General features: G+C 44.0%; 2 protein-coding genes and 1 long non-coding RNA gene across 16 annotated transcripts in view; 1 reads left to right on the top strand and 2 right to left on the bottom strand.

Moving 5' to 3' along the window:
• Window positions 1–2,702, bottom strand: part of FAM120A (family with sequence similarity 120A) — a 49,366-nt gene extending 46,664 nt beyond the window's left edge. Inside the window, 2 exon segments of the mRNA XM_042880469.1 lie at window positions 2,191–2,568; window positions 2,570–2,702. Coding sequence (XP_042736403.1) covers window positions 2,191–2,568; window positions 2,570–2,665 — 474 coding nt within the window. The 5' untranslated portion in view covers window positions 2,666–2,702.
• Window positions 2,444–26,273, top strand: LOC122185019. Of its 5 annotated transcripts, none has more exons than XR_006180703.1 (4): window positions 2,444–2,666; window positions 5,904–5,994; window positions 11,127–11,199; window positions 21,459–26,273. It is a non-coding gene; the product is annotated as an uncharacterized LOC122185019 (long non-coding RNA). The 5 variants fall into 5 exon arrangements; XR_006180702.1 differs by having other exon boundaries at window positions 5,904–6,003; XR_006180701.1 differs by lacking the exon at window positions 21,459–26,273 and adding an exon at window positions 17,831–18,603 and having other exon boundaries at window positions 5,904–6,003.
• Window positions 26,274–34,449: 8,176 nt separating this feature from the next.
• Window positions 34,450–139,990, bottom strand: WNK2 (WNK lysine deficient protein kinase 2). Of its 10 annotated transcripts, XM_042880100.1 has the most exons (30): window positions 139,319–139,990; window positions 105,084–105,256; window positions 103,891–104,111; window positions 99,816–99,973; window positions 89,961–90,049; window positions 89,118–89,337; window positions 86,438–86,726; window positions 83,080–83,276; window positions 80,335–80,487; window positions 76,903–77,091; window positions 75,350–75,889; window positions 72,591–72,899; window positions 69,469–69,518; window positions 68,592–68,757; window positions 68,394–68,510; window positions 68,079–68,246; window positions 67,805–67,850; window positions 66,556–66,672; window positions 64,662–65,752; window positions 62,881–62,953; window positions 61,145–61,200; window positions 60,385–61,067; window positions 59,133–59,347; window positions 56,836–57,051; window positions 55,854–55,952; window positions 50,940–50,984; window positions 49,259–49,512; window positions 42,675–42,783; window positions 41,215–41,322; window positions 40,612–40,826 (listed from the first exon to the last, which is right to left on the bottom strand). In XM_042880100.1, exons 1-30 carry the CDS (start codon window positions 139,988–139,990, stop codon window positions 40,804–40,806), a joined length of 6,846 nt encoding a protein of 2,281 aa, XP_042736034.1. In that variant the 3' UTR covers window positions 40,612–40,803. The 10 variants fall into 10 exon arrangements, with proteins under 10 accessions (XP_042736039.1, XP_042736036.1, XP_042736034.1 ...); XM_042880102.1 differs by lacking the exons at window positions 40,612–40,826; window positions 41,215–41,322 and adding an exon at window positions 35,553–35,673; XM_042880105.1 differs by lacking the exons at window positions 40,612–40,826; window positions 41,215–41,322; window positions 42,675–42,783 and adding an exon at window positions 34,450–35,673.
• Between the last annotated feature and the right edge of the window lie 4,189 nt (window positions 139,991–144,179).

Here is a 144,179-nt window from a genome sequence, read left to right as displayed (position 1 = left end):
GTGCAGCCACAGCCAGGCAGCCACATGGTGGGAATCACAGTGTGTTTGGAGACCAAATCTCACACGAACAGAGACGCCAGGCCCAAGAGAGAACTCTGCGAGTAGCAGGCACGTGTGTGTTCTCACAATGAGAACAAAGTCTCACCAAAGAAGGGAAGGTGTTAAGATCTGTGGTGATGAAATATTGAAGTTTTTGCAAACGCACTTTGTGTTAAAAAGCTCCTTTTAGGAATGACTGCCCCTCCCTCAAACAGACAAACACCAGGTCACAGCACAGCCAGGAGCCCGTAGGATACGTGTTGTAGCTGGGAGGAACCTGTTATTTTTGCATCCTGCTGAAACCATCTGCGAGCGATTTGTAATTGTTCTGGATGGAATACGCTCCTTTCTCGCTCCTCTCTAATTACCAAATTAGATTAAGCCCACAGCCAGTCCCTAGGTCTGCACAGACGCCTTCCACTCAAGGCTCAAATGTTTCCTGCAAGTATGAAAATGAGTTTTGTATTTAAAGTGAATCAGTACTCTCAAATTAAACTGCTCAAAGTAAACAGTAAGAAAACACTGGAATTGGCAATGGAATTGGTACCTGCCTCGTGCACGTGTAAATAAAATCACCCATACGTGCAAACAACAATCACACGTGTGAGGTCCTTCCGCTGCATGCCCACCAGGGGGGCTGCTGGGAAAAGAGTGGGGGGAGAATGGGAAAGATCCACGCAATAAAGCTGACTTATAAAGAGATTAAAGTGTGTAAGAGGAAAAGAAAAAAGAGAACAAGAATATGATTCAAGTGCAACAGTACTGAACAGACAGTATTATGTATGCTGCCACCATAACCATGAAATACATCACCTACCCTGGACGTGAACCAACCCAAGCAGCTCCCCAACAGCTGCACAGAGGCATCAAATAGAGCAAACCACCCCCTGTGCAGCACAGCACAGCCCTCCGTCCCGCCTCACAGCCAGCACCAGGGAATGGCCCCACGCAGCTGGCTGTGCCGCCTGCTAAGTGCTCACCTTACACAAACATCACCCTCCACTCAGCAAAACTGAACTCCCTTCCATTTTTATATGAGGATTATACATGGGGCCCAGCACGACACATCCTAAAACTGTTTGTGGAGATTAGGGACAAGGCCTATTACCGCAAAACGGCAAAGCAGCTAATGCTGCCGCTAAGCCTGAGAGCAAACACGGAGCTACAGGTGACACCGCTGCCAAGAGCGGCACTTCAGCATTAAGGAACTGGTGTGTAGCACTGCCCGTGTCAGAGCCCAACGTACCCAAACATCCGATTCCTATCACCGTTAGAACAGCGGTTTCGTATTGCATGCTATTTATTGCGATACTGCAGTAACATTTATATTTTAGCGTGGATTTTATGTCACGTATACGCCACTTTCACTATGGATCTCTACATCTCCGTCACAAGCCGAGATTGACGGTGCATCCACAACCAGAGCGAGGCTACCACCCTCGCCGCACGGGGTCTGTAACTTTGTGCTCGGTGAACGCAACAATTTCCCCGCTACAAGAAAGCACGCGGGCTAGGGGCCGCCTCAAGTTTCCAGCAGCGCTCCTACAGCCACGGACATCGCTACGGCCGCGGCCTCCGGGCCGAGCGCGGCTCCTCCGGGCAGGGCCGCACCCCACCGCCGGGCCGCCCTTCCGCCCGCGCCGACCCGAGGCGTTCAGCGCTCCGCTCAGGGCCCGGAGGAGCTCCGCGGCAAGTTGGAGCGCGCCGGCCCGGCCGGGACTTGTTGCAGACCCGCGCGGCCGATTTCTTTTCCTCCCGACTCCCGGCGGGCAGCGGCGCCGGGCCGAGGAGGGACATTTTGAGCGCGCGGAGTCTGGCCCCAAAGAACATGGTGGCCCAGGGCCTCGCGGCTCCGCTCGGGGCCCGACCGGGAGAGCGCGCGGCGCTCGCTCGGCGCTACGAACGGCGGATCCCCGCGGATCGTGGCCGCCCCCGCGGGCCGACATCCTTCGGCGAGGGCCGCGCGGTGCCCGGCGCCGGGCAGGGCCAGGGCAGGGCAGGCCCGCCGCTGCCATCTTAGCGCGGTCCCGCAGCGCAGCCCGCCCCGCCCGGCTCGGCCCCGCGGGGGGGGGGGGGGGGGGGGGGGGGCGCCCGCGAGCGGCCGGCCGGCCCGCCCGGAGCGGGGGGGATCGAAGCGGGCCCGGGGCTCACCTTGATGTGGAAGCGGATGAGGGCCAGGCGGATGCAATGCGCCATGCAGACGGGCGGCAGGAACCAGACCTTGGGCGGCGGGGTGCCCTTGTTCTGGACGTGGCTGACGATCTGCTGCGCCGTCTGGCGCTCGTTGCCCTGGCGCTTCACCCACTCGTGCAACCGGGCCTTCTCCAGGGCGCCGTTGAAAAAGACGAAGAGCTCGATGTTGCCGTTGAAGCAGGCCTTGGCCAGGGCCGCCAGGTAGCCCAGCATGTGGTTCCACTGCCCGCCGCTCACCCAGTCAGTGTAGAAGCCGCCGTACAGCCGGTGCAGGCAGTTGTCGGCGTCGATGAGGAGGCGCAGCGGGGTCTGCGGGGGCCGCTGCCGCCCCCCCCCCCACCAGGCTGCCCCGCGCCAGCTTCTGCAGCTCGACGGGCACCACGGCGCTGGGGCAGTGCTTCTCGATGTAGTCCTGGAAGCCCTGCACTCCCATGGTGAGCACCGGGCGGCGGCGGCGGCGGGCGGGCGAGCGGAGGCCCCGCGGCGGCGGCGGCGGAGGCGGCTGTGGTGGCGGTGGCGGCGCGGTCCGGGTTCGGGCCGGGAGTTGCGGGCGGGCGGTGGGAGCGGCGGGGCCGGGCGGGCGCGCTGGAGGCTGCGGGCGGCCGTTCAGCGGGGGGTCGTATGGATCAGGGGGGGGGCTCATGGCTGCCGCGGCCGCCATGTGCTGCTCTCACAGAGCCATGGCTCGGGGATCCGGGCTGCTGCCGCTGCGGCTCCGACTGCCGGGGGGAGGGGGAGCGGCACAGCGCAGGAAGCCAACCCGCCGCCGCCGCCGCCTGCAGCAGGGAGAGCGGAACGGGCGGGACTTGGCGGCGGCCGCCGCTGCCACTCACCGCGCGGGGCGCGCGCTCCGGAGCCGGGCGGGAAGGGGGGGGGGAGAGGGGCGCGCCTCCGACACCGGTGCCCGCCCGGTAGCCGCCGCCACCCTCACGGACCCGCGCGCTGCCCTGCCCTGCCCTGCGGCCCCGGCGCGGCGCGGCCCGCGCAGCCCGCCCGCCGCGGCTGTTGCATAACCCAAGCATGCGCGGGAGCGCGGGGCCGCGGGCGGAAGCGGGTGGCGGGGAAGGGGAGGGGGCTGCGCGGGGGCGGAGGATTGGGGCGGGCGGTGGGAGCCAGCGCGGTGCGGTGTGTATGCGGTGTGGTACGGCACGGCTCCCCGCGCCCCGCTCTGAGCGGTGCCATCGCGGCCGAAGGGGTTCCACGCCTCGGAGCGGGGCGGGCGCAGATCCGGGCTGCCCCTTCCCCTTGGGTCGGGCGGGGCAGCGCTGCCGCCGCCACGCAGGGCCGGGGGCTGGCGGCACCTGTTGCCCGCGGCTTGGGCTCTCCGCCCTCGCGGGGCCGGGCAAGCGCCGCGCGCTGTGCCGGCCTCGCCGCTCCCTCTGGCGGAGCCGCGCGGGCCCTCGCGGCCGCTATCGGGCAGCGCTACTTGTGGCCCGTCTTCGCCTCGCGCAGCCCAGCAGTTAGCGCTGCCCGCGCGGCCTGAGGGTGCCTGGGAGGAGCGCTTGGATTTAGGCCCGGGCCCTCGCCGTAAGTGCAGATAAATGTACGCACGAACTGCCGGGAAGAGCCCGGCCGGCTGCGGGGTAACTTCGTTGTGGCTGCGTGGAGCCGTTTGAAAAAGGCCCAGAGCTGTGCTTGAAGGAGTAACGCTAGGCTCCGAGCACATCGAGCTGTCTGTGCTGTCTGTTCACACCGATGTTTTATCAGTCAAAAAAAAAAAGTTACGATACTGTCGAGGCTGGATTGGCACCTAAAGTGAATGCCCCACCTGACAACAGTGATACTGACAGGGCTGTGGAAGTAGTCAATGGGAAATACATTTCTTCCTAGAAATCCGTTTTCATAATGGTCTGAGTGTGGTTCCCTAAGTAAATAATCACATGGACTTGTTTTCTATAGCAGTCATCACATGTTACAATAACATATAAGTAACAAAGCACAGAATGTTCTAAAAAGCATACGTGGCCGCACTGCTAATATGAGGACAGAAGACATAGGAGAAAGAACAGTTCTATCTACTCCAAAATTGCCCAAAACTTGGTCGAAAGAGCAAGTGCCGCCATGCATGAGGTGCACAGAAAGCAGCTGCTCAGACGTGCCTTCGCATAATAGACGCTGCGGCTGTGTGAAGTGCGAGGTTTGATCACAAACAGCCAAGGGACAGTTATGTACTCCTTCAATACACTATTCAGAATCCAATCCTTAACCATATTCCATTCTTTAAAACAGGCATTTAAGACATGCTTTTTTCATCTTTTTTTGGCCATACAGAGTGTAGTCCGTGCTCAAATTATTCTTGAGGAACAACTGGTCACTGATCAAAGGACAAATCAACATCTGAGCACTTATTTCACAGGATATTTATGTTCATTACTGTTAGGAATGACAAATCACATAGAAATAAAGCATTTCTTAAGGTTACTTTGGTGTTTATTTTTTGTTTGTTCATTCTGTTGCTCTTGTTTTGTAAAAAGGAGTACTAGTCCAAAGCACCTAAGTGGTAACTTTGTGATGCTTCCCATGGAGTAAGGTGGGCACAGCGTTACTGAGTGCTGCAGGCTTACTGTGTGAAACTGGACACAACCCTCCCTCCTTGGGAGAAAGAGAAGAGACAGGTAAAGCAGGATGGGAACACAGTGCTTGAAGAAGTCGTTTGACACAAATAGCTATTTTTTTGTTAAGTAATATTTGGCTGGACAAGAAGGCAGTTAGAAAAGCAGTATAATTCATGGAGAGCAAAATTATGCAGGAAAGCAGGTAGAATAAGATTTAAAAAGCAATTAACTGAAGGCATGAAGACAAACAAGGCATTTTTTTCAACAACCAGCAGCAGAAAGCCTGCAGGAGTCAGTCGGCATGTAAGAAAATGGCGTAACAGAGGAAAGGCACTGAGGAGCTTGTTTCTCAGCACAGCACATGGCGGTCTGCTAGCTGTGTAAGGGAAGGGTTAATAAAAATTATTATTAAAGTCAGTGACTCATTAAACAACCTGAATAGAAGAGAATTAGGAGTGGCTCCCTAGAAGGAAGGAACTGAACAATCATTAGGAAGAACTAATGAATAACCATGTCAGGGCAAGAACATAGAGATGAATGTTATCGTCTTTGTTCGTCTGCTAACGAACTCGGGTCCCACCGTGAGATGCATGTGGATGTAGGCAGTGGAATGGGCTATCCAGGGCAACCTTGGTGGGTACGTGTGCCTGGAGATAATTGATACATATATCCGTGAGAAATACTGGTTTTATCTGATTTCCCTTATTATTTCTCCTTCTCTCTCACCCTGCCACACATCATCAAGTTCCTGCTGCCACAGAACTTCACAGTCCTCACTGGTGCTGCAGTAGCAAAGCTGTCCTGTCTGCTTGCAGCTTTGATGGGGAGCGGGCCACAGCTTGTCCTGATGCAGGGCACCCGCACGCGTTGTCACTTCAGTGCACAAGGGGACATGTGTCTGTTCTACTAGTATCTCTGTATGGAAATACAGACATTTGGAAGTAAGCATCCAGGAACTGCTGAGATTCTTGTGTTGGCTGAGATGTTAGCTGCCCTATTTCCCTTTCCTGTAATCTGACTGTAGTAGGGGTAGATTGTATGCAGTGATAAAATGGACCCTATCTTCTCTCGCGGTAAATTTTTTGCATATGTACTTATTCAAATTTTTGTTTACAGAAGCTTGCAGACTCTTGGTGTGGATTGTGTAAAAACAACAACACTTCTGCTGGGACACTTGTCCAGGTTGACTCACCTCCATCCTTAGTATGTGAGTTCAGTAAGTTATTTCATTTTTTCCCTTTTTTCCTAAGTTATGGGGCATGCCTACCACTTACCCTAAAATACTTCCAAAATGAGAAAAATTGAGGTAGAAAATTACTTTGGTTAGAAAAATTGTCAGTCACTGGCGTCTGGCTCCAGCTTTGTACCACAGCAGTTTCTGCCAGGTGAGTGTCCCTTTCATGTCTCTTAGCTCAGTGCAATTAAACTATATAAAATCATACAATTTATACAACTAAAGAATTCCTGTTTTCAGGTATCCCTGTAAGCTTTCAAAATATCTACAAAGACCATCTTGCTTTAGCAAACAGTAACTTTTTTCAAATGTCTAAGATAGCTAACGGTGGAACGTTTTCTTCTTAGGACAAAAAGATGTGCATATGGGAGGCACCTGAGTCATTGAGATGCTCATCAGTCTCTCCATCAGCATCAGCTCTTAGATGATTTTCAGGCTATTTCTGGAACTTCTTACATTTTCAGCTTTCTGCAAGATGTGATTTGAGAAACCTATAGGTGATTGTTCAGCTTAAACACATTTAATGCTAAAACAGTTCAATATTTCCTTAGTCTACAGGAAGGAATGTTATGCTTCCAGCAAAGGTTGGGTAATATCAGTTCTCATCGTTTCATTTATAAAACTTTATCTTTGCAAAGCACTTTCCCAAAATTTTTAGTTTCTACTGACCACAATCAAATTTCAGTATTTCAACTTAATTTGAAATTCAGCTTCCAAGGGAATTTAAACTGGTGAGGAACTGGTGACACTAGTGGCCAGTGAATATGCCTTGCATCTTTTCACTGGTATCAGCTTTTTCTGGTGGCTGTGTCCGTATCCAGTCTGGTTTGGTGCAGCATTGAATTTGCACAGGAAGGCTGGTGCTCAGGAGGAGAATATTCTTCTGCACGTTCTCACTGACAGCTATGAACTGCATCAACTAATTTTGCATCATCATCACTTGCTTTTCAGTCAACCACGTTGACTTTCTGACTTTCTCAAGTTCTCTGTCTCTTAGTGTAAGACTGACAACTGCTAGCAAGGACTTTAAGAGATGCACAGTAAATGACCGTTTACTGACTTCTTGTTTTTCTTCCTTCCTTCCCAGCTGGCCAAATAGAGCCTTAGTGTTCTGTGAAAGCTGTCAATAAATTGTATGTCCTCTCTGCCTAGACCTCTCTGCCTATCCGAGACACTGTTCTGTTCTGGTGCTGAGGAAGTCTGCTCTCCTCACTTGCTTCATGTAAATGGTTGCTGGTGGTGACTGTACAGGAAGAAGTCGTGTTTTTTTCCCTCCCACTGGCACATGCTTTTTCATTTACCTTAACAGAATGTATGTTTATCCGAAGTACATTCTTCCTCATTACATTTTTCACTCTTAGTCAGAAGCCATGTTGTGGTAAGCTGTTTTATTTCATACCTCTTCCTTTACTGTCATGACAAACACTGTTGTCTCTTTGTTAATTCCTCCCAAACTGCTAAGTTTTCCCAAGCTGTTGTGCACTCAGTGTGTTTTCCACATGTGTCCCGTGGAACATTCCTATGAAGAAGTGCATCCCGATGGCCTACCTACACTGTGCAGTGGCCTACCAAAGGCACCAGTGGTGGAGTGATTCCTTATTACTTGGGAATTCCACTTGGCGTCTTCATTTTGCAGGTCTGTTGCTCCTGTGACAGAAGCAGCACGATTATCTCCCTGTGTTGTGGTGGTGCCCAGCAGCCATGCTAGCAGTTTGGTGCCAGCTGCTGCCCGCGCGCCTGGAGCGCTGCTGTGGTGATGAAAAAACCCCACCTACATCACGTGTTGTACTACCTGGTGCTTGTTCCTCCTCAGACAATACCTATTTTATGTGTTTGAAAAAAAGCAGGTTTGGGAAGTCTGTTTTGCCTGAATGATCTGTACAGCAGTTCACAGTTCTTGTACAGAATGAGTACTGAGGCAGAGAGGCTGAGTGTGTCACAGCAGAGGGGCCAGGAGGAGCTTGGTGGCTGCCGAGGTGGGGATTACATGGCTGCTTGCTGGCAACCACTTCTGCACTGCACTTTTTTTCTGTTTTCCTGGGCCAGCTGACCTGCTAACATCCCCATCTAGTGTATTTTTTTCTCTTCCAGTCTTTTCCAAAGGCATCTGCCACTTTCCAAATACTTTCTTTAGGCCATTCAAGTACCAGTAAAATATGCTAGGCTAACATTCAAATCCTTTGTGGATGGAACATATCTGAAAACATGCCACTTACTATGGGGATGGCAGAGGAGGAGAAAAGATCCCTGCAAGCCTGCTGTGAAGGCCGTGTGCAGATGGAGCAATGTGTACCCCAAGCACCCAGGGCGAGGATGGTGCTTCGGCAAAGCAATCGCTACACCAGCAGAACTGCAAAACACTGAATTATGCTTAGAGACAAACCTGCTGGGCACAGACATCCAGCAAACCATAATATCACTGTAGCAAACCTCCGGGGCAAACCAATGACTGGCAGCAAGTCCCCTGAGTGTATGGGAAAGGCGGCCGCACGGGGAGGGGCCATGGGACGCCAGCTGGAAGAATTACTCCTTTCAGAGAACAAGCAGTGCTTTCACTGCCATGGTGCACACTATGCAGATTACATCAGGTCCATTTGCCTGCCTTAATTATTTTGAAAAAACAAAAGCATGAAAATTTTCAGATCTAAATTTGAATTTTCAAGAGTAAAAACATAAATAATAAAGGCATTGTGGATCCAGCAACAGGAGCTGGTGGAGAGCGATAGCATTAGTTCTTAGAAAACCTGGAACAGTAGCATGCTGTTCCCTTGGTATTAATGACTACTTGTGTGAGACACACAAAAAGCCAGTATTTGAAGTATATTCTACAGTGCTTTATGCAGAGGAATCAGCAGTAGTACAGCTACTGACACGTTACTATAGCTAGATGTGACAAGAAATACGATACCTTTGCAAGCGGTGTAATCAGAAGAGATTGTAGAAGCTAAAAATATATGCTTGGACCATTTCAGAAGAGCAACTCTAACATTTTAAAAACATGCCATTTCTGTTGACATTTATGCTATTAACACAAGTATCTAAAGCACGTGAGTGGAAGAGTTCACTACCTAAGCGTGGAGTAAGAATGCTAGGTTCAGGAACACCGTCCAAGCCAGACCTTGGTTTTCAGTCTGCTAGAGTAACTCAATTCTTCATCTTACCCAAACGTGGTGCCCTTAGATTCCAGAATGTCACCTCTGAGACCCTTGCCACTGTATCTTCTGCTGCTGCAAAAAGCCAAGTTCTCTATAAATCAAGCAAAAAAACAAAACAAAACAAAAAAACCCACCTGTTTTGAAACACAGAGTGGTGGAGCAGTGGATGGTCAGATCTGCAGGCACATTCCTTATAGCTCTCAGAAATCCCCAAGTTCTGGCATGATGGGCAGGACACAAGGGGTGCTTTGTGCCCTGCCCTCAGTCCAGCTCCATGCAGGGCTGCAGTGGGCACAGGGTGAGGAGAGGCAGCATTGTCCCCTCGCTGCCCTGCAGCCCCATTAGCCTGCTCTGGGCTGCAGTGCACTGATCAGAGGGCTGCTAATTGTGTCCTAATGACAGCCTAAATGACACTGCTGATCATTTCAGAACCATCAGATCACTAATCACGAGCAGTCTGTGTGGTGCTTTAAGCACAAGGAGCGCTGTAAAAGCATGAAGTGACATAATTAACATTCACAGTGGCCTTCAGCGCCATCCAGGTTCCAAACTCTTGGTCTCGTGCTCCTCACCCAGCCTCTTCCCTGTCCACAGGTGTTCTGCAGCACTCCAGAAAGACAGGAAAGAAGAGCAATTAAAGATTGCTGACATGTTAAGTAAAACTCTACAAATATTAATAACATCTGCTAGTAACAAATATTAACTAAAATCCTCAAGACTTCCCCAATGTAGAATGTCTTATCGTAAATCAGATTGGATCTCAAACGAGCCTCAGTCAGCAGCGCCAACAGCATTGGCATAATTTCTGCCCACAGCTCTGTGGGACCCACGGGTGCCCAATTTCAGTTCCCAAGGCTGGCATGTCGGCACCCGCCAGCAGCAAGCTGCTCTTGATGGAATGTTTGCTGGAATTCCCTCCAAGATGCCCACAGTCTGTTGAGGAAGCCATTTTCCAGAAAAAATATTTAGAGTGCAAGTCGCAGTTTTCCCCTTCAGAAATTCAGCCAAAACACACTGAATCTGCTAACCGCTGACAACACGGTGCTGGTCAAGATGTTTATACGTAAAACAGTGTGTCAGTGAGATGAAAGTACGCATCTTGCCCCTGTAATAGATATCTAGTAATGAAATGGAAAAGCTTGCTAAGCCCTCCTCTAAAATACGTGCTTTTAGCTTTTATTTGAGCTCAAGAATATAGGTTAACTGTAGTGCTGGGGATTTTAAATGCAAAACCAAAGCCATTAAAATTTTGAAAAGACTTCTACTGTTCCACGAGAAAAGGAGGTTTGTTTTCTCATTGGAAAATAAAATGCATGTAAATAAATACTAATGTTGTTTTTTTTTTGGTGAAGATTTATGTGAGATTAATCCCTTTACAGTCCTAGAGCGTATTAGGTTTCTCTAATCTACCCTCAGTTTATGTGAGATTGCAGCACAGCAGGGAGCGAGGAGCAGGCTGTGCTCAGTGACCAAGCACACTGCTTGGGTACACGATGCACCCAGAGCCAGGGAGTTTATACCTGCCGTTGCACGAGCACCTGTTTGTGTGAATGAGCCCTGAAACTGCTTTAGAAGAGACCCTTGGTTGTGTGGATAAGGTGTCTGGTCACAGAACAAAATTGGCACTGGGAATGAATTTTGCAAGTGATTTTTAAGATACCTATTTTTCAGTCCTTTGACCTGGGAGTTCTGCTTGCCATGCAAATGATCTGTCTGGCCTGCTCAGGTAGTGCTGTTGGCAGGTTATTGGGTTCCTCTCCTTTCTCTGTAAGGCTGTGCAACCATGGTGTCTTTGGAAATGAGAGCCTTGCACATTGGTACTCAGTGATTGTTGGCTTTTTCTTGGGTGTTGGTTTTTTTTTCATTTGTTTGTTTTCCCTTTTTACTACATCAATGATGTTTGAACCCAAATAGATACAAGACAAAACCATTCCTGCCTTTCTGTTTCAGGAAATGCTCACAGATCTGCCAGTGTGCTCCTACAGACCCCACAGCCTATACAGAACAGCTGAGCAGGTGTCAGGTAAGTGCTGGTCTGGGAAGAGGTAACATTTAAATGTACACCCACATTTTAAAATTTATGATTTAATTTTTTTAGAAGGGTCTGAGATATTTGTGCTGTAGCTTTTCTGCCTGACAGAAGGAATATTGATTTACACAGATTATTTTCTCTTCATTTATCCCTTTAATGCTGTTTCACAATGTTTAACCTGTGATCTCCTCAACTTTAATGTAAGTCAGAAAAACAATTGAAATGTATTGAATTGAATATTTATGAAGAATGCAAGAAATGAAGAGCTAACCAATAAAGTTTGTCCCTGGAAAACCCCACTTAAGAAACTTGTACAAATTTGTATCTTAGTTCTGGAGGGGAAAAAAAAAAAAGTAAATATTACATAGTTCTCAGTAATGAGAGCATTTGTGGTTTCCAGAAGAATCCAGTTTGGTTCTCCAGATACTCTCTGCATATAGACTGACTTTTGATCCCCTCCTGCATAATACAGCACGGGAGCATGCCTCTTAAAGTCCTGCAGCAGTTCAGGGCTGTGGGTACCTTTGATGTGCTGCTCTCCTGGCACAGAGGCAAGTGGGCTTGGTAGCAGTGTGGACAGGATGGTGGTCCAGGCCAGGCCAACCCACCAGCACGTGGCTGCTGAGCTGCTTGCCCACCTCGCCAATTGCACCCCCAACTTCTGCTCTATTAATAGCCACGTTACAGCCAGATCAGAATATAAGGTCTGCGATGGGCAGCGCATGCTGAAATAGCTTCGGGACTGGGCTGCAGTCAAAATGAGTCTGTGGTTTTATTTTTAAACCGGTTAAGCATATTTTAAATTGAATAAGCATTGTCAGAACTAATCATATCTCATACCCAGCATTCTTCTGAACACTTCAAATACATTTCTCACAGAGCCTCATCCTGGCCTGCAGCTGAGTGGTTTTGGTGCCATTGGGCTGACTGACTCAGTGAGGGTCACCCGCTTACCTGCTGGGAAGAAAAAGCCCATATCTGCCTGAGTGGTTACCAGGCTATGGTAACCAGGTAACAGCTTAGCAACTTTGAAAAAAATATCAGCAGAGTAACTTTGAATGGAGGTAGATGAGCAATGCTCAGACAGCCTCCCCCATTCCCCAGCCATACGCCAGCAGCATCTGGAGGAGCTGCAGGGCTGCGGCTCACCCACTGCAGCCGTGTGTCCAAGCAGGGCTGTCCCAGGGCAGCCATCCTTCTCCTGTTCCCTTTGTACCAAAACACCAAACCCCACAGCATGTCTGCAGAGCATCCTCCCACAAGCTGATTGTTGTTCTTACACTGTTGTGAACAAGCGTCAGAGCTGCACGTGGAGCTGAAATCTGGCACCAGTGTGACGTGACACGTCCACCACAGTGAGTGTCCAGCACCAGGCAGCATGCTCCCCTGAGGGCTGCGCTGCCTGCAGGAAGGGAACTGCAGCACAGAGCTGGGTGTGCCTAAGAATGATGGCGTTAGTACAAGTGCTGCTCACTTCAGTTTGTTTCATCTCACACAGCTGAAAAATACTTCACAGTTTAATTGTTTTGCTTAGGTATTATTCTAGCAATCTTAAAGATTATCCTTTTTTACATTTATTTATTTGTTTTTATTTTTACTTCTTTGTCCTCACCACCTGTGCCTTACTGCTGAACGTATTACTGTGCAGTTAAGGAATCCCTAAGTGCTAATGGCACACAATGCTCCCAGAACTCTTTACAGGCAAATCTCAAATTCTGCAGTAAAGCTGCAGATTATGAGAGCAAATGCCTACCTCCATCCACAGACTGGAAGCTTATCTAAACTGGCATCTGTTATGTACTCTGGCAATTACAAACATACTTGAAACTAGACGTGTTTGAAATCTGAAGGAAGACTTATCTTGTAACAAAAGTGAGAAATGACAGCCCAGAGCTCATTAAAATAGAAGTTTTTAAAAATAATATACTGAAGATCTTGTGTACTAAATAACAGTGATTTTAAATGCCTATGTATAAAAAGCGTACAGAATGAACAGTAAAATCCTGCCTCCGATGAGTTCTGTAGGAATTTCACTAGTCAGTGCAAGGGCACCTGGACTCTACCCACGCTCTCTGAGAGTGCTTTTTGTATTGGCTTATGTAACATGGTTCTCTGGCAGAATTTAATTAAAGAGAAATGTGTAAAGCATTTGGCATGAAGTAGTCAAAGTTTTTAACATACACTATTTAGAATGAAATCTAACTTAGAAGCAAATAACACTGACTTTGTGCATTTCAATACGAATTACTTAATGGAGAAGCATTTTTACTGTTAACAAATATGTCCTATAAGATTTCATTTTTAAGATCTAAACAAATTTAGAGGCTTTCTTTGAAATGTTGCAAGCTGAAGCAAACTCACTGACTTGACTTTATCTTTGCTCTCAATTATACCACAGTCAACAATTCTTTACTGTAACTTAATACTGAATAAGTGTTCTTGCTGACTGCTGAGATCAAGTGGGAGGAGGAGCCCGGCAACAGTAGAACTCTGTTACTCGTGCTTTTATTTACAGCAGCAGTTCATATACTTGGTGGTTTTTATTTTTAGGCAGGAGAAATATAAAATATCCGTGAGGCTAAAATTACTGTGTTTGAAGATTTTTGGTCTGAAAAGTTCTGTGATTCCCCTTGCAGAGAGGGAACATCTCTGACTTCTCAAACAATCTGCAGACTTTCTGAGGCAGATAGTTTAAGGCATGTGTTTTGGACTGCACTAACTTATAAACATGTACAATTAACATAGCTTTCTTGTTATGGCATTCAAGTTACCAGATCAGGATGATACATTAAAAAAGCATGCAGATAAGGCATCATTTGCCCAAACATGTCATCAGAAACTGCCTTTCTGAAGGTATGTCTCAAGCAGAAGAATGAAAACAGATATATGATACGGTTCTGTTTCAGAGCAGTCATAGTACCACTATGATGCAGACTGCCTTCACGACTTCCTAAACTCAGCACTGACAAAGGGAGACTAATCTGAGTTCTCAGAAGCGTTATACTGAACTCTCAGTTCAGTACAAAAATTCTTGAACATATATGTGGTGGAGAACTGAGCCCAACTGACATTACTGGAGGAAATAAGGTTTTCTTTGGCATGGGTCACTGCACCATGACAGCCTTTGTTCTTTGGAAGTGTCTCTAAAATATATCAGATTATTTCTCTCCCTTATAGTCTCCTCCTAAATAAAAATAGAATGATTCAGCTTCTTCACAATGCTCAGGAAAAAAAAGGAAGTTAAAAATAAATCTCAGTTCCTTTTAGCACACAGACCACAGCTGTCTTTTTACCTTTAAGGATAAAGCACGCTGGTCCCATTGCCCTCTTCAAGGCAGCAGGGTTATCACAGGACGGTTTTTTGCTATTTGAGGGGCTGTTCCGAGTTAATTGGTGCTTACAGCAAGGAGAACTTCAGCAGTGGTAGAGAAGCTGGGCATCTTTGCTGCCTGCAGGACTACCACAACATGTCTGACTCCATCACCAGAGAGCTGGCATATAAATGGAATGAAAAATTCACTGAAATGCTTTGATGTTGCATACGAATCTGAAAGGAGTAGGAGAGTTTGTTTTTAAAAGGAAATTAATGAAAGACCTAAAGATATGCAAAGTAATGGGTGGTATAAAAGAAGATAGGGAAATTCTTGTTTTTCTCCCAAGGTAAGGAACCCGGGCATTCACAAAGGGAGGTATATTATGCAAAAAACAAAGCAAAACACAAAAGAACCCATTCCCTGTTTGATTTCACGCTGTGCCGTTGCTGCCGGGGACCCCAAAGCAGCTCTGCTTACTGCTGCCTGATCGCAGTCACCGCAGGTCGCAGCCATGAGATGTTGCTGCGCTGAAAGCTCATGACTCGAAGTGAAAGACTTTGCAGGAGTTAAAAAAAAAAACAGTGCAGAGAGGTTTTCTCATCAGAAAGCCTGCTGAAATTATGCCATTTTCCTTGGAGGAAGTCCTGTGTACATGAGGAATTGATATCTACCAACGGCCGTGGCAGAATATTTCTGAGGAAGCACCTTGTTCATATTTTGGCAGCATGAGAGTGTTGGTTTTTTTTCCCAATTGCAAAAGTTGCTCCACCTGCCACAAAGCCAATGGTTCCAGCCTGCCACCCTCATTCCATGGTGTGTGGTGCTGGGGTGAGCACCTTCCATTGCAGCACAAATCAAACCTATCCACTGTGCACCTGGGGCCGAGCACGTGTGTGAGCCATCGTGCCAGGACCATGGGCCCCCCAGCCAAGGGACCACGGGGCACACTGCTCACCACATCCCATCTCCCTGCCTTAGTTCAGCACAGCTGATTTTTCTTTTCTGCTCTTCTATTTATTTACTTATTGCTATCCATTGTAAGAATAAGAAAAAAAGGAATATGATTCCTTAAAGGATACATCCAATGGAAAAAAACAAACTCAACTCTAAAATGACTATTTCAGTGATGACTTGTAATCTGTGCAGTTTCATCTACTTGATAATACCCAGCTTAGCGTTAGATCTAAAAAAAGAATGAAATGAGAAAATCATTTCTTTGATATGCATTAAATTATTCAGTTAGTAAATTAGTGAATCTTATTCTGAGTGTTATTAGCTATTAGCATGTTACACTTCTTGATGTTGTTTATGAAGAATGCGTATGAAAATGAGGAAAAGATTTCCCTTTTGAAGTTGTTGCCACTTGAATTGTTGACATTTCTCTTAATTGGTGGCTGTCCTCTTGAATGCAATATTCTGCTGTCTGTTTTTGTGAGATTCCTAATTTTTAATTTCTCCTCTCATTGAGTAGACTTTTCTTTTTTTCGTTTTGAACGAGTAACTATCAAAATAATTAGCCTTTTTCGAGGTAACCATGTTCTCCTAAGATATTTATTAATGAGTGTTTTCCCCACTCAGTATGCTTAGGCTTTTTGCATTAGAATTCCAAGGTTGCCTGTGGGCCGGTCGAACCACACCTGGTACCACTGCAGGCAGCAGGAACTGTGCTGTAGATTTCAGGAGGAACAAAATTAGTCCCTAGGAATTAAAAAAGGGCTTGGCCTTCAGTTTGTATTAGAAATATGCCTATTATGCAGGAAAACCTGCAAACATTTCTTCAGGCTCCAGAGTAGGGTTGAGGAGGGAGTGAAAGCTGGGGAAGGACAGCAAAGTAAATCCATCAGAACAAGGACACTGCCTTTAAAGGACCTGTTGATTTCAGCCACGGGGCCAGCAAGCCTCCGTTACACCACTGGATCTCTAGCACTGGAGATGTGTACCTCTCTTTTATTTAAAGTCAGTACAGGTTAGATAAAATTGAATCCATTCCAAATAACAGTCCTGCATAAGAAGTTATTTTCTAATGTAGAATCAAGGAACTGCAATTTGAATGCATTTTGTTTTAGAAATGATTGACCATCTTGCACTTGCAACTAAAGAGCACAGCAGATAACAAAGCTCTCTGGAATGTTATATGTTGCTGCAGTGATCTAATCCCACTCTGTTCCTGTTTGGCTTCTATAAACCTTCTTGCCCCTTTCCTTGCTCTTGTCTTTAACTTCAAAATCTGCCTTGCACGTTGCCAGCTGTTCTCTTCCTGCTGAAATGCAATCTCATTTTGGCATGCTAGGCTCTCTCCTGCCTAGTTGCTCTTTCAAAACAGACTGAACATCATCACCCTTTTGCTTCCTCCGCCTCCCTGCCTCCTCCTGGTCTCTCTCCCTGCTTCCTTGACCCTTCATGTTTAAGGAGCCTTCAACACAAATGTAAATTCACTCGCCATTCCTAGACAGTCTTCCGTTCCAACTAAAACCTCAACTTGCGTCCTGGCATACCTTCTTGCTCCTCCCTTCAACCTTCTTTTGGTTTGTGCTCCCCTGTCACCTGAACAAATTCCAGTTCTTTGCTTTTCCAGCAAGACCAGCCTCCTCCAGCTCTCTCTTTTCCTGATAGCCACTGGCGCTACCTCCAGCCTGAGAGCTCACGCTCACATCAGCTATGAAGCTGCCTCCTGACCTTACTTAAACACATCGACATCACCTTTCAGATTGAAAATCAATATGGAAATAAGAAAAACGGGGAAAAAAAACCCAAACAAACAACCAATCAATTAAAAAAAAAAAAAAAGCAAGATAATCCAGTCTGGGTGCTTATATACAGCTGACCCCAAACCATTACAGAATCATATCTTACAGGGAAGCTTCACTTTGGAGAAAAGCAATGTTTATAGAGAATTATTGTATTTTGTACAATGCTACTGAGGTAGCTATTAAAAGTTGTATGTTGTAGTCTAAAATACTGCAGTGCGGCTCACAGAAGAGCCAGCACGGGCTGTGAAGCGGCCTTACATGGTGATCTATTTCTGCCAGAATATAATATAAGCTATTTCAAGAACCCATTTACAAGTAAGCTGCCTGGGTAGAACCCTGCCTCACTGAAATCAATAGGAGTTTTGCCAGTGACATCAGTGGAATGAGGTTTTCCTCTCATTTTTAGCTTGTGCAAAATTAAATATTGGGTCAGGAAAACTGTTAGTTCTATTGCATGCAAGTGCCAGTGATTTTAAATACAGCATTTGCTTAGGAGGATTACTAAATGGAATTTGCAAAGTGATTTGTTAATGGAAGTTATTTTGTTAATTCATCCAGATTTCCTCCTTGGTTGAAGTGCTTCAGCATACCTCTGCTGCACCAGTAAGAGCTGTGTGCTCCAACTGCTGGCCTTCAGCTGGGAGAGCGCTGTGCTTCCCTTCCCAATGGAAGAGCAACAAAAGTGGCACTTAATAGTACAAATTCATAGCTTAAGAGGTTTGCAAGCATCTAAGTGCTGCATGTGCTATGATCATTTATCTTTGAACTTGTTGGTAACGATGTGTAATTAACAAGCTGTAGGAACATGCAATTGCTGCGTATTTACATGGTATGTGCCAGGCATTGTGGTGTAATCACAGAGTCTATACCTGCTCTGTAGAATGAGGTGCATGGTGCACAGTGTGCTCTATTTTATAGTATTTCCCACAGCCGCCCAGTGAAGCAGAGCACAGCACAGCAGGGTTTAACGACATGCTTTGCTCCAGTGGAGGCAATCCCTGAGGATGGAGCTACACAGACCTGCACCCAGCACCGGCATTTTGGCATCACCGTGTGTCCTGCTCGCTTGGGTGGCAATGCACATGGAGCTCAGGTTACTTATGCTTTGGATTGCTGCTCTTTCAGTGATATAAATGGAGTCGACTATGCAGTAGGGCATTTTTTTTCCTCTCACGTATAACATGATGCATCTGTATAATAATTACAGGTAAAAGAATGCATGAAAAGAAACTATTTCCTATGAAGCTTTTTAAAAATACATGCCAGCATGTGACGACTTCTTTGCCCTAAAATTCATTAGGATCAGATTACCAAATGTGAAGTTGCATAATGTAGGCACTGGGGGGGGGTGGAAGGGGAGGAGGGGGAAACAGCTAGTGGTGAAATGTGCAAAGAAATCCGATGCAACTCCAAGCTAGTCATCTTTTACTTGATTCAGCATAAATCGCATGTAAAAATAAATCAAAATACTGTATTTGAGATTCACTTTCGGCAGGAAAAGGAATACTGTGCTTGTCAAAGTGACACAAGAATTTCTGTGCCCAATTTCTAAAATGGTGTCATCAGAACACAGACATGAATTATTACCCATTCTGAGCAGAAAATACAGACCGTGATGGGCAGCAAGACAACACTACTCTGGGTATAGTACTGACTTGACAGAAACGCTGATGTACCTGTTGATGCTTATGAAATAAAATGCAACTTCAGCATACAGGGAAGCAACCTAAGAGTGGCCTAGTCTCCTCTGTGTGGAACAAAAAGCTTCTTCCTGCAGCTGACCGAATGGTCCAGAATTAATGAATCCCAAGTCACTTATCAGCACCAAGAATTAACATTTCAGTCTGTCTCAGAAGATACAGCTCAGGAACACTGATAAGGTGCACTAAGTCCTTCTTATACTGATGAATTTGCTGATTTGGAAGGAAAACATAATCTCCTTTTGGAAAATTCGTATTTGGAAAAAACGTTAATTGTTTTTTGACTTGCATTCCTCAGTCACTCTGTACAGATTGTTTTTTTAATAATTATTTTTCAAGATTTTCATAAAGTGTACCTTTTGCAAAGGACCTGGGAAGAGATGCCCACACATGTCCTAAGCACAAATGCAGACGCCATCAAGATTTCACGAGTTGTTAATTTCCACTTCTCCTATGAACAATCATGAAGTGCCTGGGTGACAGTTGCAGCAACTGTTTACATTATCTAAAATACCAGCACAGTGTTTTTGCTGCATACCAACAAGAGCCGAGGTCCATATTCTACCAACGTTTTCAAAGGAAATATTTGAGGCAAGCTGCCAGCCTGGGGTTTGAAATTCTCACTGTGGTTAATGGTGGCATGCCGGGCTGGGGTTGACTTTTACCTACTTTTCAATATTGCATATGCATTCCAGTACTTTCTTTGTAAGAGGACACATGGTAAATACTCAAATCTCTCTTTTAAACTTTTATCTGAAAAGATGCTATTTTTCAAGCTGAGAAGGGCAGTTTCCTCCCTCTGTTCAGGGGCAGATAATTTCAAAATGAGGACTTTCCACTGTCTTCAGTAGGGTCTGGATCACTTCTGCCAGTGCTTTGATAGAGTTGTTTCTCATAAAGATGCAACAACAACCACAAGAATCCTCTAATTATTTCTGGAGAACTAATGAATAATTTTTCAGTGGTGACATGTTGCATACTTATTTGGAGCCCAACCACTCTATATGCCATTGAAGGCCTTGTCTCACATAGACAATTAGTGAGACAAATTGGGATGATGCTTTTCAAAAGCTCTGGCTAGGAGCAGCTCCCAGTTGTGAAGCGTGCAAATGATGTTCTCTTCATGGCTAGAAAAGCTATCTGCTAGCTGATGTGAAAATCACAGATGCTGATAAACTGTGAGCCTCTCAGTGAACATGTCTGCCTAAGACTGACATGATTTTCTGTAATTCCTGCTTTCTGTGCAAGATTTCTACGGAGGGGCTTCGAAAGTGCGAATTTTCCCAAGGGGAACAGGCAGTGGAAACCCGGCTCTTTGATGTGGCCATGGAGCTGAGGAGCAGATACCATGAGATGCAAGTTCATGGAGGCTGAGCAGAATTAGGACAAATGTTTGAACACTCCTCAGCAAATCACTCACACATGATTTATGGAGGGAATTACTTGCAGAACGGTTACAGCACAAGTTTTCCAAAAACATAAATTCAGGAAAATCAATCTGCTAACAGACAAATAATGAATAGAGGAAGAGGAAAATATTCTCAAACAAATCTGAAACTGGAAATTATTCACTCAGCTCAGTTTACAGTGACCAATTTTTATGGTAGTAGGAGCTTGTGGAGTAGGAGGTAACTGTAAGAAGAATGATTGATTCGGTGTCTTATATTGCAATTCTGGAAGGGGTTCAACATCTAATTTAAAAGCCATTTTCTTGCTCTTACCCAGTAAAGAAATCAAAATGATAGTCAATGACTGTGAGTTTTGGGCAGATAGCATCTATTTTGTGTCCCTGAAGTCCTGTGGTCACCGACACAGGCTGCTTCATAACAAAGAGCAGTTACTTATTATGAAAGGCTTCTCTTGCCCGAAAATAAACCTGCCTGAGGAAGGGAACTGCTGTCATAATCCTCTTTGCATCTTCCCATTAGAGGGGAAAATATTTGCCCTTCCAGAAAAGACAGAATTGGTTATAAACTTGGTGCTTTCCTTCAGCTTGCGAGTTGGGGAGACCTGAATAAACTGCATCTTCTCCAGCCCATCTTCATTCCTTCACGGTAATTAAGAGAGCAGTGATTTACTTCCCCCTAGGAAGAAGACTTTGGGCATCCCTCTCCCAAGGCCTAGCCACAGCCTGGCACAGGTACTTCCTGCTCCAGACAGAGGTGGCTCTGAGCATCCTGCTTATGCCAGTGGCACGATGGGTGTGCAGCCAACAGCAAATCTCCTTAACTCCTTAACTTCCTGATTCCATATTCAATTCCTAATTCCTGAGCAGGCAGTGCTGCCTTTCACAGGGACGGCAGATAGGAAGGAGTCCACTTCAGGCCTACAGCTCTATACCGCTAATATGTCAGCTTCAACAATTTACATCTACAAGAGCTTTAACTCTGACAACAATCTGAATGCAGACAGGTCTCAGCCAGCCTCTGTAGAATGCTTGACCCAGCTCAAAACTTACCACTAACCTTTGCCTTTATCCTATCCAGAATCCCCCAGACCGTACGCATTTGGGAACCTGGGCTAGAGAGGGTAAGAAAGATATTCTGTTGCTGCAGCCCCCCAGTCCTGCTAGCTTTTTTGTCTGTTTAATCTGTTACACATGATTAACTCCTCTGTGTTTCTGCCTGGCAGAATCCATGACTAAAAATATCCTGTGAGTATACGGTGCGTGCTGCAACACTGGCAGAAAGTAAATAAGACCATAGTCCTCATAATCACTGTTTTTGCTAAGAACTACTGCTCCCAGCAGACTGGCTATTTTAGGCTGTAAATGGAAAGCTGAAAATGAGATTTTCTTTCCCTGCCAGTTCTTCTCCTGGGAATTCTACTGCTTTCTGCTCTGCACCTACTCTGGGTGTTGATGGCAGCATGCTGCTAACACTAGTCTCATAGGGGATGGATCACTGGAGCTCGTTCTGAGGGATACATAGGAACATAGGAAATAATTTCCACTGGTATCATCATATCATTTGGATGAAGTGTTTGATCAAAAGTGGACAGGTATATTTTGATTTATTTCATGAGTCAGGTGGCAGTTCACTTATATTCAGTCAGAAAGGTATTCTTTAGCTCTCTGCACTTCCTGTTCTAATACTGGTAAATGTATTTGCCTCTCTCTTAGTTTTGCAGACCACCTTTTAACCTCTTATTTGGTGATCTAAACACAAACACTCTTGATTTGTAGTCCCATTGATACCAGCGATGCCTGGCCTTGTCTCCATGATATAGCACCTAGATCAAGCATATCATATAGATCTAATGAAAGATCTTTGCACGGTGTGCAAATCTGAGGAGCACTAATTATCATTCTTAGACTTCATGCATTATGCATCTTCTGCTGGAAAAAGCTTTGTGTTTTCAGGAATTCAAAATATTAGGCTTTGCTACAGCAACATGCAAATCTAAGAACTTGAGAACAAATCATAATCTTTAGCATTAGCTGCATCTTTCTGATGGCTCAAACACTGTTTAGAAGGATTTTCTAAGAAGGATTTTCCAGGAAACACCCTAGCTATTTCGTGGCATGGACACTGCTGTTGTGTCTGGTCTGTATATCCCCATTGGAATACCACTCAAGAGCATCCTTTGAGTTGCTGAGTAGCTGCTGATTTCTTTTAATCACCTGTAGTACTACTGTGGAGTGGTCTGTGTATATAAAAAAAATTAACTCTTAACTTCAGAAAAACATCAGTCAAACTATTTTCTGCACTGAGGAGAAGGAGTGGGTTTTTCTGGGAGCAAACCTACAGAATGACCTCAGTCAGCAAGGGTCATCCCTGGCACGAAGCGGATGAAGGAATTTTAGATGACATGAGAAAAAAAAAAAAAAAAAAAACAAACAAAAAACAAAACAAAAAAACACATCAGGAAACAGAAGGTTTTAAAGGATAAATAGAAAAACTGCTTTGCATTGTGCCAAGACATCACATGTGATAATCAGACATCAGTAATTGTCATAATTATGATCTGTTCTCATGGTATTCCCTTTTGCTTTGTCATTTACAGTTATCATGTGCTTATCTTCGAGCAGTCTGATACTGTTCACTGCCTGGTTGGTTAGTCCTTAAAAATATTATTAGCTTTTTAGCATTTGGAAGGTTGGAAAACTATTATCTAAGGAAGTGTTTGGAGCACATCACAAATGGCAAGTGACTGAACAACTCACTCTTGATCTACTGTTTTTGAAAAGGCCCTGTCCCTCTGCATTTCCTTACACAACACAAGCTGCAGCTGCCTTTTCTAACGCTGCTGCTTCTCTGCTTTTTGTGGCAGGCCCTTAAACATCTGGTTCAGGCATTGCCTTCACCCTCATCCTTTTCTAGTCCTTTCTCTGAAACAGTGCAACACTTACCTCCTGCTTGCTGCCCACCTTCTTGCTCTATTGTCAGCTTCCTCATCTAGAAGGAGGGTCTTAGTTACAGTCATGTCACTCGTTCTTCCTTTTGTGCAGCACTTGACACAGGAGAGGACACCACCTTTTTCCTCCCAGGGATGCTCAAGGCACCTTCCACATTCCAGGTCCTTGCCTTCCATGCTGCAGACTCACCTCTTTGCCTTCTTCCTTTGCAGCCTCAGTTGGAGGAAAGAGAAGTGGGGAACAATGTCCCTGTTGTTGTCAGTTTTGTCAGTTGCTATTGAAGTAGAGAGTCACAAAAGAAAACAGGAAATAGTTCATTTGCTGGGAAACAAACAAAAAAAATACCAAATGCTTGTTCTTACTGTTCAAAATTATAACAGAAAAAGGGCCGAATTGGAGACAAGCAGCAAAATCAGAATCTACCAAATGAATGAGGAGTGTCATTTTCATAGAAATATCAAACATCAAAGAACATTTCTGGTGTTAAAATGTAAACAACAGGTTGAGGCTTTGGAAAAATCAAGCAGTGAAACTGTTACAGTCAATATGGTAGGAATAAAATAATGTAATATTTCATTAAGGGATTTCCAAGAGAGGTGGAAGTGTGCAGTTTGTTACAAATGCACACAATGCAGTTGCCTTTCAATTTACTGTTTTCTCAGCCAATATAAAAAGTCTCTTAAATAGAAAGATTTAGGTTTTGTTTTGGTTGTTTTTTTTTTTTTCCCAAGCTAGGAGACACCAATTTGCGACATTGAGATGTAATTAAATAGCTTGACATATTGCTTTAGGCTCCTTCAGTTCTTTCAAAGATTTCATATCACTCATCTTTTGCCTGGACTGTAAACTGTAATTTTACTTACATTATATGAGTAATGAATTCATGTCTATGAAATAGGAGATACTCAGCTGAGTACACTTTGAAGGTACGTCTTAAACTGACCTTCAGACTGAGCACCCAGAAACTGTGTCATCCAGAACCTATACCCACACAAGCTTTCCATCCCACACAAATAGTAGCCAGCAGCATTCTGATGTTCAATAAAGTCTGCAATTCTAATAATTACTGAAACTTTTCAAAGTTGTGCTTAAATAGAGGCAATTATATATCCATACCCGTATTTGCAGTGTTCTTATGGTGTCTTATGGCTTGTGTTGGAAGGGTGCCTTTAATGTTCATTCATTTCCAACCCCTCTGCTGTGGGCTGGGACATCTCCCACTAGATCAGATTTCCTGATGACCCATCCAGTCTGGTCTTGAATGCCTTCAGTGATGGGGCATCCACAACTTCTCTGGGCAATCTGTGCCAGTGCCTCACCATCTGAGGAAAGAATTTCTTCCTAACATCTAACACAAATCTCCTGTCATTTAGTTTAAAGCAATTGCCCTTTGTTCTACCACTATCTGCTTTGGTAAAAAGTTGGTCTCCATCTAGTTTATAGCCCTCTTTAAGTACTGGAAGGCCACAACAAGGTCTTCCTGGAGCCTCCTCCAAGCAAAACAAGCCCAACTCCCTCAACCTTTCTTCATAGTAGAAGTGCTCCAGTCCTGTGAGCTTCTTAGCAGCACTCCTCTGGACTTGCTTACCCTACAGCTCCACATCTGTCTTGTGCTGGGCGCCCCAGACCTGGACACAGCCAGATGGGGAAGCACTGGTCAGCACTACAAATTCCCAAGGATGCCCAAAGCATTGGTAATTGTCTGCCTTCAGGGATATCTGTCTATTACTCAGGTTTTCCCCAGTTGCAGACTTTCGCTCCTCACATTACTGTGAACAGTCCTCTCGTCTTCAGTCTGCACTTATTCATGACTAATTCATACCCGCATGATCACAGGCTAACATTAACCTTTAACTCCTGCAGCTCTTCCTGCTTGATATTCACCCCTTAGGGTATTTATAAATAGTTACAGTCTCATGCTTAATTTGCCGTGCTAAAAAAGATGTACTGATGTTTATCAGCAACAGAATCCTTCTGCAGAATCATAAGTGCCTTCCTTCATCTTGAAGATTAGCTCCAAACAGGCCCCTTGCTTTGCAAAAACAGCATTCCCATTCAGATGCAGAAATTGATCCCATTTTGATCTCCTCAGTGTCGCCATGGCGGCGTGAATCAACATGGCGCCCGGCCCCTCACACCTGGGTGAGGCCTGGTGGCACCGCGCTGCTCCCGCCAAGCATTCCACCTCCACTGAGGAGATGAGGTGGCAGCCTCTGAAGCACACAGAACTGGTCCCAGCTGATCCTGAAGTGGTTGAGAGCAGCCCTGAGGCACGGTGCATGCCTGCTGACAGCACCGGGCTGCTGAGGTTGACCCAGCCTCAGCTGAGAGTCAGATGCACACTGTGTGAACAGGCCCTTGGCAGAGGGGAATTATTTTCTTTCCCAATTGGTGCCTCCTTCTTTGTTAACAAATACTTGGAGGGAAAAAAAAAAGAAAAAGAAAAAAAAAAGTGTTATCCTGCCCCATAGAAGGTGTCTATCAAAGAGCTGCAGCTTTGGGAGAACTTCCTTTGGTGAAGACTACACTGTGTCACCAGGTGCATCTTCCCCACAGGCCACACATTGCTCGTCACCTTGTCCTTCCCTTCCCTCAGTTCCCCCTCTCCCAGCACCCACCCCTCACTGACACATGGCATTGCTGCCATGAGAGGCTCCCTCACAGAGCACAGGCTGCTCCACAAGGCAGCACGGTACTGTCCTTCTCCATCCACACCACCTTGGTGGGCACTTTTCCCAGGCAAAACCTTCCCTTGTGCTGAGCTGCACCATCTGGAGGAAACATTTCTACAAAATACCTACTGATCCATTACAGAGCGATGCTCTTCTTCCATTTTTGCTGCTTTTGTGTTCTGCAATACAATCCCATGGGTTGGACTCAAGAAGTGCCTGGACCTGGTGCTTCACAGGGTAGCAAACAGCAAGGTGAAGATGTTCCTGAAAAGCTAACAACCTCATTTTTATAGTTAAAGCCTATAGTGTTACTGGTCTTGCAAGCATGCAGAATGGCAAACATCAGTGCAAACAGGCTCCTCCAAAAGAAACAAGCACTCCGACTTAGGAAAACCAAATATTGAGCTTCGTGAAGGGACAGCAAAAAATTCTTCAGAAACTCTTCTCTTCGAGGTAAGCTCCCTGCAACAGAGCTGCTTTTTAGATCACCTTGCTGAAAATAGTGATGAGAGTGTTTCTAGCCATCATTCACAGAAAGGAAAAAGAGTCTTCACTCCGAGGTATTTATAGCAGCACATTTGAATACAGGGGATTTAGTAAATTCTCAGTGCTGAACTTTACTGAGAAACTGACTTTGCAGAGATGAAGTTACACCTCATCAGGCTGCCTAACTGTGATAATTAACTTACTTGCAGCACAGCACTGAAAAAATTCTCTGCTTTAAGATGAAATATTTCACGCTGTAATTGCTCTCAGCACACAGACGTCAGGCAGGAGCTGAGGTTACAGACTGACTGCATATGTGGAGCATCACCCATCAGACAGCACCTCAGCGTGTGAGGTGGCCACTGTCATTGCTTCACTGCTGGCCTATAGGAAAAGGAAAAGCAGGCATTGCAGGATGAGGCTGCACATTCGGATACAACAAGCTGCAGCAACAAGGCACTGCAACACCACTTTACTGAATTAAAAAAATAAGCATCTAAAGAAGCAGACAATAATACAATTGTGCCAGTGATGCAGACTCCCAGTTGGTCTACGTGAACCTGGATTCCCAGCTGTACTGGTGCTGCTGTCACTATGGCTCCCAGTGCTCCATGCCCAGGGCAGGGATGGCACTCACTGGAATGCTCCCATATTTCCCCTTGTGGAAATCTCATTTAAGGTCTGGCCTCGTCCAGAGGCAGCGAGAGGCAAAGAGATGGGTTTTATTTATTCATGGTTTTGCTTTGAATTCAAGCAGCCAGCCTCAGCAGTGTCCACCCAGGGACTGGGGTGCAGAGGGGCAGATTTTAGTGCAGCCCATCGGCACTGCAGGTCCAGTTGGCACATGCTGGTATAGTCTTGGTCCCCATGGTTCCCCGGCACCTGCACAGGGCAGCAGAGCCCCAGCACCCACTAGCCCCAGTCCCGTGCTCCCCTGTGCACTGGGATGAGCTGCTCAGCACAGTTTCCCCAGCACAGTGTAACTGCAGGACAGGAAACAATTCCTACTGTGTGCTGAGGAGGAGGAGGAGGGCTGCGGGAAAGAAGGGTGACCCCACAAAAGCACTATTCTCCAGGGACGAGATGCCAGAGCAAGTGCATCATCGTGGAGAGATACCCAGCGAAGGCAGAAACAGCTAATTTTAGCAGGAAATAGGTTTCTGTTCTGTTTCAATTTATCCTTAAATTCCCCCTCGCCCATAGCACACAAGGATGACTGCCAAGGGCAGAGCAGCAGCTGATCAGCAAACAGGGCACCAATCCGGGACACTGAATCTTCCAACTCATTCCCTGACAAAGGCAGATGCCAGGGCAACCGTTCCCGTCTCACGCAGAAACCACCGGGTTCCCCTCGTTGCTCTCAGGGATTGCAAACACACTCTGTGCTTACACCGGTTTTTAACAAAAACGGGATTGCAGAAGACCATTTTTGCAGCCACGGAGGGCGTTTTGCTCACAGCCGCCCCCACTGCCCCTGGGTGCATGTGGGCAGAGTTCCCCCAAATCGTCCTGCCAGCAGTTGTACACAGCAAAGCATGAACTCAGAAACCAAACATTTTGATTGGGTTTCTGCCACGAGCAGAGCAGCGATAAGGAATGCGACTGGGTTGAAACATGCTGGCTCCCAGCTCCGGCCTCGCTGCTCAAAAGAGGTTTTCAGAGACCCTCGCAGCTTTGAGAGAACGCTTCTGGGTGATTAAATGATCAGTGAACTCTGCCCACTTTCGGATACTAAATTCATCCAAGGAGATCAAGCATAAGTCAGGTTTTTGATATTTGGAAGGACTGCAAAAATAGAGCCCATCTGATGCTGGGTATTACAAAAACAAGGCTCGGGGAAGAGGCTGTTGCTTTCAGTTTACTTAATTAGTTTATACACTGAAACTATGAATAAAAGGGCTGTGCAATTGCTTTGGCTTCAGTAGTAGCCCCGCAACCATGACAACGGTGAAGCATTACTGAATCACCATGACAAAGAGCTGAGACGAGGCTGCTGCAGCAGGAAGGGAACTCGGGCCAATCAGAAGTGGCGCACGCATGGAAAGCACGGCCTGCAGGAATCGTACTTGAACGCCTGCTTCTTAGCGCTGTATGAAAATAAAGATGTGGGAATGGGTCTCGGGCCCCTCGAAGCATCTACGGAGGTTCATTTGGATCATCGCCTTCACTGCTGGCTAACGACGACGTCCTGCAGCTGCTGCTACCTCCTTAAAAGAAAAACAGAACTGAAAATGCACGGAGCAGAGCTCTGCTCCCGCCAATGGCAGGGAAATGCAGCCACAGTGCCAGCAGGGCCAGCCGATGGGTGTGCCAGGCCTGGGGTGTGCACCAGTCCTGCCCCAGGGACCTGAGGGCAGCACCAGGGCAGCACCAGCTCAGCGCTAGCAGGCCAGGTGCTGTTGCTGTTCCAGAGGTTCACTCACAGTGTGCTGCTCAGTGAGCTGCTGCACTTCAGCCCATGGCTGGTGGCTGCTAGCACTTTGCCCCATCCCATGCCCTATGGGACACTGCTGTCAGAGTGCCCGGTGCTCCAGCACGCACACTGCACACCTTTTGTAAAGACAATAAAAAAAAAAAACATATATGCTGTTTATATACAATATAAACATATTGTATATAATATAATATATTATATGTATATAATATGCTGTTTATAAAGAAAAATGAGAAAAAAAATCACATGTTCATTGCCCGCCCCTCCCTTCTCCATCAGACTACACTCTCATGAGAAATAGGAAATAAGTTTGAAACCAGAGGAAGGGACAAAACATTTGCATGGGACAGGTTTCCACCACCACAACGTGCCTTGCCACTTTCTCCTCTTGTGGCCCCACCAAGCAGCCCCATGCTGGTACCAGAGCCCACTCCTTGGGCAGCAGGCACAGCCCCTGCATGGCCCCAGCAATGCATGTACTCCTCTGGGAGAGGATGGAAGAGAGAGGGAGAGGAGCACTCAAAGAGCATCTGCCCAGCACCAGGGCAGGGCAGCAGGGTGCAAGGTGAGGGTAGAGGCCTGGGGAGCTGCTCACAGATAGGCTCAAGGCAGGGGGCAGAGGGGCTTTTAAAACTACATGTCCTTGAGATCACTGGGCACAGTGTTATTATGCTCTTTCACAGAGTCTCCATCATTTCTGCTGATGGTCCATTTATTTTAGGGGACTCATCCAGTCCTTACACAGCAAACTTGGAAAGAGGTGATGATGCCTCTGCACCAGCATAGCAGCAGTCAAACCAAACTGGCTTTCACAGCCTGCACGGCCATCCCAGACCACAGAGGGCAGGCAGAGCTGTGCTGAGGCTGCTGCCCCTGCAGCAAATGGTGTCAGCATTACAGCCAGGTGTGCTGAGCTTTATTTGGAGGGCTGAAACAGTAGGAGGCGTCACCCAAAAATAGCTGAGGGCGGTCAGGAGCTGAGCTCAGTGGCAGGAAGGCTTCCCTGTCTGCAAGCATGGAGCTGGGGTGTGGGTGCTGGCTGCTTGGGGGGCCTCAGCCCCATGGGGGAGCTGAGGGCTAAGTGCCCAGAGGAGCATCCGGGCAAGAGAGAGCTGCTGCCTGCTCTGTGCACGCTCAGGGAAGCTGAGCCCTGCGCAGCCTCTGGAAATAAACAGCACTGCACAAGACATGCAGCCGATCCATCTTTCCTGCAGAAAGAGCTCTATGAGCCTGCAAATGTGGGCGAGGTGCTCGGGTCAGGGGAGGTAACTGAGCAGTCCTGCAGCTTGCTGAGCAGCTATGGAGCACTGCCCCATGGAAGGCCTGCTCCTGCTCTGTGCGTTATAACACACCATGGCACTGCAGGGATGTGGCTGCAGCAGCACCAAGGTCACGCTGGTCCTGCTCAGGGGAACCTGTGGCTCCCCCACACAGCACCCATGGCTTCTGAGCGCTCTGAAACCCTTGGGGCAGGTGGTGGAGCTCCTCCTGTGCTTGTACCTCTCTCACCTTCCTTGTACTGCCAGCACGCTCACAGCACTGATACCTCTGGGCTAGAGATGGGACTTCTGTAAACAGCCACAAATCAAACTGAAAGAGAGTATTCCGTTTTGATTTTTTAGCAACCACGTTTTCCACTGAAGGACCATCCAGAGAGACAATCTTTAAACAATTCTACTTGCCCAGTTTTATAATAATTGATGTTAGAAAACAGTGAAGAATAACGGCAGGCAGAAGCAGAAATAAGGGCTTCTGAGCAGTTGGCTCCACTAGACTTGTGTCCCTTCACTTGCAAACACTGGTGAGCAAACAGAAACATTTTTCACATCACAGCGCTAATTGCCATCTTGCTTTCATATCATTAGTAATGAACATTCATCAGCAAAAATACCTGGAAATACATGCCTAGATTCCTATTGCAGTGCAATCATTGACCTTGCACCAGCATGAGCAGAGCCACAGATCTGTCCTGCCAGCACTGTGGGCTCATCAGAAGAAGAATGCCCTCCTCCTGCTGTCTCCCTCCTCCCCTCCTCACTCCCCCAGTACCAGACAGCACCACCAGGTACACGAAAACAAAGGTTCACTCTGCCACCAATTGGTGAGTGCAGCGCTGCTAAGCTTTCACCACTCTTATTTACAGGTTTGTTGTTTTCTTAAACTAACACAGACCTCCAATTAAAAAGAACAGCAAAGCCAGGTTAAGCTGGACAATAACTCCTCCAAGTGTCACGTTAAAGTCTGTGAAGTCTCCTCATACACCTACATCCCAAGCACTCCCCACGTCAGCTGCTGCCAGGACCTGCACCCGCAGCCAATAGCCCCGGCAGCCCAAGCTCTCACATGCAACAGCAAATATTTGAGAATTATTTTGCTATGTTTGATGCTTTTAGCTGACTCCCAATTTCCGTGACTATGCTAACAGCCCTTGGAATCCTCGTTAAACATCTCACAGCCGCAAATATCTCCATGTGTCCCCAGCATCAAATCAGCATCTCGCCAAGTTTATTCCTCCCTTTCTTTCCAGAGATTCTCCTGCTCCAAGTGCTAAAGTGCCAAGAAACTGAGGACAGAAAATAAACCATTTACACATGCTCTCAAATCTCGCTGAAACTGTTTAATTCCAGAGAGGATTTGAAAACTGCTCAACATTTTTTCCCTAAGACAGTAGCAGTTAAATTACTTTTCTGCTTCAAAAATCACTGTTGCAGGAAGTTAAGCTGCATTTTTAACATTTGCAATTACTTCCCTCTATTGCCACAATACATATCTATATTTTTGTTCAAATTAAACTGTGTTTCCTAGGTGCACAGTCATGCTGACACACTGAGTGTTTGCACTCCCTGCTCTGACAGCAGCAAGGGTGTCAGGGAGAAATGCAGCATCTTCCACAGCTCCTGTTGCTAAGCACCCTTGCCTCCCAGCACTGCGTGCTTCTCTGGGCTCTCCTGCCTTGGAGCACTGCCCAAGCTCTGGCAACACCACTGCCCCCACTGCAAGGTCACACTGGCCTTGGGAGAGGTGGGGAGGGGGGGGGGGTCCGGGCCCTGTCAGCTGCATGTGGGATCCCTGGGGCCATACAGGCGCTGACCATTCCCTGCTCTGGGCCAGGCAAGGCAGCAACAGGAGGTGCAGGCCCACAGCTGCCAGTCTTCGGAGGCCCTGCACCAACTTACACCTTGCCGTGCTTTACTCAGGGAGCCCAAGAGAAGATGAGCTGCTGCCAATGCAGCTCCATCCCATGAACCGCAGCCAAACAGCACTTTGGTACTTACTCTGTACCTTATGAGAGGATCTCAGAGGAATTTGACATAAATCCCATTGTTCTGCATACCTTAGCTAGGGTACAGAAGTGTGATTCTCCTGCATACCTGCTCCATTAGGTTTTGGGAAGCCTTGGCTCTTCAGCCAATCAACCCAATCAACAAAAAAGCCAGGCTACTTCGGCTTACAACCATTATTTCACCTCATCTCAGCAGTCACCACACTCCCTGTGTTTACGAGGAAGCTGTGCAGCAGCCCAGCTGCCATTTCTGCTTGTCTTCACTGGGAGCCTTCCCACAAAGCCTGAACAGCTGACATCACCAGCCACCTCTCCTGGTGGTGATTAACCTCAGATTGATTAACATCTCTGAGGACATTCCCAGGGACAGACTGAGCATATCCAGATGCCCATACAATAACCCAGAAATTCTTCACTGCAAATTATTCCGAGACTTCAGCGGCTCACGGGAACAGAGGCAGCAGGAAGAACAACCTCTGGGAGTTTGCCCACAACTCAGCTAACCAGAAGGTGGTTTTTGCCTTAACTCTTGTACAACCCAAACCTCACAGCTACACTATTAATAGCAAGATCGCAAGAAGTAGTTTATATACTGTTAAACCCTTGTTTTACACTCAAAGGAGTTTCAGAATAACTGGCAAACACCAAGGAGTCCCATTATACTGGGCATGGCTGCGCCTGCAGCAGATGTGCTGGATTGCTTTCATAGCACCCAGTGCCAAATGGAAGGATTCATTTCTCTGTTCTTACAGTTGTTTTCCCAGGAGGCAGCACAGGCCCTGAGCTGGAAGGACTGGCAGGTGGCATGGAAGACCACTTCCCAAGGGTCAGCATCAGGCAGCAGCTTGCTGGCACATGACAATGCCAGCATGGAGCCCTGGAGCTGCCCACAGAGTTGGGCCTAGCCCATATGAAGCACCAGGAGCACTGCAAGCTCCAAAGTAAGGCTGCAGGTACTCAGGATGCGTGGCAATGACCAAGCCTCAGGGCCCCACTGCAGCAAAGGCACAGCCTCCTGCTCACAGCACGTGTGGGGCTGCCCATGGGGGGGTCCCAGCCCTGCTAGGAGTGAGCTGTGCTGTCTCAGTCCTTGCTCACATCATGGAGCTGCTGGTGCTGGCTCTGAGGCTTTCTTCTTCCGAGCTCCACTGCTAACACACAGTACTGCACCTCACAGTGATCCCTTCCCTTGCCACCTCAAAGTCATCAGCTAAGGCTTAACACTTCAGCACACTGTAATTCAGATTTAACTTTAAACTGTAACACTAGCTTTGCACTGAGCTGACAGGGGCACACTTGCTACTGCTCTGTGAGGAACAGGGGCTGGAGGCAGTAGGGATGGAGCTGCACCTGAGCCCACCCTGAGCAGTGCAAGCACCCCTTACTGCACGAGCAGTAAGTACACGAGCTGCAGCCAGGAATTGAGCAGAAGAAAATGAAATAAAGGTGAATATCCTTTGCAGAAGGGGGCAACAAACATCCTACGTGCTACATCTTTCAGTCCTCATACTAACCCCCGTATTTAATCTGAATGCCCACAGATCATTTTAAAATACTTATCTGGAGATGGGGGGCTCTCAGCTTCTTGAAGTTGTGGCCATGAAGGAGCTCAAGGGTTTGCAGAGGCAGCAGTGGATCCAGGCATCAGAAAGGCAGGGGGAAGGCCTGGGAGGTGGGAGGTTGTGAGCACCTGCCTTGCAGCAAGGAGCCTTCAGGACTGCTCGGGAGCGAAATGCCAGGTGGTGGCAGAGCACAGTGATGCTGCGCTCGATGGCACAGTGCTCACCCCAGAGCAGTACACCAGGCTGCGGCACTGCCATCCCCACACAGAGCCATGGGATGGGGAGCACTCCATGCAGACTGGAGGGACCAGGAATGTGAAGGGAAGGAGCGGTGTGCAGCAGACCCCTGTGCGTCCCCTGCTCCAAAGGGAACGGAACCCTCCTGCATCAGGAAAGCCGAGAGCAAGCAATACTTAACCAACAGCCCTCAGCACCTGCCTAGCTCTGCTCTCAGCCAGGAGGTTATTTCCATTTCCTTAGACACAGGCAGGACAGGAGGCAACACAGAGAAACACGACGTTAGCACAGACATCTGTTTTGCCACTGGGGCTTCAAATTTTGGATTTCCCAGGCATTTAACAGCACCTTGCTTCACGGTTCCTGAGCTCAGCTGTGCCAGCAGCACACCCAGACCCGGCTCACAGGCAGCCCAGAGCTGAAGTGGTAAGGAAATAGTGACCAGCGGCATCAAAATAAGATTTATTATTTAGAACTGAGAGCTGGAAGAGACAAACATGGCAGATAACAACAAAACAATATGCCAGGCTCCGGATGCGAGAAGGGATGATACGGAAAGGCTCGTGGGCAACTAGAAATTCGTATTTCTCCAGTACCAGAAGCAGAGTGAACAGAACATGGGCTCTGACCCTGCTGAGGGGAAGCCACTGAACTCTGAGTGCATGGCAGTGGGTTGGAAGAGCTTGGGGCCAGAATGCAACAGCGAAAGCAGCACTCCTGCTCCTTGGGGACTGCACTAAAAGCCACTGCTCTACAAAAAAAAAAGTTGAGTAGTCCTTTGTAATAAATGATTACTCATGAGATTATTGCTACAAACGGCTCTGTACATCGCCCCAGCCCAGCAGACAGCTGAAGCCTATTGTGAGTGAATCAAGGAAAAGAAATCTCCCACCACCATAATTTTTGCTTGTTGAAGGCACTTGAAAGTCTTTTAAAAATTGCTCCAATTACTGACTCGTCTGCAGAAGGATTTCAGGCTTACATTTAAATTAGAAGTGACTTGAGAACTGTATTTAACTGTGGCAAGAAAATGCGGCCAGTCTCAAAGAAAAAGAAAGAGCTAAAAAAAAAGGAAACGACAAGTACAGAGTTACTCTCCAGTGAAGTCTCTGCAGGTTTCTTTACTTGATTTAACCAGATTTTAAGTATTCTCTTTACAAAAGAACAGCTCTGACTGCGAGAAATTCAAATGGACTTGGAACTTATCTTTTTTTTTTTTAGTGGAACCTGAATACATGTGCCTAGCTTATTTTTTTGGATAATCTCTTTAATTACAATTAACTGCATGAAACAAAAAGCATTTGAAAGAATGCCTCCTCCTCCTCCTCCCTCTTCTCCAGAAACTGCTCACAGGAACCTGGCTCACAACAGAAGGGAACGATTTGGAACAAAGTCCTTTTCCCCCAAAATAATTTTCCTTTATTTTTTTTTTTTCTTTTTTTTTTTTTTGCATAACATTTTTGTATTTCCAACTATAAATAAAAAAGGAAAATGATTAGAAAGAAGTTACAAAATTGTGTAGAATGGACCAGAACGGCACAGAATTTCTCACACACGACAAATCATTTCCCATCTTCCTCTTCCTCCTCTTTAGCTGCAGCAGGACCTGGCGCTTGGCACCGGAGCTGCGGGGGCCACGTGTCAGTCGCTGGCGATCGCATTTTCAGAATCTAAAAGACAAAATGGCCACGTGAGATCACAGACCGCAGCGTGCCGAAGGCGCTTCCACGAGAGCCAGTGCAGGCTCTGCACGAGAACAGAACCCGAAATCCTCAGAGAGCATCACGTGTGCCGTACTGAGAACGTGGCAGCATAAACATTCCTAAAGCCCTTTGTCAGAGCCCAGAGCCTGCTGCAGCAGAACCAGAGCACCTCACCCATTCCTTCAGAGCAAGGCACCCCTCTGGGGGCAGGAGGCTACGCAGCATCCGGGGCTCACGATGGACTTGGAAGGGAACGTACTGAGCACCAGGTGGGAGAAAGCAGCAGCTCAGGGCCAGCGCACGGCCTGCTGCTGTGCACCCACTGCACCATGTCATCACCAGCGTCCTTCACTCTACATCCCAGCAACATGCACACTGGTTATTGGGTCTGCAAGCACATACATTTTTATACAGCATAAAGCTTGCTAGATTCTTCCAGAAAAAAACGCAGTGAGTACTTCAGGGCAGAAGGGAATACATGGGACATGGGGGAAAGGATGCTGTGCAAACAGTCTGTGTTTGGCATAGCTCCTGGGGGATTCCCTGTTTTGGGCTTTGCTCTCATTAACTGCAGCCCCAGTTTTCTCCCTCCCATCTTTCTTGCTCTGCCTGTTCATAGGAAGAATTGCTTTAAAGGAAGCAAAGCTGTCTTGGTTGCCATCCTTCGACAAGCTTCTGCTCAACATCGGTTCTGCACGTTCACCTGAAACCACCACAGTTCTCAGTAATGCCCACTAATAACAACTAGTATCGGGCACAGGAGAAATGAAATGAGCCAAAATTTATGATCTCCAGGTAACAGGGAAAAACCTTAAGGTAGCAATGGGACATATCCCATACACATATACAGCAGGTCAGCCATCAAGCCAGAATGAGAGCGAGCTCCGCAGTTTCCTGCCTCTTGATAGAAACTCTCACAGATACTCAGCCCATGTCCCAGTGGACAACTTCTTAGCTTCTTATTCTGAAGGCAGCCTGAGCTTTTGGCCAAAAACTGAACTGCCCTCTCCACAGCACTGAAGACATCACTGAATTCAGTTACACACAACATTTCCTGTGTTGGAGAAAAGGATGGGAAAAACTGCGCCTTGTGTCTTGTAGCTGCTGACCAGAGGGTAGGAAACAAACACTAAGAAACGTTGTTAGGTGCTCTATATCTGGTTTGATAAACAAAAACTGAATGCTGAAGAAGTTTCTAACTTATTTACAAAGTAACTCAAAAATCCCCACCAAACTACAACACAGAAATAAATACTTTTTATAGGCCTTCAGAGGGAAAAGAAAGTTCTACCTTTTCCTTCTGCCTTGTAGGAAGGTTGTCAATGGGCAGCTGCAGCAGTGCGCTGAACGTATGCTGCGCATCCATTCGGGGCGCGACACTGAAGTGTAAACTGAGTGCTCCTTCCTCCACAGACTTCAAAAAAAAACCTCTACAGACAAGAATTCCATCCATTCACAAGAATTCCACCATTACAGCACATCCCTAATCACACCAGGCCTTATTTTGTACATGGCTTCTCCACACTTAGCAAGAAAAATCTAAAGTTTAGTAAGTCTGTGTATATAAAAGTGAAGGCTTGAATTATGCACCCTCTAGACTTCTCATGGGAGAGTTACTTCAGGGGGGAAGCTTTACAGTCAAATATAGATCCAAGCATATGTAACAGCAATCCTGATAGCAGGCTATCACTTTGGATGGAAAAAAAATATAACAGAACGGACTGCACACTTTACAACAAGAAGTTGCTGCCTTCTGGAATGAGCCTTCCAGATGAATCAGTCACAGGTACTCTATTTAGTGACACAGCTAACATCAGCACCACAGTACGTCCAAGTCCCTTTGAGCAAGAAATTCTTTCAAAATGCAAATTTGTAACCTGACAGCTCCTAAAATCTCTTTTATTACGGTGCACTTCTGCAACTTATCTGCATTAGTAACAGATCACAGAGCCAGGGCCGGCACAACGCCTTCCTGCTGCACACACAGGAAAAACAGACCTTAGGAAAAAGCAAGTCCTGCTCAGGCAAACCTCACCAGCTCGTCAGCCACAACACGGTCTGCATGTGCTCAACAGTTAGTTTCAGCAATATAGACAGGAAGATAATTGCATTTACCAGGCTCATTCAAGAGAAGTGCAGCAATCAGCACAGCAGTCAGCCTGCACAAATACCCAGCTGAATCTCCGCTCACATCTGCACTGGTACAGATGCATAAGCAAAAGTCAACCCCATAGAAACACACGCACACAAAAAGAAAAAACGGACAAAAAATAACCCGTACTCAATTCAATAAATACCCATGTCAAGAGATCACATGTGATTATGTTTTTGCCATTTTATAAATTCAATCCTATAGCAAGAGAGTCACCCATCCATGACAATGGGACTCAACTTGTGATAGTCTCTCATTCTGTGGCCTCTGCAGAGATCTCAGAGATTCAGCAGGCACACCTCTGCAGCACAGCCATCGTTTCCCACAAACATCACCACAAATCAGGGATTGAGAGAGGAACCAGAACACAAAAAATTTCACAAAGGAATTAAACGGTCACAAACTACTGCATCTCCAAGCCAACACTGTCAACCACATTACTGAAATTCAGGCGGGGGTCCTCACAGCAATGCAGAAAATGAAGCAGGTTTTTGCCATATTATCTAACTTCTGAGATGCCAACCTTGCTCAAAAGTCATGACATCTTTGCCATTTTTCAGGCAGGACGAGGAAAGCAATGCTGAGGTCAAGTAATTTCAGAATGAAGACTTCTATTCAAAACTCTCCAGGTCTGACTTTCAAAGAATGAAGAAGGATGCATTTACCACTCAAGCAGTGCCCATATCAAACTCATGCTTATTGAACAAAGCCAATATGAACACTCTGAACGCTAAGTCTATAGGGAAAATCTCACTGTTCTCTGAACTGAAAGCACTGCACTAGGAAAACCACAAAAACACTTCAAGGGAAAAAGCAGCTACTGAAAAAGCCAAGTTAACTTCACGAATGACACAAAGGTATTAGTGACTTTCTTCCCCAAATATCAAATGGCAAAACCCGCATCTTGATTAAGAAGTTCATTTCAGAAATACTGGCATTTAGCACTACTGCCTCTTTCCAAAGAGGAATCAATTTGCAGGAGCGCACAGACTGCCACGCTTGGCCGGACAACCAGCCCGTTCAGTTCAACAGCCCGTTTTTGATAACCATCAATGTCAAATATCTCAGAGAAAAATGAAAGAAGCTGTGCCAGACAGTGATGGAAGAGGGGTAGGTGTAAAGTAACACCTGAGTAATATTAACTCTAAGTTACAGAATGAGACCACGGTTACACAGGGCAAGTTTTCACATCAGCTGTTGAACACATGGGCCAGGGAGGCTGAGCCGGGGTGAACAACGAACCTTGAAGGGTGCAGGATCCCCTCCCATGCTGCCCTGCAATGATGCACTCTCGACATCAGACCAGTCGCACTCCCTTTCCTTACTACCAGGTGTGTGACTCAGCAGCAGGAAGTCCTCTTTCAATATCTTGTCCCTCCACCAATGCTGCAGCACCAGCCCTGTGGTGCCTCCTGCTCCAGGCTAAGGCTGGATGACAGGGCTCAGCACAAGTTGGTTAAATCCAGCAAAACGCACAGATCACTGGGAGCCAGCCCTGCTGCCTGAGCAGCACCGATGCTGGCTGTGCAAACACCTTTTGCTTTCCGAAGGCTTCGTATAAAGCACGGGCACATAGCTAACAGTCAAGTACTTGCCCACTGGTCCTATTTAAGTGGACTTCTTAGGAACATAGCTCAGTTTTTAAGAAACAAAAACTGTTTCTTAAAAGACAAGAAAGACATCCAATGACCAGCAGCTCCCTGGAGCAGGGCATTCTCTTTTTCCAAAGGTGCAGGCAAAGCACCTTTGCTCACATTTTTCTCAAGAAGTTGCCCAATTTGTTCCATCCCAAGTCATTTGCTTAATTGCTATCAAGGCCCAAAGCTCCTTTCAGCATGATCAGGGACAACAAAACATAGCTGGAAGTTCACAGCCTAAAGAACTGAAGCCAAGATGGCTATCACAAAATTCAAGTCATGAACACTGAAATGAAAGCATCAACCTCTGGCCCCACCGCCAGCTAAAAGCAGCCCACTTAGGAAAGCAGGCACTAAAATTCTGAAAGCTTCATTTTAAAAGTGAAAGTGAACACGGTTAGCTCTGGACCAAACCTGGCACCAGGCAGCCCCACGAGCTCCCACAGCTTTGGCCATGCTTGGGAGGAAGGCTCTGATGACCAGCAGCACAGGGCTGGCACCTGACACGCACGCAGCACCCACAGCAGAACTGCACGTCAGATGTGCAGAAGCACAGAAGCAGAAGTACCAGACCTCTCCCTGCACAGCCCTTCCTCATTTCTACTGCAGCCTACACCGACATCAGTGACTGCCAAGAGTGTGCAAGCAGCACAAACTCGTACTGGGGCCAAGTATCTTCGATGCCCTCCCTCACATTTAAATTATGCCAGGCTCATGCTAATGGGGCTTCCCTGGTACTGGCAGTGTGGGATGTGCACGGTCCAAACGCCTCATTTACCACCTACCCAACTGCAGTATTGCTGGCAGTACGAATGAGATGCTAAAGATACCATCTCCTAAAATAACCCATTTAATGTTCTGGCCCGGCCTGCTTTGCAGCAGCAGAGCACCAGAAACGCTGCAGCAGCAGCGAGGTTCTGTGGGGTGGCACTACAGCTCTTCTGGAGCACCACTGCACGTCTACAGCTGCAAGAGATGGGATGCAGCCCTGGGCAGGCACCGAGGAGCAGTGGAGGCACGGCATCTAATCCTTCGCACAGAAGGCTGGAAAACAGGCGCAGTTACCTGGGAGAGCGGGGAATGGACACGCTTCTGTTTTCAGAAAAACACTGGGTTTTTCACACAGTTTTCAAGCACAAAATGTTTATTTTTTCTTCTTTTTAATCTATACAATTTCTTGGGGCTTTTAGTGCCGCTGACTCTGTCAGTGTACAAGGGATGGACTATACAACAGGCAATAGCGACAAACTGTAGGATTCAGTGCAAGCCGAAGGAAAACTGGTGTGAGAACATATTTTCCATGTTTGCTCATGAAGCATACAGACATGAATCTAAAAAACCCAAACAAATTAAAGATACATGTTACAGAGAACAGAAATCTCTTACTACAGTAAGTATTTTGCCCAGGCAGAAGACTCTGCATAATTGTCTATAAAACTCAATTCTAACTGAATTGATGGAATAATATATTCAAAGGGTACAAACAAAATAATTTAGACAGAATAATGCTCGAAGTACAATAGAACTATACAATTCACAGCTCGGCAGCACAAGACATCTCTGCCTGTCAGACAGTAAAGAATGTCATTGCAGTAGAGATACAGAGCAAGGCGCCTTCAGATTTGGCCGCTCGTTTGGCTCCCTGTGCCTGTAGGGATGGCCCTTAGTGCCGTCCATAGAAGTGGAACTTACCATCAGCAAATCAGTGTCAGTGGTTACCTTGTGCCTTTAGACTGAGAGGTGCAGATGCAGACTCTAAGCACAGTAAAAGAGGCAAAAAGCAACCCGCAAACAGGAGAGAGGTGTCCGAGCCGCCTACGGTGCAAACTTGATTAAAAAAAACAGAAAAGAAAAAGGAAAAAAGATTCAAATGAAAGGTGGTGAGATTCCAAAGCTGAAGCATTCATTGCTCACAGAGGAAAAAAGAAAAATAATAGCTTCACATTTTTATTCCATTTCAATGTGAATTCTGTTAGCACTTGAGTGGCAAAGCACGTTCTTAGCCTCTGTTTTGGAACTGAAGGCAGAGCACATGTGTGTACTTACATGGCTCCGACAGCGACCTGCGGACGTGCTCCTGCAACCCAGATTTCCATCAGGCTTCTCACTTAGGATCACGCATAGATTTGTAATTTAACTAAATTATAAAAGCCCGGCAGGGAAAGAAAATGTAATCCAATTGGCTACTGTGGTCTGGAAGAAAGCAGAACTCGTGCGTCTGCTACAGCAGCGGCTGCAACCTGCAGCGGCTTTAGCAAAGGCTATAAGGAATGGATTGCACTGCCCGAAGCTATTATCTGTTCTTATACACAGCTCACTAGGATCACTCTGTCAATGCTCCTATTTGCAAATGTGCATTTCACTACTCCTTGTACAAACACAATAAATTTCCATCAGTATCTCAAACAAACTTCACCTCACTTTTTTTTTTTTTAAAGCCTCGGAAATGAAAATTCAACACATCAGTTAAAATTAAAGCATTTACAGCAGAATGAAACTGATGACGAGCTTCGACTGTAAACCTTCAGTATCTTTGCAAAGAAAAAGAACTTTACTCACAAGCAAATCATAAATAAAATACACCTTTCAAATATTTTTACATCTCTTTCCAGCTGGAACTGAAAAGCTGATATTCAAGGCACTGTACTCCTGCAGGTTAGTACAATTTCTAGTCATCGATTCAAGTACATCAACTTCAAGGCTTGCAAGTGTAAAACATCAGAACACAACATAATAAAGTGTCTTCAGCAATGACATATATGCAGATATTGCCGTAACAAACAAACGACCTGTTGCGAAACCCATCACAGTGATTGCTGGATGCGGTGTATGGCTGTGTAGGCTGGCAGGCCCGCTGCGGACCCGCGCCTCTCTGACACATATGGCATCTACAGATGGACACGAGGTCGCTATCACCGTCACCTATCAGAGCCCGCTGAGCTATGTCAGTCTCACACGTGGGCCGGGCGGGTCGGCCGCGGGCTGCTGCAGTGGCACAGGGTACATCTGCAAGCAAGCTTTGCCGAGAGCTGAGAAATGAGCAACGCTCTGCCCTCCTACCAGCCCTGGCCGTGCTGCCGGCCCCGACCACTGCACTCCGTAAAGCGGCGTAGGGAAAACTCCTCCGTACTGACAAAGAGGCATCGCATAGGGTGTTACTGTGCCAGAAGGGGTAGTACCTGGCATAGGCACTGGCATGGATGGCGAAACTCCAGGAGTTAGCGCAGACATGGGACAAGACACTGGAACAATGCACCTTTTCCCCAATCCTGTTCTGACTGAATTAACCTACAAAAAGAAAAATAAAAAAGCATGGCTATTAAGTGTCTATCTTCCCACCCGTGGGATGCAGGGGCGGCATGCACAGGAGGACAGCCCAGCTCTTGGCCTCCTCACACCTCTTACTTGTATTCTTTTTTGGAAATTAATAGCAAAGGTTGACACAGGGAAGGATGTCTCAGTATAATCTTACTGTTTAAGGAATCAGGAAACATTACTGGGCAGGTAAGAATGTAATGCCGCAGAATCCCTGGAAAAGCTTTAACGTGCAAAGTAATCCCCCTGTTGTCCCTCAGCGCTACTGCATCTTGCGTGCAGAAGTAAATAAATAAAGCCAAATGCAGAATGAAACCAAATCTCACTGTACTTCTTACAGCCCTTCAAACCTTTAGCACATTATTGCTGTAGAAAGCTGTTCATGCTGGGCCGTTCGCCCAAGCACAACCAAGGGCAGCAAAGAAGGGAAGACTTTGTGTAGAGGTTCACTACCCAGCACTGGGGCTGTGGGATCAAGTCAGGTAAACCAGAAGGACTCAGCAGGAGCTGACCCTGCCCAGGGGCTGCTGGAGCCAGTCCTGCTATTTTGCTGAGATTCAATTAGCATTCACTTCAATTACTCTGTTTTTGCATGCTAAGCTCAGAGAAAGAGCTCTGTCTTCCTAAACATGAAGATGGCAGGGGCACCCGAATTACACGCTTCATAATGCACAATGCCACAGAAACAATAATTATACAAAACGCTGCCTGGTCTCAATCTGGATGAGATTTACAGTACTTCTTTGCTTTTTAAATTTCACATAATTTGCAACTCCCTGCCATGGGTCTCATCAAGCCAGCACCTATTCACGACACAAGAAAAAACAATACTCTCACTTTGGGAGTGTCCCATTAATACCAAAAATATTTCACATCAAACAACAGAATTAGCACAAAGGTGAAAATTAAGAGGAAACGAATATATGTATAGAAGCGAGTGGAATGCTTACTCTAGATTCTGGTTTTAGTCTCTCAGTTAAAAATAAAAATGACAATGGCACTCTGATGCACTGCTCTGGGGTGCTCACCTGTGCTCCAGAGCAAATTTTAGAAGCACACAAACATCCAGTGCCTTCCACTGCTTTTCTAATTTCTGATCTGAAACGTGAATGCGATGGCAAACGTCAAAGTAAGAAATAGCTACTTTGGTACAATGAATTTAAAATCATTCATCCATAAAGATTCACCAAAACTAACAGCAGAGAGCAAAGACCAACAAACGGAGCGACTGAGGACGTGCACATTTATACAACATGACGACTTCTGACGGCTGTTCTTAGAGCCACGCTTGGCATCCTCAGAGTGATGGTTTTCATCTTGCTAGATGGTTGTGAGTGAAGTGGCTGGCCAAGAACGCCGGTAGAGGTACCGAGCTTATATAGGGAGTCTCTTCTAAAAGCAAGGGACTTATCAAGCAGCACTGAAAATGCAAGATGACGTTTTAGCATGTTTAAAACTTATACAACTGAAAAAAGCCTTCTTTTCAGATCTTTTCAAATGCTGAGTAATCTACTTCTTTACCCGATTTATGCTGCATTACCGTTCCTTGCTCAGCTAATCAACTCAGTAAAGCAGTGGCTATATTTAAGGCCACGCATGTCAGTCAGGAATAAATGCCATCGTGTTGCAAACCCAAGCGTTCCACGTACACATTGAAACCTGTTTGTATGATGACAAAGGCACGTTCACAATGTAAGGTTGCACCCTCCACCTTGCGGCACACTTTGAACAAGCAAACCCATGCTGTGAGCAACAAAGACAGCCAGCCCATGACTCCCCCTGTACTGCAGCCCCTTAAACAAACTCATTTTTCAAACCACAATCTTTGGACAACCAACAAATCAACATCGACGGAGGCTGAAACCCTTCCTCCTGCACACAAAAATTGACTGGAATATTGAGATAAGCAAGCAGTGGTACAGTCCTCAAAACAGAACTGGATTGCCCAGCTGTAGCAAAGCCACAGAGGCTGCAAGGCACCTTGCTGACAAAATTTGTAATGAAGTTATCTTGGGAACTGAAAGCAAGGGGCACAAGATCTGAATCCCATACCAACTCAAAGAGCCCATGTTTAGAGCACGCTGAAAACAGATGTAAAAACAGCCTGCGCTCATACAGGACCAGTGGCTTCTGCTTGTTTGTTTTTAATCCTCTAGTTCTCCAGCTGGTTCTTATCCCTCCTTTTTCAGTGTACCAAAAGTTAAGAGGTGTTACTGAAGATTTGTGTTTCTGTTCTTCAAGCTTCCAGAAAGCTGCTCTGACATTCAGAGCAAGCAGGCAGCATTGATCAGCTTCAATCAAGCACAGATGCATCGTATTTGTAGCATTCTTTCAACCCAACGGACGTGGAAGACACAGCCAAAGGTGTTAACAGTCCTGTTCCATTCTCACACCTGCAGCTATCTCCACAGTGCCCGCTTCCCAGGCAGGCGGCTCATTAAAATGAGGATGCACTAAGTGCAAACAGATGTGCAGTGATTACTAATAGTGCCTACACCACCACACACGTCAGCAGCTGGCACGGACTGCCACGTCCCACAGATACAGCCATGTCACAGACTCAGAGCATGTTTACAGCTTTTCTTTTTTGGTAATAATTTTTCTTTAATGTCCATGCAGTCGTGTAATGGTACAAAGGGACAAAACACATTTGCTACACTCCTCGTTCCCAGACATCTTCACACAACACCTGTAGCCACACAATATCCAGTGCTTTTTACACAGAAAGCAGCTCACAGTCCTAGATATAATCCCTGTGGTGGTAACTACAATTACTTGTAAGAAAGGATCACTGCATAACGCCTTCAACATGGATAAGCATGAGGGAAATCGCTATTTTCAGGCAGATTGACTTAATTCTGCCTACTGTCTCCTACTCCCCTTTCACATTACTGACAGTAAGAATCCCTGCATATTTCCACGTTTAAATAAAACCTCTGAAAAGGAACATTTCATTGCTCTAGTAACGAAACTGGAAGCCTCAAGGTTTCCCCACAAGCTTCTAATATGCATTAATGGAGATTTGCAGCCAAACAAACTGGCTTTTTTTTTTTTTTCCCTGATGGAATTGCCGCTTTCACAGAAACAAAGCAGAATTTCAAGTCCACCTTTGCACCCAAATTATTGCTTCCTATACCTGTGACAATAAAAAGGAAGAGAATAAAACCCCTAAGTCTTTAGGCAGCTTATTGAATACCTAACTTCAAGATTTCTCTTCTGTGCTTTCAACCTTAAAAGCAGCCTTTATTTAATTTAAAAAGACACTGATAACACATTGTATTCACACACCAAGCAGATTTGCTGCTGCTGGCTAGAAGCATCTTAGAATAATAGAATCCTTAGGGTTAAAAAAGATCTCTAAGGTCATCAAAAGTCCAACTGTTAAGCCATCACCAACACGTCCACTGAAAGGGCATCTTGAAAGGAGGTGGGGGGAAAATAAATACCTGTTTTCAGGGTGAAAGAGAAGACTTGAAATGAGCCAAACTAGCTTATACATAAATAGCAATCTACAAACAGCAAGAGAGTATTAAAATAATAATACCCTTAGCAATGACTTATTGCAATTTTATTTGTGGGAAAAAATGGACACAAAGAAGAGAGCCATCTGGTTTGATGTCTTTGTCATACCTTGTATGGACTGCACCCCAGGAGGATGCTCACTGGCTGTGTGGAAGAGCTCAACAGCTCCTACTCCTGCCTAAAAACTCTTCAAGGAGACACTTTCCAATCCCATAACCTCCAAAGGAATTCAGAAATGCCTACATTTCCAATTATTACAATGGGCCAATGTTAGCTTCTCTCACAACAAAATACTTGGTTGGACTATGAGACAGCTGGCCCTACCACTTTCCTGCTGGTTTGTTCCAATGTTTCATCATTGGCTCTATCAAAGATAAAAAGAATGATAAGCATCACCATGCTTCCAATCTATCTAGCTTTTATTTCCAACATAAAACCTTATTAAAAATTTCTCTGATGAGCTGGGAATCTGTTTAGTGCTCCTTAGTTCTTTTATTGCAAAGGTAATCTTGCATTTAATCAAAAAAGACAAGAAGATGGTGTTAACAGATGGTCTGAAGAAGTACAGCATGAGCTTTATATGCTCCCCGTTAGAAAGCTGTTTTTTTTCAGTCCTTTGTGATTTCTTGAGTGCTTTTTGTCTAATACCATTTTGAAGAGTGGATTCCATACTGATTTATTGCAAGTACAACATCTCCCCATATAACTCCAAGAACTGGTGTCACTGGGTCACTCTCCTGGCTGCCCAGGCTAAGTATCCTCTCTGCTTCCTCCCTCTCCTCCTGGCTGTTTTTCCTCCCAGCATCATGAAGCATTATTCTTCCTTCACTTCAGATCCCCTTTAAGGTGAATCTGAAAAGGTACTCAACTTCTACAGCAGCCCTCACACAGCTTTAAAAGGCTCCTTCATCACATTTGTGGGCCTGCTTTCTGCTTCCTATGGCCCAGGAGGCTGGGTGGATGCAGCACAGTGGCAGCTCCTGCTCCCGGCACAGGGAACGCAATTCAGCAGTGCTGGTCAATATTGGAAGGCTTGAAGTAGCCCGCGGCATGCTGTGCCACTCCTGCGTCCAAAACACCCTAACAACAACCCTAAAACAGGAGCCATCCACATTTACATGCCTTCTGCAGCCCACATCCCCACTAGGACTGGTGCATGAAGTCACCTGCCACCAGCTGGCACAGAGCTCTCAGTCCCCAGCTATGAGTGTTCCAAGCACCAAGTGACAATGTGAAGAAGTGCAGGGAATCCCAACCTTTCTATCTTCTTAGTCAATGATCCAAGTTACTTCAGCCTTGGTAAATCCTTGGAACAGACATATTCTAAAAAAACAAACCCTCTAAAACCCAGCATGTTAAGACAGCACATGGCAGAAGGTAAAATTAATCTTAAATTGATGTTTACATCATTAAGATAAGAAGACTCCCCCACATCTCTTTTCCAGAGTTGCAAGCAGGCAGAGCACCCCCACCAGATCCTTCCAGCTACCACAGGAGCCTCACAGAAAAGACAACGAGATGTGAAAAGCACATCAAAAAGACTAAGAGACAACAAAGGAACAGAGCTTGTGCCCTCACCATGGCTTCCTAGAGCATCTCCAGAGACCTTCTATTTGTGTTTACTGCACCTTCATGACTTGTTTTCTGAGAACTAACAGGGTCTTGACGTCACTTCTACTCCAGAACACGTTTATGCTGTTTAAACAATCACTGTGGAAAGGGATTATTTACTCTCCAGCTTTTGTTCATTAATGGCCACTATGAATCGATACAAAACTGCTTAATAAGCTCACACAAGTGCTTTTCCCTGTGAAGTCAGTGATCTACAGAGACCAGCAGGTACAAAAACAGACACATCAGCAAGTTCCTGCTTCAGCAGGTCCCACCTGAACAGTGACTGAGCTGCCACTGCTGCATCCAAGCCTTCTGCCTCCTACATGCCAAAAAAGCAATCGTTTTCTACCCAGGTCCAGTTATCTTGTTTTTAAGGGATTACCACGGAGTCCTTCACTAGTTTTACTCCTGCAATTTCTTTGCCTTTAAAATTAATGTTTTCCTCTATTTGGCTCAATTTCCGCTCTTCAAAAAAAAAAAAAAAAAAAAAAAAGAATCCAGCAAAAATAATTAGTTGAGGAACCATCAGTTTGTGAGAATGAGAAAGGGATCTGGAAAACCAGACCAGGGTGGGAGAGAATTCTGAACTGGGATTCTGGCTGTGTCCTCAACACTGTCATGCAGTCACACAAACAAGCACTGAACGCTGACACAGACACAGACACACACCATGGTACTGTTTGCCTGCTACGGAAAATAAGAGAGGACAAATGGGGCACCACTGAGTCTGGCTTCGTTGCAGTTCACTTCCACGGAATTCCTGAGATGGTATTTCCATGAGGCAAAGGGCCTTACAGATGCACAAGATTAGTACTGCACAGTGCAGGATATCAAGCAAGGGTCAGAACAACACTGAGCAGTGCCCTGTCTTGGCGCAGTACCTGCAATGCTTGTGCTAAGATAAAAGCTTGCTGCCAACAGGCCACTAGGCCACTAGCCCAGCCACTGCCTGCCTGAGGAAGATTCATGTTAAACATCAAAAAGCAGAAAATGTTAGCAATAATAAAAACTTAAGTCAACGTATGGTTAGTGGTATTAAGTATTGCTGCATGTTACTGCTAATGAGCAGTCTGCAATTTAAAAATATATATTTTAAAGTATATATATTGCGGCCCGTATAGCTCCCAAAATTATTCCAAAAGACAATTTAAAAAAACCAACAAAACTGTTTTAGTACTTAATGAAAAGAGTTGGACATTTGTACGAAGCAGCTATCTGAAGTAATTTAGTTTACGTCCTCCTCCAAATCTGGGTTCTGCAAAGGCTGTCAGACACATAGCAAAAGGAACGTTCTTCAAGGAGCGCCACTTACTCCACATGTCTCATTCTGTGTTTGCATGGGATTTGCCTTCGGCTCCATGTCCTGCCTTTTTTGGTTCTGCTTCAGTTGGTTTAAAGAAGGTTTTGCCTGTGCAGCTCCAACAGTTTTGCTTGTCCACTGGTCAACCAGCTTGTGAAGATCATCGGTGAACGTTCCCTTCTTGTTGTTACTGTTGTTGGCCTGAACCTGCAGAGTTGATTGCGGAAGGGGCTCAGGACACGTTACAAGACTGTTTGTAGAGGATCCTGGAAAATCACACACAAAGAAAGTTGACAATGGCGTCTCCATTTCACCACTTATCTGCTCACATAGCTTCCCACACACTGCAATTCAAACAGTGGCTTTCCTGACTTTGCCCTCCCCCTCCTTTCTACAGAACACCTTTGCTTAAAGAAATGGTCCAAGTCCACTGGTCCAAATGCGTTCAGATTATGTCTCATTGTATTACCTGCCCAGAACTTCTCTCAGCTGAAATTCACGACCAAGAGAGAAGGACTAAATGCACAGAGGCACCCCTAGTGCCACCGACACTGCCAGGCTTGCAAAGTCTCTCCATAGAAGACTGCCATGGGTATGTTACTTGCTGCAGCTTCATGCGTTTTAAAAATGTATTTTATTTGCATAAGTGTTCTGCCCTCCTGGAAAAATTTAATTAGCACACAGGTTAAGAGTACAGTTGGCCTCAATGTCTCAAAGGCTCCAGGACCCACAGGCTCCCTCTGCCATCTTGACATTTTGGGAGAAAAAAAACATTATGTGAAGAAGAAAAAGGAGAAAGGAGGCCATAAGTGGGCATGTGAGTTTCTGACACAGAGATAGAGAACTTCTGGGACAGATGAAGGCGGATGGGAAGAGCACTAACAGAAACTGAATTTTATAGGCTTGTATGTCTCTAGGAAGAGATCTGTCCTATTTATCTGTTGGTAACTACAGGTCTGACACAGCAAGACCGGCAGAAAACTGGAAGAAAGTTTCTACAAACAGATTTACTGTATCTAAATATTTTAAATAAGACCATCTCTCCAAGCAAAAAGTTCATGGAACTGCAGTAAAATTGTTACAGAAGCAAACACAAATATTCAGTTTTCCATTTTCTGCTAATGAGCTACCAGTCAATGAAACTGAATAAACTAAGTATTCCTACGGTCATATAAAATACATTAATAGCCTTTAAACGATCATGCATTCAACCTGCAACACAACTTGTAAGTGAACACTGCTCATTTCCTTTTCCTTTTCTCGGGGGAAAGGGACCAGTGAGAAAATAAGTACTTGGACAGGAAAGCTCTTCAATTAGTGCTACATTTCATGCATCTCCACAGGAACAAGAGAGTTTTAAGCTATAAATTCCTCCAGCAAAAAACTGCAGTCATATAAAAGTGTGCATTTAAGGGAAACAAACACACACTCCAGTTTTCTGGCAGCATGCGTGCACAGTCTCACACACAAAGAATACCACGACTGTCTTGCAGCATGCGTAGATCCCAAACATCACAGCACATGCATTATTAGGAAAGTATCACAACTTAGATAGTCTAATTTCATACCAGTATAAGTGCATCAGCTCTATTCATTAAACAACTAGCTTTTAGTAAAAAGAAAAAAGAAAACTCAAAGAAAAAGCATCCCATGCCATGAAGGAAATACTGAGAAACAAAAATGGGATAGTTACTACTACTGTGATCTTTGCCTAGACATAGTCGTTTCAAGGTGGACCCTACAAGGTAAAACAATACAAGACATACAGAATTAGGTAAGACTGAACATAACAAATCTGACGGACAAGCTTCTGTACTTTTAAGCAATCAGAGAGTAGTTATTATGCAAGAAAGGACAGACAAAGTCAGCAGTTCAGGTGAGTAAAGGAAGTCTAAGTAACTGGACAGCTCAAACCTTTATTAATGTGCAGCCATTCAGAAGCTTTGAGAGGTACAATAGCATGCCAAAAGCAAGGTCCCATGACTTAAAGATGCATTTTTTTGTTTGTTTCAAATTGCCTTGGCTTCCTAATAGGAGATTTTGATTCCTATTTATGCAGGAAATGATGTCAATTCAGTTTGTGATAGGAGGCCAAAAATGCTTTCAGGAACAAGTAACGCTAGTCTGGCTGCAAAGACAAACTGTACAATAACCCTGAAACATCCCGTTTTACAAGTCCAAAAAGATACATTGTTCTGCAGGTCTGAGGCCAATTTTCTCAATTATTTATTAGCATGATTTGTGTCTAAATGTGAGATTCTGAACGTTAATTAAAAATGAGTTTCCCTTCATCTCGTCCAAGTGCAGAAAAACAATCCAGCAGAGTAGCTGAGTTCTCATTTAACCAAACTACGTGTTTTTTCATTATTATCTTGTTAGAGCCTTCATTATTTTACATATTCTGTTGGACAGTTATCTACAGTGCCAGATGTGTATAGAGAACCCTATTTGACAGTTAGGTCTCGCCAGACATTGGCACCATTTCCATTAGAGTGCCAAATTTCCTGAAAGGTATTTTGGACTTGATAAGAAGAATATCGTTATGGTATGGGAGGAGATGAACATCTGATATGGGGCATGGTGAGTTTATCGTGAAGAAGCACTTGAACACATGAGTAAAATCAAAAGGCTGGGCAGAAAGCAAGATACAGAATGTATGTGCTTTTCTTTATGCTAAACTGGTGCCACTGTTTAATTTTACTGTGCCAGAAATGCAGCTTTAAACTCAGAGATTGCAGGTCCAGGTTGACATGGGCTCTGAATGAGTCTTCAAAGGAGAAAGGAGAGACATCACTCAGAGACTGGAGAAGAGAAAATAAAGAAGAGAGGGAGGAAAAAAGGGAGAAGAAATGTTTGTGTTCTGATATGGGTGGCATGAGGAGGAAAAGAACGATTGGTTTGAAAGAATTTTTTGTTATTTCCTATAGCTTAATGAAGTTTATATTTCAGGAAAATCAGAAGGACATGACTACAGTAATGTCTTATGCAAGCATGACCAAAAGCTTAGTTTCTCAACTCAAAGCTTAGATGAAAAGTACAAGTCACAGTCACAACTGAACATCGTGTTGCATTTTTTTGGTAATTTTTTTCTCTTTTCCCTCATATATTTTACAACACCTATCTTTTAAAGTTAGCTAGCAACCCCCATTACAGCAACATCGGCGGTAGTAATATAATAATATAATGTTAATTTCTTAACTATCCTGCAGCATTCTGCATGTAGCAATAGGTAGAAGTTGGCACAGTCTGTATGCAAATGAAAAATGCCTGCAAAAACTAAAAGCAGGCAGCTGACTTCAGTACGTGCTCAAATGCATGTTAAAATGTTTAATCACCAGCCCCACTGCTTCCTGAGCACCAAGCCACGAGCTCTGTGCACCCCAGGTGCCAATGCAAACCTTCTGCTCCAAAACATTTGGGAAGTGACAGCACTGATTCTAGACATGCACAAGGTACCCACGCTAAGGGAGCCTGCTTTAAGACAAGTACTACAAAAAGGTGAATCACCAAGAAGAGCTGTTTCTTTCAACTGCATCACTGCAGCGCTGCCTGGGAGAGGGGAACATTACCTAGCAGGGACTGACGAAGACCAGCTAAGATTTGATTTAAATTCAAATTCAATTAAAAGTGTGCTTGGTAAACCTAATTCACCAGATTAATTGTATTACTTCCACAATAAAGGTGTTTAATAGCTGGAAAAGAAAAGGAGATGAACCCTAATTAATTGAGATTTAATCTCTGACTGTAAAAGTTAAGCTAAGTTAAGCTTTATTTCCAATTCCAGAGGTAACATCTGAAAAATTAAGAAGCTATTGTATCTTTCAGGACAGAAAAAAATCCACCGTCCCGTATTTGTGCTGTGACGGCTGTCAAAAAACATGAAAGCTAAAACAAAATTGAAATGGCAGTCAGTTGTTAGACCATTTCCATAATCCCATTCACATACAATATATTAATTACTACAGACCTGACGAGAATAGCTTTGCATGAGATTACAAGTCTTAGCCAAGTGGAGCTTTTGAAAATCCCACTCACAGTCAGTGCAAACTCCTCTCTCTAAGACGCCCTTGCAATTTAACCCATGGGAAAAGGTTGGGCTAAAATTATGCTGGAGACCATCAAAAATACTTTACTCCATGAAAAGCTGAAGAAAAAAGCAGTACTGGACAAGGGGACAGACCAGACAGCAGTTCTGGGAGAACCTGAAAGCGTTCAACCTTGGTGGGCTTTGTAGCCAGGCACAACTGTCTTTAAAGCATCTGAGCACTACTTCACGGAAGCATGATGCTAATTTACTAATACAATACATCTGAGCTCCCCTCCCCAGAGTGCTGTTATTCCTCAGTCAAATGTGTAGATGTAGAACATTCCTGAAAATGCAGCAACTCCTCCCAGCAACTCCTAAATAACAAAACAGCGTTGATTTGTGGGACGGATCCAGCTGAACTGCCAGCTCTCACAGAACTACCTGCACCCAAGGGTTACAGATCAGGCCCACATGCGCTTGCTCCCCGTGTTTCAAACCCACTCTTGGTGCTCTCCTGCATGCAGAGGTGCTCACACAGAGCACATGCAGGAGCTGCTGCAAACCCTCACGTCTCCTTTGCACTGGGCAGCCCACATTCCTGACAGAGAAGAAGGGCCACGAGCCAGCTGGCCCTCTCCTTGCCATCATGGTCACTTTGCACTGTTCCCTGAGGCCCATGGCTGCTCTGGACACCCACTAGATGGAACCACCAGACACGTCTGCGGGCTCTGGCCACACAGCCCAGCTTCCTCACAGGTCCCCAGTTCGGTTCTGCTATGACTCACAAATGGGGGAGTGCAAATCTCTGAACACTTTGCCCAAAGAAACTGAGAAGAGAACATATGGGCTGAGAATAGAAAACCAATTTGTTGTGCTGCTGATTACTTAAAGTATTGGGAAGCTTCATAATTGGAAGAATTCACCTCAGTTTCATTCACAATATCCATGCACCCAAACTTCTTTAATACACTGTTTGTGAACTGCCACCTCCCAGAGCTTTTGTATCCTCCTAAACAGTGGTTTTGTGAAAGTAAATGAAACCACTTTGAGATTTATATGTGCAGGAGAAGAAACTACTACATCCGTTATAATACCAGATGGCCAAAATCACATACTGAGATTTCCCTCAGGTACTCAGAAAAACCTTGAGGGCAAAACTGTTATTAAAAACTGGTACGAAAATAAAAGCAGTGTGCTAAGCAGTAAACATCAGTTTACAGAACCTGAATGCTTGGATTTTAGGACCTCAAACAAAATCAAGATTATTCTTAAAAGTATTGTTTATTTGTAACATTAGGGGGAGTGTTTTGAAGTGGTCTTGTGCCTTTGACCTATACCACGTGGGTAATGATGAGCAACATTGCACTGCAATGGGAGACTTGGTATCAATGCAAACAAACAGTGGGTTAACCAAACATTTTCTCCTGAACATTATCAGCCTTCCTAATTTTATATTTAAGTGGCCTATAGTACCTGGTCAGCCCAACATATCTTTATTGTACAAGCAAAATCTGTTTGCCTAAAGGGCAGCAAATACTGCTAGGTAAAAAGGTTTGCACTTTTTAATTAAATAGCTTGATATCATTTGGTTGAATCGCCAATTACTTTAGAAGTTGTACAGATAAGGTATAAATAATAGGTGCACAATTATCTGAATTGAGAAATACTGGATCCTAACAATCCATTTCAGAGTATCATTTAATAATCTGATACTGCTTTTTACTGATTTCTGCTTTGATGAACTGCTAATTGACTTCATCTCAGAGGTCACATAAGGTCATAAGAAAATAAACTGAGCGCAGTGCTTCAGCCAGATCAGTTTACACACAAAGTCGATGGCACTCTCCTTTGGAGTAACCGGATCTTCCCGCCACTGAGGTGTACATGAGAATTGCTCACTTAAACTGATTGAAGGGAATGCACGGGGAAAAGCCCACCTAGAAAAGACATTTTGAAAGAACTAGCTGGAGCACTATCGTCTCAGCATTTCCACATGCAAAGAGCGGGGGAAAAATTAAAGAAAATAGAGTGGATATAAACAGTACTGTAGATCGTGTTAATACAGCCCTTGTATGGAAGTTATACCCTTCAGTGACCTTCTAGTATTGTATCAGCTTGCTACATGCATGTCTTCATAGTCCAAACATGTGTGAAAGAGACCATTCGTCTACAGAAGGATGGATTTCTTTTTGTTGTCGCTGGAACCGGGACAGCAGACATGTATATTTGCCACATTGCAAATAAAAAAATTACTTCAACATAAATCACATAAAGTACAAAAGCTTTGATAAGTCCAGGATAAAATTTACCATTAGGCTATATCATAAATGATGAGATCTTCCACACATGCTTTTGGTGCCCAGGCATGAGCCAAAAGCAGTGCAAAAAAAGCTTTCATATGAAAAATTAATATAAATAAGATGTGTTTGTGATGATTACTTAAAAGAAAGATAAAGAAAGATAAGATGGCTCAGAAAAAGGGGCATCCTGCCAAACATATTAGAGATATAAAACATGAGATTGGAAAAAGGGGTAAAAGAAAGATGGACTGTGATAAAATACAAAAGAACAAATACAAACAGATGGACAAAGACACAGGTCCACTGAGGAATCTGGTACGAGGTTTGCTACTAGATTTATAGGTCACTCTCTCAGACGTTTGGTGGAAAACCGTCCAGCCTGTAAATGAATATAAAGGGAAGAAAACAAAGACACTTATAAAGTACAAGTAGCTGTGATCAGATGTCCTATACCATCAGTCAAATCAGCTTTGTTAGTTAAACATCCACATCTCCATTTTAACTTTGCCAAAGAGGATTAAGTTAATTGACCGTACACAAAGGATGCAATAACGGCAAAAGAGAACAGATAGATATTTTGTAGATTAGTTTGGCAGGATGTGCAATGAGAGGAAGGTACTTTAATCATCATTATAACTTCCACTATGCATGGCAACAAGATCAGTCAAAGCCTACAGAGGTATGCACTACACAGAAGTACCAGAAGTCGGGACTGGGGAACAGCCAATCTACTGCTCTACAGTCATTTCGCTGGGCTTCCAAAAGCATGCACAACGTTAACCCCTTAGATAAAGGAGACATAACTTGGTTCTACTTTTTTTCCACACCTCAGAAGGATTAGTACTTTATAATGAGGATCTCCAGGTCTGGCCATATCAAGGCGCTAAAACAACAGCCCAAAATGGACCATGGGAAACAGTCTCCTATCCGTCTTCATTTGTTAATTTTTTTTCTCTTCCCTTTCTATTTTTTCCCTTTAAGAAATCCACAAGGCAGACTCCAGAAAAAGTGTCAGTAGCACTGCCGGCAAAGGTAGAAGGTATTTCCTACCTAAAATCTAGTGTGCCTCCTTGAGTGTTGACTCTGAATACTTTGTGAGATACTGTATTTTTGTTCTCCTGACAATACTGCAGTGATATTTTTAAAGATAAGCCTGTAATTTGGATTGCCAAATCCACTCCTAAAAGTTCAAGCATAAGGGAAGCAAATTGATTTTAGCATGTGCTGGAGGATATGCTGAACAGCTGGTAGGAAAAAATCACCTTGGCCAGAGCTTGCGTTCGCATCACCTCCTTCGGGGCCTAAGCCGGAGCAGATGTCAGAAGACAAAGAGGCTTTGACAGAGCACGGCTGCTGTGTCTGAACAGACTTCCCAAATGTGGCTGACACAGAGGAAGTTACTCCTGTGGTTTCGAGAGATCCAGGCTGAGCTTTAGTTGTCTCTTTGTGAGGTGAGTCTTTAGAGTCTGAAACATTACCTGAAAGAACAAAAACAAAACACAAGCAACAGCAAATGCTAGGAAACTGCTGAAGAAATATCAGTGCCTAAAAACAACTGCCCATCTGTCTCCAAGAACAGCAGTCTACAATTCTGAAGTACCATATGAAGCACAGACTACACAGATCACCACCACCACCAAATAGTTTACATGCACTGTCACTGCTCTTGATCCTCCAAGAAGCTTGTGGGGTAAGTTTGATTTTTATAGTTTCTTTTCTGAGTTTTTCAGAAGGACTGGAGTCAAGAACTCAAAAAGCACTGTTTAGAATTGCAGAAGTACCTGATTAGGACAATGGAGGCACAAGACGACTGAGCAGAATAAGTAGGTTTGCACTCAAACCTGAGGTGAAAGCAAGTCAGTGGAGAAAAATAAAAAGCTGCTGAGAAGACATGAGGATTTTTTTTCTTTATAACTATCTATCTATCTATATATACACATCTCTATACAAAAATTTGTATCTATATATCTATCTATATAGGTATATTGGTAAGGAGACATTTAGCAAGATAGTAGCTTCGTAATCATTTGTGATACAGATTCAACAACAAAAGCAACTAACGGAGGCAATGCTAATTAGCTTATATCCATAACTGCATGAGACTACCTGCCCTTCATCTCTGAGAAATGACCTCAGAAAGCCCCAGAAATGAGGAGTCTAACTAGGTAAGGGCGAGAAGACTCGGGAGTGAATACAGGTTCTCAGAGTAATGAGAACTTCAGTCAGTGCCTCAGAATAGTGAAAAATAATAAAGAAGAAATGCAGGAAGGAAAGCATGCACCAAAGAAGCAACATAACTGAGCAGACTGCCATTCTCTAATTTAAATGGTGTTTAAGAGGAGGACATTATAACTCAGAAATAGGCTGAAATTCTTTGAACTAAGGCTTTTACCTTGGCTGATATGAGCCAAGGTCCATGAGCAGAAACAGAGAGATATGGGTTCTCTCTGTTAGACAGAAAATGGCTACAGACAACCCAAGAACAAACTGGCAAATGGATGGACAAAATCACAGACATTCACAGAATCTCACCACAAGGAAGAGAGATAAAACCTACGCCGGTTAGCCAAGCAGCAGCAAAATGGTTATGAAAGACTGAACACTGCTTCAGATCCTGTATGCAAAAATACTCTGATTTGAGATGGAGCACAGAACATAGAATCATAGAATCATAGAATTACAAGGTTGGAAACAACCTATAAGATCATCTAGTCCAACACTTTGCCTCTGAATCTGCTTTCCCTGTCTTAATTGGAATCCTTAATTAAAAGCAAAACCCTCTAAAACAGTCTTATAAGAATTCCATTGCATCAGCCTTGCTAAGCAGATCTGTAAAAGTGATGTTGCAAACGAGAGCCACCAGATTTGAAATACGGGGTCAATATGGAAGCATGCTACTCTCCCACAGAACCGTATGAACTAAGCTGAAGGAAAATTAGCCTATTCTACATCCTGCTGAAGAAATAGGCACTGGAGTGTATCAATATTTGTTATCTGTAACATCATCTTCCTACTTTCCAAAGAGATCATGACTCAAGATTGTCATATTGTTTGAGAGCATTTGAGAAAATCTCAAAGTATTTCAAAGATGGTCGAAGCATCCATCACAGATTTTATTAACTGTTTTCTTATCTCCCACTCTTGGGGGAGCAAATACAATCCCATCTTATTTATATAGCATATTGTAGGAAAAAATAAACAACAACACGATACAGTACCCAATCAATAGAGGACAGCAGCTCCTAAGAAGTGAATACAAACATCAATAAATTGCATTTGGAGAAAAGATGAGAAAATGTAACCAGGCTGTATTCCAAATTAAAGTGGGATATTGTTTGTCTGCCAAACACTGTCAGCAAATGCAGGGAAGGTACAGTTCAGCATGGGGCACTGTAACAAGATGGTCTCAAAGGAAGCCCACTTCAAAACCATGCAAACTTAAGACACCATTTTAAGAAGAAAAAAAAATCAGTAACTTTTATGCAGTCCATGCAATTACACAGCAAAACCATAACAGCCAAAACCAACAGGGAAGTGGAAAGTAACCTAGTGCACCTACTTGTGCTTGATGTTCCACTCCTGAGCTGTTGAACCAGAGGGTTTAATAGTTTTCCACCTTTCAATTTATTTTTGCTGGTTCTTCGTCGACGGCCGCTTGGTGGGGCTGAGTGAAGGAACCCCATGTTGGGAGGGAGGGGCTTCCCTAACCGAATGTACAGAGCCTCTATCTCGTTCTTCTGCTGAGTCTGAAGTTCGGCGATTTCTTTCATATGCCTAAGCATAAAAACAAAACGTTTGCTAGCGTGTATTTGATAAAGCACCACACGTTGGCAGCAGAACTAGCTGTGAGATGAAACAAAACAACCTTCAATCATAAAAGCTACCCCACAGCGTGCGAAGTCAGAACCACCTACTTAGCAAAGGTGGCGGCTGACTTCTCATACACCGATTTGTAAGATAGAGCCCTAGGTAAAAGATTTCAAATACGCTAAGTAAAAGCAATCAATTTCGGAATTCTGATTTAAAGTTGCCATAAAGTCAGTTTTAAACTTTTTGTATTAGTGTAGCTCTGTATAAAAAAACGTGCAGCACCTATATTCAGCAAAACCATTACATCGTACATTAAAGATTTTGCTTAGATTACCAACTAATGCTAGCAATTACCCATCGCATGTCAGGAAAGAAAGGAACATTAATGTTTTAATAAAGCTGTGAGAACTGGCAGCACAGCAGACTACTGAGGCTTCTCAGACCTCCCTGAGATGGGGCAGATTGCTGAGGTTTAGGCATGGTGTGAGGTGAAGATTTTAATTCAGTATCTGTTAGCAGGTATCTCTCAAAAGAGTGACATCACGGACAGTGGTGGGTCTGTAGGTTTGCCAGTCTGAAGCACTCTTGCAGAGAAGGACATGAAGAGAATGCCTTACAGCTCTCTATGCAGACATCCACACTAGTTATGCGACCTTATGCAGCACCCACACTGGATCCTACAGACAAACACATCACAAGTGCTACCACTTGCTGCTATATCAATGCAGTTTTTAAGCAGGGAAATTGGATATCACAGCAGAAGTTCACTGATTTAAAAAGAATTATTCTACTTCCAAATGGAAATGGAAAATAAAGTGAGGCATAAAATGATGCAGGATGACATTCAAGGGAAGGTCTCAGTGATGCCTGATTTGCTCAGGAGCATTTTACTCACTACAGCTACGCAAAACACATTTGCTTAGCACACACAGATACCTAGGCAGAGATGCCTAGGTATCTCAATGCGTTCTACCCCAATACTGTTCGCAAAACCAACATACTTTTCTCTCAAGTTCTGCAGTTCTTTCTTCATGTCTGCATCTTCAAATTCAGAGTCATTGTCACTGCTCATGTACGATGACTGCGAGTGGAAGGACGTTATGTTGATGGTAGGAATCTTTGTTCCCTGCCCGTTCGGTGAATCGGGGCCTTGGGAGCCCGCTTTTCCAGTCCTTTGCAGAAAAGCTGCTGCTTTTTTAATTAAGTCAGAGGCTGCGCTGCTGCTCGGAGGGGACGGCTGAGCCGCAGCAGCCTGTCGATGGAAGGGTTCCTCAGCAGAATCACTCGAGCCCTGGTCACAAAGGACATCAACAGATGAGGCTGTCTGCACCCGTCGGACAGCTGTCTTCTGGTCGGGGCTGGAAGGGAGCTCATCCAAATAGACGTCCGGGGGCGCAGAGAACCTTAAGCAATGCGGCGCTGCTAAAGTTAATTCATCTTGCGTGCTGCTTACTGAAAACCTGCCAATAGTTTTGGCTGGTGTACCACTATCATGAGTTCCAGCCTGTTTTCCATAGGAACCGGAGTCTAGAGAGTCATCCCTTTGAAGGTTATTTATCACCCCATCTGCTGTCGATAGCTGCATTACATTATCTGTGTGCGTAGATGAAGTTGTAGCCTTTGCCTTCTCGTTCATTTTAGAAGTTTCCATCTGTTTAGCTATGCTCGATGATGTAGGTGCAACCTGGAGAGAATAACAGAGGTTAATTTTGAAAGTAACTGTAACAATCAGATATAAAACTATGCGTGGTTTCTGGTTACCTGGAGGAGGCCCTTTGCTGGAGTCACAGGAGCTGGAGTGATGCTCGCAGCTGATCCTGGTTTACAAGTTGGAGAAAACAACAAATTAATGTCTGGAATGGTTTTGCATAAAGCAAGCCAATGGCAAACTCAAGGGTAACAGTGCAGCACTAAGAATGATGTAAATACCAATTCCTTGTAATGCAGAATCTAGGATTTTTTATTTTATTTTATTTTTTTTTAATGCAGGAGACAGTAATGATAACAGTACAAATTACCTGCAGGTAGACACTGGCTTCAGTCTATTCATTTGGGGAATTCAAATAATAAAAAGAGTGTGAAATTTCTTAAGCCAACTGGAAAATTTTGGAGGGGAAGTAGAGTGAAATTTGCATGGTGCACTAGACCTGTATGACCAAGGTATTCTTCGTGTCTTGAAAAAATAAGTAATTCCTCTCAGATATTCACGCATGTAAAATGCTGCATTTGACCACAAATGGACCATTACTTTACACCTTTCATTTTACAGGTACCCACACCAACAATTCAAAGTGTCTGAAATGAAGTTAAACATCACACTGCTGAAAGCAGAAATTACAAGCTTAGAAAATGCCATTTGGACCACAAAATATGTGAAAAAGCGTAATAATGTAGACAACACTATTTCACCACTTGGGCCTCTGCTTTTGAAGTTAAGGCAGTGTACACAAGCTTTTTAGAAAGCTGCTTTCTTACGGCACACAGTGAACATACAGCCTTCATATTTCTGAAACAGCGAAATACGTTCTTGCTTTATGGTATCCAAGATACATTAATTCTACTACCCAGTGCTACATTTCACTTATACACGCTCTTTTCCACCTTTAGTGAGACAAATTAACACATGAAACTCAGAGCTTTCCTCTTGCACTGACCTAAGTGATGGACTCCAATGAGCCATGAACATATTTGGCAATCTACATGACTCGAGGTCCCTTATTTATTCTAGGAGTACTGCACTTCCCTGCAGCTTGAAGAGGCAGTGCGTGAGCTCCAGCTCTGAACCAGCCAGAGGTGCTGCAGGCTCCAGGTGTGCCAGCAAAGAACTGTCTGCCATCACACAAATGTGGCACTGCTTTGCCATCACAATCTCAAAAAAAAAAAATGACCAGCCCTTCCTCACCCCACACCTGTGACAGGGGCAGGAGTTTCAGGCTCCTCAACACTCAAGGCTTCCCATGACTTGCAAGACAGGTAAAAGGAGCATTACAACCGCTCAGTTTCTTACTGCTGCTCCTACTGCGTTACTTTGGAAACTGCCATTATATCTGCGAGTACTTAATGAAAAGAACTTCTTCCTAGCTCTCCATAGGAGTCTCAAACATCTTACAAGCTTCTCCCCAGAGATGTTACCCTCAACCACATGATTTTCATCAGCTCCTTTTTACGCAGCCCCAAAAATCCAAGGGACTTTCTGTTCAGATGTTTTAATGGCACCAGAAATTTACTGTTGAGATCACAGACTTCCACACAAACACCCTATACCATAGGCATATATTACCTACTTATGGTTTAAAATAAATCTGCCTGCGAGGCAGTTTATTTCTAGGAAGCTTGGCAGGAGCGAGCTATTTAATACTTGTTACATTACAGCAGGGTCAGCACTGCGCCGGGCACTGCTGGGCAGTTAACCAAGAGCTAGCAGCAAGGAGACACAGGAGAGGACCGGGCACAAGTACAGATCCATCACTGCAGTTCAGCACTGAAAGGAGCATTACCTCTTTGGCTTGCTGACCCACCTCTTGCTTCCAAGGACTCAGTCCCAACGCCTGCGGCCTCAGACTTTTCAAGCTTTCAGTAAAAAGAGAAAAGAAAAGCATTTCAGCCTCCAGCACAAAGCCCATGCATTCTCATCCTCTCTTTCTCTCTCTCCCCCCATCCCTCTATACTCACACTATCGTGCAATGTGAAACTATTTTATATTGTTTGTGGAGATGGCCTCTTAGCTTTTCCTTTAACTCCCCCATTTTTTTTCTCCCTTGGAAGACAAAGAGGAGGCAGAATCACAGAGGAGACTGCAACCTAAGTCAACATTGGCACTGAATTATAAATGAATTTTGGTTTTGTTCTGCTTCGCTTTTCCAGCAAAACCACACACTTTGCATCCATCTCTTCAGCAAGTCCCAGATTTCAGAAGGACTAGATTCAATTACTGGAGAGAGACCACCTTTCATAAACAAGGCATTGTAACTGCAGTAGGTGGTCATTAATCACCACATAGTTCAAACCAGTTGTTCAAATGCAGCCATACTTCCATAAAATACTGCTTCTTTCCAACAGTTCACCCAGCTGACACTTTATGAAACTGCCTCATCCTTGACAGTGGGGATGGGATTATCTCCAGAAGTCTTTTCAAAGAAGGTAAACACTGATCTCCTAGCAGAAAGTGCTGCAAACCTTTTTATTTCATGAACTCAGCATTTAGTCTGAGAAACTGCAACACATATCCAGAGTGAATGGTGACCCAAGCCACCAGTAAACTAAGTAAAATTAAAAACACAACAAAACCAAAACAGGAAAGCTCAGCCTTCCTTAGCTATTTCCCAGGAAGTCAAAAGAGGTCGCTCCTGGAAATGGGCAATCATCTACCTATGGAGTCTTCCACCAGCTGCAGCACTTGTGTGCAGTGTCCTGAGGTGTTTATTTTATTCTGACTTAGAAAGCAGGTATTGTAATCCCTGCCAATAATTTATATTAGAAAAATCCTATAAATATTTGATGTTCGGTGCTACTTACTGTACCTCATTTTCTAAGAGAGAGCAATATAGGCTGTGTTTGGAGCCTGTGCTATTTCAGTAAGCAACTACATATTCTAAAATTGGTCATAAATGCATAATATGCAAATTAAACATTTACTATTGCTAACTTTGTGATAACAATACAAAGCAAAACTATTCATAGCCTATAATCAGTCTTCAGAGGAGGTCTGTGAAACTGCTGTGATTCCACCTCATTCATAAATGGGACACTCTCTGCCAGCTCCCTGCTGCTGTGTGCATTTGCTGTGGTATGAGGCAAGGGTGAAGCAGAACATCCCCATGTAACCAGCTACACATGCAAACGAGGCACAGACAATACCACGTCAGAGCCAGCTGACCAGACAAACACTTTCTTCCCTCTTCAGAACTTAACGACTATTCCCATGATGCGTATTACCGTAAACTACAAAATGTCATATTTCTGCCTGCTTTAGAAACAGGATATGATGAGAAATGTGAATTAAGATATTAAATAGCTTAAAAACCCAAAGGAAAAATTTGGCTTTCACTGGTAAATGCTTATGTAAAGTGAGTCAAGTTCTAACTTTACGAGATGCACTCTAAGAGAACATTCACAATGGAAAGCAAGCAGCGACAAAAGGTAATACACAGAGGAGCAGATGTAAAATGTTTAGAGAAGCAAGAAGCCCATACACAGGTTATACTACAGACTGTTTCTGGGCTCTACTTTGGTGGTGTCCATGATTTAGAGATACAAAGGGCAAAGTCACTGCACTAACCAATGCTGGGTAAGGTGCGACCTCAGGTGGCACAGCTGGCACAAACTGGGCCTCAGCAGCTTTCACCTCCTGGCAGCTATCTGTGGTGTTATGGCCTGGTTCTCTCAAATCCAACACCAACTTGGGATCTTCGGTGAATGGTGGCAAGTTAAATTCACTGTCTGCCTGTTCCAGTGGCACAAAAGCATCTGGAGTTCCTGCTGATGCAGAAGAAGTCGGGACATATTCCTGGTAAAGTAAGTTGCGCAATTTCTCATCGAGGCTTTTTATTGTATTGTCAACGAAATCCACCCGGGGTGGCCCCTCTCCATCAGACTCCACAGTGCACGGCTGCTGCTGCTGCTGCAGCAGGCTGATCCCCACGCTGGCGCAGGTGACAGGCTGTGCCTGGGACAGCATCACGTGCTGTTGGGATGTGGCCATGGACACCTGAGTGGGGCTCTGAAGTTGAGATCCTGCCAGATTGAGAGACTCGGATGCAACAGATGCAGGAAACACTTGATTCACAAAGGAGTGCTGCACCACGCCGGGCTGGCCGGCCTCTGGCAGGTGAGGGATCTGGGCTGCAGGCTGCCGCTCCAAAACAACAGCATCTGAGAGCACAGGGAGCGGGCAGAGCTCTGCTGCCTTGGCAGGAGCTGGCGGGACTGCTTTGGGCGGCCCGACACTGCAACACGCTATCTCCACGTCAGGGATACACATGGCCTCATCTGCCTGCTGCTGCGCCTGCTGAGTAGGCTGGGCAGCCAGGGAAGCATCAGCAGGCTCCTCCAGAGGGGCGGCACCTGGGGCTGGAGTGCCAGGTGGGGCAGGTAATGCTGCTTGCAGTAGAGAACATTCCGGCTGGCCTCCGTTAGCAGCTGCCTGCTCCAGGATGTTTGGAGCAGGTCCTGGCGGCGCTGGAGCTGAGAGCTCTGCCTGGCTCGGCAAGCCAGCTGAAGATGCTGCAGCAGGAATTTGTGCCAAAGATGGAGAGGCCCCAATGGGGCTGTCACAGATGCTTGCTTGTAGAGGAAGCTGCTGACAAGCTAAGACACCAGGCGCATCCGGCACCGCAGAGTTTGCTTGCTGATCATCCGACTGCTCCAGGTCTAGGAAGGACACAAACAGCATTTGAACTCCTGATGGGCTGTACGAAGTGAAACAAAGTCACTGCAGAGCCTCTTGACTAGCTGCAATGACAACTACACCTAGCCTGAACTGTTCCCTACAGAAAAAATTAAGGCTGCAGTGACCCATCTGGATGCTTTCCTGTACAACTTACTCTAGGGAACCCGCTTTAGCAGGGGTTGGACTCATCTCCAGAGGTTCTTTTCAACCCCTGTGATCCTGTGATTAGAATTTCAGCCATGCTATAGTGAAAGGCAGACACTTAAAACTCTGGAACTTCCCCCAAACTCAGATAAACATTTCTAATTTGGTTCAGTACAATAAAGACACTTACGCTGTGTATGGCTCAAAGAAGGCTCTTCATCGAAAAAGACGCAAACTAATTTTGTGTGATAAGTGTTTCATTATCAACAGGAACGTTACTCAGCTCAACACTTGACCAAGGACAGGATAACATGGATTGTTCAAACTACGTGATGTCTCTGGCACAACTGTCTTCAATTGTTACAATGACAATGAGGCCTAGGCTTCATCAAGTGCACCTTTTATAGGGTAAGGAAGAAGAGCTCTTCTACATCTCAGGAAGTTTTCTTTATCATCCTGGAACTAGAAGCTGATGAATACACCTCTAAGCCAAGGCATCAGGGTCCATTCCTCCCCTCACCCCTTGCCCTTCTGAAGCCACCAGAGTTTTCTGAAGGACTGGGGTACTGAGGATCAAAGCCAAGAGACTTCCTTTCCTTCTGAGACAATGTTCTCTAAAAAATCTAAACTTTGTAAATACCTGGACCTTCAGACTGTTGTGCACCCTGAGGAACTGGTGGAGAAAATTCTGGTGCATCCGTAGTCGGGTTTTCCACCACAGGGCATATAATAAACCACCTTTTTCCAGTATGCAAAACTAGATATGAAAATAAAAAGTAAACAATAGTTTTGGTTTATTCCAGATCACCCATCATAAGCTAGTTTTAATTTTTATATTTATATTTAGAAAATCCAAATTCCTGTGGTAACAGCCAAGATTATAAACAATGGCTCCCATCTGATTCTCATCCCTGAGAAGCCAGTTTCTGTAAGGGAGACTGACACCACCTGATTCTGCCACACATTTATAGTAAGTTTATTCTCAAGTATTAATTATCCTTAGAAAGGTAATAATTGCATACAAGACAAATTTATGAACGGTTCTGCAAACAGTTAGCTTACTATGGAAAAAAAATGCCAGTCTGGTAAAGTTTACCCATTTTAACTTTTCTAAGTAGGAAGTGTTATAGCTAACATTTCTTTCAAGTCTCATCTCAAGGTCTGGCATATATAAATAGCAAACGAGAATTATACACACTTGGTAACATCCAGCATAAGTAAAAATGTTAAAAAAAAAAAAAAAAAAGTGCTAAAAAATGATATTACTTTTCTAGGCAAAAATAAACCAGGTATTTTTAGCAGAAGATCTAGTCGGTAAAGATCATCCAATTTCTGCATTCATTAAAGAAGTCCTGTGTTATCCTTCCTGCCCGTAATTAAGAATTTTTGAAACAATGCTTCCTCCATCGGAGATTTAGCTTTTTTCCCACGAACACACACTTACACAGAGATAAAAGGACCATCCCCTTCCCTTCCACTTGGCTATAAAACCCATAAGATGCAATGGCATGCAGACGCCCCAAACTCCCCTCAATAATAATGAGGTAGTTGAAAACGTATGGGTTAGAAATTTCAATTAAATTACCAATGCAAACATATCTTTTAACTTTCTCTTGCAGATGTAGTTATGAAAAGAGTATGCTTCTTGATTTTTACACCACTGATTATCTACTGTTGTAATTTAGGGCTTCCCTAGATGTCCCAGGTGTCAGTCAGCTTAGCCCTATGATCGTGAAGGTTGCTAACAGCAGAGATCACTGTTACACCCTTATTTCTAGATACAACCACCAGTAAAACTGGTGATATCTTCCTCAATCTAGAAAACTTCTGCATAAGTTAATCAGTAACTTCAAGCTAGAGATTAAGCTTTTATTCAAAAGCACATTTACCATTTTGTTGATACACAGGAGTCTTCACTTGAGATGGCCGCTTCTCCTATTCAAAGAAACAAACAACAAAAAAACACTGTCTTAGTATCGATGCAAAAGCAGCATTATTCCAAGGAACCTTTATATTTAAGTTTTAACTGAGTTAAAGAATTGTTTTTCCAGCTAAGAAACCTTTTTTGGTTTTTTTTTTTTCCTTTTGTTCAGTGCGGGTTGTGAAACTTCTTTACAGTAATTGGACATTAACAAAAAGGTATCAACCAAGAACACTTCTCACCTCATTCATTTCTGTTCCATCAGTATCCTGCTGGGGACTTGTTCCCTGATCAGAACTCCGTTCTCCTTCCGTATCTTCACTGAGCATATCTTCTGCTTTATCGATAATATCTTTCATTTGTTCAATAAATGTCTCTTTCTCACTCTGCAATATGAATTCATTCTCTACCTACAAAGTCACATCAAAACAGAGAAAAGAACTATAACTTTTTGGCTAATGCCCCATTCGGCTTGTAGCAAGCCCATATGAGAATAAACTGGTTAAGACAACATGTTACATCAAGAGCCTGTGGGCAGCTGCATCACCAAGTCTTACCATGTAAGTAGCAATTTCCTCAGGTGCATCACCATCCAAATCAAACTTAAAAGTCACCATTTTGTGATTGTGTGTTTCAAGCTGACACTCCACCATCTTATCTCCTGTGTTACAAACCTGCAAACAAAGATTAAAAAACAATTATTTCTGGCACAACTGAACTAATCCTGACTTTATCCCTAAAGAAAGAATACTTGCATTTAATATAGTCAGTTTGGGTCTGTTGGTTTTCTCCTGGCGTGAACGAGCACGTGTAGATTTCTTATGTTTCTTTGAAGACTTTCCTTCTTGTTTTCCACTTCCTATTGCTCCTTCGAAGCTGTCACTCATCTCTTTACCTGAAGCAACATCTGGACTCATGTAGCTTTGCAAGACAAAGGAAGAAATCCCCCAGAATGAAACCGTCATCACACAACAGAGTTACATATAGATAAGACAGAGGAAAATCAGACTACAAAAAAGTGTATATTCTGGCCCAGATTGAGCCAGCTCCTGAGAGATGCTCAGTAAGTGAAAGGAGCTCCTCTAAGTCAGGCATGTACTCTGGCTATCACACCTAGCAAGAAATGACCTCTCGAAGTTTCTGTCAGTACCATAAGGAAGTGCCGTCATTATTTCAGTAATTAATGCATTACTCGGCTTGAGTTCAAACTTGTGCACTGCAAAACCTCAGAATGAGCTCTGGCATGTTTTAATTCTTGTCATAATGATATATCTGAGTGGCTCAAAGTACAACTCTCACCAATACATCATCTCCTGTATCACTCTTGCGGATGGATCATTACAGAAGGTGATATAGGTGCACCCATTCCAAAGGGGAAATAAGCTACATACCCAATTACTCAAGCATAAAATGCCTTTGTACAGTTTTAATGGCATCAAAATCAGGGATCATACCACTTGAGTTATTTTAACAGAAATAAATTACTTGCTGAACTGAAATTTGTTGTACATATATCAAGGTTAGGATGCAATACCCAATCCAAAGACCAGGCATTTCAGTTAGCCTTATAAAGACAGAAAATTCACCCTCTAAAAAGAAAACATTTTTTTGCTGAAATGATTATAATGATACCTTTCACAGCTCTGTGACAGAGTTTGAAGTTTGTCCTGTATTGCCTGCTCCTAAAACATAAGAAAAAGTCATTTAAGTAAACATGTTGTACTGCCAGACAAAAACACCCTTAAGAAAGGTTTGTTGTTGAGATATTATTAATATCCTAAATCATTCTCTTTAACCTATTCATCAATTTTGAAAGTGCCCCATTTCACCCTCCTATCATCATTTGTGCCCAGAATCTCGTAGGACACCGGTGCGCCAGCTCCCTTCCCTGCTGCTGCTGCTAGAGCAGAAGAGGCAGTGAAAGAAACGAAGCGCTCCTCACCACAATGGAAAAGTTTTACTGCAGGACAAATTCACATCAATGCCTGATTCCTTTTTGAATGAACGTAAACTGTACACCAATGTGTTTTATTGCTTTGTATAGTCCACTGAGATAATATTAGGTATTTTAAGCATGCTTGGCTTATTGTGAGAATTTCTGACGAACTTCCAAATAAAAGACAGAAATCCTTTTCTTAAAAATACACTCTTCATATAATGCCCTCTTGGTCTCGACACAACAGAATTTTACCCTAAAAACTTCCCTGTTCCCTGGTCCAATGCTAGCCCAAGCATCAGTGGTGTTTCACCATGCACAGACCTGATAGGATGATGCCCTGCTACTACAGCCTCATTACATGTATGGGTAACAGATACACACACACCTGTTTGTATATAGCAGTACATGTACATACACACACATCAGCTTAATAAATATATATAATCATATATATTTATAAACATGTATAACACTCTTCCATAGACACGGTTACAAACAAACCCCTGGACTGACACCACTGTATACTCATACCAGAAGAGTTTTTAACTGTAGTTAAAAGCTTTGAGGTTTAACCACCCCACACTCCTCATTGCTCATAACGCCACTCACTGCCATGCCAAAATTGACTGCAGTTTCTATAAAACTGCAAAATTAATGAACAGTGAGAACACAGACATAATGTATCTAGATTTTAGTAATGCACTTCATCAAGTGCCTCACAAAATCTCATTTGCCTGATCAATCCAAATTGGTTTGGATGTGAGTACTGTGACACAATTTAACAAAAGACAGATAAAAGCTAATGGCAGAGCAGTAACAAAACATGACATTTGGAGTATCTACAGGCATGAAACTCCTCTTACATCCCAGAAAACCTTAGCAAAATATGTCATAAAATCAGCATGGGGAGTACTTGGACCAATGTGACCTTTGCACAGAGTCACAGTGTGATGCTCATGTGCTTTGCTCAAGAGCCAGCTGTGATGATCAGCACTTACAGCTCACTACAGCTGCAGGATACCAGCATCTCACATATCAAAGAGCTCCAGAGGCCAGCACCTGCACTCTGGGCTTGGCTCTGACTGGAGATTTCACAGGTGTGAGTAGAGGGAGGGAAGCTTTGAAAGAAATAAATCTGGATATCACATTGTCACTCAAGAATTTTTTTTTTTTTTTAAATCACACCTACTCAGTGCCTTTTCTGCATTCCAGGAAAAGAGGACAAAAGTGTGACACTGGATTGATTTCTCAAACTGCGTAAGAGAAGGCACATAACTTACAAGTGAAACATGAGAGTGAAGTTAACAAAGCAGCCATTACTTGTTCCCAAGGATGCGATAAATTGCCAGGACAGACTCGTGCCCTGGAAGGCACCCATTTCTCACTTAACATGGGACAACTTGCACCCCCCCTACATCATACTGAACCATAGCAATGAAATCGGTTCATATTTCCAGAAGTTCAAACAGGAGGGGCCCTGCAGGCAAGGCTGTAGCTTTAGCATCAGCATGGATTCTGACAAGAGCTGCACACACAGAAAATAGGCAGGTTGAAGGAGAAACAGCTGGAGTAAGGGATGGCAGTAGGGACGGAAGTAGGGGATTGAAGGAGTAAGGTCTAGTGTGGTCAGGCTTTACTTATGGACTCTGCACACGAAGCATGAAAGGCGAGTCCTGCTAGTTCTTCTACCTATATCTAACCTACAGTACATGCAGAAAGTCACCAGGAAACATCCTATAGCACAGCATGATTAATTTCTGACAAGAGCTAGGCTGTCACTGCATAGAAGGGCAGGCAGAATGAGGTATCAGAATCCCGTTTCAGATTTAGTCTCATTCTCATGCTACAGCTTCTGGAAGAGGATTTAACTGGACGTCTAACGGAATTCTTAGGCTGCACTGCATAGGAAAGGATCACAACAAAATGCACTGGCTAAAAAAAAACACAGTTTGAACAGATGTAAATGCTTACTTTGGGAGGAAAAGCCTCAGAACAGAACCTCAAGAGAAAGCAGAAACAGGAGAGCAGAATTGTTGAGGGACATTTCCATTCAGAAATGGAAAACTTATTCACCAAAATCTAAAATGCCAAAACCTTTGTTTTGCTTTGCTTATGGGTATCTATCAAAGAACTGAAGAGAAGGAAACATTCTGTGACATTCTGTCAAGACTGAAGCTTAAACAATCACGGGAGTGGTAAGAAAAGCCAAAAGAGCAGACAGGGCAAGCTGACAGTTTCAAAAGGAAACAAATAAAATCTATCTTGCTTATATGACCATTGAGAATTGGTAATGTTTGTGAGTATTTGGAAAAAAAACAATCCCAGGGCCAGGCTAGAACTCAGGCAATACAGGAATGTACAATACCAGACAAAATACAAACAAGACCCAAACTGCAGGGCACGAAGGGTGAAGAACTGGATTATGAAATAATTTCTTAAGGCAAATGATGATTAGTTGCACAATTGCTTGACACATTAAAAACAAGACTGGACAAAACATGGATGAAACTCTGTAGAACAGCTTCTTACTGACCCACAGCACTCAAAGACAGTCTTTTAAATTCTGTTTGTGCTCAGCTACTGACAAAGAGGTGCTTTGTAGCTGACTTGTCCTGCAGCCTGATCACTTCAAGGAGATGTTTCACAAGCAGTCAGGGTGCAGCACGCCGCTGGAAATGGCCAATTATTTGCTGAGTTAGCATCTAGAGCTGGCTCTCTATCGTGAGAGTGGAGAATCTTCCTAATGAACTAAGCCCACAGGCATACAGGAGGTTAAGGGCAGGCTGGTGAGTGACTGAGGAGGAGACGGCTCTACCTCTTGCGATGTCTCTGCCACCGCCTGCACGGCTGAGCCAGGGAGCTGCTGAGCCAGGGGCTGGGAAAGGTCTGGCTGAAGCTGCAGAACACCCGAAGGCTGTAGAGGCAGACAGTGATCTATGGGCACTGGTGGACTAGCTGTAGCAAGGCTGCCATGAATCTGTGAAATGCTTTCTGGAGCGACGCGGGGAGGCAACAGTTCAGGTTGCAACTGCAAAGGCGGTGACATGACTAGCGAAGGCTGCACTGGGAGTACCGGCACCTGGGCTCCAGTTTCCAAACCATACTGAGTATGTCCAGTAACCTGCTGCAACACAACAGACACCTAATTAAAACACAGCTCTACTTAGCGTGCTCCTGACTTACATATCAAAGCGCTGATGTCACTCTGGTTTATGGAAAAAGGATTTTAAATCTACAGTGAGAATGCATACGTGTGGTCTCTAATTGAAAGGGCAACTGCAGTTGAAGTTGGCTTTAAAATGATCAAATCAAATCAAAGGATTCTTTCTAAATAATCGTGACAGTGTGTTTATTTAACAAGTGCTACTTAGTTTATAGAAACAAAACCATCTTTCACTAAGAAAGCGAAATCTTAAGTCCAGTTTGCTGTTTCCAATATCACAACATACAGAGAAATATATACTTTATCAGTAATTTAAATCAGCACTTTTCAAATCTGCTATACATAAACCACCTGCAGACAAAGGCTATGCAATTAACTCTTTTTATACTGAACATATGCAGTGTCTTGCAGAACACACTGTCTTCCACTTGAACATTTCAAACCAAATTTCAGTCTTGGCACACTAAACATTGAGGTCCTGATCCTGCAAACACTTCCTTGTGTAACTTTGCACAGAGGAAGTTTCATTTGTCTCAGTGGATTTCTTCAATGCATTAAAATAACTTGTGTGCGTGAACACTTTGTGGGAACTGGACCTATGTGATTAGATGCCTTAGAGACTGTGTTGTTATTCTGCATAACAGTTCTGTGAGTTGTATATTTCAGAACAGAACATTCTCCTTTTAGGAACTTTGTGTATTTTTCCAAGGGGACCAAGCTCATAGGAAGAGGAAAAAGGAAAGAAGAATTAGGGAAGAAAGAAAATTTTTCAGAACTAGGTAAAACTGCATGACTTGTTTGAGGAGTATCTACCATCACCTGGAGATTCAGAGCATTGGATAAGAAAAATAAATAAGTAAATCAGGACTCAAATGAGAATTAGGGCTCACAGTTTCATCGCCGTGTGCTCTGTGCAGAATGTAGGTAGGAGCTCATATTATTATCCCAGGTTTTAAGTGGATAAAAATAAAGATGCAGTGGGCCTTGCAACACACAACTGTTACAAGACTGCCTAAGTGGAGGTTTTTAGAACAGTAACTGCAGTGTATGGAGCAGAAGAACAGTGACAACTTTTTTTTTCATCTTTATGTAACTCAAATAATTCACAAAATGTCTCAAAGTATAAATTACCAGAGTATAACTGAACACAGAGGCGCTTGAAATCAACTGCAAATATAGCTCTGTGTAGGAATGCCTCTGTTTACAGAAATGCTTCCTATGCAAAGCGTTTTAAAAGACAGAACAGTGTATTTTTGAATACCCCTATGTTCTTGTCTGGTTTTTTTATACTATTTTTTAAATCCTGAAAAGTATAATTTTTGTGTTTTGTGTGTGTTGTGAAGTTTTGTGTGTACGTATTTGGTCTGCTTCTGGTGTTTGCCATGCCCAACTCAGTTCTTTCTAAAGGCATTGGAAAAGCTGTGGCTAATGAGCTCAATGGGAACTGCCTCTGGCTCCACATTGCCTACACTCCCACAAACAATATTTCTGTACCAAATATATGGCTGAAGACAAATTTTAAAATGATGCATTGCTTTGAAGATGCCATGACACGGCAGGTTGAAATGGGACGTTATGAATTTTAATCAGCGTGTTACAACAAAGTGATGTAGCAGAGCAGAAGTTTTCAAGAACACTATTATTAACAGATTTACTGCTCTCTCCTGCTTGGGTCAGGCTGCATTTCATGTTGTCATATCACAGATGTGGCAATGGAAATGTTTACAGACTCTTAACAAGCCCTGAATCAGCTCATCTGTAAGCAGCGCTAACATCTGAAGCTTCATGTTATGCTTCATTTCCTTTAAGGGGGAGAAAGGGTCTGCGGCTTGCGTTTGTTCCCATCTGATAAACCTCTTCCATAGAGTTTTCTGGAGTTGTTATCAAATGGTCATTTTTCTTGGCTTTACAAAGCAAACTTCTAAAGCAGTTCTATGTCAAAACAGCTCTCAGTTCAGTTGTTCCTGCCAGCTCATCGGTATTTTGCCATCTGTATACAATGTCCCTGCACCGCGAGCGTACCGGCACAAAGACATTAGCATCACCAGTGCCGTGCAGCTTCTGCCAGGGCTTAGTCACTCCTCCTGCCCCAGGAGAACCACAGCTCACACTTCCCTGCCACTCTGTTGTAACTGAGATGGGAGAGGGAAGACGGAATTCAGAAGTGGGTACTTTGCCCGCTTTTCAGTCCTTACACCCACAACATCCATCTGCCCCCACGTAAAGACCTCAGTGCTTCACATGAGTTCAGCTCTAGCAATCACCTCCAGAACCAAGGACAAAGAGTTAACAAAACATCTTAATGCAGGAAACCAATCTCCCAATTGCATTTAGAGTGGAACGAGCCCCCGGAACGTTCAACAACCACCCTACAGCCTAGCACCGACACAGCCCAGCGCTGGGCAGATTACCTGGTTACCGGCCCCAGGGGCAGACAGTGGCTGTTCTGATGGATGAATTACGCCTGGCTGAAGTGACTGAGGAGGTGGAGGCTGCTGCGGCTGGGAAACGGCTTGCGTGCTCTGGGTGTGATGGGGAGAGGGTGCTTCGCTCTGGATTATCTGCTGGAAGGTGGTCGGGTACATCTGCTGCTGGGGCAGCTGGGACACCGCGTGGTGCGGCGGCAGCGCTGGCACTCCCGGCGGAGCCACGGCAAGCAATGGTATTGTAGCAGCCGACATATTTGGCACTATTGTTTGGCAGGGCAAGACCAGAGAAGCCACAGTTGTATGAGGAAGGTTCACTGCTTGCATGGGGAGGGCGGGGGAGTTTGGTGCCATGGGCAAAGTGGGGTTCATGGGGAGGCTCGGTAAAATCACAGCTGGAGCGAAATACTGAGAAGGAGCAGGTATGGGGGGCACGTTTGCAGCAGGTATATCAGAGAGGTTTGGAGGAAGGTTGTCAAGTCCTGCCAGAGGAGTAATTGCAGGAATGACAGGAAACTGAGGCATCTGAAAAAAATATAATATCATATAAATCGCAAGAGCTTTCATTGGTGGTACAAAGCAGTTTCATTTGCCATACAGTGTGCAAAGATCACCTGTGCCATGATAATTATGTCTGTTAATCACTTCCATTTATTTCCTGAGGTTTACAGACAGTAATAAAACCTTAATTATTAAACCATTAGGGGAAAAAAAATTAAAATTTCATTTTAAGGGGATATTTTCGGGAGTTTAAAACTATTTCTCATGATAATTTGATAGCCTTCAAGCAACATCCTAGTTAACAAAGTATTGCTTCCATTTTAACAGAAGGGAAATGGAATCAGACCAGACAAAACACTGCACTCTTTCATGCAAAATACAACACGATGATTAAAAATCTTTGTTTTCATGTCTGTCTGCATCACAGGCAGCAGGGGAAATGCTGTAAAATGGTTTTTAACACCAAAACCTCCCAGTGACACTGCAGACCATGATAACTACCCCATTATCATGGAAGCAGCTTGGTTCTTCCCCTTAGGATAAGCTGTTTCACATCACAATGGCTGCCACTAGCAAGCACACCAGCAAACCATTCCAGGCATAAGAAGGGTCCATCCCTACCAATGAACCTGGGAACAGAGCTGGGAGGGAGGTAGAAATTGTGGGGAAGCCAGGAGCTCGAAAACAAAAAAACGGACAACTTCTCATGCTCTAAAGCCTGGGAGGGGGAAGAGTACACCATGGGGGAAAGTGCAAAAAATATGCAATTATAGCAAATTTGTAACTAACTGGATTATCTCAGCATGGCACAGGATTATTCATAAAGGATATTTTTGGTTTTCAAAACAAAAACATATGACAAAGAAAAATAAAAGTATTAGGGAATGTTGAATACCTATGGACTGAATTGCATGCATGCAAAATAGCCACACACACGCACACACAAGAAAAAAACCCAACAACTGCAAATCATGTTAATTATTAGCTAGAAAGCTTTACTCAAACAATGTATTCACACAGTTTTCAGGAGATATTACCTGGGAAGGGGCAACTGGAGGAAGCTGTGGCACAGTTGAAATCTGAAGGGGTTTCAGTGGTGTACTACTGGCTGCCACCTGAGAGGTCTGGGGCTGGTACTGGGGCAGGAGATGGGGGGCAGGCTGGATGGGGCAAACCGGCTGGCTGGCAAGCACCTGCTGCAGAGAAGTTTGCTGTGATATGGGTTGCTGCCAGGAAAGAAAGAAAGAAAGGAAGAACAAAGAAGGTCATAACATGTATATTATGAAGGAATCAGATCACTGGACACAGCCATGCTGCACAGTCAGATCAGAACCAGCACACAGTAAAAACACTTTACAGAAGGGAAGGTTACTCCTAATTTAAACACTGTACAAGAGCCTGTGTTTAAAACACATTTGAACTTCAGACACATTACCTGAAAAGACAAGCTCTAGCTATTTCGGAAAGGTTATTTTTAATGACTCAATCTTTAAATCCCAGAGATTGTTCTGGTTGGCCTTGTAAAATCCCCACCTACTGGCTTCAAAGAGTCCCACTATGCAGATTACGCCCCGTTAATCTTGGCATTTAAGAGCTGACTATGTAATGCATCAGGCGCTGAAACAGACAACACATTATCTGAGATGTGAACAAAACAGTAATTATCATAAAAGCTCCAGCTAGATCCCAGTTATGTGTAAGGTGCTGCAGTAACAACGTGGCAGCCAAAAAAGTAATTTTACCATTACCTGGGGAATGGCGTTCCACTGGCCTGCCAGATTTCATATAGCATAGCAGGAAAAAAAAGCTGCATAAAAGCTGAAAATAATTAGCAAAAAAGTTTCACATTTTCTGTGATTCTGACATCTCCTTCTTCACTTCTGTTAACACTGAAAATACTAATATATATATGTATATATATTTTAAATCTTGCTTCAGAAACATGGTGCTGAGGCACCAAGCTGGCTCTGGATATACTTGGACATACATCAATCAGCCTGAGCTCTGCAGCACATAAAATCTAATACCATGCCTGGTGTTCAAAGGTAAGTTCAAAATGAACAGCCAAGCAGCATTATCTTTCATTTTTGCCACTTGTGCTTTAAGTCAGTAGAGCAATATTTTGCTCTGCGCTTTTTCAGCAGCAGGATTTGTCAACCAGAGTTTCTAGATACATTAGTACAATAGAACTGTACATGATGTATCAAGGGAGCCAGATGCCACTTGCCCTTAAGCAGCAAAAACTCAGCCACAACTGCTAAGTTTCCAATACTGGGATCAGTGAACAAACAAGCATTTGGCTACTGGCACGCCGTGTCTGGGGCTGAATGCCCTGAATGCCACAAGCAGCACTGGAGGTGGCACTGAACAGGCACTGACCAGCTCTGCACAGCACCAGCTCATCTCCTGCATTATTTCTCAGTCCCAGCAGAGCATTCCTCTCGCACCTCCACGCAGCGTATGCTTGGGCTGATAAATCTCACCAGCACAAAGCCAGCTCAGGTATCTGGGCATCTGCAGCTGGGTTAATCTGCAGCTCAGACAGGCTGCCAGCAGCTAACTGGGAATTGAGTCCACTGATGGCGGCTGCTCGACCTGCCTGCACTCAAGGGGATGCTGAGCAGAAGGCAGAAAAACCATGCTCACAGAACTGAGGTAACTTCCTAAGGCCTCCACCTTCAGTCTACAAAATGTGTGCGGTCTGGATGAAATGCAGCAAGTGGAAAGAATCCAAATGAACTGCACTAATTCTGGCTTAATCTAACCTCAACGTTATAAGTAGACAGATACCCAAAATGAAAAAAATAAAATACTGAGGAGATGCAATATTGATCGCCTCCATCTGAGTCATCAGCTTATATTCATAAATGATCAATACATTTCACTGTTTTATAGAGATGAATTTATCACCCTGACTTCATGTACTCGGGCTGAGAAACCCTACCGTCCTACAAAAACCTGCAGTTCTCTGCTGCTGAGAGTAGAAGGAAGATTCTTCATTCAAAGTAGGTCTTCCTAAACAGAACCAAGAGCGATACTAACATTTAAGAGTTCCTAAAATTGGTAAACACCAATTACCAAAAGCTAAACAGTCACTGAGCTACTTCTCCCACAGTACTGTGAGATGGACTCAGGGGTGTTCTTACACTGCAAACTGGATGTGTTTTCTTCACATGTCTCTGCTTCTTTGGACTATCCTGAACAATTTAAGAATAAAAAACTGCGTAAGCCTAGCCTTGATCTGGGACTGCATCCAGATTTATCCTGAGGGTGATTCCATTTAATGGAACTAATGGCCTCAGGCATGAACTTTGTCCCAGAGCTTACATCACGGCCCATCTTCTATCAGTGTCCAAAGGAAGTATACATGGGCACAAACAGAAAAAGGGAACTATGCAGCCCGACTCACTAGAAAACAGATACAATGACTGCTCTGTCTTTGTTTACTAACAGAGATGGAATTATTTCAAGAAACAGCAATGCTGGGAAGGAAGAGTATATAGAAGAAATTAAGTTAGGTAAATACCCTATCCAAAACTGCATTTGCCAGGGGAACAACGTGTTTCGATCTGTCAGCATAAAGCTCCAGAGGCCACTAGGAAGATCACTGTGATCAGTAACGTCCTCAGTGTGCTTGAGAAAGTGTACAATTTTTGGCACAAAGAACCATATCATCATCACTGTCCATTAGAAAAGAAAAATCTAATGCATCATAAAATTTCACATAAGCAGGCATTTTTCAAGGACACCAAATTACACTGTTTTTATACTGATTCTTTCAGAAGAATAGGGCATGTTAAAAAAAAATTAACACCAAAACATTTTGGTAACTAGGAAGGTATGAAGAGACACAGTATGTGCCAGACACAAAACACGCAGGCATTCCCCAGCCTCATCAACAGTTTCTACCCAAGGAAGCCAATGTTTTGCTATGATCACAAAAATGAGCCACAGATCAACTGTTATACAGGTCTGCGGCTACACTTCTTACTGCCTGACATCACCTTCGTACAAGGAAGCAACTGCAACCTTCACAGCTGTCCCTGCTTGAAAGCCGTGCTGTGTAAACACTGTTAAGGAACAGGACTTTTTGGGGAATTTGATGATCCAATGTGCATTATTTGGAGACAATTCAGAGAGATTCTTTTCTTAGAAGATTAAGAGATTTGACAGATGCTTCTACTGAATTACAATTAAAAGGCCCAAATCAAAAAGCAGCACCCCCAAGTACCTGAAGACAACTGATCCCAACATCAAAGTTGCTTTCTCACCTTTTAGAGATATTTTGAGCACAAGTTGCCAAACAACGAAGTGAAATTAATAAAAGCCTATTGTAAAAAACAAAACAACAATGAAGTACTATACTGAAAGCAATGTAAGTGCTCAAGAACTGAATCTTATCACAGGCGCTGTCTCGAGTAGAGCACGGACAAGGTGTGAGGTGAAGCCCCTGGGCAGCAGCCCCTCACCTGCTGGCTGGCCAGCACCGGCTGCGACTGCCCCAGCTGCATGGAGGCCACGGTGGTCGGCTGCACCACTGGGAACGTCATCGCTGGCTCCTGGTAGTGCTGGGGCCTCTGGGGCACCACTGCAGGTGGAGCCTGAACCACGGGCAGGGCAGGCTGCAGAAGGACAAGGCAATGTTAGGGAAAAGAGAAGGCTTCCTGCTGAAGGAGTCCCTGCAACTGCCAAGAGTGTGCATTCCAACTAATGGTCAACTTAATACTTAGGTCAAAACAGAGGAAGACGACATAATGACAACTTATCTGCAAGGAATGGAAAGATCATTAATCTAAAAAGGTGGAAAAAAGCTGTCATTCCAAAGGCCAATAAGACAACCACACTGCACTGCATTTCATCTGGAAGCAAGCATGCAAGCCAGTAAAACCACTGAAAGCATATACACAGTGACAGAGGATATATCAACAAGCAGCCACTAATGGAGTAAAGCAGTAACTTCACAAAGATTTTCATTATTTCATAAAGAATCTTCATCTTTGAAAGAAACAGGTAATTTCCTTGAGATGGATGCCAAGAAAATAAATAGAGAAATGAAAAAAAATTAAAACCGTGAAGGAAATTAAGACAAAAAAACAGCTTAGGTAAGGATTGTACCAGTAACAGTTCTGATACTTCAGCTCAGAGTAGGTAAAGATGTTAAAGCTAAGCAGTTTGTCAGACTGATGTTTATAAGCCTGAAACAAAAAAGCTACTTCAGCTCCAGTTCTGAGCTGGTGTTATCTTGATAAATAATCTCCCAGGAAAAACACAATGATAACTCATCTTTCTTACAAAAACCATCAAATTAAGGAAAGCTCCAAGTCAGATTTTTGCCCATGAATAAAAGTTATTGTTCTTCCAAAATCTTCCAATAAAGAGAAAGTAATGCATTTATGTCCAAATTAGAGACCTACCAATGAAAAGAATGAATCTGCTCTAAAACAGTATGCTGCACGGCATAATATAATAATAAAAACAATCTTTAAAAGATGTGCCTTTCGAGTGCTATATTTAGAGCTAAGTTAATGTTTCATGCGAACAAGAAACGAGGAAGGATGCGTCTCAGCAGAAGTATGCACATGGGAAAGGTGGTTTCCACAGTGGAGGGATCTGGCTACGGGTTTTTCCTTCAGGTAAATGGAGTCATGTTTCAGTGCATTCACAAAATACTGTTCACAATTTCTTGCAGGCATTTGGGAAAACATAAGGTAAAACCAGGGAAAATGAAGCACTCCCAAAGTATGTTGGGTAAATCTGGATCAAGCAGGAAACAACCACTGGTCCTGGATTTGACTTTTCTTCTCTTAAGTCAAATAGCATGAGACAAAGAATTAACCTACCACATCATTACTGTCATTTTTACTGGGTAGGCTGCTTCCACTGCTCAGGGTAGCTGCAGTCACCCAATTGCTCTTCTCTGCCAGCAGGGTTTTGCCAGTGCAAGCTTCAAGACAGGGCTGGAACAGTCCAGGCATGTTGGCTTCTCCATAATCACAGGATTCAAAAGGAGGAATATTTTCTGCAACTCTTGCAGATCTCATGGGAGAAGAACTGGTCTTCTGGCTAATTATGTATTGTAAAGATTCATGCAACAAAGGCAGGTCTAAACTTCTGCCACACGGCCCACTGGTTTGGGGGAGAGGTTGAGACACTGACTTGTCTGGGATCCGGCTGCACAGGGAGTGAGCGCATTCAGCAGGCATCAACACTTTTGATGTGTTCTGGTCTTTACCAGACTGAAATAAGCAGGCCAGGCACATCTGACAAGCCTGCTGGAGAAACATCAGCTCGGTGGGGTTTGCTGAGTTCCCGAGTGCCATCAGTGGTGACATGCTTGCTTCCCCTTCCCTGGTCTGCAGGTCAGAGCTCCCCTCCCTTAACTCCTGGGGACAGGACATCGCATCCGGAGCCAAACTCACAACAGAGTCACTGTGGCGACGAAAAGCACATGGAGCATTGCCTGCCACGTGCAGCAAGCGTGGGCTGCAACAGGAACACGGGGCAGCTGTGGCTTCTAAAGGGAACACTGCACTGTGCCTCTCGGCGGGATCACCTGAAGATTTGTGTTCACTCACATTTGTTTGTTCTTTCACCAGTAATTCCATTAACTGCTTTTGGTCAAGGTCACAACAGTGTGAAAGCCTGACTGGGCTACCAGTCCTCGATTTCGGAGCCTCAATAATGGAAGTACTTCGCCGTCTCTGTGCAATATTAAATCCAGAGCCAGAAAGGTAGTGAACGGATGTTTGACCTTTGTCACAATGGGGAGAAACATCACACCCAAGAAGGTCTTGAACAAGTGAAGGAGCAATAATGTGTGGCTATATTGACAGTGAATGAAAACAAACAAACGTCCTCAAATTTATGCACAAGCTTAAAAGCAATAAATTAAAAGCTGTAAAAACAGCTACATTGTTACTGCAGCTCAGTGAAAACAGACTGATGAAAAACTCTTTAATTGGGAAAAAAATAAAAAAGACAGCTGCTAGGAAAACACATCTTAAAAATGGCACAATGAACTAGAAGTACGCTGTCTACTCAATGCACATTTTAGATCAACTAGAGACATAAGTACTAAGCAAGTATACACTGCTACAAACAAGCGAGAATTATATAAAGCAAGCCCTGCAATCTACACCGACTGAAAACAGCATAAAAGCAGTCATTAAGTATGATCTAGGCTACAGCACAGCTTCAAGAAGCTTTAGACTTACTGCTGAGGGCTGCTGGTAGTGCCCCAGCTGCGGGAGGCTGTGGGGCAGCGCCTGGCCCTCGCTGAGGGGTGGGCTGTACACCCGCTGGATTGCGGGCGGCACGGCGTCGGGCACAGATGAGTAGATGACGCTTTGCTGGCTGCTCTGCGAGTCTGAATAAACAGTGGACCCCTGACCACTGTCGAATGTGCTGTCAGCTGAAAAAAGAATTACATTTTATTTATTTATTTATCTATTTATTTAGAGCTCAGCAACTTAAAGTGTTCAAGTAATGATTTCGGAGCAATGTCAGCATTTGTTTATGTAATTTGAATTTTACTACCTTAGACCTTGCCATTCTAAAAATACGTTATACAACACAATTGTTATTTTCTACAAAGGGCACGTACTGCTCCTTCTAAGCCAAACCCCAACAGTAATCCCCATGGATTTCTGTGCACAATAATATTTTAAGCACACTGATATTTCCTTTAAAGGGCGCGCGTATGGTTGATAGCAAGAATTGCAGACCTTCATGGATTTTCTAGGATAAAGGGATAGAAAACTCCCATTGTAATGTTCACAGCAGATTGTGGCATCCTGGAGTCAGTTCTTCTAGAGAGGCACTGATTTTAGCACCTTTTTGATCAGTGGCGTAGAAAAATACACAACCTTTTATATGCTTTGCATTAGCTCCTCAAATAACCACCAACTTGAGTATACAACAATACCTTGAGATGAAGAATAGGTAAAATAATTCAATTGGATTAGGGGAAAAACACACCATGAAGAAGTCACAGGAAAATGTACTATGGATTTTTTGACTGATGTATGTGACAGAAGGTAAAGCAGCATTATTTAAGCAAGCCTATAACATGATGCCCTGCATTAGGCAGCAGCAGCAGTAGGGCAGCTCTCACTGTAAGCAGGCTATGCGGCACTACAAGAACAGATGCTAGAGGAATTATAACCAAAATGCATCCTGATTTTGTAATCTGTTAGTGAAAAGCTTTTAGCCACCTGCGCGTAAAAACAAAATCAGAGAATGAAATGAAACAGCTACCTCAGTTCAGGTTGGTGATCATTTAAAAGGACGATGCAGAGCTCTACCAGTGTTTCTCATGCCCACTGTTAGCCCAACAGACCAGCAGAATCGCACAACCTGACACTGGGCAAGCATGGCATCTTTTACTGCAGAAAAACAAATCTTCTAACTGTACCACTGAGCATTACTGGTTTAAAAATATCTTTTTACAGTGTTTGAAGCCTGTGAAGTGCAGGTGCTCAGTACTTCCTCAGTATAAGCTACCAAATTTTTCATGAGAAGAATAACAAAAGACAATTGAGAAGGTAGCTGCAAGCACCCAAAAGGCAAAGAGCTTATAATAGAAATCTGAAACTCAAAGAGAGAACAGTTGTATAGTTAACAAAGAAGGCTTAAGTTACAGATGTGTTTAAATCATCTTTCCACTGTAAGGGGTAGGGATTTCTGCAGCATACACATTTTCTCTTTATTACAAACAATTATTCAGGACACCAAGGAAATGAGAAGACTATGGCAGCATAGGATTAATTATTATAAAAGCCATGAATCTCTTAGGTTTTATGAAACAACATGCATTACAGTTCACATTATTAACTTACATTTTTACATCTTATCTCACATGATTATTTGAATTGGTAGAAAAGTAATTTAGAGAGCTCTTAGGCACTAAGAAACTGTTGAAGACATTTGATAATACCAAATGTTAAAAGCTGAGGAGTAGTAAGTAAATAAAGAAAGAAAGTTATATTTACTAAAAAATATTGCTAGTTAACCACCAACAGAACTGTGGGAAGCACGATGTCATTGCACCATCAGAAATAAGGAATAATAATCATCGTGCTCCTCAAAGGATTAGTATAAAGTAAGTACATTACCTAAAATAAATGAAATAAGATCAATATGACTTGAGAATAAGCTTTGTAATACTCCAATATTCTTGAGAATTATGCAAATACTGCATTTCTCACATCTGGTAAAGATTTGTTTTCTTGTAGAGGTGTGCTTGGTTGTTCTAGTATTCAAAGCAGGCCTCTGTATGGCAATTTATACAATGCCTGCATTAAAGCAGCAGCTGTCTCTTTGCTAAAGTAACTTGACTTTAAATATGCTTACATAGAAGTCTAGAACAGTAAAACAAAACCATCATGATAATAGTTTAATAGCAAAATATGTACATCAGATTTTAACCAGAAAAAGTGGCTAAAAAAAAACTCTCACAAAAATTCAAATATTCTAATCTAAAATTATCTGGCAATATTTCCTTCAAGATGTTTAAAGGTATAAATAAAGATTTCAGCAGCAGGCAGAACCTGACTTGCTAACAAAGACTGATTTTAGGGGACAGACAAGGCTGAGTTATTTTAGGCAATTATAAACACTGCTTCCTCGTGCCTTGCTGTTTGCTGGAGACAAGTCTGATGCTCAGAAGTGAAACGAAGAAACACAAGATCTGCAAGGCCAGGTAGCTCCTTACTCCAAGACAGAACAAAACCAGTGCTTGGATTTATAACAGGAGGCATAAAACCCACCTGTCTTGAAATAGCCCAGTGATTATTTTCAAACCAACCACCCTCTGAACATAGAGAAGGTAGATCGTTGGCTTGTGGCCATCAGTGCCAGGAGGAATGCAAGCAACTACCTACTCTGACCCTCCATAACATAGACCAAGCTACTGCCTCATTTCAGGTCCACAAGCTCAGGATAAAACAGTGAGCCTAAACGGACAGAGAAAGCACCTGCATGATAACTTAAGAACCCAATAAATGTTGTCAGCCCACAAGGTCTGATATTGTCAAACTAGTCCAAGTTTTTTCCCATAGAAAAGGGAAACCACGTAACATTCAGAGAGCCTTTTTTCTCTGCTCTGGGTCATTGCACAGACTCACAAAACCACCATATAAGCCATCAAGAGTAACATGCAAATGCAACCAGCTTCAACATCTTCAGGAAGACCTGGCTTTGGATAAACACCCCCATATTGCAAACATCACTTGAAAAGGCGAACAACGAACACCACCAGCCACTGCAACCACCTTGGTGCCAGTTCAAGTTCTGCAATTGTTTCACACAAACTCAGTAGCAATCCCACCAACTGCTCCATTTGAAAACATATTTGTCTTTTCTGCATTTATTGCTACTGAAGGAGTTATCTTTAAACAGTGCTTTTTCTTGAAACCATTTCTTTCAAGCCTTCAGCACTTGCCGGATTCACTTGATGCCTCTGAGCTAACACTCAAAACCTGCATGGCGTCCAGCTGCTGAGCTCACATACTTGTTAATTTTCATACTGGGACATTCATTATCATGTGTACACAAAGCAAACCTGAGACTTACATGCAACGGATGTGATGCTGGTGGGCAGGTTTTGCTGGAAGGGATGCTGGTCTGCCTCGGGTTCCTCCGACTCGGACAGGATGTGATGGCCCGTGTGGGAAAGGTATGTGACTTGAACCTGTTGTGGAGGCGGCGCCTTCGACTTCTCCAAGCACTCAGAATCTCGGCGTTCCTCTGATTGTATTCTAGGCCAAATTCTCTCTCTTCTCCACAGTATCAATGCTACTCTGTCACGTATTGACTTGGCAACTATCTTGAGATCGTTTTCATGAAAAAATCCAGAGTCAATCTACAGAAGAGGCACAAACTTAGCAAGACCATGTGTGCACAGCGGTGCACAAGCAGAAGCGCACACGGGTTTTACTTGAATCACTTCCTAATAGAAAGCATTACTTTGAAGAAAAACCCAACATACTCATTGCTCACAAGAACAGGAATTCAAGAGCTTGATGGGTTGTTATTTATTCATTTACTGGGAGGGGGTTTTTTGCTTTTTGGGGGAATTAAAACTTCTTTCCCTAGTGTCTTTAAGAACAAGTAATTTTTATAAGACTTGACTACCTATCTGATTGATTTATTAGCCAGTTAATCTCCGATGATGAGAAGAGAATAAGCTTAACTGCAGTTGGTTTGTTTGGTTTTGTTTTGTTTTGTTACAACTAACAAAATAGTCAAAAGAAAAAAGCATCTTTGAAAAATGGTATTTCGACAACGCAATTGGAGTAAACCTCATTACCTCTAATCAGAATTTATTGCCTTAACCTTTCCAGCATACAGAGTTTCCCAAATTGGTGTGCTTGATAACACTGCAAGTCAATATGTTAACAGAATTTAGACTCAAATTAACTTCTAACACAAAGTCAGTATTGACTTACTTTCATAAAGGATTTTGGCTAAACTCAACTCAGACTGCTCACATTTGACTGAAAAGGGGAGCAACATTTCTCAGAATTCAACTCCTCAGTGTTGGATGGAAAAAAACATGGAAAATTTCCCATGGAAAAACATGGAAAATTTGTTTTTATGCTCTTTGCATGAAATTCCTAGTCAGACTCCTACTCTTTGTTAGCCTACTAATGAGCTGCCAGAGAATTGCATGTTAAAATCTGCATCTCCTGAAAGATGCATATTCGACAAATTTATCTACGTGAAGGAAGTCCAGAAGTTCTCATTTTGCTCTTGCCCAAAGACTACAGTTTTACAGCTTATATCTTTTTTACGTGTAAAATCAAATAGGTACAAAGGAGCTTAAAATACACTTTTACAAATGGTTGTGGTCTTTTCCACTGCCAACACGCTCAGACTTTACTGATGCTCCTGAACAGAGGATCTGCAAACTAATGGGTGTGAGTTACTGTATCAATGGACCGAACAGGTCCAGAGAGCCTTGCACGGCATTAACTAAGGGAAACAGTGGATTTTTCTTGGCAAAGCTTAACAGGAAGGAACTAAAAACCTGGCATATCAGCAAGTTTCTACACAACTCCTATTCTGACATCTCTACTTAGGGAATGATCACCATTTAATTAAGACGTACTATTTCATCACACAACTGACTGTGAAACATGTTCCAAACAGGTTCCAAACCCAGCAGCATGTTTCAAGTTTTTTGCCTACACCATTTGGACAAGCTGGAATATCTGACTACTAAAAACCTATCAATAATGATAAATAATTCCCTGCACTCAAGAGATCTCCTGCATTTTTCACTACCATAGCACACAAAGCAACACGAACTGATGAAAATACATAAATTTGGTGTTTTGCTCTTCATTTGGACTAGCAAAAAATATCTATGATTGCTTGTCCCTCTAACAGACTCAAGTTTGAAAGCAATTAATTAATTTGGGTATCACAGTAGTTAGATATCTTGGAAGCATACTTATACTATAAGAATTATTTCCCATGAAAAACAAAATATCACAAGCAGGGTAAACTACAGAAGCTCAGAACTCCAAATACTTCCGTAGATATTTAAATACAGATGTAAAATACAACAGTAAGTAACTGTAGTAAAGCAACTTTTAAATGAAGTTCTGTAACAATATATTGGAAAATATATTGGGCCTACTGCAAACAAGTGACAGGATGACAGAAGAGCTTGATTTTCTCATTATTTTTGGGATACATGAGATGATGACTCCAAGAATGGTAAGGTGACGTTAGCAAAGTGACTGCTTCCTAAGCAGAAGGAGTGTTGATGACAACATCAATAAACAGGATCCTTTGGGATTTAGGATATAATAATAGGAACACATGTGCAAGCACAAGAAAATGCAGACCCTTGCCTAAGAGCTTACTTGCTCTTTGCATTCATGACATTAAAAAACCTAAACTGCATTAGATATATTTCAATAGATTTCAGACAAATGTAAAGAGATCAACAGCTAAGATAAACTATCAAATGAATTTTCAAAATATAGAGTAGAAGAGACTTCTTTGATCCTTGAGTGACTTGCTGTTTTGAAACAGCACTTCATGTATCTGATTCCACATCCTTTTTCAGTTTTTCAGTTTTCCTAGTTCACCCTTTTTGTTCTGGCATTCAATCTCAAGATCAACGCAAACTGCTTAATCTAGAGCGGTTTAAACTGAAGTTACTTTACCAGACTTGCTCCTGCTGTCCTTTGAGATTTATGCACTAATTATACATATATTTGCCAGGAGAAGTTTATTTTACCATTTCTTGTGCAACATCATCAGGAGTTTCCTTCTCCAGATCAAAAGTAAACTCAATGGCTCCATTATCTTTGGGTTTTCCTTTCAGTTTCTTAGGATCTTCTACCCAGAGTCTTAAGGCAATAGAGGATTTCCTACCATGGTCTTCTTCTGCAAGTTCCACCCTTACCCCAGTATCTTCAGCAAAAAAGGCATGGCTTAATAAGTCTTTAATTTCATATCTGCAATGGATATAAAGAACAGTCAAACACTGCAAGTCGTAAGGACATTCTGAGAAACTTGTGACAATAAATTGCTATTAGAGGCAAAAATTTACAGTTTTCTTCATGCTTATCCATAACTAACTTGTATTCTTAGCAGAAAGAGGCAATATTTCTAGAGTTGCTGAGGATTGCTGTGTTTCCTATTTAACAAAGCTTCTACAATATTCATACATCTTAAACATACTCAGAAATGCAGATTACAGCCTCCCTTCATGTTCCTTGAGTATCTGAGCTTAATGAGTTCTAAAACAAGGTTCCCTCTAGACAGTCACCTGAGGTTCTACATTTCTTAAAGTCAAGATATACACAAGCAGACCAGGAGAGACCAGCATAGAAGAGTAGTTTCTAAAATCAAAGCTGAAAACAAGTCCACAACTTTGCTTTTTTACATAATTCTTTCAACTTGAGAGAAACACAGCAATTGAATTTATTCTATTATCTTCACATTATACGGCAGGAACATAACCATTTGTATTTCCATTCCACTCAGAGGAGACCCAGAATCTAGATTAGGAACCCACACAGTTCCAAAGTCTCTGCATATACATTAATTAAACAAGACTTGACTATGTGATACAGACCTTTCTTCCTTATTTTTGCAAATGCACTCCCCAATTATCTCCTTAATTTCAGGATCTGTAACTTTCTCAAAGCTTGCTGGCTTTATACCCTAAAACAATAGAGGAAAACAATTCAGTTTGAAAAAATATATATATACGTTCTATCTCTTAAGTAAGGGTGCTTTTATATACTGTGTAGTCAATTCAGCTACTTTGAAGAAGATAGTTTTAATTTAGTATCACTGCATTTTTAACACATTGGCTTGTACGTTACTCAGTCTTACATCACACACATGTCCTTTTTCTTTACAAACAACTGCAGACCTTACTTTTGCATCCTGTGGACTCTGAGGTCATTACTCAAGAAACAGACTTAATACTCAAACAACTAAAAAATTAAAGAAGAGTAATTGCATTTTTCTTCAGATAAGCAGTTTCAAGAATGAGTTGAAAATACTTTCAAAGACCCATGCAGAAATCCAGATTTCTGTTTCCCATAAACCTCTTGTTTTTCTACATCCCCCAGTACTCTCAATTGCTCCTTTCCCCCCCCTCAAAACAATCTGAAACAAAGCAGGTTAGAGGGAGAGCATGCCCAACAGTCCTATGCTGCTCTTGCATTTCCTAAGTATGTTGTCTGAATCTTACTGGAAACAAATGGAAGGACAGGCATAACCTATGAAGAAACTAAGTTGCATTTCCATCAAAAGCTAATTTCTTTTTTCCTGGGAATATGGCTCACTTCTAGATTTGGAAGTGTTAGCCTATGAGCGCGTTGTTTCAAGGAAAAAAGCCAACTGTTTTGTCACAGAAGAAAGCTTACAGAAGCAGAACTACATTCCCCATGTAGGGAGATTTGGCTCTATGTAGATGTAAGAGGAACAATTTGTATTTCTTTCAGGTTAGGTGGGGCTGTTTTAAGAAGACAGAGAGGATTAGAAGAAACACATCTACTTGTAGGGTAGTCAAAGGTCATTTTTCTCTACTCTCTAATATTTCAGGACAAATACCTTCACTCAGCAAGATCCTCCTCAAGGTATTGAGCCTCTGAATTACAAAAACACACATCTTACCAACATAAAGAGAGACTGCAGGAGAAGCAGCGTGCAAGTACTCAAACTAAATAGCAGCTTATATATCATGTCATCTCTGCACGTACAATCAAAATGTACTGTAAAAATAATTAGCAAGGAGACCTGGGAAGTTAATGGACATGTCTAGCTGCGCGTTTTCAAAGCTCAGGCTGATGTTTCCTGATGTGAGGTTGTGGACAGGGAAGAAGGGAGGCTCACTCCAGAAAACAGCAGCCACCCCTCTGTGCTGCTGCCCAGGCAGAGGAACTACCAGACACCCACCTTCGGTAACATGCAACTCACCTCCATTCCCTTCAGCAGAAGTAGTCATTTACTGTGAATACTTCTCATCTCCACATTCACTTACAGAGAGTAACAGTGCTAACACTAAAAGTTATCCTTTTTATTTCTGATGTTCAGCTTAAATTGGAAGCAAAAACTCATATTTGAAAATCTCATATACATCCACTAAATCAAGGTATGTATGGACAATAGTTCAGACATGAATTTTGAACTAGGTTTTGCAGTTAGACCCTATTACTTAAGGACTATTACTTGCAGTGAAGTCAATAAGCAGGGAAAAAAAAAAAACAACAAGGAAACATGATTTCCTTTATCTTAATAAAGACAAAATCCAATTAGGCACATGACTGAATGGGATTTAGACATTGAACTCCATTCAAACCCTTTTAAAGTTTCACCCTGAAAGGACAGTAGCTGTGATTGTACAGCAGCAGGCAAAGAGGCCTGAAGCCCTGAGAAGGGCTCACCTATCCCTGTCTTTATTTAAAAGGATCAGCCCTTACTGAATTTGGTCTTGAAGAAATGTCATGGATGAATTTTGGTGAGGGCTGGTATTTCCCTGGGTATTTCTGAATATTCGAACATCAGATTTTACTTTTACCTCTGTATTGGCATTCTGTTGCCACTTCAGCCTTAGATTTGAGTTTAAAATCAATTCATCTTAACTTCAGGTCAATCTTTACCTTTACACCTTAAGGTTCAGAAGAGTAAAATATGTAATTCATGAATTTTGAAAGCCTCACAGAACAGCTGCAGGCTCTGCTTCCTGCTTCTGCCGAGCCACAGAGGTGGTGCCATAAGAAACTATCCTGAGAAGACTGACTGACCAGCTAAAAAGAACCACTGGATTAAGCAAACTCAAATTTGCTTACAAGATGAGGCTTCAGTTTTTTGTATGTATGTAAAGTGCACCAAAATGAGAGCCTTGTTGACTAAAGCCCAGACTTGCCTAAAACAAGAGTGCACCACAGTGCACCAAGATTGTTTCCCAAAAGAGCTTCAGTGTCTGAATTAGAAATGGAAGAAAACAGAACCACCAAAAGAACAGGTAAAGCTCTAGGAGGTGATCTTCTCAGAGGGGGAGGACGTTAACGCAATCTTTGCAAAGGACAAATCTCAACCTATTTTCAGATGCTCCAGTTTGCTACAGGAAACCATCTATTTCTTATGTTAATGACACTTATCAGGAAGAATGGATAATAACCATTATAACGTACTAGAGCTCCATGTTCACTGAAAGACATCCCCCAAATGTACAAAGGTATCAATTTAACTGCAGGAAAAGAAAAAAAGAAAGCATTATAACTAAGAGGCAGAGACAGCTTCCACCACAGCACCTGAGGAGCTTTCAACCCTCTGGAGAAACACACTGCTCCTAGATGTGTGCTCACAGAAGCCTGCCAATTGCTTTTTAAAATGGAAGTGTGCCTCATGGGTGTTTTGGCACAACTTGAGCTTATGAGAGGCAGGAACAGTATAAGGCAGGTCACTGTATACCTCTTGGCTTAATTGTCCAGAATCCACAAACATCCCTCCATTTAAGTGGTCTGATGAACTCCGACACGGCTAGGATGGAGCAGGGCAGGATGTGTTGGGCAGCTAGGAATTAGGTTTGTCTCAAAACGTTCTTTTGACAGACCTGTGATGACTGACCCTGATTTTTTACCTTACAAATCCCTTTCCTTCCTACAAATACCATTAAACTTTCCACTTCTTTTGAATCTGCTACAAATAAATGATTAAAACAAACGAGGACATAAGATGCACAGTGAAGTACTGCACAAAACTGCTTTTCCAAGGCGTTTTCTCAATGCCCATATGTTACAGGATGCTTTAGCTCCTTACTCTTCATTAAAATCTCCAAGGCCATCTCATTGTAATGCTGAAAATCCTCCCTGCAGCACTGTGCCCTAATGCTTACAAGCCTCCCAACAACGGAGGGGGTTGGTGTGAAACACAGGTTTCTAGTTGAAATCAAAGGATCCATCTCATTCATTTATTCAAAAGCCATCTGTCTCCCCTGAGCATTCCCAAGGAAACATGGCACCAAAATTCAAAATATACTAGCTAAGAAAACTGCACAACTGTCTCAAACAGAAGTAAACTCAACATCCATACTTCTGAAATGGAGGGCTAATTAACTGACATAAGATGGATATGGAGAATTTCATACAAGTTGTTTAAATACAAAAAAGAAATAAAACATACCAAGTCTAAGGATAATCTAAGCAGATTAATTGCAGATCTAAGAAAGTATCTGGAATACACAATTCAGTGATGTTCATAACACTGTCTGATAGGAATTTACCTCATGTGTATAAGCAATATGTAACCTACAAATGCAGAGAAAACATTTGATACATTTAAAAAGGAAAGAATATGAACATTTAACGAGCTAGACAGAACACTATAGGCATTTGGGTTGTTTTCAAGGGTGAGTTTATGCAGCTAAACCCAACAAGGTAGCCACGACCCCCTAGCAAACACAATTGGCCCACAGTGAATTCTGCAGGGCATCAGTAAAAAAACATTGGTCTGGAGCCTCATGGGAAGGTCACAGGCTCTGATGTTTCATCACTAAATATGCCCATTGTCTACATATAAATCTCTTGACAGAATGATTAAACACGCAAAAAAAATAATCTGACTAAGAAAAACCATCAAGTTATGCATGAAAAATGAGATTATGGCATCAGAATGAAGGTCACTGCAAATATGCTGACCAGGAAATCTCTTCAAAATTAACTGTAGTAAACATGGCCTTGACCTGTTGCTTGAAAAACACGTTACATATATCCTCCTACCACACGTAACTGAAATCAGCCAACAAAAGTTTTGCATTTATTATCTCTTGCCTCATTTACTTTGTTGGGTGCAGTGCTGCAGTAAGACCTAATGAGTACAAGATCTTTAACTGCAATTCCCGCTTCTCATTGCAGACTCAAACAAATTTTAGTTCCACTGGCTGTTATTTAGGATGTGACAAAACACATAAGAAATCATCAGGAGAGGACCAGAAGAAGGAGATAATTTAAGCATGTTCGTTTACACAGCAGATCTCTGGCTGTATGGGTGGAGGGAATGGCTGTAACAACCACGCCTGCTCGAGCACAGCAACAAGCCCCTCTGTACGCTTGGGAATCAGCTTGGAAGCGATTGTCACATCACCCTGGACTATTATATACTTTCAGTTGCACATATACAAATAAGAGGGGAAAATTAAAGCAGCGATTGAACTATGAATCTACAGGCAGGGAGCATAAAAGGTGAGCAAATTAAGAAGTATAATGATCTTTCAATATAAATACTTGTAATGTTTAATATCTTACAATAGTAATGTTTACAAAAGGTATCTGTTCCCTGTATCAATATGGGTTACCAACGCATGTGACTTTATAAAAGCTATGACTTCAGATGTCCCTTGCAACCTATTAGCGTACACAGATTTGATGCAGCGTTAGGATGCGGAGTGCAAGTGGTTGCAAATCCGAGCTGATGTACTAAGTGTGGGATGCGGAGGGAATGTGTGTCCCAGTGCAATCCAAGTCAGGTTGGAACAGGCAGAAGAACAAAGGAGTTACTGCACTTTTGTTGCAAGCAATCACCTGCATGATTCTACTATCAGCAAGCAATGCCATCAGCACCACTGGTGGTTGCCATTGAGATAGGCTGGTTTAGAAATAGGGATCAGTATGTTAGAGAGTTTTCTTCCTGGATGTCGGATGACACCACTGTGACACTCAGCCCAAGGCAGGAACAGAGTTATTGTATTTTATATTCTAGAAAGAAAAGCATCAAGAAACAAACGTAAAAAATGTTTACTGTTCAGTCTCGGTTTAACAGAAAGAATAACGTTTACATTCCTGGTGCAAAGAAATTCAATCAAAAACAAAGTACATCTCCCACTGAGGGGCTGTAATACACGCAGCATTCTGAAGCACTCCACTGCTGATCCTGCCCACGTGAGAATCTCAGCAACCCCTTCTGCCTTAGTGAGAAGCTCAAACTTTGGGTAGTCCTGGGAATAAAACTGTGTAATTCAGTCTCTCAATTTTCATCTATGCTCTCCTTCTATATCAATGCCAGTAATGGGTACAGAATGACAATGGCTACCCCATGAGAAGTGCTTGTACAATTCTCCCTTCAGGTGGTCCCCAGCCCAGCAGAGTGGGCAGAGCCAACTGCTGTGTGACAGCTCAGGCCACAGGCACAGCATGCTCCCCACACCCAGGTTTCTGCATCTGAGCACAGAGGCAGTGTCCCCCAGGCCCAGCAGCGAGCTGTGGCTGACTCACATGGCTCCAAGCGGGGTCCCCGTCTGCCGCCAGCTCTTCTGCAGGCACAGCTTCTGGCAGAAGCTGCTGAGCCCCCAGGAGCTGCTCCCTCTGGGACCAAGGACCTTCTGTGGGGCTCTGCTGCTCCTCTCGCACCCTTGCCTCAGAGGTCCTCCCCCTGCTCCTCCTCCATATCTGACAGTCCATGCAGCTCATGGCATGTGACAGGGCATTTTCCTCTCCACAGGGAGAGGTTAACTCTTTCCTTGTAATGGCAGCAATGTCATTTTGTCCACCAAAGGAATCCTGAGGCCTCTGCTCCAGTTGCTCTTGCTTGAGCTCAGCAGAAAAGAGCAGTACCAGTGTCTGCACCCAATGCGTGCTGCTTTGTCCTATTAGTCAGATCTAAAACACCTCTCTTATGAGCAAAGTGACCTTTTAAAACTTATCCACAACAAACATTTTCTCTCTCTTAAGTTGCAAGAATAAGACCACTCTTACAAAGTTATAACTTACATATAGCTCTGCTGTGTAAAGGCTATTGCCACAGAAAATGAGTTGGCTCAGACTTTCGTCAGAGTTTAAAAATGACTACTTAGGTCTGCAAATTGAAATGTAGTGTCTAGTTAATAATCCTCTGATTAATACTTACTCTTTACCATCTTGGATATTGTTTTGATAAATGAGGCTTATGAAGCCTTAATCAGCAATATTCCAGATGGCTAAGAGTTGTACACAAAGCTTTTCTAAGAATGTGGAGCAACAGAAGACACCTATATTGTTTGTGGCTCTAATCCTTTATGTCCATGCACAGGTGAGCTTACCGTGAGCCAACTGCTAACAAATTTGGCATGCTGCTCACATAAACCTCTGCCCACTGCAGCAGGTAACACACCAAACTCTCCTCAGAAAAACCATCACTAGATTGATCAGTCCAAAAATGCACCCACTGCTACATTCAGGAGATGAGGCCCCCATGACCTAAAGCCAGAATACTGTTCTACCGTCATCACGTGAAGCACCAAAGCATAGGGAGATCTTTCCTCAGATATACACAAAGATGGCATTTAGAGCAGATACTAAAGGACCACATACCTAAATTAAGCCAACAAGCCACGGTGCCAACAAAACAAACTTTTCCTTGTAGGGGAGGAGGGAGCAGAACAGAAATGCAATACAAGCAGCTATCCTCATAAGGATTCAGGCAAGTGACTGCACCAAACATCAGCTGTATTCCACTTCTTTGAAAATATGTAGCACTCATTTCCAGCCAGCTCATACTGCAGAGCAGCGGGGCTTGCAGTCAGCAAACCTGATGACCCATCTTTTCCTCATTCCCTTCCCTACAGGGGTGGCCCAGCCATTAGTGCAGGAGCTAGCAATGAAGTTAACTGCACTGCAGAACAGCTTCTGATGTATTTTTCACTTCCCTCTCTGAGTAGCAGTGGGTTGAAATCAGCACTCTAAGAAGGATTAAAGTAGCCAAAATCAGGGCCGCAGTCCATTGGGAAAGATTCAGCTTTGCCAAGATACAAATGTCAGCTTGCAACAATTTACATAGAAATGAGATAAAGCTGTTTCACTCTTCAGATGCATCTTTCTGCTTTCAGCACATCGTGACATCTCTTTCATTTCCAGCAGGGACACCCTCCTGTTTCTTGTGATAGTGACTTAAACTTTTAAACAGACTCCTGAATCATTTGCATCCTCCCTCTCCCATCAGGGTTAGTAATATCACAGCTGGTTAGCACAGCAATCCACAACAAGAGCACCAGATTCGGTCTTGATTGACATCTTCATCAGTGACCTGGATGAAGGGACAGAACGCACCCTCGGGAAGTTTGCTGGCAACACAAAGCTGAGAGGAGTGGCTGACACACCAGAAGGCTGTGCTGCCACTCAGCAAGACTTGGATAGGCTGAGAGCTGAGAAGAGGAAACTTGTGAGGTTCATCAAAGGCAAATGCAGAGTCCTGCACCTGGGGAGGAACAACCACATGCATAGTACAGATTAGGGGCTGACCTACTGGACAGGAGTTCTGCAGAGAAAGACCTAACGTTCCAATGGACAATAGGTTGACCATGAACCAGCAATCTGCCCTTGTATCCAAGAAGGCCAGTGGTATCCTGGGGTGCATTAAAAAGACCATGGCCAGCAGGTCGAGGAAGATGATCCTCCCCATCTACTCTGCCCTGGTGAGGCCCCATCTGGAGTACTGGGTCCAGCTCTGGGCTGCTCAGTTCAAGAAAGACAGGGAACTGCTGAGAGTGTCCAGTGGAGGGCATCTCCCATATGAGGAAAGGCTGAGAAATCTGGGGCTGTTCAGCCTGCAGAAGAGAAGGCTGAGAGGGATCTTATCACAGTGCTTATAAGTATCTACAAGGCAGGAGCCAAGTGCACTGGATCAGGCTCACTTTGGTGGTGCCCAGCAATAGGACAAGGAACAATGGGCACAAACTGGAACACAGGAAGTCCCATCTGAACATGAGGAAAAACTTCTTTTCTTCAAGAGTAATGAAGCACTGGAACAGGCTACATGGAGAGGCTGTGCAGGCTCCTTCTCCAGAGACATTAAAAACCCATCTGGAAGCTTTCCTGTACAGCCTGCTGTAGGGAATCTGCTTTAGCAGAGGGGTTGGACTACATGATCTCCAGAGGTCCATCCAATCCTTACAATTCTGTGACCTCTTGGCAGACTGGTTCTCAGTGATTTGAGCACAAAATATACCTAAGAACATTAAAATGCACATCATCTGGCACATGCAAATGTATGGGTATTGATGAAAGCATCTCTATAACCTGTGCGAGAGACTATCATTCACTAAGTCAGAAACTGCAATCTTGAGCTCAGGCAATTTTAGCCAACCACAGTACTTTATCAGACTTTATCTGTACTAGCATGATCCACTAAACTAAATGGAGAAGGCAAGTGGAATCAAATGCATTTCAAAATTGACCAGTTTTTATTTTTCATTTGTGAAGATTTTTGCTCTCTGCAAGCAGTGGAAAAAGAGAAACACTAATTTAGGACCGTGCTTCTGGCTGAGATGGGTTCACTCACTACATCTACCATACTTTAAGTCTAACCAGTCCTTCTACCTTATAGGTGAAAAATATTATAACCACCTGAACTGTAGCTATTTTTGCAAATTGTAGCCTAGCCTACTTCAGAGAACTGTTCTCCACATCCTGAGTGTGCAGTCTGCATCTTTTGGTGATGGGAATGCACAAGGGCAAAGGCACATAGCTCATTGTGTCCTTTTGTAGAAACTGGATGGAAAGAAGTACCTGGAAAAGCCTTTGACAAACCAGACTGTTTAGCATAACCTATGGGGCAGAAACTCCCATATTCTTGTTTTTACTTATCCAAGCAGAGCAGAAGATAACCACCGCTGCCAAAGCATTTGGCAAGTCCCTTTTCTCTGCAGTCAGTGATTCCTCCACTGATTTTCAAGCTGACAGCATCTTCCAAACTCAGATTTTTCAGGCATTCACAGTGCAGCTCATGCAGACAAATATATTTGTCACATGGAGGTGAGGGTGCTGGGAAGGATACTTTTTTTTTCAGGATAGAAATCATTTTAGATTGGCTTCTTCTATGCCCCGATTTCACCTGCAAATGCAGCAAACCCATTTCCATGGTTCCAGTCTGGGAATTAACAGAGCTTGCAGAACAGATAAGCTCAGACATAAAGCTCCTCTGGCTCGTTCCCAAACTAAACATTGCCATATTTTCCCTTTTATATTTTCAGATAATTTATTACACATACAAGGTGCAAGAATCTACGCTGGAAATCTGAATCAAACATCCTACGCCACATAAATATTTAGTCTCCGATCTAAAAGTTAGGGCTTTGTTGGCTTGGTGGGAAACTTGATCAATTCTGACAACCCCTCTACAGGAAACAAGACAACAGCAGAGGTTCTTCCCTGCTCGTTTTCCCCAGGTCTCGCACACCTTCGGCTGAGTGAGACAAAATGGGCAAAGATTACTGAAAATACCACATGCAACTGCAGTGCAGGCAAACACAATTCAACACACAACTGCAAGCTCTTTGAAAAAGCCTGCAGCAGTTTCTGCATCTCAGGACTAAGACACCTCCATTTCTACAACAAACTGCACACATAGGACAGCAATGACATCTCACACTGCACTACGCTTTCAAATTTTCTGATCAGCAAATTCCAAATTACAGACGTAACTGAAATTAAGGAAGTTTACTCACACAGGTTACTTTCCGGTAAATTTGAGCAGCATTCTGGCATTCTGAGTAGGGGTATTCTGAGGTAGCCATTTCCAACATGCACATTCCAAACGCATAGACATCAACAGATTCATCGTAGTGTTCCTCATACATTTCTGGGGCCATAAATTCTGGTGTACCTACACAAAAAAGATGGTAAATTATTCATGAAGTCTGAAAGGTTTCCATCACAGTCTTGTTCTGCCTACAGAAATGTGTCCATTGCAACTGTGCAAGGGGGCATGCGAGATTATTTCAAAACAGGGAAGTAACTAGAATAAGCTCAAGCATCCTCCAGGGAAGAAAGCAAAAGTCTACACACACTCATAGATCTCACTGGTAGTATACACAGAGGGGGAAAACATACTGAAGTTTCAAAAGAGAATACCGAAATGAGATATGGCATGGTGTCTGAATACACTGAAAGCTACAAAATGGTTTCCTCCTCTGGATGAAGAGAGGGACACGCATAGAGGTCTGTGGTGGTGAAAAGGACCAAAGAAACAAGAAGCTTCAGTCTTGTTTTTGTCAATGCAAATTTGCATTTCTTCCTCCAGGGAGATGCGCAGCAACCACCGAGCTGATGAGACAGCACTTTGAAAGCAAGTGGTATCAGAAATTCATCTAGGAAGTCATGCACAAAGCATTAAACATGATTCTACCCCTGCTTCAATAGTACAGATCAGTGAGACTACTTGCAGAATAAGGTCCTACTCAAAAAGGGATTAGGGTGTCAGGAGACCAATAAAACTGGATAAATGAAGGGAAACATTGTACTTACTGCTTCATAACGGGAAGTTGCAGCGTTATGACAAGTACAATGCCTGCAAAAGTTCTCTTATACAGAAAAACATGAATGAATGCAAAATGTTTCATCAACAACCTCAGAGTAACTCCTACGCTTCACACAGACTCAAGAGCAGCTCAGCCTTTGTCAAAAAAAAATCTCTGCCCCAAAAAGGTGTGGTCTGGCAGAGCAAAATTAACACTTAGGTAATTCATTCCAGGAACTTTATCTCCTAAAGTAGTGCATGCTTGGGAGTCAAGAGCGATTTTTGTTTTCACGTACAGAAAAGATGAAGGAAGGAGATTAACACAGTTGTTTTCTTCGGGAGAGACAGTTCCAGTGAGCAGTAGGCTGCCAAAAGGAAGGTGAGCAATCCCAGACCCATAACCTGGCCTTCAGCACAGCAGGATCTGCCTCAGCACCCACATCCTCTCCCCAGAGCCCTCCGCCAGCTGACATGCACTGGCAGCTCTGCTTTTTGGCAAGGACACCTCTACCATTGGCACAACTGTAATTAAACAACAGACATCAGGAGAAACACTTCTCAAATTTATATATGATTGGTGACCTGATTTAAGTTGTTGGTTGTTTTTTTTTCCTAATGGTAGCATAAACTACGTCTCTCAAAATTAGGGTTTGTCTCTGAAACTGCTTTTGCATGCATCACAAAGTAGGCTGGGCCTAACTCACTAAACAAGCCTCAGTTCTGGCACTGCTGTAACATTCACAGAACTCTGCATCACTCTCTCCTTTTGTTGATGCTCCTTTCACCTTAAGGACATTCCTTCCTTCAGCCTTCATAAATCAGCTGGATCCCTGTCGTGAGAGCATAGCAGCCATGCTCTGAGTTCAGCTCTGACCCCAGGCCTTTTCTTCCAGCTTTCACAAAGGCTGTGGCTGCTGCTCTGAAATGGTTAACAGCTGTCAGAGCCTTTCCCAGAGATGCTACATTGTTTGAGAATGAGCAAGACATAGACAGAGAAGTGGATCTCATGAATTATGGAGCATTTAAAGTTCCTTGCACAACTGAAAAAGTGATAGCAAGTAGTCTAAGAAGCAAATGATATTCTTGACACCATTCCAAATCACCATGAAAATGACATTTTCCACCCAACTCTTAGGGGCGGGAAGGAATACATGCAAGTACTCCTAACAAAGCAGACCACGGAGAAGCTGCTCAGCAGCTACTCAGCTGCACTCTGCAGCACAGGCTTGGCCCTGGCTGGCCTGCCTGAAGAGACACACCGCAAGGTCAGGCAAGCATCAGCGGTGGCACAAATGCAGCAAGGGAAAACCTGGACCTCAGCCACACTGACTTCATCATTAAAAATAATGTAGAATTGCAGCTACTAATATCCATTTAGAGCTACTCCGTCTAGGAAGGTGAGCAGTGAGGACAGCAGGGTGCACGCAGCTCTGGGACATGCAGCAGGACGGGGAAGCCAGATGCTGGGGCTGACACCTGTGGGATTCCCTCCCCACCCTGCCTTCTCTTTTTCAGCCTTCCCATTTCCCTGCCTGCAATCCCAAGCCTCAGCTTCCTGCTCTGGGACAGGGGGGAACTGCATTTTTTCCTATCCTGCTGTAAAGGTGGGAGCTGGCCCAGCATCACCAGTATTTGCAATCCCCCTAATTCTTTCCTTGGAGCAGCACAACTTGTGAAAAAGATGAATTTGGTTATTTTGCCAAAAAGAATACAGATAGCTTGCCAGCAACCTGCAGCCCTTTCCATCATTGAATTTGTTTGACACAGCTATGGTCTGACAGTGCTGTTATAGGAATTCATTTTGCAAAAGCTAATATTGATATTTCTGATATTCCCAGCCCATGAGCAACTGTTACACTGCAAAATAAACTATGGGAAGGAATACTGCCCCTCAAAACAAAGAAATAAAAATACACTACTACAAAGTAAAAGCTAGAACAACTTAACAAACTAACATGATTTCACTGAAATCAGCAGCATTAAGGCATCCCACAGCAGCCAAGCCTATATCCACAGCATCAATCTTACGGCAACTTAAACAATATTGGGTTCTTAAAGTGTGAAGGCTGAAACTTGCACAGAAATCATACTAAATATAATCCCTAAATGTATGAGGCCCTATAATTACTTCGGCAACCACTGCTTTAAAGATAGCATGCCATTTTCATAGTTAGGAATAGTGGCTGTCACCAGCAGTTTGCTAATTCTAGTCATCTCAAATCTTATTTCCATTTACATAAGGAGCCAAATTATGACTGTGGGCACAGTAGCTTCCCTCATTTTCAGCGTCCTTCCTCAAGGATTTATAACTTTCTGGAACTATCACCTACAGACCTGAACAAGGCCAATTTGCTGAGAAAGATTAAGGTAAAAAAAAAAAAAAAAAAAAAAAAGTTTGAGAACTCAGGGAAAGGATATCCCATTTGTGTTTTTCACACAGAAGGCATTAAATTTCACTTTTGCAAAGGAATGACCTCCTTGACACCATTCAGAACACATCCTCCCAGTTCAAGCAAAATCAAGCTCTAATACATTTCTACGTGGTACCCACATGAATCAGCTATTGTGTACCCTAGTGGGAATTTCCTTCAATTTTGTAGCTACTGATTTTTAATAAATTGCAGCTGTTTCAGTAGAACTCTGCCAGGATCACACTGGGGCATAGACAAGCTCTGCAGAAGCAATTTATTTTGCTGATGCCCGGTGACTGGGGATAAGCTGTTCCAGCCAGGGCAGCTCTCCTGTGACCTCCCTGCAAAGACAAGAAGCCTCCTTCTGCAGGGCACTGCTCTGAGGACAGGCTGCCAATGCCTTCAGCTGAAACAACTGTACTTATCCCCACTCACTGGAAGCATAAGATTTCTCAGCACCACCTTGTTGGTGAGACAGCAAGGCAGCATGTGGCTTCCATCCCCCATCCCTTCTCTTTTCCCTCCCAAACAGGCACTGAGCCTGCTCTCAGGGGGATGAGATGCACAAGCTGTTGGGAACTGTTGCTGCTTCTCTTGGAAGAGAACAGAGAAGAATTTGTGGATGCAAAACTATATTTCAATTAAAAATTTACCATTGTAAAGGAAAGAGAAGGCCAAGGTAACATTTCCTAGATAGGCCTTCCAGACGGACTTTTTCATAATGGTATGAAGGGAACAGCCACAAAACCACTTCAATCTCTACCACCAGCCAACACGCAAAAAGCAAAACTACTGTGAAGTGTGAAGGGCAGACAAATTAAAAAGACAACCATCACACCAGCAGAAGGAAGCCATAGAGAACAGACTGATTACCTATTACACTTTTGGCAAACGAAGCTCTCTTGAGGGTTGCCAGACCTAAGTCTCCTATTTTCACAGATCCAGTTGGTCCAGTAATAAAAATATTGTCACATTTTAAGTCTCTGTGAATTATTGGTGGAGTTCTCGTGTGCAAGAAAAGAAGACCCTTCAGGATTTGCCGGCACCAACTACGCAGGACTTTTGGTTTCATCACTTTAAATCTCTTCAGATACCTACAGAACAAACAGGAAGAGAAGCTGGTTATAAAGAAAGCAAAGTGTTATTAAAGATTCTTGGGGCTTTAGCAGCTGAAGTTTATTTTTTATAAAAGCCCCTTATTAGATATCATAATAGCAGCTTAGAAACATCACCAAATTGGAAGAGATCTTTTTTAAAGGAGGAATTAGAGCATTCATTTGGGGGGAGGAAGATAATAAGCATTTTTGGTGCAAATACAACCAAATATTTGCAAGTCTAATAGCAAAGCAATTCACTCCATGCAGAGAACTGATTTAGAATATGTTTTATATATCCAGAACAGAATAATACTGAAAATCAATTTTAGGCACAAGACTTTGGCCTCTGTATCATGCACCTACATTTTTACTATATGTCTAGAACATTGAGAAGGGGGAGGGTTCATTTTGGAAAAACATAAAAGCTGCCAATGCATTAGCAGAGCAGCACACTGGATATACTCAGTGATGAGCATTGCTCCCATTGGGGCTGAAAATCTGCTCCAGAATTCATGCCAACTGCTTTATATCAACCTTAACAAGATTGTCAGTAGCAAAGCTATTAATATTGTTTAGTAGATAACCTAGAGCATCTCCTGCTTCAAAAGGAGATGCTACCATTCGAGTGCTATTCTGGCTTTGATAACAAAACACACAAACACAAGAGCAGAAGCAATCACAGAAACACACGCTGACAAATGGAAACGTCACAGGCGCACAATGAAACAAGGCAGAGAACTGCTTCCAGTTACATAAGTGAAGCAGAAGATCGGGGAAGGGGAGACAGAGGCTGAAATTCTTCCTGTCAAGTCCATGCAGTCTAAGCACAGGGACGAATGACAGACACCAGAGAACAGCTCCATTTTTATCCTTTATCTCGAGGTGCCTTTTTTCAGTATGCAAAAGTAGGATTTTTCTAAAAATTTCCATAGCTATTCTTAGACTGCTCGCCAGGAGCACAGTACTTACGTCTTCAGTGTTCCAGAGGTCATCAGTTCGGTAACCAGCACGATGCACCTTTTTCCTTTTACACAGGATTCCCAGAAGTCATAAAACCTTACAATGTTTGGGTGCTGTAGACCTTTCAACATTTCTGCTTCTTCTTTAAATCTCTGTCTCTCTACTTTTGTTAATTTTCTGTCCTATAATCCAAAATAAAACACTATTAGTACGGAATGGACAGAAAACAAAGCCACCATGCTGCTACAACAGTCAGAATTCTTGTTATATGCTTGTATCAAGAACACTTACAAAATCTTTTACGTAACAGATGAGCAATGTGTATGAACTAGGGCACTCGCCTTAAACCCAGTGTCAAGAAGACAAAGACTTGCCTCAGAACAAAGAGCTGTCTGTGCTAAGCTACATGACAGCATTAATATTTCAGGCAACATAAACATACCAGGGTCCTGATGTATCAACACACGGCTATTTACTTCTTGTTTTTGTGAGGATCATTGTCTGAGAGATTAATAAACACAGAGTTTCACTTCCAGGTGCGCAATATCGTCACTAGCAGAGCTACTGCCTCCCCTTACAGCCCTGAATACTGGACACAGTAAATGGCTGCACCTGTGAACACCTGGCAAGGGCTTCCAGGTGAGGTCCCTTGAGTAACCCCACTGCCTGTGCAGCTCCTTCTGTCTCTCCAGGGATGAATTAAGACAATACCGCGTCAAAAACAAAACAAAACTAAACATTTTTTTCCTATTCTCTTTGCTTGCAGCCCTGCTTAATTTCAGAGCTCTCTTTAAAACTGACAAAAATTGACTCAAAAATTCTTCTTCTTTGGCTTTTCTTTGGCTGCATGGCTACACTTATAATTTTAGCTCAGAAGCGTGAGCGATGCCACGTTCTATTACTGCCTTTTTTCCCTGAAGAAATCTGGGAGCATTTACTCCAGGCCGTAAAGCATAAGTTTAAGCAGCACTGAAGCCCAAGAAAAGCTGCTTTCCTTCAAGAGCTCCTGGTGCCAGGAACAGCCATATGCAACTCAGAGACATCAACCAAGTCCCCCCCAACCACTGCCATGTTTCTCAGCCCATTCTGCAGGCTCAGCACAGGAAGGCTGCACGGGCAGATATCCCAAGTGATGCTACCTGGCCAGCAGAAGCCTTCCTGCTCTAATTAGCACCACCCTACCTGACAGCAGGCACCTTACTCCACACCTGGCCCCTACAGAGGTGCTTCACCTGGGGCCATGCAGCCACTTGGCTCATGTCCCGCGGACAGCAGAATGTGCCAGGAGCAATGCAGTCCAAAACTGCCCTAGAAATGAAGCGTTTTAGTTCTCTAAAAGGCACAATTGTGTAACTGTTCTTACTTACAGGAATGCGGGCTCACAAATCACTGAAATTAATTAGTTCATATAGTAACCTCGGACATTCTCTTTTTCCCAGTTAACCAGGGATGTTTGCAGCAGCGCACACTTAGCAAATTAAATTGGCAGCCCACTCGTTTGTAACCGAGATCCAGAGCGGCAAGGTCACTGCCATTTTTGATGCAGCCTGCCCTCAGCTGTGATTCCAGAGAGCTCAATGCAGCCATGAGAATTCACAGGGCTGCAAACAAGCTGGCTTTGCACTGAGATCTCACTCAGAAAAGCCTGGGTGGCAATGACGATGTTTTATCTGGGCTTGGAAGACAAAAGGCTGCTGCTCCTCAGGCACAGGGCAGTATTGCCCTTGGAGAACCCAAGGACCTGGCCCCATCACCAGGGCAGAGGGGAGCACCCGGTCCAGCAGCTCTTGGCACACTGCAGCTCCTGCTGCATCGGGCTTCCTGCATTCTCTGTATTAAAAAATAATAACAAAAAGGTTGCCTAATGAGCCAGCACAAGAGAGCCTGAGAATTGCTTTCAAATCCATCACTCCTTCCCCTACTGCTGAGTTTCCTCTTAATTTAAGCCCTGTAGGATAAATCAGACACCGCTGTTAGGGAGGAAAAGGAACGAGCCCTTGTGTGAGACAGGAAGAGCTCAGCCAGGGCCAGCAGGGAAAGGGAAAGAAAGCAACGCAGATCTAGCAAATTTTGAACAGCCTTCTAATTAAATGAAGTGATACTGAACCCCTCAACTCTTGTTTCCAGATTTCTGAGGACTGGGAGAAATTTTCCACTGCTACATTATGGACGACGCTTAAAATACACTCTTCAGACTTTACAGACCATCATAGTTTATATATTCTACACATTAGGAGCATTTAGACTGACAACAGAATATGAAGTACTTAAACACAAGCTGAGCAACAAAGTGATTTTGGAAGACATATTTTCTATATAGCTACAGGTTTGTTATATTTCCCCAGTCAAAAACCAGCTGAGCTCACACTCCTCAGGAGGCAGCCTGGGCCCATTTCTAACACAGAGGAGGGCAGGATGAGGCTGTGGGCTCAGCAGCTGCATGGGCACGAGGGTGTCCCCAGCACAGAGGTTGCTGTAAGGGCATGAACCAAGCTCTGCAAATTCCATGAGGCTGAGCCTGACATGAGCTGTTTGCCAGAACATAAGCTGTTCCTGAAAGGGCTTAGCAGTTCAACCACTTGCTACTCTGGAGCAGCAAAACCTGAGGGACTCACTCAGCATTTTGTCCAAACCCAAAAGCCTTCAAAGGAATCACTGACCCTTATTCCCTGTCATTCAGCCCCCCTAAAGTGGAATGATTTTGTGCTGGACACAAGTATATAAGTCAGAAACAACTTTAGGACAAGCAGTTTTAAGATGGCAACAGGAAAGGCCATGCCAAAGATACAAACCCACAGAGCTGGATGTAAGGCATCACCATGCATAATCCAAACTCAAAATCTATGAAAACTTGGGGGAGTGAAGAGAGTTTCCAGATTCACCCACTGAGTCACCAGTTGTCACGCTGCCTGCATGGAGAAGGTTTGCAGCCCCACGCAGCCAAACACGCGGCTCTCGGGAATGCCGCTGTAACACAGCACACCTCCACTCAACAAGCTCTGCTTGGAGCTGCCCTGCAAGCTCGTGGTCGGTCTGCTGCACCACACTGATGGCACTGCTTCTATTCTGATCTTCCTCGAGACACGAGACTTGAACAGAAAATTGGAAGATGTTTTTAGTGCAATCTGAGAGATATCAGCTGGCAGATACCCGCGCACTTTGTCTCCTTTTAAGGTACCCCAGCTGCTCGACTCTCACCCTCATGGGGACGCAGCCTTGGCTCAGGAAGCTGCATTGTACTCCCATTTAAAATAACCAAAGGTTTCTAAGTCTACTACATAGCACCAAGGTTTCTAAAATAAACTTCAACCTTCGAAAGCGATCACACTGAGCTGGTTTGGCCCTTCCAGACTAACTGGCTTCAAACAGAACCAGGCACAAAGCAAGCCAGCTGCTCAGTCTGCATTACCCCTAAGAAGGAATCTCTGAATTTAACCTGTTCTTCCATCTTAATAAAGATAGAAGTTCCTGTGAGGAACAGTCAGCTTAGAAGGATTCAGCCAAGATTTGTCTACTACAGAATGAGAGCAATAGTGAGACCAGATAAAAGCAGCTTTCTCACAGAGCTGCATCAATTTTGCACATACACACACAATACAAACTCTTATGTTCAGCCTGTTATTTTACTGCAGTGACATAATCAAAAGCAGACCTAGCAGCGTGGAAAGCACTAAGATATAAGAACAAATTCACTCTTGTGAGCAGACAGAAGATTGCACCCACAGGATTGTTAGAAAACTCATTCTCAAGTGCAGCACTGTCAAACCATGGTCAGCTGCCTTAGCTGTGTTTAGAATTTCCCATTTTGTTATTACATCTATTTTGAGCTCCTGCAATTACCTATTTACTGTGTGCTCCTGTAGGAGCATGGCACAGCAGTGTGCATGGCTGGTGCAGGCAGGCTCAGCATCAGCAGGTGCACAGGCACAGCCCAGTCACACATGCTGCCAGGCTGTTCATGCCTCCGTAATTTAACCTTTCACATAAATAAACAGGCATTAATTGGCTTGGAGCTACACAATATATCCTTCACTATGAAAGGCACTCTGTAGCAGACAGATAGATAGTAAGTATTAAAAAAAGGCTATAAATTGTAAGCCACCTTCTCAATGTTAATTTTCTTAGCGTTCAAATTCTTCCTGCTGCAAACCATACGGTAGCTGCACGAGCAGCCTTAAGCATCAGACTACTGAAAGCTATTCCCTTCTTTTTGGAGGAACAAACCAAGTCCCAATTAGTACTGCATATCATTGCTCTTGGTAAATTACATATCAATTCACAGAGACTTGAGGAACGTGGTGTTTGTAGCAGGATGATGCATACAACTAAATTTCCTATTTGTAACTCGTATTTCTACTAACCAGCCACCACCCAAGCATACATGCTCTGTGCTTCTCCCTGTTCTTTCCAGGCAGAGCTACCAAAGCCTTCTCTTTGTTAATATAAAATCTAGCCCTTTATTAATTTCCTTGGTGAAGTACACTAGCGAAAACTGGCATTAGTACATAAATGTGTTAATAAAATCAAAGAGAAGGCTATGAATTACGTTTCTGGAATGACACCCAAATTAACAGCAGGAACATGTTCTGTTAGTCATCCCCAAGCATAATTTCCTCCTGGCTGTAACATATGGGCTCTGACTAACTCTGTGAAAGTTATACAAGCAGGAGGCCAGCTTTCACCTGAGCTTGTAGAAGATTCCTAAGAAAGATTAAGAAGTCAAGATTTCTTGCCTCCTACCTGTGAGAGTGTAACGGATTTGGGAATGAACTGTATTATCAACCAGTAAAGAAATGACATGAAATGGAAGAAAAAATAAGATTATACCAAGTTTTAGTTTGACACAGTAACGCCTAATAATGGTTAGAATTACAGAGCTGTACTTACTGCTAGCTATTTGTTTTTGCCTAACCAAACCAAGTCCACAGGTTGGAACATACTTCAGTCAGCCTGGTGAAACAGAGGTGAGCCAGGAGCAGCAGGCCAGAAGACAAGGGCGGATCTCACCTCAGCACACACTTCACTACATCAGCTGCGCTCCTGTTTAGGGCTGTTTTCATCTTTTATCCAGGCTAGCGATGAAGAAAAGAAAACTGAAGAGGCACTTAAAATGTGGGAATAGAAATCAGATAGCTAAATCAGCAGAATGAACATCTGTTTCAGACTGTTTGATTTTTATATCTGTGTGCCAGAGCTGTACATTTGCTCATGCTCTCTAAACAGAGATCAACCTTGAAATATCAATCAGCAGCAGGATTCATTGACAGCTCTCTCCCACACAGCTATAAACTGCCTTGCTGCAAACTTATCACCAAAAGTGCAGTTCTGGTCTGCCCTGTGAGTGTGAGAGCCAGACACCAGGCGTGGTGGGAGCGCACAGCACACACCAGACACTGCTTGCTTTGCTCCTGCTGTGATCTCGGGACATGTCAGCTGGTACCTGCATGTCACTGTTAATTCCTTAAATTCTGCACTAGCAGTATTGTCTTTTCCTGAGAAACAGCATGGTTTTGGAAAAGTTCTCAAAGTAACTAGCAAAATAAAAAGATCTTTGAGTAATAGAGATTACACCTGTGCAAGGTAGATGATGTGGGGTCTGTACAGTGTTACAGAGGGTGACCAGACTTCTCACTTCAGGTCAGGGCTGAAGGCAAGGTCTGATACAATGGGAGTTATGCAGTTTGTAATAAGTGTAAGTTAGCATTTTCAGAATAATCCTGTGCTTGACAGAGAAACACATAGTACTCAGATGCTCTGTCCCACCTCATGGCTCTCCTCTTTCTCCATCAATGCTTCACAGTTCTAGAAATTAATTCTCCAATTTCTGAAGAATACAGTTTCAAAACCTTTCACCCATGCTAGAGAAGATTGCCAAGAGTGTTTTCCAACAGTTAAGCCTCTTTTTTTTTGTTTTTTGTTTTGTTTTGTTTAAGTTATTCCTTATGGAGAACACTATATTAAATAATCTTTGAGAAATACTGGTAGAAATATATCATTCTTATTGGCTACGGAGCAAGATAGAGTGTACTACAAAATCTGATCTCTTCCATCTTCATAACTTTTTGCAAGTTCTTCTATAAGAAGCAACTTCAACAGGAACAAATCTGGCTTACTTAACCTTTAATACTGTAATTCAGAGATCTTAAAAATTGAAAGGCCTTTGGAAATAATGATGAGCATTAACACATTCAAGAAGGAACCAAAAAGCAATTCTGTATTTAAAATGAAAACTTTGCTCCTGTAGCACAATCACTTCTCACTTTCAAGATTAGTCTCATCCACTATCATAAGAATCAGGATTTCTCCCAAAGACAACTGGGAGCACAAGCAGGCTTAGACATGCAGCTCTTTGGACTGTGAAGAGCTCGAGACGTTACCAAAGTAGCTCCTCTCACGTACCAGGTTTATGCCCTTGTTATTATTATGCCTATGCTACCAATTTTTAATTGCACCCAGGATCCTTTATTCCCATTCCCCATACATCCAGTTATGAACTTGTGTCACTTCAAGCAGTTCTGAAGCAGAAAATCCCCCTTCTGCAAACGGCCAACAGATGCCATTAGACAACTTGCGAATCAGGAAAGATTTTTACAGCTTCATTGCACATCAGCTTTCAGCCAACATGTTTTCTTCACTAAGTCACCCTCTGTGAAATTACAGCCTACTATTTGTAAGCTGTATTAGCAAAGCGCAGGGAGGTTTCCCAGTGGTAGCTCATTTTCCAAATGCATTAAAAGCAATCCTTGCCCAAAAGGATGCTCACAATTCAGTGAGCAGGTCCTACAGGAAAGGCTGCAAGAAATTAAACTCATTTTCTTTAGTTGCTGCTAGAAAGCTACTGAAAATTAGGAGCTGAAATCAAACCACTGCAGCTAAATCTGGCAATGCAGAAAAGCTGAGCTTTCTTTCCTGCTGGATGGAAGTACAGTTTGCCCCTTTTTGAACTGCTTAAGGGATATGTCCTATGGCAGAGTGAGAATGAAATTCACCTCTTCTGCTGAACTCAGAACTTAAAAAACTCGCCCTGCAAGGTGCAGCAGGAAGATGAATCAACATCTCAAAGCAAAGCTGTATTCAGGGGTCATGAAAATACATAAGAAACCCAACACCTTGGGCAGAGACTGTTTTACAGATCAAAACCTCCAAACCCAACTATGGTATGATAACCTGCAGTTTATGAAGTAAAAAAAAAAATGTCACAAGCAATTGAACTAATTGCAGGCAGCACTTCATTAACTCTCTTAATCACCAGTACTTCACAGGTTCCACATAAGCTTATAAATCTAGATGAAATACCAGAAACAGTTCAGGCATGCCTGAAAAAATGACTTTTTCAAATGAAACTGAGATAAATGTGTGCAGGGAAAAAAACCAACAACCAACAGATAAATCTTGTGACATGAGATCACCAAAATACAACCTCTGTTTGTCACTGAACATAGAAATAAAATAATAACTAACACACAAAACAAACAGAGAGGAAAAAAAGAAAACACAGACCACTTCAGAGCTGTCATGAGATTTGATATTTTGCTGTTTTCTGGAATTCACTTCTGAACTAGCATTCATTAAAGTTTATGCAACAGTTCATGCTGCTTTTAAAAAAATCTTTTGCTTCACTTACTTCACGTCATCCACAAATACAGTATTTGGACACGTAAGCTGCCTAATGCTATCAGACAGCATCTCTGAGCGATGAAGCCGAACTCCCACGTGCCCGTGGCCCCACTCCTACGTCTCACCCATAGTGGGCTGAACACAGGAAAACTATCCTGACTTCTGCTTTTATTTCCAGGAGTTTTTAAAGAGTACCAGCTGTAGGTTGGAAGACACAGAAAGATCATGCAAATAGCCGGAGGTACAGCGGCTGATGCTGGGTGCTTGTAGTAGCTGTGGTCACGAGGTAATCTTCTGTCAGAGCTGGGCTCTGCCACACAAAGGCAGATAGTGGTGGCTGCAGCTGTCTCCTGGAGGGGGATATTTCTGCAGGACTCCCTCCTGGGCTGGGTTGCCACAGCAGGAATGGAAAGAGATGTTTGAGGGCAGCTGCTGCCCAAAACCATCTTCAGGTGTCTGAAAGGGAACGCCAGAGAGATGCCACTGCCTGCAAAGGGCCGCCATCTCCTCAGCCTAGTGGGAGGGGGAGAGAAGCCAGGCTGCCCATGACAGATAAATATCCATCCATCCATGCTTTTTCTTCAAGCTTCTCTCCTTACTTCAAGGCAATTTGCTAATTAGCTCATTTTATGAAAACCAAAACCCCTCGAGTTTCTCTCCTCTGTGCACAACTCTGTGCTTTCCATAGGGCCTGCTAGGAGAGGAGCGTTCCTCCCTGAAGGCCGCGGCGCCATTTTGGGCTGTGGGAGACCCAGCCCGAGCTGCTGCCCACCACCCAACACCAAGAAAAACTGCTATTCATCCCACGTTACCAGTCAGCTTGTCAATGGCAATGCTCATTCGGACAATTAACTTTGCCAGTGAAATTAACCAGCACAAAAAAGAAATAGCAAAATAAGCCAATTTTTATTTAGACTTACCCTGGCAAATATAATTTAGCTGCCTCTCACGTAGCATGCAGTCCTGCATTTCTAGCGGCAGATTTCATTTTCCTTTCAATTTCATCCCATTATCGCTACCATTTCCCATCCTGCTATAATATATCAGTTTGGGACTTCAGTTGCAAAACACGAAACACTTCATAAAGTGAGGTCCTTCCCTGTGAATAACTTACAATCCCAATAAAAGGACAATACTCACAGCCACCAGCATTCAGAAAGAACAAACCGTTTCCTCAGCTCAAAGGCAGCTACCTAGCACAGATCTCCCAGTGCTTGTCAAGCGCCTGGTTCTACAAGGAAATTTGCTATGCACAGAGATGTTCTCATGGGTTTGCAGCTTCATTAAGCTATTCTGTAAATGATTAAGATGTCCTTTGCATTAGTAGCAAAGGTAAGAACCAGCTAAAACACATTCATTACTATTTACTGACAACTGGAGAAGGTGACATCCGTATAATGATTTTTAGGTAAACTTCTAAATGCTTTCAATATTTATTAGTTTTTATACGCTAATTAGAACAGTCCCTTAAGATAAACCACTATCTTTAGAACTTGCATCTAATCAGAAATGCATTAAGAGGAAACACATTTAACCTATTGAGAACGGAGTACTGTTAAGTGGGAACATGTATTTTCTACCTGTAAACCTCTTGAAGCTGTGCTGTATTCACGAAGCACAGGTTTACACTGTCTCATCAACCTTAGAGACACCAAGGAGGCCTTCAGGCTTGGTACATAATTGCAAACCAACTACAACTATTACTCAGTAGGTTTTGTTTTTATTTATTTATTAGCTATTACTAACTCAAAAAAATTGAAATTAGCAGAAAAACATAACACACCCCAAAACTTCTCACCAAAGCAGACAGCTGGACTGAAAAACATTTAACAGCCTTGGTTGCAGGAGGTCAGAGAAGCATTCACAAGTTCCCCAAATTTTTAATCCTACGCAGTGATGAATGCATCTTATGTTCAATTGTTCTTTTCACAAAAATTGCCTCAAGACATGCAAAAAAAGAGTTAAAATATCTTTCTCACTAGTTGCTGCCTACCCAACACAGCAGGATACTCTAAGATGAGAAGACCTGCCTGCAAAGGCCATCAGGAGGCCCCTCTCCCCATCAGGAGGCACCAGGAGAAGGGCATTCTGCAGACAAGTACCTCTGCTTCTGAACACTCACACAATCATTTATGTGGTGTTTGGAAACAACTTGGGAAAAATTTTAAATGCTAAGGAGAGCTGCCACTTTTCCTGCATTGCTAACACCGCTTGACAACCTGTTAGAAAACACTCAAAGGCAAATGCCTCGCTCCTGGCCAGGATATATTAATCAACGTCTGCCACAATGGTTAAGAACTAAGCTGAGAGCATCACATTCATAACCAAATAATTTTTTTTTCTTTTTTGCAGACCCTTTTGCAAAGCATGACATTCTGCAGCCTTGCCCAAAAAAATAATACTAGCCTGACAGCTAAAATGTACCAACAGCTAAAAATTCAAATTCACATCCCTTCAACAGCAAAGCATGAAACAGTAACAACAACATAGTTTCATGAGAAACAGATCCTGGCTACTCTCCAATGAGATTATATGTTTGGGTTGATAAAGATAATAGCATTGACATAATAAACTCAGATGTCTCTAACACATTTGTTTCACATTAAGTTAAAAAAAAAAAAAAACAAAAAGTGATACAGAAAATATGTATTTAGGCAAGTTATTAAAAAATTGGTTCAAAATCATTAAAAATAAAAATTATACACATAAAAATTGCACCTCCTTGATGACATTCAGGAGCCTACGTCTTTTTTCTAATGAAGTGATTCACATTTTTATAATAAACTGTGAAAAAAGCACAGTTACTAATACATTTTACACCTTGGAAAGAGTTAGAATGCTGAAGCATAAAGACGAGAGGTCACAAAGAGACTGAGATGATTGCATAAGCCAGGCACAAGCACTGCCAACGCTCCACCGATCATGGGTTGTGTAACAGGCCGCAGGCTGCAGAGGCAGCCATGAGCAGGATAGCCAGCTTGGCACGGCTGGAACAAAGACACAGCAGCATCACCAGCCAGCACGGCCTCTGGGCAACAGGAACGAGAGGTTAAAGTGGGAGCATGGAGCAAGAAGGGTCTTTGAACTTCCCTGCTGTGAAGAGCATCTCCATTGCAAAGCATGTTCTTCAATATGCTTCTTAATGTGGGTCTAGAGAACAATGGGCCACGAGCATCACTACAGAACTGGGCTACAATGACCGTGAGTCCAAGGAGCTCAATCTGCTCCGTGTGTCAAAGAGAGAAAGGAATTATTTGCTGACAAAGTTCAGTGTGGGAAAACTCTTCTATCAAATGCAAGGCTATTCTGCAAGCTGAGATTCCCATCAGCAAAAAATCACGCTTCCTCTTTCTTTTTTCTTTCTTTTTTTAAAGCACAGCAAGGTGGCCAGCAGCCTCCATTCTGCTGCCCGTACTTCAGGGCTGGGTGTTCTCCTAAGCAGTATGCTTCACTTCATTCAGCAGGCCTGGCCTTGAATCAGAGATTAATCTGATCTAAAACACGTACGAACCAAGGTCCACGGGAGATCCAATGAGATGATCACAGTGCTACTTTCTGACTTGAAACCTCCATAACCATACTACCATCAGTTGCTCTTGGCCAAAGTCCTGGAATACTAATTTGAATGCTGGTTATCAAACACGATCAGGAGCACTCAAACCTTGGCTAGACAAGACACATGAAAACATGAAGTCAGCAGCACCAAGTCTCAACAAATTTGAGCTGTGCTAAGTGATAGGAGCTCTTGCAGCTAATCTTCCAGCACTAGAGCTGAAAACTGGACAAGCGAAAGAACCCAAAAACAAAGAAAAAAATAAAACATTTATTCATCTATATCTTGCACTGATACATTCACAGTTGGTGGGCATAGATAGGTATTTTATAGGTTGGTGTGTTCAGACCTCCTGAAGGCAGATCTTCAGTTAGCTAAATATCTCAAGACTGCATAAGTATGTATTTTAGAATGTAATGCAAGGAATGTTTGATGTACTGGATTTAACAAGCGGCATCAGACATTCAGAGACGCTGCAGAAAGTCAGAATCAATCAGAAAATTGAGGACAAAATATGCAATTTTATTAAAGATTTCAAGAACAGTACACTTCAAATACTTTCAACTGAGAAAAATCAAGTTATAGATAGGAAAGTAATGGCCTGGTAGCATGGTCTTCAATCTCAGATTTAATGTGTAGGACAGATATAAGATATTCTTGTTAAAGAAGCATTATTTGTCAGAAAAAAAAAAACAAAACCAAAAGGCTTAAGTATGATTAACTACATATTATTTCCTACACTTCTAAAACCCAATAATAAACATAACTAGAAAATGAAAATATCCAAACCAATCAATTCTCCGAGGCAATCATTTACTTTTTTTTTTTTAAATATCACAACAGGCAAGATGCTTGATCACACTAAATAGCAGTATTTAATAAAGCATTTATTTTCATTGAAAGGAAGTATTTGTGTTTCCTTCCCACGCTTCTACTGACTCCTTACCCCAAGACAGCAGCACTACCTGCCTTAGATCAGTTTGTATCAAAGACATCAGAAAGCTATCAGGAAACTCCTTTCAGTTTGGCCAGTGCTTGACTTCAAGTGCACTAACGAGGCACTACAGAAGAGAAGAACCCAGCTACAGAGAATTAACCCAGTGGAAGTACTTGCTCTCTACTATTAACTGAAGCAAATAAAAAGATGGAAATTTCTTGCAATGAAACAACCAAAGAAAAGGACAATGTTATATTAATTTGAACAACATCACCTGGATTTTTTTTTTTTTTTAAGACAAATTGCAATGCCTGCAAAATTTAGTACTGAAGAACCATGTGGTTCAACACACATTAAACAAAATGGTTGTGCATTCAACAGATAAATAATATTAGTGTTAAACACTCACTAAGGTGTTACAAAGACTGTTTTTACCCCATGTAAACACCTCTCCAATCAACACATGTTAAAAATGAAGAACAGCAAAAAAGTTTACTAGAAGTTAAGATAAATTGTCCAGGAACAATGCCCAGCGTTCACACAGTTTAAAAATGCACTATAAATATTCTTTAAACTTTCCAAAATTCAAGTATTTCATCTCTCCTTGGAGATTTTCCTATTAATAAGACCAATCAATATGCCCTTTTAAGACTGAAAGTGCTGGTCTCTCTGAAGTCCCTGTGGCTTGCACAGCATGAAAGCTTTTTCCTAGTATGAAACAACAGCTTAATTACTAGTGACAGAGAACCAGCAATTCAAGTAAGACTTATTTTAATCTCCAGTAGTAATGGACACTCACTGTAAAGAATGCAAATCCTGTCATTCTGTTTCCCACAGTCACCAACATAAGTGACAGGCGAGTACACAGGAAGTTTCACTGGTCAACAAGTTATTGTTCAGTCACGGGAAAATGGTACTCATACAGAAAAATGAAAGCACAGATGTCATAGAGTAGACAGATAAAGAATGAAGAGAAGAAAGCAGAATTTAACCACGTCAGGAGACATACCAGCAACTGCCCGGGGACAAAGCATCACAGGATATGGCCTTACAGGAAGATGGTCAAGGCTTACTGAAACTAAAAGCAAACCAAACACCCTCAAATTATTGTATTTACCTTTGATTTCTGCTTCAGTCAGATAACTGTTCCCATACAGCACTGCCTGCCTACCAGGCACCCAGCACCAGCTTCTCCCAGTGCTCATCTTGCAGCATTGCGCTGCAGGGCTCCACGCTCTGAGCAAGAACAGCTTGCAAGAGGTTAGGGATGCAGTCACATGAGGCTTGGTCCAAGGGTAGGGTATTGTCACCAACAATCCTTTCTAAGGAGTTTTCTTGGGAGAAACCAGTTGGAATATGTTCCACATAAAGTGCTTATGCTTGAGACTTCTGAACTTAAACCACTTCTCCCCTGTGAAACAGCACTAACAACAGGCTTCCACATGTGCATTCATGACCCTCAATTAAGGTGCAAGCATCTGTTATATGTGCCAAACAGCAAAGGACACCCCTGTTCTTTAGCCACCCACACTGATCAAATGGGGTTCTGTTTTTAGGTTCTGCTCTCTGACTTACCTTTCAGGTAGGGATCATTTATTGCCAGCTCATGAGAAAGAGGCAGCTCGCCCTGTGGAGTGGAATTCACAGAGCTGCTTCCCCAGAGCACAATGACCCAGTGCAGCCATGCCACCTGCCTGCTCCTGGGAGAGAAGAGGCAGACCTTCCTTCTAAGCCCCCCCAAGATATCCTTCTCATCACACCCAACCTTTTCCAAGCAATTCCACTCTATTTCTGCCACTGCCAACCTGGTGCCAAAAAGAGCAAACAGAGCTTGCTACCAGCCTGCATAGCTTCTCCTCAGGCCAGCAGCAACTGGCTGGGCTTAAACACCCCCAGATCACCAAAATATGCTTGCTGAACACTGCTATTCCACTGTACTACAGCAAACAGATCCTAAAGCAGTTTGAAGAAAAGAGAAGGGGGAGAGGAGGGAAGACAGAAAAACTACTTCCCAGCTCCATGTATCAGCTCTCTCAGTTGATTCCTGCTGGGTCATTACTTCTGTCTGCAACTCTACTGCAGTCTGAAGTGGTGGTTTTGTCTCTATATGGAATTCTGGAAATTTATAAGGTATCAAGACTTGCACCTCCTTCAACAAACAGCCTCACTTCAAAAAAATCATTTCGCTTGGGCACTGCTGTCCTTCTGAAATCAGAGTACATAGACAATTAGCTGCATAATAAACTCAGGTGAGACGCCATGATAAATAACACAAATAAGGCATGAAGATATCTTGAAAGCTTATATAAGAGGACAGGGCTGTCTTCAAAACCCATCGTCACATTAAGGTCCAAGGCTATGCACTCACCCAGAGCTGGCCATGCATGAGCCCAAGGCGTGTGTTGCAGTCTCAGTCCCCACAGCTGCATTCAGGAACAGCAGCTTGTCTCTTTATTAACAACTCACACTGATATGCATGCTGGGGTGAGAGGGTGAGAGTTATGAACAGAAGTTCGTACATGAAAAGAATATGAAAAAATATTAAAAATCACAGTGCAAGTGAAGGTTAACTTCGAAATAGCAAAAAAAAAAAAAAAAAAAAAAGCATGCAAACAGATTCCTTTACTCCGATTGAAAGCTGTAAGGGATTTTTGAGCCTTCATACAATTTCTAAATTAAGCTTTGTTACAAATACCACACAGTGCATTAGTGCACATTTCTCAGGCACTCGTGGACCACAGAATGTCTCAAAATGCTAATCACACCTTATGGATCACAGTTTGTCAGGAGGAGTCAGATGCAGCAACGATGCAGAGGTGTTTCAGAAATCACAGCATGTCTGAGCTGATTCGGGCAGCCCTTTTAGGCAAGAAAGTTTCTCTCTAGAAACTGAGCCTTCCGTTTATCCTACCAGGCAGAGCTTACAGACACCACAAGGGCACATCCCAGGAAATCTGGGCACCTGACTGCGCTGCTGGTCTGCGGGAAGAGGTGCAGGAGTCCTTTCTTCCAACTGGTGGCAACTGTAGAGCTCTCAATCCTATAAATTATTATCCTGTTAGTATGCCAAGCAGCACCAGCTTGGGCATATGCTTATCTGATTTATTTAACACCATCTGCCTTCATGCGCGAAAGAACAGTTTGAGTCACACAGGCTCTGAGTTAGTTTCCAGAAGAGCACTAGTGGAAGTGATTCACGCCTTCACTAAGTAATACCACACAACTGTTAACAAGAGCACAAAGACTCAGTTTTGGTTAAGAAAACACCGTCAAGGTCCATTGGCTTAATTTTATCCTGAAATGGGAGCATATGGAAAATCAGCCTACAGGGATTGGTGGCATTCTCCTAAACAGATGTTCTTGCCATAGGAAACATTTAGAAGGGAAGCAGGTGTGATTTGTGAGATGGCCTACAGACATAACCCTTTGCCATAACAAGAACACCATTTCCATTCAATTCTTGCACTGTGCCAAGACTTTGCAAGAAAGAAGAACGATCATAAAACACTGACAGAAAGACTGGGAGGAGGAAGGGCCAACACTCGCTCTGTTCTCACAGAACAGATGGAATATATGTTGTGCAGTAAAAATTACACCCAATAAAAACTGCAATAATCTTTCCCATTAGGTGTTATTTCACAAAAAGATACTTCAACACAAAGATACTTTTGTAACCAATTTAGAGCTGATTTGCCACCAATCAGATTAGTGTCTCCTGCTATTACTGCTGCCTCTCTCAACCACCCTTCAGTTAATAACCAGTGATTTCTCCTGGTCTATTTACTGGGCTGTTTTGCAACCCACGCATCAGTCAGCAATGCCCTACTCACAGACATGAGGCTTTGTGAAACCTAAGTGTTAGCTTCCATGTTTCAGCCTCAGCCAAAACTTCATTTATTTTGACATCAAGTGTGTGTTTTTCCCAACTAATACCAAAAGCAGTCACGTATATTCTGAAAGTACAGACGCCAGCTTTATGTGTTCTGGTTGCTCTGAGCACACTGGCAAGCTGTTTGGTAAGACTCAGCAAGACTGCAGCCCTGCAAACAGCCACCTTGGAGAATGCTCAAACGTTTCAAGAAGGTATCAAGAAAAGGCTCATCCATTCTGCAGGCCCTCTGTAAGATGCACTCTTTCAAAAACAAGTCAGGCATTATAATTTCCCCCATTCTTGACACTTAAATTAAAAAAAAACAAACACCATTAGTAAAAACAACACCGGTAGGGTACTTAAAACAAAAATCAAGATGATAGCAGGAAATGGCAAAACCTACAGAGAACATCCCCACCACTTCCACAAGGTCAGCTGCCACGCAGTGCTGCCAGCTCCCTGTTTCAAGAGTGGCTGCTCCAAGGAACCCCCATCACCGCTTCCACCTGTGAAAGTCAGGCAGCTGGTTTGCCCAGATCACTGTTTCACTTAAAAATAGATTTCATGTGCTCTGTAGTAGACAAGTAGCCATAAGATTACATCAATTCATCTGAGCGCTCAAGTTCAAGGTTCCACTGCCATCATTTTGGTTAGTTTTCTGACTCTGAGCCTCCAGCTACTGACAAGAACATACATACAAAAAAAAAAAAAAAAATCAAATTTATAAGCAAAAACATAAATGCATCAGCTGAAAGGCATCATGATTCACAAACAGAACGAGAGCCTTCCTTTCTGGTTTTAAATAGGAAGCACTCTCAGGGAAACAAAAACCTCTGTATTTTCACAGGTATGTGAAAACTGATTGACACAGTTGTAAGCCTGACTAACTTGAGAGCTAACATAGAAGAAAAAAAGAAGGATTTCCTAATAAGCACCTCATTTCCACGTTCTTCTTTCCAGACTTTCTGCTTTATGCTATGGTGTTGCTGGTGCTGAACGAAACCTGAAAATTCAAGGCTCCAAGGTCAGTGCCAGGACACATCATATAGCCCTGTTCAACAATTTGGCAACAGTCATCTTAGAACAATCACAATTTTTGTCACACCTTTCCTAAAGCAAATTCATGTTAAAACTCTATTCCTCCTCTGCATTCTGCTTATTTATGGCCAGCTTAGATACACTGCTTCTTGAGTCAGTTTCATCCTCCAGTCTTGCTTCCATTCCTTTTGCAGCCCACCCTCGAACTGGATTTTCAGCTTGCCAGGCTAACCAGGCTAAGGTCTAGCCTCCCCCTACAAGCAGTTATCCTTCATGCAGTCCCTCTGGTAGTCCTGCACAACATGTTTTTCCTTCTTGAAGACAGCGACCACAGCTGCAATAGTCTGCACCCAAACAAGTCACTGCTTCTCATGTGCTTTATCCATCTGGATGTGAAATGAGCACAATTTTTGTTGGCTTGGCTTTTATTTGAAGTTGCACCATAACCCTTGCACTGTCTGAAACCAGTTCAACACACTCTTATTTTAATTAATGCAAACGTAATTTGCCAGCAGCTCAATTTAAAGATGACTTATGACTGTTCAATTTACGTTGGCTCCTTCCCAAACTAAACCAAACTTACATAAAGCATGTGTTGACTGAAATAACAGTGCTCACAGGTCCCATCAAATCAATATGGATGCAAACATAATCTTGAATATATAGCCAATGCCATAGCGTAGAATAAATGAACGAGGCTTAAGACAGGAGTAATGATTCCTAAATGATTCCTGACAGACCTGTACATCAGCTCCAGCAAACCTCTCTAGGCACTATTTGTCAGTACATAAATGCTCTAAGTTGGAAACTTCTCTTTTACCCAACCTGCATCTCCCCAGTTTCAATTTACACCCCTTAATTATTTTCTTCAACATAGCAAGCATGAAGAATCACTTATTCATCAGAGGCTGAGCTCAGGCTTTGGGGATTTTCCTTAGAGATATCTGAAGAATAATATCTAATGTCAGTTGTCTCTCCCCCCCAGCACCCCAATCTACTTCATCTCTCACAGCCAGCTGCACGCTGCAGCTCTCGGTTTGCAGTCCAACCAATTAGTCCACATCTTTCCCCAAGTGAGATGCACGGACAGCATGAAGGCAGTTACCAAATGGAGTCATCCAACACTTTGTGTATTGCAAGTGGAAAACAGAGAAACATCAGTTGAAACCAGAGTTGATGACTCACTTCAGCCCACTGCTGAATTACATCCCCTCTCTTCTGTGGAGAGCAGAGATTCTATGGTCATTTCACAGATTCTCAGTTCACGTTCAAAACCAGACAGTTTCATTGGTCAGCAGGCCCCTGAGGTTCAAGTGTTGAGTTATTAATTTAGTTTAACTATGAGACCTGAAACCCAATACTGCTCCAATTTGTTTTCTGGAAAAGCTTTAGGGTATCTCAGTGCACTTGCTCAGCATTAGAACCATGTGACAGGGCACCCCAACTAGAGGAAAAACACAGAGAAGCCCACAGGCTTTGCAGTACTTGGGATATTAATCCTTCAGCAGATTTCAGAAAGGTTTGAAGAAGCTCACACACCCCAATTAGACACTCCTGAAACAACACCTCAGAAAGGATTGTGCTGCTTATCATCACCAGGCTCCCTCCCTTCTCGTGACCGTGCTCACACTCACACCGACTGGGCAGGATCACTCCCCTTCCCCAGAACACTGCTGTGCACACAGCGACTGCTCTCAACTCCTCAAGCAGCCGCACTTAGCTGTGCTGCAATTCGCTAGCAGACAGTGGCAGCTGGTGCCCTCTATATCCATGTTACATAATTGTCCCTCTGCATGTGGACAAATTCCTCCACTATCAGCTCTAATCATGTTTTTCAGTGTACATTCATGGCAATTCTGAGAGGAAGGAACACTAGGAACGCACTCTTGTGAATCATCATCTTGCTTTAATGCCGCATGTGGCTGCATCGTCAGAGCCTGCCCTTCAAGAAAACCCCACCTGCCTTTGAGCTTTGTTTTGAAAACCTGTGATGCTTTTGCTTACGAGGTTATCACCGGTTCCACTAAATAGTGCAAATATTATTTCAAAGTGGGTTTTCTCTGTGCTCCCTTACACAACCCAGGGCCATATGTGCCTGTGGTGCTCAGACTGTTTTCCACCTGCTGCACACACAGTGCTCAGTCTCAGCTGATAGAGCTCAATTTCTGAGGATAAAAAGGATACCTGAATAAATTCCTTCTAAGCTGACAACTTCCAACTGCAACAATTCACAAACGTTGTTGTGCTTTTATCATAGACAAATCTACTTCAAATTTTTCATAATTTTGACTTCACGCTGACAACTTTTAATGAGCTGGAGAGCATTGTACAGCACAGCCAAGTACTACTGCACGTGTTGTCCTCTTTATTATAAGAAGCTGGATGTGAGACATGCCATTTACTACAGGTAAAGCGAGGGAAAATTTCCTCACGCAATTAAATCTGCAGGTGAATGAGAAAGGAATTCTGAAACATTTCAACAGAAACACTGAAATGGAAAAAGATACAGAAGAAACATAAACCCTAAAAAAATGGCATGCACCTAAATTCAGAAGAAACCATTCCTTAAGCTCTGTTCAAATTAACTGAATTGAAGCAAGACTTGGAGGAATTTATAGCTATAGGTCTTCACAGAATTCAGATAACACATCAATATTCTCTGCAAGCCCAGTCAATTGTGCTTTACAACACATGCCCACACAGAGGAATGGATTTAGGAACCACTAGATGCAAATAAAGGGAGAAAGCAGAGCCAGTTAAGCCAGGACAGCCTCAAATCCAGCTCCCTATAAATTGCTTCCACAGCTGAGATTCAGCACAGCATCACTGACCGAACAATCCCAACAATCTCACACAGCAGAAGAGACAACCAGGCACCCGAGCAAAGAGCAGCTCAGACCCCAATGAGAGAAACAAACAAACAGGATCTGCAAGGCAGAGCCAGGTGTCTGGCACCATGCAGTTGTTGGACGACTGCTGTCATCACCTGAAAGCTGAGGCATTTAACTTACTGCTCTCCAGCAGAAGAAAAACCACATTTATAAAAAGACATCACCAGCCCTTAAGCGTTAGCTCAGAGGACGTTCAGTTAGACTGCAAAGAGGATGTAACTGATCATTGTCTTATTATAGCTTTTATACATTGGCTGCTGTTCCACGGAAAGATGGATTAAATACCACGTCTATTTGGTTGGACTCCAAATTAAAAGCCCTGATGACCTTTCATTCTCAATAGTGATTTTTTTTTTTAAAAAAAGGCCTGATCCTACAGAATGACAGCCTTAAAAGTACATGGCTTAAAGTGCAGGGGACAAAAGTAGGATAGAACATGCCTCTGTCAAAAAAAGATCCCCCACAAATCCACAAAGCCCAATCCTGCAGCTTTCTACCCTCCACACCCCAATGAGAGCCCTGGGTACCGCGGCAGACCCAGCAATAGGAGCTGCTGGGCTCCACGTGCTCCCAGCATTGCAGTCCCCGCAGGGCTCGGCATGAGCAGGTAGGGCAGTAAGCTGGCAAAGAGACATTAAGCCCCTGTAACATCGTGTTAAGAAGTTTCACAGAGAGATAAAATTTTGCAACTCATTAAACACACACAGCTGATATTTTTGAACACTGCCGCAGGCTCAGCCTTTAATAGGATTTAATATTTCCTACTTTCAGCTACCTAGGCGAGCCATGTGAAAGGACTAGCCATAATCCAGGGCTTCCGAGGGGAGCCAGGAAATACATCTGTAGGAAATGGAATGCCCTTACCTACTGAAAAAAAGAATTAAAAGCTGGGGTCATTCTCTCACCCAAACATTACATTACATCTGGAAAATTTCTCTTATCTCTTCCCACTCTTTCAATTAACCCAATTCCAGAAATGTGACCTCTTCACAATTGGTTTTACCTTTCCTAAGCTCCTGCTAGCTCCATTTCTGCACGCAGCTTGTTTGTGCCGAGTTTCTTAAGAAATGAAAAGTCTGCATGCTGCCAGTCTGCTGCATCTCTGGCTTGCCAAATGCTCTGCGGTAACAAGACACAAGGGCAAGCAACCAAAATTCTGTGCAAGTAGCAGCACAGCCTTTCTCTACTGCAAACAAGCCAAAAGGTACAAGTGCAGCTCTCACTGCCTCCCATCTCTCTTGAGGGAAGTAGGGATGTATTGCTGCCCCTTCCAAAGCAGGACAGTGATCTGCAGCAATGCAAGGAAACACAGCCAACAGGCAGTCTTCCTGAGAATTCATTGCTCTCAGCATACTCTATTGAGCCTCTTATTTTGATGAAAGCTTGGTTTTTAGCTGCAGATGACAAAGTTTTCCAAGGGCACTTGTTTTCTACTAACACTCTTGAAACCAATACATTCAGATTTCCTACAAATAGTACTTAAAAAAAAAAAAAAAAGGTAGAAATCTAAAAGTTGAAACTCAAAGAGCCTCCAAACAGCTGTAGTGAAATTCTAGGTATCTTAAAAGAGATTGCTAAGCGTTCAGCAAAGGACTTCTAGCAGAAGGAAGCTGGATTAGCTGTGCCAGCACTCACCCAATGGCCAATGCTCACAAACAACTCAATGGTTGGAACACTGGAGTAAAACATAAGAACATAAAGATGGATTCCCTTATGAAAAAAACCCACACATAAAGAAGACTTCTTAAAAGTCATTCAGGCATGCTCTGCCTGCCAGAGGTACATTTCACATTCTGCACAACAATTACCACAGTCACATGCTGCAATTTATTTTAAAAACCTGCCTACTTTAAAGGGTCTTTTAACAAAAAATACTCCTTCTGAGATCTTATCTAATTGCTACTAAATGTAAAGAGGACATTGAGAATTCCAAAATCCTGTACTTATCTCATCTGGGCAAACTTTTTTTTTCTTCTCTTTATTAATATTATTGCATGCAACTCACATCCATCTCAGCTATAAAATGGGCAAAGATCAAGTGCCTAAACAGTAAATTGTTGCTATGAAGGCAAATAGCAACTCAACAGGTAGGAGAAAGGCTATTTAAATCAAATGAAAACAGCCGTTATTTAACGAATTCTCCTATCTATCAGTAGTATTGTCACTAGATGCATCACATTACCTACTCAGTAAGGCTTAACACTATAAAATGAAGACAAATCACTAGCATAATGTTCTGTAAAACAGAAAGCAAGAGTTACTGGATTGAAGAAGAAAGGAAAGCTAACATTGGAGCATATACTTTCACCTGCACATCTAGGATTAAGTAGAAGTCAATCAGCTGAAACGGTTATTACAGATATGTTTATCTGGATATATATATTTAGGTATATATTTACACTTGTGAAAAGATGTACTTAAATATTTCTATTTATTTACAAGTACTCTGCTTTGCTACTGTGCTCTACATTGCACCGACTGCAGTTGTACTACAGCCCCATACCCTGCTGCTGTGCACCACGTATCATTGCTTTCATTATCTCTCTGATAAAAAATTGTTTGTTCACTTACATGGGTATTTTAATCTTGCAAGATAAGTATGATTCCTAAGTCCTGCTTTCATCACATCACTATCAGCACAGACAATTATTTTTAAATCAAGTTTGCATGGCAATCTTGGGCAAATGAAAAAAAAAAGCCTGCTGCTCTAGGAATGCTCCTGCATTTCAGATACAGAGCATCATTAAAACAGCTTAAGTGCAAGGCTTGTTGCAACGCATGTATAAGCCATGGCTCAGCAGTTTTAAAATTCTGCTACTCATTTGGTTGGTGTATGAGCATTTTAAAAGGAGTATACAGCTATTTTTTCTTAATGAATCCATTAAAACAGGTGCACAGGCTTCATTAACAATTTTTCATCCTACTGTCTTAGACTTCCGAGATAATTAACATTTCAGCATGTTTAACATCTTCTAGACAAACCAGTCCTCCCATTTTTCCATTCACGCAATTAAACAGACTGCTTTGCCACAGTCTACAGTTGATGCCAACCTCTGTGCATGTATCCTGAGAAAAATACACACACAACTGCACTGAGGTGAAGGAAAAATCGACTTTTTCAGAACTGATGCAACAGCAACAAGCAATGAGTGGGTTTCACTTCATTCACCCAGGCTGGGTGTTACTTTAGAACAGATGAGAAGCATTCCATCGCATCCACCACATGAACTGCAAAATACTCCATCTTTGTGATGCTGTAAATAACGCACGCATCCACAGAATGACACAGATCAGAGCGCAGCAATGAGCTGGCTGCTCCAAGGCAATGCTTCCCAAACGCCAACCCAGCAGCAGTGCCGCGGGATTCAGCACTGCCACCCTCCTCATCCTCATCCACAGCCACCCCAGGGCAGTGAGGGAACCGCCAGTGACACAGGGCCTAACAACGTGACATTCCGTGCTCAGGAAAATTGATATAAAAGGCAAAGAAATTCTTCTGCTGCTCCCAGTAAAGGAAAAACTGAGAAAAAAGCATGACCCCAGTAGCTGTCAAATCCCCTGACAAGCACATTTATAAGTAACCCAACTGCAAGAAGCAGCTTCACTGGGAGCCTGCATCTTATTAGGAGCCAAGGACTCCAAGATGACTCCGTCAGCCCACAGAAATCCATTTCCAAGTATAAGCTCTATGTCTCTTAAGGTACAAAAGTCACCACTCATTGGAAATTACAGAGTTCTCTCTTCCTACCCACATAAATTAGAGTACTGGAAATGTTTTAATGGCTTTTTCTGCCTTTCTCTAACAGATACCTCAGCTTCAGCTCTAAAAAATACAGAGATAGTACAAACGAAGAAGGAAGTACAACAAGGACAACAAACACTTCAGTATAAATAGAATACATGCTGCGTCAGTTTTGTGATTTCTTTTTCCTTTAAAAACCCAACCAACCAAACACGCACATCACATGTACTGTCAAATTAATTGCAACATCTGAATTAGTGGAGCTGCAATTATCACTCTCTGCTGATCAGCTGCTAGCAGCGCACAAGAGGTTATGAAATGCCTTCTCACTTCTTCATATTGGTTTCTACTCCATTTTCCATCGCCCCTCTGCAAACTCTGATATTACTTTTAGCCTGAACTATCACATCATGTTGGTTAAAATGGCAGTGAGTGCCCCCTGAAGCCCCACAGTGCAAACCCCTGCCCCTCAGGCTGCATTGGGACAGCAGGTCTCAGCTGAAGCCCTCAGTGAGAAGGCAACTGACTGCACTGAGCTGCTGCTGATTTACGGGCTCATTGCTGCACATAGAAGCTGTCCAGGAAAATGCTTTGAGGAGATTGCTAGTTATAATAGACAGCACTTTAAGGGATTAATCAAGGAAGATGATTTCATGGGACAAATGGCCAGGTGCACTCACACACACCCTGCAGTGCAGGAGGTGCTGCAGACCGGATCCTGCCACTAACTTTTTGTGTTTGAAGTATGGGCAGAAATACAGCAAAAGGGAGAAACGAGAGGGAAGATGACTTAAATTCGTATTAAAAAAAAAAAAAAAAAAAAAAAAAAAACACCACTGGAAAGTTTTCATGAAGCACCATCCATTTTTAATGAATCCTCCCTAATGGCGCAGAGAGGAACCCAGGTACCAGCTGATGAGTCAGCCTGTAATCAGCTGCAACAAAGCCAGATCAGCACCAGTCACACCTCTCACACGGATTATCCGGGATTTAACAGCCACACCGATCTCATTTTCAGGTCCCAGGTCAGGAAGTTGAGTACTTTGTTACGCCCTCTTCCTACGAAGCTCGTCTCCCAGCCACAGAGCCTGCAGTTTCAGCGATCCTCCCAAGACAAAAGACTCGTTCCCCACCTGGGCTGCACTGCAGAGCAGTACTTTTTATACACGTCAAGCCCTCGCTCAGCAACAACACAAAAACAAAGAAAGATAAACGAGGACAGAAAAGTATTTGTGTGCCAGAATTCGATAAACATCCCCAGTCCCCTTCTTTGCAGCAGTTACTTCCGAATGCAAACAGACTCCATTGTTTCCCAAGTATCTCATTTCAGGCACAAGAGATCACTGCCACAAAACAAAGCTATGTAGAGGGAGGTTGTTCTTTGAAGCCCACATGCCGGTGTACAAGAGCCTGTTTTGAAGGAGGGGAAGAACACCTGAGAGAGAGCTCTAAAAGAAATACACATACTCTAATAAACGAAGCTTTGTACTTCACACCGGGAGGCAGAATTGCCTGTTTCCAATAGTTTTGTAGCCTCAGCAGTTACAAACTTGTAGCACTGGCTCTATTTAAGCAAGTAAGCAGGTATACATTTCAGACAGCAGATAAATGTTTTTAAATACTCGCTGTTTCTCATGGCTAGTGCAGCTGGGGTTATTTATTGCCACCTTCCCCCCCAACACAGGGAGCCTTCCCTGGGAACTGCCTGGTGGCTTTGCTGTATGGCTCCTGGTTGGGGTACAGACATGGGCAGAGCACTCTGGGCTGCAGGTGGAGGAATTCAAGTGGCACAGCAGTGAAAGAAATCCCACAAAACGTTCATCATTTATTTATTTCCACCCACTAACACACAACCACAGGTATCGCTGCAGGTCTTTTTCCCATTTTTTCTGTGGTTTGAAAAGGGGGATTAATCCCCTTCCGCATACAAGGACACACTGCGTTGTCTTTAGCATAGAGGAAGCCACAGGGTGCCTTCATAGGAGTATCTTGTGTCAGGTAGGAATCTATCCCAGTTGGCTCCATTTAACATGAGACTATAAAAACAAGGCATAAAATTGACCCGAGGCCAAGTAGGCTCTTCTGAAATCATTGCTGCTCCACCACCCAGCCTGGCAGCTGCCAAGGAACTGAAAGCAGCATGCTTTTCCTGAAGACTGAAGGATGACGGACTCAGCTGCAGGCTCCCCTCCTGCAGGGCAGGAGACTTGCCCAGCTCAGAGAGGTGAAACCGACTGCAAACATGGAGGCCTTCTGGCAGGCCTCACCCCACAGCAAAGGGCCCAGGCTGCGGTGGAGGATCCGCTGCTGTGAGGCACAGCCTCCAGGCCCAAAAATGCAGGCTCCAAAGTGAGATTTCTATTTAAAGGCAAAGTGATCTTAGCTACTTGACACCAATGGGCTCAGCAGCGACTGGCAGCCAGGGTAATTTATAGCTCCAGCTCGCTTTAGTCCAGTTCAAGGGTCACTGCATCTGAGGATGTGCAGATTGACAGCAGAAGCTTTACCCCTAAAATAAAAAAGGCAAGGAAGTTATAGAAAATCTCTTTGTCTCCTACAGCAGCACCAAGAGAACTTCAAATAAACGCAAAATATCTCAGTGTCTCCTGATGTTTGTCCCCCTCCCTGTCCCGGTTCTCCATGCTGCAAGTCACACAATCACAGAATGGCCAGGGTTGGAAGGGACCTCAAGGATCATGAATGTCACAGGCAGGGCCACCAATCTCCAAATTTAATACAAGACCAGGCTGCCCAGGGCCCCATCCAGTCTGGCCTTGAACACCTGGAGGGAGGGCGCATCCACAGCCTCTCCGTGCAGCTGTTCCAGCACCTCACTGCTCTCTCTGTAAAGAACTTCCCTGACATCCAACCTAAATCTTCCCTCCCTCAACTTAAAACCATTTCCCCTTGTTCTGCAGTTATCAACCCTTTCAAAGAGTTGATCCCCCTCCTGTTTGTAGGCTCCCTTTAGGAGTATACAGGCTTTGGTCAGGCTGACCTGCCGCAAGTACTATTTGAACTCATTAAGGCCAACAAAAATTGGGATAAGTTAGTACAACTCACACAAGAAGCTGAAGAACAGCAGGGCTGATGCTACAACCCCAGCAGCATGTGCCAAAACAACACAAAGGAGAAACCTGGCCAGGGGGATGACAGATGGGCTGTGAGGGACCTTTCTAGCTCATTCTTATCAATTCATTTTACTTAATACAGAGCCACCTGTGTGAAGCAACAGGGTATTCCCTTTACTTCCACTAATTTCTATACGTACATGAACACAAAGTTCATCCCAAACCACCTGTGTTTTTACAATCACACTGTTGCCATAGGACAACACATTCTCATCCTCCATTAGTTAGCTGAAGGCAATATAAGTCTCCTATGGCAACTGAGAGAAAAGCAAGTCTTTCGTTGCTAATAAAGCCACAGTTGTACTAACATCCAAAGCAAGTTTGGTACTAAATAGAAACAAGTCAAAATCCACATAAACATGGCAATTTCCCTCAGTTAATCAGTAAAACTGAGAATAATGCCAATGTATTGAGCCAGTTTTACAGGCACTAGATATCAAGCATTTCAGCAAAGAGCTGTGCTGGTCTGCAGCAATTGGATACATCTGGAAATGCGATTTCCCCCTCCCTTCTGCACTCTTTCTATTTTAATAGACAAAATTGATTCTGCTCAGTCAACCACCAACAGCTGTATTAGCTCCAGCAAGTACAACGGGTCACCCTAAATGTTCCTTTAACTGAAAAAATCCAGACAGCCTCAGGAAAAACAACATTTGAAAGCTGCTTATTGTACAAAAATCTGGAATAAACACCATAATTTTAATTCTTGAACCACACAGCAGAGAGAAAAAAATCCATTCTAGAAGCAGACTCTGGCAATCTTTTATACTTCAGTACATAGAATTCAGTTCTCAACATATGAAGTGGCCAATTGCCATGTTTTAATACCATTATTTGATAGATATTCTCAATTATTAACCTTCCCCACCTGTTTGGTCTTTTAAAAAAAGCTTTAAACAGTCAAAGCAAACTGACTGGTATTTGGGCAACATCTGCAGGGACTGCAATACCACAGGGCTGTTCAGAACCACAGATTATTAAGGTCCATACTTGGCTGAACAGTTAATGAAAAAAAGACAGTTGCCCCAAAACGTGAACAGAACTGGGAATAGTCAGCTATCATCCATGCAGATGCAAACACAACTGCCCTGGATTAAGATGAAATAAAAAGCCTTCTGAATAGTTTTCTGGAGTGCTGGGCTAAAAAAGGCCTTTGAGCACCTCAGAAAGAATTGGTAGCTTTAGTATTTTCTATTTACAGCTTCCCTTCTCAAAAAAAAAAAAAAAAAGCATTAAAATAACCCCCCAGAACAGAGACTAGTATGCAACAGAAAAATGCATATTTTTTAGGTGGGGAAGGGGATTAGCTGACTTTCTTAGAAGCCATGATTCAGCACTGTTTCAAGTTTGCTTACCTCACCAAAAACAGCAATGATTTCAAATCAACTTGACTAAAGTATGCTGAGTGACTTTTTAATAACATCAAAGACTACCTAAAGTGTTTTCATTTTCTTTGAAGAAATTTGGAATGGAGATCAGATTGAGTTTACAAGAAGAGGCCAAAGGAAAAAAAAAGCAAATGTTACTTGAGCCCATATTGGCCTGTTTTCCTCAGAGTTCATGAACAGTGTTTTGTGTCCCTCTGTGGCAAACAAGTGAAGAGCAGATGACATTAGTCTTACGTTACTTCTTCCTTAGTAGTTTGACATATATTCCTATGCCATAGCACTTCAGTTTACCCATTACTCCCATGGCATGCATAATAACTAGTAAGTAATATAGTAGTTATGTATTAACACAGCACAGCCAAATTATTTTCCAGGAAATCACTTAATAAAATTGGATTGAGTAGACTGCAACATGTGATATGAATTAAAATGCATGTGCTGTTACATGGAAGATTCTGGAGTACAAGGGAACAAGTTTCATCAGCTCCATGACTGCGCTTACTCGGAATAACACTGCAGCTATGATGGGTTATGCAAGATGTGGCATAGTTGGTAGAGGGCTGTAGAAACATTTTTAGAACGCAATACTGGGATTTTGTGAACTGAAACCCAGGTAAGTCCTTTCCAGTCTAAAATGGAGCTTCCAAAAAACAATTTTTGAGTAGAATTGTGCCTTTTTTCCCTTTCAGCAGCTGAGCATAATGGGTATCACGCCCAACTTAGCTGTGCATGTTTGGAGAAAGCCACGTTGGTGTTAGCGAACAGAACAGTCACTCTAGAGAGGTTCTGGTAGAAATCTATTGGAAACTGATTTACACATCAGTCTAAGCTAATCAATCTTAATAAAGGATTAGGACTTGGTTCCTCCATTTCAGTCACTGATAAGTGGTCAGATGAGAAATCTACAGTGAGGAACCGCCTTCATTTCACAACTCCATGGAAAAACAAAAAACAACAACAAAATACTGGTTTCCCTCCTCCTGCCAAGCTAGGTTTCAGGCATGCTGAAATCAAGTCTCATCAGGACAGCATCCTTGTCTTCCAGTAGGCCAACATCACTTCAGGGAAATGATGCATTTCCAGATGTAACTTCAATTCCACATGCACAAACTTAAGCAATTGAAAAACCGGTTCTGCTACTGCATGACTGCTTCAGATATTCTCCAAGCATTACTTGCATAAATCACTCCTATTCCAGAGCTATGAAGATGTCTCTTCCAACAGCAGTGCCAAGCCCCATACATCTCACACAATGCATTTGGCTGCACTCTTACACACCCACAGGCTGTTTGGGTATCACACATCAGCACTTACCCTGGTCTGAAAGCACCACTGTAAGCCTGCCACAGACCCCACTGAAGCTGTAGGTTGGTATCTTGCTGCTCACAGCAAACAGCTGCGAAATGGCAAGTCTAGAAACAGACCTTCTTCCAATCCAACAGCTCTTGTCAACACCTACCCCAAAGCCATCCCTGCAGCTGGGCTCCTGGGATGCAGATCCATCCACACCTCCACCACAGCCCCTTCACACCCAGCAATCCACCCTCCCAACCCCTACCACACCTCTGATACCGCAGAGCATGGAGAAGCCCTGGCAGCAACAGAAGCTCAGCCGCTGCTGCCATCCTTCTTTTAGCACATCACCATCAGCACTGCTGAGCTCTCTCTTCAGCCCTCTGTCACGCTCTAACCGCAAAGCAAAGTAACCACCAGACCACAAAAGCAAGCACGTTATACACACGTGAATCACATTGTGTACCAACTGCAAGCATTAAGATGACAGCATCCAAAAACCAGTTCCCCCCCAAAACCAGCTGCAGACAAGAGATGGACCAAAGGGACCTGAAATATCCTTTACACCAAAACCCGATTTTATTCGCAGGCTTCTCCTCTTACTGCAACAGGACCACACACATTTAGAGAGAACAGCTTAAACAGGACTATGGGTGCATACAGCCAACCTTTAGGGAAAACACACTCAAAAAGCAGAGGAAAGGAGTCTCATTTCATTCAAAGGAATGAATCTGAAGCCTGGCCCAACATATTTCCTATTTCATATAGTGAATTTGAGAAGCAGTCTATTAATAGTTCACTACCATGTTCCTATTCCTGCTTCTCTGTATCATGGAGACAGCTCTACTAACAAACACCAGTAATACAGACACGTTTTCATATTGTTGCCATGAAGCAGAGCTAAACCAGTTGCTTAAGCTTAAACAGCAGCATCTTAAAAACTGACTTGGGAGAGACAAAACTGGTCTTGGAGATAACTTAATGAGCTCATAGTAATACCAGATTCAAGCTTGCAGAGGAGTTCTCCCTCCTTTCTTCTTCTTTTTTCTACATTATTCTGTTCATTTACACTACAAAGTTCACCCAGCCAATAAATTAACAGCCCAGATAGTAACAATCTGCTCTTCTGACATCAGAGAAATGCTGTCAGCCAACAAGGACATCATAAAAGACAGAACTACCACACCAGTGACAATCAGCAGAACACTGCTTTACCCATAAAGAAATTTCCTGAATACTTAAGGGGTGGCAATATATAATATATATACATATATACACATATAATCTCCCTGCCATGCCTGTTTGTGTTTGGCCATTTCAACACCCTGTGTTCGGTAGCTCTGCACAATCAGCTATTTTTAGCACCCCAATTTCTAACTTCACGTAGAGATGGAGAAAGCGCTCGCACAGAGCACCTCAGTAATCAGCACTGAAGAAGGAACCAAGACAAAATGAGATCTTTGCATTTCAGATAGCACTGTGTGAGACTGTTCCACAGCTTCCCCATGCACTCCCAAAGGAGAGCAGGATGGATGTTGGAAGCCATTCATTTAACTAGAAAAGCACATTTGGCTTGCCAGCAGCAGGTTGGCAAAGGCCTGCAGTCCTTATTCATGACCTAACATTTTACTTAGGAGTACAACACTTGAAATACTGTTACCGATGCCTCACCACAGAGCAATTGCATGACACCAATTAAAATTAATTATAGCTGTTGACAACCTTAGAATGCAAATCCTTCCAAACTGCAAGGCACAGTAATCCCATTCCAATAGTTCAGTTTCAAGAAGGAACAATACACTCATTTTCTCACTAGAATCTGACTAAAGCTTTCATGTCTTCGCAGACAGGTCTAAAACCCAGATTGCACTTGGTTATCACTTGAATCCTGCTGTAATCCTAGCCACGATTTTGCTTCTGAACCCTAAAACCATCTTTTCACTGAAATAAAAAGCACTGAACAGGACTGGCTTGCAAAGGTCTTGGTACAGATGGACAAAAAGAGGCGGGCACCAGGCAGCAGTACCAGTGGGCTGAAAGAGCTGCTGAGCCAGGGCAGGGGATTAATGCCTGCACAGGACCTCAACTGCTCACTTTTAGAGTCTGAGAGTTAAAAAACAAGAGGCACACTTGCACCTGCAGGAGAAAGACAAAGAACAACACAATGCAGTTTCCCTACAAAAAGGTCCTCCAATTGTGTGAGTCTGTAAAGGACGTCATTTTGTCTTCAGCAGCTCAGCAGTCATGGCTTCCTTCAGCCTACTGCTAAGCATATCTGAGCATAGCATTCCTACAGACAGAATCACATCAAAACAGTGCAGCATACACAAGAGCATCCTGAAGACTGTGACTGAAGCCATTCCTTCACAGCACTCTGATGCACACAGTAAGAATCCCCAGCTGAAACAAGTGCTGTACAAGTTAAAAGGCTCCAGACAACACAGAGCGACACACCTACTGACTGCCTCCTCCTTCCAATTAACCCTGAGGCAAAGGCCTCACATGCCAATGGCAGATTCATGTCATCCAGCTGCACGTTCTCACTGCAGACCACAATTCACACTCCCCTTCCCCCCCCCCCCCAATACACTACACAGCCTCTGGCATCACCTGCACACCTGAGAAACCTCCATCTTTAAAGAGACACTGCAGCTGTAACACTTCAGGTGATTGGCACCCATTTCTCTTAAGTACCTTAACAATAAAGATTGTTCCTATAGTCAGAGGCCTAAATCAAGCTCTGCACTGCATTTGGACTACCCAGTAGTAAGACCTGGCTTACACTGAAGCACAGGCTGTAACTGAAACAGGTGGGCACTGTGGAATTACTGCAGCTGATTTCTCTAAAAACAGTGGGCTCAGGAACTCCTGAACAAGCATAACGAGGAACATGAAAAACAATCACCAGTCAAACCTCACACTTCACCGCAAACTTCCCAGCCTCCACCTTTGGTTAAAATGACCCAAACAGTGGATGTCAATAAAATGGGCTCTCCAATGTACCAGGCAGTCCTCTGTAGCCGAAGTTATTCTGTTATGAAAAATATGTTGGAAAATCTCTAATCTAATTCCCCTACTGAGGATACTGAGAAAACCTGGCAGCAAAATGAATTCCTGCTCTGTGTGATGGCTCTGTTATGACAGAGCTCGCATGCACCGGTCGGAGCAGACAGCTCAGCAGCCCCAGCCCTCTTCTGCACACACACATTCCCCCAGAGGGGATCTGAATTACTGCCCTAAATGAATTACAGGAGTAAAAGCCTCTCATCAGGGCTCAGTCCCCAGCAGCAGCCAGAGAGGAGGGCCTCTCAGCCCCTCTCCCAACACCACAGATGCTGAGCTCTCCCTTCAATCCTTTCGGCAATCCTAGAGCCTCCCCACCTGGACCGCCAGCCCCCAATGATAGGAGTGGAAATCGGACTGAACCCCTCCTCCACATCGTGGCCATGATGTGCCAGGCCTCCTCACACCTCACAGCTCTGCCTAATGACAGCCAACGATGGCAAAAGCTGAGGAGTGCTGCCTGTGCTTCCTAGCAGGGAGCAGTACTGCAGTGAATCACAACCATATTGTTACAAGCAAGCCATTGGGGAATAGAGATGAGGAGGCAGCACATCCATCTCTGCCCATCCCATCAGGCTGGTGGTAATTTACAAAGAGTTTGTGCCAGCCCTAATAAAATAGACAGCTCAAGCTGAGTGCATCACAGTATTCACGTGTGAATAAGTGTGGTGTACCACAGTATTTATGTGCTGCTCACACTCTCCCATGGCCCATAACACTGCCACACAGCAGGAAGCTCAGGACCAAGAGGGTCCAGGGTCAGAACCAGGAGTCAAACAGCCTGATTCCCACCCAAATCATGGGGTGGGAACTCTGAGTAATAAGTCAAGGGAAAAATAAAACTAAAAAAACATATAGATTACATGTTTTCCTAAAGTCCTATTCGAATGGATGTTAATGGAAGTGAGGTAAGGAAAAGGCCCTAAAAGATTTGCAAAAGAAATAATACCCTGCTTTATATATATTCTCACTTTAGTGAACATAACAGAAACATAAATCCAGAAGGGAGAACATACATGCACTACAAAATAAGTGTTTAAAAGCCACGTCCTAGAACAGCACAAGGCACTACCTGCATCTTCTCTACTCGTTACCAGGTGACTTCACTGCAAAGAACCAGAACCCAAAGCAGAGCTGCTATTTTTAGCCTTACTTTTAGATGTATCAGAGCACAAAGCTGAACTGCAATACGGGCTCAGGGCACCTAACAGAAGGCACAGCCTGAGACTCACAACACAAACCACCAGTGTCAGGAGAGAGGAAAGGGCAAGGAAGGGCTGAGAGAGACAGCACAGCTCCCATCGCCGGAACAGCATCTCACACCCATATTCGCTGGGAAAGGACAGCATGCTTCTGCAAATGCACTGCAGTCAGCGTACACAGCGAGCGCTTCCAGCCCAGACCCGCTGCCAAATGCAGCTCTGCCTCGGCACTGGGCTGCGGGGCCGGGGCTCGGCTCAGCTCCCCGCAGCCTCCGAGAGCCGTACGGCCCCGCGGGCAGTGCGGGGCGGAGGGAGTTAATGCGGGGAGGAGTGCGCATAAGGTGGTGGGTGCGGAGCCAATGAGGGCACTGCGCTATAGTTAGACGCTGGGTACCGAGCGGTGGGGGCTATAAAGGCTGCTCGGAGCCGAGCTGCCGGGGGTGACACCGGCACGCTGCCCTTAGCGCGGGGGCTTACGAAGCAAAAAAACCCGAAACCGTACGGGAGGGTGAGCTTACCTGAAGTTCACACCAAGCGACTTCCACCCACGTCTCCGTGTCCAGTCCCTTATAGACCGTTTTGAAGGATCCCCTCCCGAGTTCAATATCAAACTTAAGGAACCTGCCATCCAGCGAGGTGGCAACCGCTTTCATGTCAGCCTCCTCCTCGGGCTCCTCTTTCTTGGTCTTGCCCTGCTCCTTGGCCGCGTCCGACGCCTCCTTCCTCTCCGCATCCTTGCCGGCCTCCTTCTGCTCCTCGGGCCCCGCCGCACCGCCGGGTGCCGGCCCCGCCCGCAGCGGCCCCGGGGGCTCGGCCTCCAGGCACACCTTTTCCGCCGCCCCGTGCCCTGCCTTCGCCCTCTCCGCGATTATCCTCCTGGTTTTGGGGAGCAAGATGATTTTCCTCTGATGCTCCGACTCGGGAAGGTCGAACGCGGGCTCCTCCTGGTCCGAGTCCACCACGCTCCGCCGCAGGAACCGCTGATGGACCATTTTGGGGTCCCTGGAGCACGGCGCTCGGGGCGGCGGCGCGGGCGCTCCCGGCCCCGCAGCGGCGGCCGCTCCGCTCCCGCCGGGCCCATCCACGTTCACGCCGCCGTCCGCAGCCGGGGGAGCGCCGGGCCCAGCAGCGCCCGGGAACCCGCCGCCTCCCCGCCGAGATGCCGCTCCGGCATCGCCCCCGCTTTCCATCGGCTCTGAGGTCTCGGCGCCCGGCCTGGGGAAGTCACCGCGCTCCGTGCCCGCGCCGGGCCGCCCCGGGGCCACCTGCGGGGGGAAGGCAGAACGCAGCGCCCTGACGCACCGCCTCGGGCCCCGGCCCGGCAGTCCACCCCCCTCCCGGAGCCACCTCGGGACCGGCTGCCGCCCCGCCCGCCCCCAACCCCCCGGCGAGGAGCCGAGAGCGGCGGGGGCAGGTGCACCTGCGGGCACAAAGGCGCGGCGGAGCCGCTTACTTACGTGCGGAGCGGGGGGCCGCCGTCCTCAGCGCCATGGACGGGGATGGGAAGAGGGGCGGGCACCGCCGCGTGTGCGCGTCGCCGTGCGCGGTGCGCGAGTGTGAGTGTGAGCGTGTGTGTGTGCGCGTTGCGTGTGCGGGGAGCGCGATGCCGGAGCGCGATGCCGGAGCCCCGCGGCCCGCCCCGCGCCGCAGCGCTCCCTGCCCGCAGTGCCGCTCCCGCTGCTCAGCCCTGCGGCAGCCCCCGCCGCGCCCCCATGGGCGATGGGCGCCGGCCGCCCCCCGCCCGCCCCGGCCCCGCTCCTCCGCCCCCACCCCGCGCCGCCGCCGCGCTTTTGTCAATGGGAAGCGCTCCGCGGCGAGCGCCCCATTTAACGCACCGGCGCTCGCGGGCCGCCAATGAGGCGGCGGAGGGCGGACCCCCCCGGCACGGCCCGCCCCCGGCCGCGAACAATGGGAGGGCCCCGGCCGGCCGCCACCGCGCCCCGCTGCGCAGCGCCCTCCGCCGCCGTGCGGGGCGGCAGCGGGGTGGCGGGGCGAGCGATCCCAGCGATGCTGCGGTGGCACCGCGGAGCGGCCTCGGCCGGGGGAGCCCCGACGCCGTGTGCGTGCACAGGTGACTGCGGCGAGCGGTCGCTACGGCAGGTGCCGCGAACCCAGCCCCCTTCGTGCTCGTAATTTTTCATAATCGATGAAACGACGAGCATAACTCATTCATAGCGTTTGATAATTCACTGCGGCACCTCTGTCGGAGCTGCGGGTCTGAGCGCGCCGCCCGCCACATGGATCGGGATTTTCCTTTGTTTGCTTCTTCTCTCCATCCCCGGCGGCCGACACGGCGCTGTACGAGCGGAGAGCGGCCCTGAACCGGACGGGGGACCCCGAGCTGCCGCCCGGGGCCGGGCCGGGACGCACACGCGAGGCTGTGCCCACCGCAGAGGGACGGGGCTGCTCGGTGCATCCACAGGAGGATCCTGCACCCCGCCCTTCACAGCCCTCTGTCGTAGGCGTGAAGTTCCAACAAACAAACTCAATATGGTTTGGTAATTAGGATTTAATTAAATAAATCTGAGAACTTATTGTTCATTATTACCTGAGATTTCTGAGTGCGAAGAAGGTGTCTGCCAAGCAATCATAATCAGTTTTTTTCTTTTAATTATTCATTTTTTGATGGGACCATTAAAAAAACACCAACTTCACAATAAGAAAGCAGGTGTTTCTTTTAATTGAAGCTCTGCTGTTTATTGTGAAGACGTGGCTGGTGAATAATAACTCGGTGTTTTGAAACGTTCCATCTTTCAGTGGTTTGCTTTTTGAAGCATTCCCATACGATGCAGTGTTTGCAGGACGTGCAGTCGGGGCACGAAGCACAGCTCTGTGAGCACACACAGCGTGAGGCTATAAAGGCACTGCTGGCAGTGCTGCCCTAACTGCCCAAACAGGAGTCCTGTAAGCAGAACACAGGAGAAAGGCACCAAGAGGCAGGCGAGGAAGGGTAAATGCCCTGAATCCTCCTTCAGTCCCAGGAGAGAATGGAATGGCTCTGACTTAGGGCACTGCTATGCTGGGGCTCCAGAAAGAAGAGTGCAGGTGAGGACTGGTGCTCCCCTCATTGCCATGGCCCCATGGGTGGAGGTCTTGCCAGTGGCAGCACCATGATCTGTTCTGACCGCTGCTGGAACGCACCACCCGCCCCTCACTGTGCCAGCATCCACTGTTTGGTCTCCATAAATGCTCAGTAAGCACTGATGAACGTTAGTGGGTGTCATCTTTTTCCACATGGAGGAATTCAGTTCCACCCCTTTGCTTCATACACACTTCGTGTCAGACATCATTCTATCAGACCGCCCCTCTGCTGCTAGCTGTCACATGGCAACAAAATGTCACAGGATATTGATGGGAAGGTTCAGCCTCTAGTGCCATACCACCAACATCATAAAATAGGAGGCGTTACTTTCAGAGCAGCCATCATGGATAGGTAGGTAGATAAATAGATAGATAAATAGGTTGGTTGATTGATTGATCGATAGCTATTTGTTAGTTTGCGGTAAGAAAGTTTAGCCCAGTTCCCCATGCTAACAGCTTGACCTCCCGGTGCTTGGATACTGAGAAATTTTGTGTCTGTTTAAAATACATGTTGGCAGTGGACTGTGGAAACATATATATATAGGCCTTTGGACTTCTACTAACTTGTTTTCTTTCTAATTTATTACTCGATTGAAAGTGGCTCACGTACTTACGGAAAGCCACTTCCAATTGTATGGAGGCTGTGCTCTTTCTGCTGCATGTATGCGACCAGCCCCAATGCCATGTTGCACAAGGCCTGTGTTTTCTTTAAAAGGATAATAATTTAAAGACCCACTTTCACAATATAGCCTCAGTTAGGTCATTTCTGTTCTGTTCTGGCTATTTGTTTATAGATGCAATAGTTCAAGTCATCAGGTTAGTACAAATGTTTATTGCAGACATGTTAAAAAGGGTCTCTGCAGTAAAATCGTGGATGCTGTGGCAAACTCAGCTGGCAGGAAGAGCAGAGCAGGCAGCAGCAGTGGGGAAATGGCATCACCTGAATCCAACGTGCAGAAATGCCTCCATTTGTCTTCTCCAGTGACACAGGAACCATTTAGCGTTGTAACATGCATCCCCATGCCATGTCCTGAAGGTGAGGTTCCCTTTCCAGGCAGGCATGTTATCACCTCCCCCACCAAAATCTGACCCAGGATCATTAACAGTTGTTCAAAGATTGCTGTGTTAATTCAGAAGTTTGTATTCAATTATTTATCTGCTTTTTTTTTTTGCCAGGAAATGATGGCGTTGAGCCTACAATAAACGCAAATGGGCTGCCCAATTAATTTCCAGATAATTCTGTGTGACCACGAGGATTGCAGGAGCTCAGATAGCACAGTGGTGTTTTTTAAACCTCTCTCCCCTTACTTGTGCCACTTGCTGTTATGATCCCTGCCGTACTTTAAAAACACAATTGATGGATAGAGCTAAATAAGGTGTAGAGGCAGGTAAGGAACGGAGCAGAACAGGCAGAAATAGCAAGCATGCAACAAACATGCCAGCAAATAAGCTTGTTTTACAAACAAGAACAAGGAGCAATGGCAGGTCTTGAGGCCACAGGGGCTCGTAGCCACTCTCCTGGCTACAGGCACTGAGCCCTGCTGTGAGCAACAGCTGAAATCCTGAAGTGCTTCTGCTGCAGTGGTAAACTGAACTGAGAAAACAGACACCAGGTAAACAGCATAGGTAATGTAGAGACTGGCTGAAAACAAACACCTGTGTGTATGGAGAGCTAGCACCAAGTGACCAACGTATGGGATTTCTGGCCTTCCACAGGCTGTCCTATTGGAACACCACGAGGCCATCAGAAAATACACGACAACCTGAGCTGACAGGGCCTGTCAGTGCAGGCAGGGCATGAGCAAAGAGTGAGCACTGTGCAAGGAAGTTCTGTGGGCACTATGGGTCAGTTAGAGCTCTGTCCTCCTTCTGGGCACAATTACTCTGCACTGCTCTTTTCTGTGCAGTAAGTACTAATGGCCAGACAGCAAACATCAGCCAACAGTGTGGGTGTTAGAGATGATCACAGCCAGCTCCGGATGGATCCCAGAGCTCCTTGTCGAATGCCAACCAGAAGAACACTAATAGAATGTCAGTTTCGGTACTTGATAAATATGTGGTGGTATGTTTCTTTGTTAAGAACATGAGAAGTACTCCAGTGACAAGGTGCTGCACAGTTATTCCTTCCAGTTCCTGTAGGGAAGCTGAAAACCCACCACCTGTCCTGAGCTGTCTCCATAGGTGTCATACCCTTGATTTCCACATAGCTCTGAGCACAAGTGTGTATGTGGGCACATAATTAGCCCACATCCCAGCTTCAGTTTTATTACACTAACTAGTTCCTGGTGCAGATGTAGG

Source organism: Lagopus leucura, unplaced genomic scaffold (genome assembly GCF_019238085.1).
Source record: "Lagopus leucura isolate 7727_CA_CO unplaced genomic scaffold, USGS_WTPT01 Super-Scaffold_100026, whole genome shotgun sequence".
Classification (NCBI taxonomy): domain Eukaryota; kingdom Metazoa; phylum Chordata; class Aves; order Galliformes; family Phasianidae; genus Lagopus; species Lagopus leucura.
The sequence above is the reverse complement of the archived record's forward strand: the minus strand, read 5'-3'. Positions and strand labels throughout refer to the sequence as shown.

Bases quoted from the DNA above. Each gene is read 5' to 3' on its own strand.
- WNK2 (XM_042880099.1), bottom strand. From the start codon at position 139,990: ATGGAAAGCGGGGGCGATGCCGGAGCGGCATCTCGGCGGGGAGGCGGC. The intron at 90,050-99,815 runs GTGAGTAAACTT...CTATTGTTTTAG, and splicing joins TTTACCGGAAAGTAACCTGT to GGTATAAAGCCAGCAAGCTT. The intron at 66,673-67,804 runs GTAAATGTGCTT...TTTCATATCTAG, and splicing joins TCCTGTGTATCAACAAAATG to TTTTGCATACTGGAAAAAGG.